This window comes from Mya arenaria, chromosome 6 (genome assembly GCF_026914265.1).
Source record: "Mya arenaria isolate MELC-2E11 chromosome 6, ASM2691426v1".
NCBI lineage: Eukaryota > Metazoa > Mollusca > Bivalvia > Myida > Myidae > Mya > Mya arenaria.
This window is the reverse complement of record NC_069127.1, coordinates 55,405,137-55,525,495: the sequence shown is the minus strand read 5'-3', so window position 1 is coordinate 55,525,495 and position 120,359 is coordinate 55,405,137. Positions and strand designations below refer to the sequence as shown.

General features: G+C 40.6%; 2 protein-coding genes across 4 annotated transcripts; both read left to right on the top strand.

The window, feature by feature from the left end:
* Positions 1–2,156: 2,156 nt before the first annotated feature.
* Positions 2,157–76,350, top strand: LOC128238815 (neurogenic locus notch homolog protein 2-like). 3 transcript variants are annotated; one of them, XM_052955077.1, is made up of 35 exons: positions 2,157–2,385; positions 20,579–20,704; positions 20,961–21,116; positions 21,376–21,558; positions 22,277–22,450; positions 23,882–24,049; positions 26,519–26,689; positions 29,853–30,023; positions 31,645–31,815; positions 32,267–32,395; positions 33,183–33,296; positions 33,679–33,792; positions 34,720–34,833; positions 35,424–35,537; positions 36,882–36,995; positions 38,768–38,881; positions 39,244–39,357; positions 39,907–40,017; positions 42,783–42,896; positions 44,030–44,143; positions 54,082–54,168; positions 58,042–58,068; positions 64,175–64,288; positions 64,502–64,633; positions 65,143–65,313; positions 66,734–66,847; positions 67,499–67,669; positions 67,909–68,058; positions 68,337–68,510; positions 68,950–69,123; positions 70,111–70,284; positions 72,420–72,529; positions 73,988–74,134; positions 74,723–74,914; positions 75,699–76,350. In XM_052955077.1, exons 1-35 carry the CDS (start codon positions 2,295–2,297, stop codon positions 76,023–76,025), a joined length of 4,941 nt encoding a protein of 1,646 aa, XP_052811037.1. In that variant the 5' UTR covers positions 2,157–2,294; the 3' UTR covers positions 76,026–76,350. The 3 variants fall into 3 exon arrangements, with proteins under 3 accessions (XP_052811037.1, XP_052811036.1, XP_052811038.1); XM_052955076.1 differs by lacking the exon at positions 58,042–58,068 and having other exon boundaries at positions 54,082–54,195; XM_052955078.1 differs by lacking the exon at positions 58,042–58,068 and having other exon boundaries at positions 2,158–2,385; positions 54,082–54,195; positions 74,033–74,134.
* A 2,367-nt stretch (positions 76,351–78,717) lies between these two features.
* Positions 78,718–118,023, top strand: LOC128237917 (fibropellin-1-like). Its single transcript, XM_052953493.1, has 36 exons — positions 78,718–78,957; positions 79,204–79,332; positions 79,875–80,045; positions 81,469–81,597; positions 82,613–82,726; positions 83,053–83,166; positions 84,848–84,961; positions 85,327–85,446; positions 86,432–86,545; positions 87,266–87,379; positions 88,744–88,857; positions 89,199–89,312; positions 92,099–92,209; positions 93,161–93,274; positions 93,550–93,663; positions 94,353–94,466; positions 95,059–95,172; positions 95,475–95,606; positions 96,114–96,290; positions 97,223–97,399; positions 98,597–98,770; positions 103,379–103,555; positions 104,243–104,419; positions 105,184–105,360; positions 105,929–106,105; positions 106,454–106,636; positions 108,435–108,602; positions 110,039–110,212; positions 110,648–110,794; positions 111,867–112,046; positions 112,233–112,406; positions 113,151–113,324; positions 113,681–113,790; positions 115,601–115,720; positions 116,247–116,477; positions 117,303–118,023. The coding sequence occupies exons 1-36, from the start codon at positions 78,879–78,881 to the stop codon at positions 117,381–117,383; spliced, it is 5,103 nt and encodes a 1,700-aa protein (XP_052809453.1). The 5' UTR covers positions 78,718–78,878; the 3' UTR covers positions 117,384–118,023.
* Positions 118,024–120,359: the final 2,336 nt, after the last annotated feature.

Genomic DNA, 120,359 nt, shown 5'->3' with positions numbered 1-120,359 from the left:
CCAGAAACATTGGCTACGCTGCATACTATTTTGCAACCAAAACAGGTTTGGCAATGCAGGGCAAAAATAGAAAAAGCATTGAAATTTAATATACTATAATGCGTTTTTTTTTTCTAAAATGAATAAAAAAAAAAAAATTGTTTGCTAGATCTAGATGAGAATCTAAAAATATTATCTATGGCCATATCATTGAGAATTCGGGGTTACCAGTATATGTTAATGATTTTTGTTCGTTTTTTTACCATCGTTATATTAGCAATAATGCAATAATTTGTTTTTGATCTTCAATTTTACAACAAAAAAATAAAATGTGGTATTTTGTTTTCTATTTTCTACATAAACTATTTAAAAAAAATATTCCAAGTAATAATTTGATTCTGAGCAAGATTGTGCAATATTTAGTACGATCCACTAATTGTAGAAAATAGAATCATGGAAAAAAGTTTACATTTTAAGAAATCAAATTCTTTATATGCTAAGATGTATATAATTTTGCGATATAAATTTAATACTGTTACATGTATATTTATTGTTTTTTGTACGATTCAGTGATTTGCATTATTCTTGTAAATATATTATTAAGCAATAAATTGTTATTGAAATGATGTCTTGTCAATACTTAAATAGATTGCTTGGATTTAACATTTCATGGGATGATATTCTTTTACCAAATTGATTTTGGCCATTTTTAAACAGTCATTAGTAGTAATGATAAAAAAAATGGTCAGCATTGAACATACCGTACTTGAAAATTGGAATGAAACTTCTAGCATTAAATGTTGGTACATTCATGTACATGAGTACCAAGTTCAACAATAAACAAAATAATAATGTTTGCTATAGAGATACATAATGATTGTAACAAATATGATACTCTTCATATTGATGATGATGATGCTGATGATGATGATGATGATGGTGATGATTATAATGATGGATAGAAAGATAGGGTGATGATGTTTATAATGATGATGATGATTATGGTGGAAATGATGATGGAAAGTAAGACACGGTGACGATGATAATCACAATGTAAATGATCATGATGAGGATGGTGATCGCAATAAAGGTGTTTATGATAATTGCGGTGTTGGTAATGATGATGATGAATATGATGATAATGATGATGACTATGATCGCAATCAAGGTGATGGTTAAAATCTATATGACAGTGATAGTAGCAATGATAATCGTGGTAGAGGCGATGATAATACTTGTGATGATGGAGATAATAATGATCATGATGGAGGTGATTGTGATTATGATGAAGATGATGAAGCAATCGTAACTCCTCGACCGTTTTCCATCGAATACATAGACGGTTTATTAAGTCAGAACTCATTACATTTAACTATGCTGCAAGTACATATTAGGAATATTAATTATTTACCCAATAAACCACTTCACTGGGAATCAATTTAAAAATGCTACAATTATCGATGTACGTGTATACATTCAAAGTTATGATGATGTTAATGATGAAGTTGTTGGTGATGAGGATGAAGGTGGTGGTGATGATGAAGACGATGATGATGATGGCGGTGGTGTTGATAATGATAACGATGATGGTGGTGGTGGTGGTGATGAGGATGATGAGATCGATGATAGTGATGCTGATGACGACGATAATGATGATGGTGGTGGTGTCGGTGTTGATGATGATGATCGTAATGATGATGATGATAGTGATACTCAAAATTGCAATGGTGACAATGAAATTCGTGTATATTATTGTACTAGTAATATGAATGGTGATAATGATAGAAGTTGTTGATGGTGATGATCAAAATCATTTATCATCGTTATAGCTACGGTGATGAATATCATAGAAACGAAAACCACGATAAATGTTTAAGATGATGACAACGACGACTGATAGTTTTAACCCAGGGTTTTAATAACTCGTAACAATCCTACAATGACTCCAATCTGCGAAAGACAAAAGACCCTGGGTATCTGATTTTGACTGATCGTCAACTATTTTATCCGATAACTTGTCATTTGTTTCAATGACTTAAGAACTAATTACAATATAAAGGCATTCATATCTACTTCATTATTCCATAGTTTTCCAAATCATCGCCTTCAAGTTGCCATTAAATAAAACCATTCAACTCCTATTTATTGAACACCTATAATAAACAATTATTTAATAACTATAGTTGGTATTTGGACTTAACTAAATTGAACGAGATGAATGCCAAGACTGAATATTCTGGACTGAAAACCTACTTTGACCTATTCGCATAATTCCCATAGTGTCTTTGTGAGTTCGGGTTGGGAGTCGGTTTGACATGTTGACGCACGGGAAATGTGTAGTGGTCATTTTGTGTGTGTTGGCGGTCATCGGGAGGTTAGGTGTCTATGCTCAGGTCGACATAACTGGTAAGAATATTTTTTCTTGAAAATATAAGGTTTGCGCATGTATGCTAGTGGTTTTGGTTTAACATAGTTATAACATGTAAAAGTACCGTTGACAACGAAGTAATATGTTTAAAGTTCAAATAGAAGGGAATTTGATCGAAAGCTTGAAAAATACAAACATAATAGACTAGACCAATGTATTAGTAACGTTGAGACACCTATTAGTTAAAAATGCTCTGCATGTTTGATCTTATTTAACCATGTAAAAGGAAATGATGTTGCACGAAATGGAAGTTAAGGATAAAAATGATTTGATTTATATCAAAAAGGGTGTTCACGTTCAGATGCGCATTACTATAAAACGCCCGCCCTATCTTGGACCGAGGGTCTACATGATCAGAGGCACATTAAAATAAACGTCCGATCTATGACCGAGATTCGTCATGATTAAAGGCGCATACTATAAAAAACCGCCCGGTTCTTGACCGAGGGTCTTCTTTGTGAGAGGAACATTACTATAAAACGCCGACCAGGTCTTGGACCGAGAGTCTGCATGATCAGAGGCACATTGCTATCAAACAACACCCGATCTTGGACCAAGGGTCTACATGATAAGAGGCACATTACTATAAAAACACCCGGTTCTGAACCCAGGGTCATGATCAGAGGCACATAAAAAACACCCGATCATGGACCGAGGGTCTACATGATCAGAAGCACATTACCATAAAACAACACCCAGTTCTGGACCGAGGGTCTACATGATCAGAGGCACATTACTATAAAATAACTCCCGGTTCTGGACCGAGAGACTGCATGATCAGAGGCACATTACTAAAAAAACAACACCCGGTTCTGGACCGAGAGTCTGCATGATCAGAGGCACATTACTATAAAACAACACCCGGTTCTGGACATAGAGTCTGCATGATCAGAGGCACATTACTAAAAAAACCCACCCGGTTCTGGACCGAGAGTCTGCATGATCAGAGGCACATTGCTATAAAACAACACCCGGTTCTGGACCGAGAGTCTGCATGATCAGAGGCACATTGCTATAAAACAACACCCGGTTCTGGACCGAGAGTCTGCATGATCAGAGGCACATTGCTGTAAAACAACACCCGGTTCTGGACCGAGAGTCTGCATAACCAGAAGCACATTACTAAAAAAACAACACCCGGTTCTGGACCGAGAGTCTGCATGACCAGAAGCACATTACTAAAAAAACAACACCCGGTTCTGGACCGAGAGTCTGCATGATCAGAGGTACATTGCTGTAAAACAACACCCGGTTCTGGACCGAGAGTCTGCATAATCAGAGGCACATTGCTATAAAACAACACCCGGTTCTGGACCGAGAATCTGCATGATCAGAGGTACATTGCTATAAAACAACACCGGGTTATGGACCGAGAGTCTGCATAATCAGAGGCACATTGCTATAAAACAACACCCGGTTCTGGACCGAGAGTCTGCATGATCAGAGGCACATTGCTATAAAACAACACCCGGTTCTGGACCGAGAGTCTGCATGATCAGAGGCACATTGCTATAAAACAACACCCGGTTCTGGACCGAGAGTCTACATGATCAGAGGCACATTGCTATAAAACAACACCCGGTTCTGGACCGAGAGTCTGCATGATCAGAGGCACATTGCTATAAAACAACACCCGGTTCTGGACCGAGAGTCTGCATGATCAGAGGCACATTGCTATAAAACAACACCCGGTTATGGACCGAGAGTCTGCATGATCAGAGGCACATTGCTATAAAACAACACCCGGTTCTGGACCGAGAGTCTGCATGATCAGAGGCACATTACTAAAAAAACAACACCCGGTTCTGGACCGAGAGTCTGCATGATCAGAGGCACATTACTAAAAAAACAACACCCGGTTCTGGACCGAGAGTCTGCATGATCAGAGGCACATTGCTATAAAACAACACCCGGTTATGGACCGAGAGTCTGCATGATCAGAGGCACATTGCTATAAAACAACACCCGGTTCTGGACCGAGAGTCTGCATGATCAGAGGCACATTGCTATAAAACAACACCCGGTTCTGGACCGAGAGTCTGCATGATCAGAGGCACATTGCTATAAAACAACACCCGGTTCTGGACCGAGAGTCTGCATGATCAGAGGCACATTGCTAAAAAAAACCCACCCGGTTCTGGACCGAGAGTCTGCATGATCAGAGGCACATTGCTATAAAACAACACCCGGTTCTGGACCGAGAGTCTGCATGATCAGAGGCACATTGCTATCAAAAACACCCGGTTATGGACCGAGAGTCTGCATGATCAGAGGCACATTGCTATAAAAAACACCCGGTTCTGGACCGAGAGTCTGCATGATCAGAGGCACATTGCTATAAAACAACACCCGGTTCTGGACCGAGAGTCTGCATGATCAAAGGCACATTGCTAAAAAAAAACCACCCGGTTCTGGACCGAGAGTCTGCATGATCAGAGGCACATTGCTATAAAACAACACCCGGTTCTGGACCGAGAGTCTGCATGATCAGAGGCACATTGCTATCAAAAACACCCGGTTCTGGACCGAGAGTCTGCATGATCAGAGGCACATTGCTATAAAACAACACCCGGTTATGGACCGAGATTCTGCATGATCAGAGGCACATTGCTATAAAACAACACCCGGTTATGGACCGAGAGTCTGCATGATCAGAGGCACATTGCTATAAAACAACACCCGGTTATGGACCGAGATTCTGCATGACCAAAGACACATTGCTATAAACAACACCCGGTTCTGGACCGAGAGTCTGCATGATCAGAGGCACATTGCTATAAAACAACACCCGGTTCTGGACCGAGAGTCTGCATGATCAGAGGCACATTGCTATAAAACAACACCCGGTTATGGACCGAGAGTCTGCATGACCAGAGGCACATTGCTATAAAACAACACCCGGTTATGGACCGAGAGTCTGCATGATCAGAGGCACATTGCTATAAAACAACACCCGGTTATGGACCGAGAGTCTACATGATCAAAGGCACATTGCTATAAAAACACCCGGTTCTGGACCGAGAGTCTGCATGATCAGAGGCACATTGCTAAAAAAAACCCACCCGGTTCTGGACCGAGAGTCTGCATGATCAGAGGCACATTGCTATAAAACAACACCCGGTTCTGGACCGAGAGTCTGCATGATCAGAGGCACATTGCTATCAAAAACACCCGGTTCTGGACCGAGAGTCTGCATGATCAGAGGCACATTGCTATCAAAAACACCCGGTTCTGGACCGAGAGTCTGCATGATCAGAGGCACATTGCTATAAAACAACACCCGGTTCTGGACCGAGAGTCTGCATGATCAAAGGCACATTGCTAAAAAAAAACCACCCGGTTCTGGACCGAGAGTCTGCATGATCAGAGGCACATTGCTATAAAACAACACCCGGTTCTGGACCGAGAGTCTGCATGATCAGAGGCACATTGCTATAAAACAACACCCGGTTCTGGACCGAGAGTCTGCATGATCAGAGGCACATTGCTATAACACAACACCCGGTTATGGACCGAGATTCTGCATGACCAAAGACACATTGCTATAAACAACACCCGGTTCTGGACCGAGAGTCTGCATGATCAGAGGCACATTGCTATAAAACAACACCCGGTTCTGGACCGAGAGTCTGCATGATCAGAGGCACATTGCTATAAAACAACACCCGGTTCTGGACCGAGAGTCTGCATGATCAAAGGCACATTGCTATAAAACAACACCCGGTTCTGGACCAAGAGTCTGCATGATCAGAGGCACATTGCTATAAAACAACACCCGGTTCTGGACCGAGAGTATGCATGATCAGAGGCACATTGCTATAAAACAACACCCGGTTATGGACCGAGAGTCTGCATGATCAGAGGCACATTGCTATAAAACAACACCCGGTTCTGGACCGAGAGTCTGCATGATCAGAGGCACATTGCTATAAAACAACACCCAGTTATGGACCGAGAGTCTGCATGATCAGAGGCACATTGCTATAAAACAACACCTGGTTATGGACCGAGAGTCTGCATGATCAGAGGCACATTGCTATAAAACCACACCCGGTTCTGGACCGAGAGTCTACATGATCAGAGGCACATTGCTATAAAACAACACCCGGTTATGGACCGAGAGTCTGCATGATCAGAGGCACATTGCTATAAAAAAACCCGGTTCTGGACCGAGAGTCTGCATGTCAAAGGCACATTGCTAAAAAAAACACCCGGTTCTGGACCGAGAGTCTGCATGATCAGAGGCACATTGCTATAAAAAAAACACCCGGTTATGGACCGAGAGTCTGCATGATCAGAGGCACATTACTATAAACAACACCCGGTTCTGGACCGAGAGTCTGCATGATGAGAGGCACATTGCTATAAACAACACCCGGTTCTGGACCGAGAGTCTGCATGATCAAAGGCACATTGCTATAAAACAACAATCTGTTCTGGACCGAGAGTCTGCATGATCAGAGGCACATTGCTATAAAACAACACCCTGTTCTGGACCGAGAGTCTGCATGATCAGAGGCACATTGCTATCAAACAACACCCGGTTCTGGACCGAGAGTCTGCATGATCAGAGGCACATTGCTATAAAACAACACCCGGTTCTGGACCGAGAGTCTGCATCATCAGAGGCACATTGCTATAAAACAAAACCCGGTTATGGACCGAGAGTCTGCATGATCAGAGGCACATTGCTATAAAACAACACCCGATTATGGACCGAGAGTCTGCATGATCAGAGGCACATTGCTATAAAACAACACCCGGTTCTGGACCGAGAGTCTGCATGATCAGAGGCACATTGCTGTAAAACAACACCCGGTTCTGGACCGAGAGTCTGCATGATCAGAGGCACATTGCTATAAAACAACACCCGGTTCTGGACCGAGAGTCTGCATGATCAGAGGCACATTGCTATAAAACAACACCCGGTTCTGGACCGAGAGTCTGCATGATCAGAGGCACATTGCTATAAAACCACACCCGGTTCTGGACCGAGAGTCTACATGATCAGAGGCACATTGCTATAAAACAACACCCGGTTATGGACCGAGAGTCTGCATGATCAGAGGCACATTGCTATAAAACAACACCCGGTTATGGACCGAGAGTCTGCATGATCAGAGGCACATTGCTATAAAAAACACCCGGTTATGGACCGAGAGTCTGCATGATCAGAGGCACACTGCTATAAAATAAACTCCCGTTCTGGACCGAGAGTCTGCATGATCAGAGGCACATTGCTTTAAAACAACACCCGGTTCTGGACCGAGAGTCTGCATGATCAGAGGCACATTGCTATAAAACAACACCCGGTTCTGGACCGAGCGTCTGCATGATCAGAGGCACATTGCTATAAAACAACACCCGGTTATGGACCGAGAGTCTGCATGACCAGAGGCACATTGCTATAAAACAACACCCGGTTCTGGACCGAGAGTCTGCATGATCAGAGGCACATTGCTAAAAAAAACCCACCCGGTTCTGGACCGAGAGTCTGCATGATCAGAGGCACATTGCTATAAAACAACACCCGGTTCTGGACCGAGAGTCTGCATGATCAGAGGCACATTGCTATCAAAAACACCCGGTTCTGGACAGAGAGTCTGCATGATCAGAGGCACATTGCTATAAAACAACACCCGGTTATGGACCGAGATTCTGCATGACCAAAGACACATTGCTATAAACAACACCCGGTTCTGGACCGAGAGTCTGCATGATCAGAGGCACATTGCTATCAAAAACACCCGGTTCTGGACCGAGAGTCTGCATGATCAGAGGCACATTGCTATAAAACAACACCCGGTTATGGACCGAGAGTCTGCATGATCAGAGGCACATTGCTATAAAACAACACCCGGTTCTGGACCGAGAGTCTGCATGATCAGAGGCACATTGCTATAAAACAACACCCGGTTCTGGACCGAGAGTCTGCATGATCAGAGGCACATTGCTATAAAACAACACCCGGTTCTGGACCGAGAGTCTGCATGATCAGAGGCACATTGCTATAAAACAACACCCGGTTCTGGACCGAGAGTCTGCATGATCAGAGGCACATTGCTAAAAAAAACACCCGGTTCTGGACCGAGAGTCTGCATGATCAGAGGCACATTGCTATAAAAAAAACACCCGGTTATGGACCGAGAGTCTGCATGATCAGAGGCACACTGCTATAAAAAACACCCGGTTATGGACCGAGAGTCTGCATGATCAGAGGCACATTGCTATAAAACAACACCCGGTTATGGACCGAGAGTCTGCATGATCAGAGGCACATTGCTATAAAACAACACCCGGTTCTGGACCGAGAGTCTACATGATCAGAGGCACATTGCTATAAAACAACACCCGGTTATGGACCGAGAGTCTGCATGATCAGAGGCACATTGCTATAAAAAAAACACCCGGTTCTGGACCGAGAGTCTGCATGATCAGAGGCACATTGCTAAAAAAAAACACCCGGTTCTGGACCGAGAGTCTGCATGATCAGAGGCACATTGCTATAAAAACAACACCCGGTTCTGGACCGAGAGTCTGCATGATCAGAGGCACATTGCTATAAAACAACACCCGGTTATGGACCGAGAGTCTGCATGATCAGAGGCACATTGCTATAAAACAACACCCGGTTCTGGACCGAGAGTCTGCATGATCAAAGGCACATTGCTATAAAACAACACCCTGTTCTGGACCGAGAGTCTGCATGATCAGAGGCACATTGCTATCAAACAACACCCGGTTCTGGACCGAGAGTCTGCATGATCAGAGGCACATTGCTATCAAACAACACCCGGTTCTGGACCGAGAGTCTGCATGATCAGAGGCACATTGCTATAAAACAACACCCGGTTCTGGACCGAGAGTCTGCATGATCAGAGGCACATTGCTATAAAACAACACCCGGTTATGGACCGAGAGTCTGCATGATCAGAGGCACATTGCTATAAAACAACACCCGGTTCTGGACCGAGAGTCTGCATGATCAGAGGCACATTGCTATAAAACAACACCCGGTTCTGGACCGAGAGTCTGCATGATCAGAGGTACATTGCTGTAAAACAACACCCGGTTCTGGACCGAGAGTCTGCATGATCAGAGGCACATTGCTATAAAACAACACCCGGTTCTGGACCGAGAGTCTGCATGATCAGAGGCACATTGCTATAAAACAACACCCGGTTATGGACCGAGAGTCTGCATGATCAGAGGCACATTGCTATAAAACAACACCCGGTTCTGGACCGAGAGTCTGCATGATCAGAGGCACATTGCTATAAAACAACACCCGGTTCTGGACCGAGAGTCTGCATGATCAGAGGCACATTGCTGTTAAACAACACCCGGTTATGGACCGAGAGTCTGCATGATCAGAGGCACATTGCTAAAAAAAAAAACACCCGGTTATGGACCGAGAGTCTGCATGATCAGAGGCACATTGCTATAAAAAACACCCGGTTCTGGACCAAGAGTCTGGATGATCAGAGGCACATTGCTATAAAACAACACCCGGTTCTGGACCGAGAGTCTGCATGATCAGAGGCACATTCCTATAAAACAACACCTGGTTCTGGACCGAGAGTCTGCATGATCAGAGGCACATTGCTATAAAACAACACCTGGTTCTGGACCGAGCGTCTGCATGATCAGAGGCACATTGCTATAAAACAACACCCGGTTATGGACCGAGAGTCTACATGATCAAAGGCACATTACTATAAACAACACCCGGTTCTGGACCGAGAGTCTACATGATCAAAGGCACATTGCTGTAAAACAACACCCGGTTCTGGACCGAGAGTCTACATGATCAAAGGCACATTGCTATAAAACAACACCCGGTTCTGGACCGAGCGTCTGCATGATCAGAGGCACATTGCTATAAAACAACACCCGGTTATGGACCGAGAGTCTGCATGACCAGAGGCACATTGCTATAAAACAACACCCGGTTATGGACCGAGAGTCTGCATGATTAGAGACACATTGCTATAAAACAACACCCGGTTCTGGACCGAGAGTCTGCATGATCAGAGGCACATTGCTATAAAACAACACCCGGTTCTGGACCGAGAGTCTGCATGATCAGAGGCACATTACTAAAAAAACAACACCCGGTTCTGGACCGAGAGTCTGCATGATCAGAGGCACATTGCTATAAACAACACCCGGTTCTGGACCGAGAGTCTGCATGATTAGAGACACATTGCTATAAAACAACACCCGGTTCTGGACCGAGAGTCTGCATAACCAGAAGCACATTACTAAAAAAACAACACCCGGTTCTGGACCGAGAGTCTGCATGATCAGAGGTACATTGCTGTAAAACAACACCCGGTTCTGGACCGAGAGTCTGCATGATCAGAGGCACATTGCTATAAAACAACACCCGGTTCTGGACCGAGAGTCTGCATGATCAGAGGCACATTGCTATAAAACAACACCCGGTTCTGGACCGAGCGTCTGCATGATCAGAGGCACATTGCTATAAAACAACACCCGGTTCTGGACCGAGAGTCTACATGATCAAAGGCACATTACTATAAACAACACCCGGTTCTGGACCGAGAGTCTACATGATCAAAGGCACATTGCTGTAAAACAACACCCGGTTCTGGACCGAGAGTCTACATGATCAAAGGCACATTGCTATAAAATAACACCCGGTTCTGGACCGAGAGTCTGCAAGATCAGAGGCACATTGCTATAAAACAACACCCGGTTCTGGACCGAGAGTCTGCATGATCAGAGGCACATTGCTATCAAAAAACACCCTGTTCTGGACCGAGAGTCTGCATGATCAGAGGCACATTGCTATAAAACAACATTTGGTTCTGGACCGAGAGTCTGCATGATCAGAGGCACATTGCTATAAAACAACACCCGGTTCTGGACCGAGAGTCTGCATGATCAGAGGCACATTGCTATAAAACAACACCCGGTTCTGGACCGAGAGTCTGCATGATCAGAGGCACATTGCTATAAAAAACCCACCGGGTTATGGACCGAGAGTCTGCATGATCAAGGGCACATTGCTATAAAAAACACCCGGTTCTAGACCGAGCGTATGCATGATCAGAGGCACATTACTATGAAAAACCGCCTGATCCTGGACCGAGGGTATACATGATCAAGGGCACATTACTATGAAACGCCCGCCAGATCCTGGACCGAGAGTCTACATGATCAGAGGCACATTACTATGAAACGCCCGCCAGATCCTGGACCGAGAGTCTACATGATCAGAGGAACATTACTATGAAACGCCCGCCAGATCCTGGACCGAGAGTCTACATGATCAGAGGCACATTACTATGAAACGCCCGCCAGATCCTGGACCGAGAGTCTACATGATCACAGGCATATTACTATGAAACGCCCGCCAGATCCTGGACCGAGAGTCTACATGATCACAGGCACATTACTATGAAACGCCCGCCCGATCCTGGACCGAGGGTCTTCATAATCAGAGGCACATTACTATAAAACGCCCGCAAGATCCTGGACCGAGAGTCTACATGATCAGAGGCACATTACTATGAAACGCCCGCCAGATCCTAGACAGAGGGTCTTCATAATCAGAGGCACATTACTATAAAGCACCCGCCAGATCCTGGACCGAGAGTCTACATGATCAGAGGCACATTACTATGAAACGCCCGCCAGATCCTGGACCGAGAGTCTTCATGATCACAGGCACATTACTATGAAACACCAGCCAGATCATGGACCGTGGGTCTACATGATCAGAGGCACATTACTATGAAACACCCGCCTGATCCTGGACCGAGGGTCTTCATAATCAGAGGCACATTACTATAAAACGCCCGCAAGATACTGGACCGAGAGTCTACATGATCAGAGGCACATTACTATAAAACACCCGCCAGATCCTGGACCGAGGATCTTCATGATCAGAGGCACATTAATATAAAACGCCCTTCCGATCCTGGACCGAGACTCTACATGATCACAGGCACATTACTATGAAACGCCCGCCGGATCCTGGACCGAGGTTCTTCATAATCTGAGGCACATTACTATAAAACGCCCGCTAGATCCTGGACCGAGGGTCTTCATAATCAGAGGCACATTACTATGAAACGCCCGCCAGATCCTGGACCGAGGGTCTTCATAATCAGAGGCACATTACTATGAAACGCCCGCCGGATCCTGGACCGAGGTTCTTCATAATCTGAGGCACAATACTATAAAACGCCCGCCAGATCCTGGACCGAGGGTCTTCATAATCAGAGGCACATTACTATGAAACGCCCGCCAGATCCTGGACCGAGGGTCTTCATAATCAGAGGCACATTACTATGAAACGCCCGCCAGATCCTGGACCGAGAGTCTACATGATCACAGGCACATTACTATGAAACGCCCGCCAGATCCTGGACCGAGGGTCTTCATAATCAGAGGCACATTACTATAAAACGCCCGCTAGATCCTGGACCGAGGGTTTTCATAATCATAGGCACAGTACTATAATAAAAAACCGTCCGATCCTGGACCGAGGGTCTCCATAATCAGAGCCACATTAATATAAAACGCCTGCCCGGTTTTGGACCGAGGGTTCTCATGATTAGAGGCACAATAATATAAAACGACCGCCAGGTCTTTGACAGAGGGTATACACGATCAGAGACACATTACTATAGAACGCACGTCGTCTCTTAAACCGAGAGTCTTCAGTATCAGAGGCACATTACTACAAAACGACTGTCATGACTTGGACCGAGAGTCAACATAATCAGAGACATATTACTATAAACGCCCTTCCGATCCTGGACAGAGGGTCTTCATAATCAGGGGCGCATTTAAACGCCCTTCCTCTTTTAAACCGAGGATCCTCAGGATCAGAGGCACATAACTGTAAACCACCCGTCCGGTTCCGGACCGAGGGTCTTCAGGGTCAGAGGTGCAATACTATAAAACGCCCGCCCGATCCTGGACCGAGGGTCGTCATCCTCGGAGACTCATAACTATAAAACGCCCGCCCGGTCCTGGACCGATGGTCATCACCCTCAAAGAATCTTTACCGTAAAACGCTTGCCCGGTTTTGGACCGAGAGTCGTCATCCTTAGAGGCCAATTTCTGTTAAACGCTTGCCAGGTCTTAGACCGAGGGTCGTCATCCTCAGAGGGCCATTACTGTAAAACGCTTGGCCGGCCTTGGACCGATTGTCATCATCCTCAGAGACTCATTACTGTAAAACGCTTGCCTGGTATTCGACCGAGGGTCGTCTTCCTCAGAGGTCCATTTCTGTAAAACGCTTGCCCGGTCCTGGACCGAGGGTCGTCATCCTCAGAGACTCATTACTGTAAAACACTTGCCCGGCTTTGGACCGAGGGTCGTCATCCTCAATGACTCATTACTGTAAAACGCTTTCCCGGTGTTGGACCGAGAGTCATCATCCTAAGAGACTAATTACTGTAAAACACTTGCCCGGTCCTGGACCGAGGGTCGTCATCTGCACCGACTCATTACTGTGAAAAGCTTTCCCGGTGTTGGACCGAGAGTCATCCTCCCCAGAGACTCATTACTGTAAAACACTTTCCCGGCTTTGGACCGAGGGTCGTCATCCTCGAAGACTCAAAACTGTAAAACGCTTGCCCGGTCTTGGACCGAGGGTCGTCATCCTCAGAGACTCATTACTGTAAAACGCTTGCCCGGTCTTGGACCGAGGGTCGTCATCCTCAGAGACTCATTACTGTAAAAACGCTTGCCCGGTCCTGGACCGAGGGTCGTCATCCTCGGAGACTCAAAACTGTAAAACGCTTGCCCGGTCTTGGACCGAGGGTCGTCATCCTCATCGACTCATTACTGTTAAAACGCTTGCCCGGTCTTGGACCGAGGGTCGTCATCTTCAGGGGCCCATTTCTGTAAAACTCTTGCCCGGTCTTGGACCGAGGGTCGTCATCCTCGGAGACTCAAAACTGTAAAACGCTTGCCCGGTCTTGGACCGAGGGTCGTCATCCTCAGAGACTCATTACTGTAAAAACGCTTGCCCGGTCCTGGACCGAGAGTCGTCATCCTCGGAGACTCAAAACTGTAAAACGCTTGCCCGGTCTTGGACCGAGGGTCGTCATCCTAAGAGGCCAATTTCTGTATAACGCTTGCCCGGTCTTGCACCGAGGGTCGTCATGAACAGAGGCCAATTTCTGTTAAACGCTTGCCCGGCTTTGGACCGAGGGTCGTAATCCTAAGAGGCGCATTTCTGTATAATGCTTGCCCGGTCTTGGATCGAGGGTCATCATCATCAGAGACTCATTACTGTAAAACGCTTGCCCGGCTTTGGACCGAGGGTCGTTATCCTCAGAGGCACATTTCTGTATAACTGTGAAACGGTTGCCCGGTGTTGGACCGACGGTCTTCATCCTCAGAGGCCAATCTTGTAAAACGCTTTCCCGGTATTGGACCGAATGTCGTCTTCCTCAGAGGCTTGTTTCTGTAAAACACTTTCCCGGCTTTGGACCGAGGGTCGTCATCCTCAGAGGCTCATTTCTGTAAAACGCTTGCCCGGCTTTGAACCGAGATTCGTCATCCTCAATGACTCACTACTGTAAAATGCTTGCCGGTCCTGGACCGAGGGTCGTCATCATTAAAGGCCGATTTCTGTAAAACGCTCGCCCGGTCTTGAACCGACTGTCCGCATCATCAGCGGTCCATTACTGAAAAAAAGCCTGCCCGATCCTTCACCGAGATATTTCATGATTAGAGGGACATTAAAACGCCCTCCCGCCCAGAGAGTCGCCATGATAAGAGGTGTATTACTATAAAATGCCCAGGGGGTCCCCAGAATTAGAGGTGTATTACTATGAAATGCCCACAGGGTCCCAATGATTAGAGGTGTATTACTATAAAACGCCCAGAGGGTCCCAATGATTAGAGGTGTATTACTATGAAATGCCCACAGGGTCCCAATGATTAGAGGTGTATTACTATAAAACGCCCAGAGGGTCCCAATGATTAGAGGTGTATTACTTTAAAACGCCCAGAGAGTCGCCATGATTAGAGGTGTATTATTATAAAACGCCCAGAGAGTCGCCATGATTAGAGGTGTGTTATTATAAAACGCCCAGAGAGTCGCCATGATTAGAGGTGTATTATTATAAAACGCCCAGAGAGTCGCCATGCTTAGAGGTGTATTATTATAAAACGCCCAGAGAGTCGCCAGAATTAGAGGTGTATTACTATAAAATGCCCAGAGGGCCCCCAGATTTAGAGGTGTATTACTATAAAACGCCCTGAGGGTTCCCATGATTAGAGGTGTATTACTATAAAACGCCCAGAGGGTCGCCATGATTAGAGGTGTATTACTTTAAAACGCACAGAGGGTCGTCATGATTAGAGGTGTAATACTTTGAAACGCCCAGAGGGTCCCCATGATAAGAGGTGTATTACTTTAAAATGCCCAGAGGGTCGCCATGATTAGAGGTGTATTACTTTAAAACGCCCAGAGAGTCGCCATGATTAGAGGTGCATTACTATAAAACGCCCAGATGGTCACCAGGATTAGAGGTGTATTACTTTAAAACGCCCAGAGGGTCCTCAGGATTAGAGATTAGAGGTGTATTACTATAAAACGCCCAGAGGATCCCCATGATTAGAGGTGCATTACTATAAAACGCCCATAGGGTCGTCATGATTAGAGGTGTATTACTATAAAACGCCCAGAGGGTCCCCATGATTAGAGGTGTATTACTATAAAACGCCCAGAGAGTCCCCATGATTTGAGGTGTATTACAATAAAACGGCCAGAGATTCGTCATGATTAGGGGTGTATTACTTTAAAACGCACAGAGGGTCGTCATGATTAGAGGTGTAATACTTTGAAACGCCCAGAGGGTCCCCATGATAAGAGGTGTATTACTTTAAAATGCCCAGAGGGTCGCCATGATTAGAGGTGTATTACTTTAAAACGCCAAGAGAGTCGCCATGATTAGAGGTGTATTACTTTAAAACGCCCAGAGGGTCCCAGGATTAGAGGTGTATTACTATAAAACGCCCAGAGAGTCGCCATGATTAGAGGTGCATTACTATAAAACGCCCAGAGGGTCGTCATAATTAGAGGTGCATTACTTTAAAACGCCAAGAGAGTCGCCATGATTAGAGGTGTATTACTATAAACGCCCTGAGGGTCCCAGGATTAGAGGTGTATTACTATAAAACGCCCAGAGAGTCGCCATGATTAGAGGTGTATTACTATAAAACGCCCAGAGGGTCCCGATGATTAGAGGTGTATTACTTTAAAACGCCCAGAGAGTCGCCATGATTAGAGGTGCATTACTATAAAACGCCCAGATGGTCACCAGGATTAGAGGTGTATTACTTTAAAACGCCCAGAGGGTCCCCAGGATTAGAGATTAGAGGTGTATTACTATAAAACGCCCAGAGGATCCCCATGATTAGAGGTGCATTACTATAAAACGCCCATAGGGTCGTCATGATTAGAGGTGTATTACTATAAAACACCCAGAGGGTCTCCATGATTAGAGGTGTATTACCATACAACGCCCAGAGGGTCGTCATGATAAGAAGTGTATTACTATTACACACCCAGAGGGTCTCCATGATTAGAGGTGTATTACCATACAACGCCCAGAGGGTCGTCATGATAAGAAGTGTATTACTATTACACACCCAGAGGGTCGCCATGATTAGAGGTGTATTACTTAAAACGCCCAGAGAGTCCCCATGATTTGAGGTGTATTACAATAAAACGGCCAGAGATTTGTCATGATTAGGGGTGTATTACTTTAAAACGCAAAGAGATTCCCCATGAGTAGAGGTGTATTACTATAAAGTTTATAGTATAAACGCAAAGAGAGTCCCCATGAGTAGAGGTGTATTACTATAAAACGCCCAGAGGGTCATCATGATTAGAGGTGTATTACTTTAAAACACCAATAGAGTCGCCATGATTAGAGGGGTATTACTATACAACACCCAGAGGGTCCCCATGATTAGAGATGTGTTACTTTAAAACGCCCAGAGGGTCGCCATGATTAGAGGTGTATTTCTTAAAACGCCCAGAGAGTCCCCATGATTTGAGGTGTATTACAATAAAACGGCCAGAGAGTCGTCATGATTAGGGGTGTATTACTTTAAAACGCACAGAGGGTCGTCATGATTAGAGGTGTAATACTTTGAAACGCCCAGAGGGTCCCCATGATAAGAGGTGTATTACTTTAAAATGCCCAGAGGGTCGCCATGATTAGAGGTGAATTACTTTAAAACGCAAAGAGAGTCCCCATGAGTAGAGGTGCATTACTATAAAACGCCCAGAGAGTCGCCATGATTAGAGGTGCATTGCTTTAAAACGCCCAGAGGTTCTCCATGATTAGAGGTGTATTACTTTAAAACGCCCAGAGGGTCGTCATCATTAGAGGTGTATTGCTTTAAAACGCAAAGAGAGTCCCCATGATTAGAGGTGTATTACTTTAAAACGCCAAGAGAGTCGCCATGATTAGAGGTGTATTACTTTAAAACGCCCAGAGGGTCGTCATCATTAGAGGTGTATTGCTTTAAAACGCAAAGAGAGTCCCCATGATTAGAGGTGTATTACTTTAAAACGCCCAGAGAGTCGCCATGATTAAAAGTGCATTACTTTTATAGGCCAAGAGGGTCCCAGGATTAGAGGTGCATTACTTTAAAACGCCAAGAGGGTCGTCATGATTAGAGGTGTATTATTTTAAAACGCTCAGAGGGTCCTATAATTAGAGGTGCATTAATTTAAAACGCCAACAGAGGGTCGTCATGATTAGAGGTGTATTACTTTAAACCGCCCAGAGGGTCGTCATTATTAGAGGTGTATTGCTTTAAAACACCAAGAGAGTCGCCATGATTAGAGGTGTATTACTATACAACGCCCAGAGTGTCCCCATGATTAGAGGTGTATTACTTTAAAACGCCAAGAGGGTCCCCATGATTAGAGGTGCATTACTTTAAAACGCCAAGAGGGTCCCCATGATTAGAGGTGTATTACTATGAAACACCCAGAGAGTCACCATGATTAGAGGTGTATTACTATACAACGCCCAGAGAGTCCCCATGATTAGAGGTGTATTACTTTAAAACGCAAAGAGAGTCGCCATGATTAGAGGTGTATTACTTTAAAACGCCAAGAGGGTCCCCATGATTAGAGGTGTATTACTTTGAAACGCCCAGAGGGTCGTCATTATTAGAGGTGTATTGCTTTAAAACGCAAAGAGAGTCCCCATAATTAGAAGTGTATTACTTTAAAACGCCCAGAGAGTCGCCATGATTAAAAGTGCATTACTTTTATAGGCCAAGAGGGTCCCAGGATTAGAGGTGCATTACTTTAAAACGCCAAGAGGGTCCCCATGATTAGAGGTGTATTATTTTAAAACGCTCAGAGGGTCCTATAATTAGAGGTGCATTACTTTAAAACGCCAACAGAGGGTCGTCATGATTAGAGGTGTATTACTTTAAAACGCCCAGAGGGTCGTCATTATTAGAGGTGTATTGCTTTAAAACACCAAGAGAGTCGCCATGATTCGAGGTGTATTACTATAAAACGCCCAGATGGTCACCAGGATTAGAGGTGTATTACTATACAAAGCCCAGAGAGTCGCCATGATTAGAGGTGTATTACTATACAACGCCAAGAGAGTCGCCATGATTAGAGGTGTATTACTATACAAAGCCCAGAGAGTCGCCATGATTAGAGGTGTATTACTATACAAAGCCCAGAGAGTCGCCATGATTAGAGGTGTATTACTATACAAAGCCCAGAGAGTCGCCATGATTAGAGGTGTATTACTATACAAAGCCCAGAGGGTCGCCATGATTAGAGGTGTATTACTTTAAAACGACCAGAGGGTCCCCAAGATTAGATGTGTATTGTTATAAAACGCCCAGAGGGTCGTCATGATTAGAGGTGTATTACTATAAAACGCCCAGAGGGTCGTCATGATTAGAGGTGTATTACAATAAAACGCCCATAGGGTCGTCATGATTAGAGGTGTATTACTATAAAACGCCCAGAGGGTCGTCATGATTAGAGGTGTATTACTTTGAACCGCACAGAGGGTCCCCACGATTAGAGGTGTTTTACTTTAAAATGCGCAGAGGGTCGTCATGATTAGAGGTGTATTACTATAAAACGCCCAGAGGGTCGTCATGATTAGAGGTGTATTACTATAAAACGCCCAGAGGGTCGTCATGATTAGAGGTGTATTACTATAAAACGCCCAGAGGGTCGTCATGATTAGAGGTGTATTACTTTAAAACGCCCAGAGGGTCGTCATGATTAGAGGTGTTTTACTTTAAAATGCGCAGAGGGTCGTCATGATTAGAGGTGTATTACTATAAAACGCACAGAGGGTCGTCATGATTAGAGGTGTATTTCTATAAAACGCCCAGAGGGTCCCCATGATTTGAGGTGCATTATTATAAAACGCCCATATGGTCGTCATGATGAGAGGTGCATTACTATAAAACGTTCAGAGGGTCCCCATGATTAGACATGCATTACTAATAAACGCCCAGAGAGTCGCCATGATTAGAGGTGCATTACTATAAAACGCCCAGAGGGTCCCCATGATTAGAGGTGTATTACTTTAAAACGCCCAGAGGGTCGTCATGATTAGAGGTGTATTACTATAAAACGCCCAGAGAGTCCCCATGATTAGAGGTGTATTACTTTAAAACGCCCAGAGGGTCCCCAGGATTAGAGGTGTATTACAAACACCCAGAGAGTCGCCGTGATTAGAGGTGTATTACAAACGCCCGGAGGGTCCCCGTGGTTAGAGGTGTATTACTATATAACGCCCAGAGGGTCGTCATAATTAGAGGTGCATTACTTTAAAACGCCCAGAGGGTTCCCAGGATTAGAGATGTATTACTATATAACGCCCAGAGGGTCGTCATTATAAGAGGTGCATTATTATAAAACACTCAGAGGGTAGTCATGATGAAACGTCTATTACTATAACACATCCAGAGGGTCCTCATGATAAGAGGAGTATTACTATAAACTGCCCAGAGGATTGTTTTGATTAGAGGTGCTTTACTATAAAACGCCCCTGAGGGTCGTAATGAGGAATGTGCCTCTGATCATTATATGTGTTTTGTTGCGTAAATGGTGGTTATCTTTACCTACAATACCAACTATCCAATCATGTGGAAAACTGTTTTTAGTGTGCACTGATGGTGGTACAGAGTGTGACGCCAACGCCAACACCGCCTGTGATGTAATAGGGGATCTCGTCTGTAAATGTATCGCTGATTACATTGCGCTACTAGACAACATTGCATGCACATACGGTAGGTTACAAAGTAATTCAGTTCTGTTAAGTCAACATTTTCATTTTTCATAGTTATCCCGAGTGTAATTAGTATAACAATTTAAAGTGGTAGCGTAATAATAAATTTACAGAATTCATGCATGCATACATACAGTTATATAATTCTCGTCATACTCATAGCGGATCAATATACATGTAACTCCAATATCTTGAAGGATAGAAACGGAAAATGTTTCAAAAGATAACATGATATGTTTTTGTCACCGTACTCATAGACTGCGGCGCGGCTCCTAATCTTGCGGATGGCTCTGCAGACTCTACGTCTCTGACAGCCGTTACGTACACGTGTAACGCCGGGTTTGAACTTGTCGGTACAGACACCATTAACTGTCAGGCTGGAACTGGTTGGGAATCACTCACAGTTACATGCCGTACGTTCTCGCTTCTTTAATAACAATAAGTATTTAACGCTATGCTCAATATTATGATTGGCAGGCTATTTAATATCATGAAGAATTTGCTTGAGTGAAAAAACAAATGATTTGCTGGTCGATCGATGGATGTATAAAATGATCGATTTCTTAATCTTTGACTTAGGTTTATGGCTATAACGTTCTTTTGTATAACAAAAACGTGCACAAATACGGATGCAAGCGGACATTTGCACGAACACATATGCTTTTGTCACAGAATGTCCAGCTTTGACAGCACCAACGGACGGAACTGTGAACGCGGATGCCGGACCTACAGCGGTTGGTGGATCCGCCACTTACACATGTAACCCGGGCTTCGAGCTGGTTGGGGTTGATACTACGAGGAACTGTGTTAGTGGCACGGGCTGGGACGGCACAGAACCAACGTGTGTTGTCAGAGGTACCCGCGTTGATATTTCCTTCCTTCCTTCCTTCCTTCCTTCCTTCCTTCCTTCCTTCCTTCCTTCCTTCCTTCCTTCCTTCCTTCCTTCCTTCCTTCCTTCCTTCCTTCCTTCCTTCCTTCCTTCCTTCCTTCCCTCCCTCCCTCCCTCCCTCCCTCCCTCCCTCCCTCCCTCCCTCCCTCCCTCCCTCCCTCCCTCCCTCCCTCCCTCCCTCCCTTCCTTCCTTCCTTCCTTCCTTCCTTCCTTCCTTCCTTCCTTCCTTCCTTCCTTCCTTCCTTCCTTCCTTCCTTCCTTCCTTCCTTCCTTCCTTCCTTCCTTCCTTCCTTCCTTCCTTCCTTCCTTCCTTCCTTCCTTCCTTCCTTCCTTCCGTCCGTCTTTGTGAGATAGTTCGTGGGATATGTCAAAATGTTAGTACATATAAAAGCATCAGTGTGGTATCAAACCAAAGCTTAAATATATTTATTCTCAACGATTTCCATCAAGGAAATTCAATTTAACTTTTTTCTCTAACGAAAATATGAGAGGTTAATCTTAAAGGCGTTAAGACTAGATATTGTATGTTTGTAAGGGAATAAAAGTCGTCACTTTCATGTTGAAACATTTCACTCATAAAGTTTAAATATTATATAACAGCCGTCGGAGCCGTGATATTGTTAAGACGTGCATAAAGCTTATATATGTTAAACCTTTCAAAATGGTTAAATTAAACTATTACAGATTGTGGCGCGCTGGACGCTCTCGTGGATGGAGTACTCATATTACCGGACACGATCGTGGGGAGTATAGCCACATATGTATGTGATGCCAACTACCAATTGGCCAACGGTGACGAGACCCGAACATGTCAGAACGACGGTACTTGGTCAGGAACAGAGCCTGAGTGTATATATGGCAAGTATTCTTTCAGGCAAAGGGGACACCACCATATCAGGCGGACGTGGATATGGGCTGAAGTGGTGTCAATGTGCATTCCTTGTAAAATATTGGGTTGCTTATGCACCAGTCAGTTGTAACCACGACCCCAAGGTCCGGGGTTATACCGGGGATAGCGGGGGAAATGGGCCGTGTTTTTACCGTTCAGGTGGCCCCGCAGTGCCAGATTAAAGCAGTGGTTTTGTCTTCGCGCCAAAAATAGCGGGGAATGGTCCTTACCTAGGGTCCCTGGTGTGCGGGGGCTTTTTGCGGGGATTTTACCAGCAGTTCGTCCCCTGGCTTGGCTGGACCGCCATATGACCCGCTATTCCCTGGACCTTGGGGTGGGGCGTGGTTACAATTGACTGGTGCATGATCGAATACATATTAATAGATTGGTATTGTTGCCCCTCTAATTTTAGAATCTAGGAAATTCATCCATCGACGTCGGACCTCGTGAGAGTACTATTTGTTTAAGGTTGTAGGCCAACGTGCACATACAGGATATTACTAAGTACCCAGCCCCTAATATCACGCAAATACTTAAGTCAAATCTCAATCTCAACTCATTTTACCACATACAAACATAGTGTTGTTCAAAATCTTGCATGCTTTTATACTTTTTGCAACATATTTTCTCATAGAAGATGTTATTGAAAGATTTTGACAATATTTCAAAGAAAATATATTCTAGAGCAAAAAATATACTTGAGTGATTGGTTAAAAGGCAATGAATTATACTGAAGTACATTTTTAACTGTAGAATATTTTCCTATTGGAATCTAGACCAAAAGTTTCAATCAATCATGATAGAATGCGGTTTAAAAATGTACATATATTTTTCAATAAATTTCGATGTTATATGGTAAAATGAGTTAAGATTGAGTTTGAGATTTGACTTAAGTATTTTCGTGATATTGGCGCCAGGTAAGATTTACTCTCGTTCTTCAACGTGTATTACGGGTGCCACACAGGAATGCAGTTATTTCTGATAGAACTGAGCGGGTGATCGTCCCTGCTTCTACTCTCAGTATGCAAATAATTTATGAGTTTTTAATCGAAACTAGCCCGAGTGATTCTTTCAATGTTCTCCCTTGTTGACAATGACCCTTATTCACATTTTTTTTCAACTTCAAAGAGAAGTGGTAAACAAACGAGAAAATTGTTCTGTTTACTAAAGATATTTTTTATAAACCTTTTAACAAAAAGTAAACTAATGATGTTCAAAACATTTGAAATTTGCCGTTTGAGGCATGGGTCTCAAACTCAGACTGACGGTGAAAATTTGACCTTGTCAATGTCGACTTCAATCGAATGTGTATCGTAGTTTTTGATTGTTCGGTATTCTGACTGTTGGAATTTGGGTGAAGAAAACTTTTATCTAAAATTATGTTGTTGTTTTTCTTACAGATTGTGGCCCCCTTGCCTCCGCGGTACCTCTCGTAGTGACTCATCCTACCACTATTCTCAGCTCTGTGGCTACTTACACGTGCAATGGCGGGTACGTGCTGGTTGGCACTGAAACTCGCACCTGCGCAGAAGGTGGTTGGGGCGGGGACGAACCCACATGCTTGATTGGTAACGCTTTTAATATGTTTCAATTTTAATATGAATACATCCAAAAACTATGCTTTTAGTGTGGAGTTACTTTCGTTGGTACTTTAGTATCAAAATGCGCCAGGCCTGCTTACTTTATTTGTTTGGAAGACCAAAAATAAATTCTAACTAAAAGTGTTGAGCGCGAAATGCCTCTATACTAGACCAGGCAAAGCGAATGCGCGATTTTCTAAATAACTCATTTAACAATGAAAATTAATTAGCCAATTGAAACCACGCCCCGCCCCACCAGGTCCGAGGGTAAACCGGGGAAAGCCGGGAAAGTGGGCCGTGTTTTTACCTTTCCGGTGGCCCCGCAGTGCCGGGTGAATGCGATTGTTTCGTCTTCGGCCAAATATAGCGAGGAATGGGCCTTACCTAAGGTCCCTTAGGTGCGGGGCCTTTGGCGGTTATTTTACCATCAGTTCGTCCCCGCAGAGGGGATTTTACCCGGGCTTGGCTGGACCGAAAGTCAAAGCCCCCGCTATTCCCCGGACCGGGGGGGGGGGCGTGGTTACAATTGACTGGTGCATTACTAAATGACTAAATTAACAGTTGGCTGTTGTAATATACTTAGTGAGTGGATTATGGTTGTCAGAGCTCTTCCAAATGTCTAAATCTCAATCTGTCCTGGGATCCCATTGGTAGAGCGTGAGCTTGAACACAAATCACTCAAACGTGATGAATTCAATCCACAACCGTAGCTATCCATCAAATGCCCCCACAACCCCCAAATACAAATGACGTCACCTTTTTTCATATGACGTCATCTAATAATCACGATGACGTATACGCTGTTGGCTTTAGGCATCGGTTTACGTAGTAATTGTTAGATGGCATTAAGTGAATTCCTTATAATTGAGAATGGGCGGAGTGAGCGTAGCATGATTGGCAGTAGGCGGACCTAATTAAACAAGCGCAAACGTTGAAATTCTTAATGATTAAGTCTACTACCTAAGTGTTGCCTATCTGCAATCTCTTTGGCTGAATATGTAGGTTGTATTCTAAAATCGAAAAAGCTAATATCAATAGATGAATAGCTACATAGGTAATTGTACATAGTGGGTTTCTTGCTGAATATAGTCTTATTTTAACCATATTTGAATTAAACTGCCAAAAGGAATGGACTATGAGGGGGAAAAGGTTTTGCTCAGGGAGAATTTTTGAGACCATGATTTTATGAAAGTGAATCATCTTTCAAACATTTTAAGACATGTGTACGCCTTGGCTGTTGGGGCGTTTGGAAACTACAACATTTTTAAGTTCGTTACCAAATAATTTTAAACTTTTGAACATAGCTTTCACTTGTAAAATATTGTCGTTTTATAAAAGAAAAGTGTAGAAAACTGTTTTAATTCAATATTATACATATTTGACGTATTTAATCACACCTTAAAAGGAAGATGACATGGTGCTCTTTATACTGCAATTTACGTTACTGCTAAACTTGTAATGTTTTATGACGAAAAACAAGCATCAAATAATCTGCGTCGATTTGATGAGAAATATTTTATAAGATTTTAAACTTCACAGTACTGATGGATAACACATACTGTCAAATTAAACGTTCACATTTATATTACGTTACATCATCAGAAAAGTATGTTGCCTGTTTATACATATTAATGAAATAATGCCTACAATGAGCATTGTATCATTTTACAATCCTATCTATACAGTGATCATGGCACAAAAGAAAAAGAAAGGGAAACACTTATTCTAAAAAATACCTACAACATGTACCTGAAATATACGGGTCATGTTTTTCACCCACCTCAGATAAGTAGATCCAATAATTTAACCATGCTAGATATTCTTATCTTGCCCACGGGCGAAGATAAAATGCCCGTATTAAACTTCTTTTTAACGGTCGTCACATTATATTACCTCCCTTGTTGAAGACTGTCGTCTGTAGTATCATGGAAACCTTGTCTTGTGGCAGTAATTAAAACGCTAATTAATTAATTCTCGCTTCAAATGTTACTATAAAATAGTTTTCACGCACATTTCAAGAAATAAAGCGTCACTCTTCTCAGAACTATTAAAAGATCGAATTGACTGTTAACATAACCCGAATCACTGCGCGCATATCCATGACAACCACGTGCTATCGCATATAGATAGTTTCATCCCGACCCTCGCGCCTTTCGCAAAACACCCTACGCTCGGGTCGGGATGAACCTATCTTATACTCTCGGCCATGGAAGTTACTTATAATCTAAGCCTTTTACTGGAACAACACTAAGTATCTCATTATGATATGTATAAGGTAACGATTTAATAAGAAAATAGAATAGTTACTGGTGCCCCAACACCCCTCTGATCCCGTTTCTATGGTACGGAATGCACTTTTGTCCACGTTTGTTAAATTTGCCGCGGTTGTGGGGCGGGCCATAGATCTGAGTCTTACATATATATTTCACCTGCCATGTTCGTGTTTTTCGTGCACAGATTGCGGTGCTTTAACCGCTCCAGCAAGCGGTGCAGTTACCCACCCATTAACGTACGAGGGCCAGAAAGCCTCGTATTCGTGTGACGCTGATTACCAACTTGTCGGTAACGCCGAAAGAACGTGTCTCAACACCGGCTTATGGGATGGGTCGGACCCTTCATGTGTTGAAGGTCAGTTAAAGCTGCACTGTGCATTGTAATACTCAGTTTAAGAATTTTTTTTACCTTAAACGACAATAAATAAGAAGTACAATTTTTGTTTTATTTTCGGAAAGAATGTCTATTTTTACAGAATGTTTGCAAATATTGTAAAAAACTCGCTATGTCCAAGCCATTAGGACATCGGAATATTCTTTGAGATAGCGAACAATCGATATAACCGAAATACGAAACATGTCTTACTAAACCCAAAATATCCGAAAAGGGTTCGGCATCACCGGAACATCGAGATAACAAAGTTCGACATAGCGAGGTCCGACTGTGACAAATACTTTGCCTGGGCTATTTGACAGAAAACACCACTTTTGTTTAGCAACCCGATTAAAACAAATGAACGCCATTGTGTAAACTGACTATGTCTGCTGTTTGTGATACTTCTTAGCGAACACTAAAATAGAAGTTCATGGTAGCCATATCATAGGCATTTTTAAGTACTGTAGTGCTTATTCGGAACTCCTCGGCCATTTTCATCGAAAACAACCTCGGATGTATATGGACGGTTTACAATGTCAGAAATCGGTGCAAGTAGATCGCGTAGTAATTTCAATTTAGCGGTTAAACTTGATGACTGAACTCTTGGGAATCTTAATTATGTTTGCAATAAAATACTTCACTGGCAATCAATTAAAACCAAATTTGTTAAATCTACAAATACAAGCTAAAACACTACATTTTATTTATAATATAATTCAAAATTTTACGAACTACTTCTACTGATGTACCGGCATACATCCGAGGTTATTCTCGATAAAAATGGCCAAAGAGTTCCGAATGCTGTAGTGCTGTAGTGCCTTTTAAAGCTGCAATCTCACAGATTGATAGTTTTGACAACTTTTTTAATTCTTCTTTTTTCTTGGAACGAGCCAATTTTTTAGAAAAAACATGGAAACCAGTTTTATAAGACAGCTGACACAAAAATAGATCGCAGATTTCTATATTTAAGTTTTGATGTTTTATGCATTTCATTTAAACCGTAAGTAACGGTTTAAGCCATAAAACATCAATTTTCGTACGCAAATATGAAAATCTGCGATTTGATCTTTTGTCAGCAGTCTTTATTCATTCGTTTGCTGATATTTACGCAAAATTTGCTCTTTCCAAGACAAAAACTAAAAAAAATGTAAAAAGGGTATATCTGTGAGAGTGCAACTTTCGAATACAAAACGGGCTTGACTCGGGATGTTGTTTATTGAAAATAATCCAATAATACGACTGACTGAGTTATGTGAAATTGAATGTCTGGTGTTTAAAAAAATACGCCGGGTCCAAGAAAAATAATCCATTAAAGACCTGGAAAAGGAACGCAGTTTTACAAGCCAATTTTAAATGTCCAATGTCAATGTCCAAGCACGACCTTCATTTTTGAATACCCAATTTCCAATATCGTACTGGCACGACAGTTATTTTTGAAAGCCCGATTATCATTGTCATGCCAGCACGACTTTCATTTTTTGAATGTCTAATGTCGTGCTTGAACGACTTTCATTTTTGAATATCCAATGTCCAAAATCGTGCCGGCAATGTTCAATGTTCAATGTTGTGTCAGCACAATTTTCTTTTTGAAAGCCCGATGTCCAATTCCCAATGTCGTGCCAGCATGACTTTCATTTTATGTCCAATATCGGATGTTTAGCTAACTTCACACGGCTTTCAAATATAAGATCAAAGAAACCGTCGCAAAGGGGCCGGGTGAACTCAGCTCGACCGAACATCCAATGCCCATATCGGAGTGAGCGTAGCAAACGAGCCCTTCATATTCATTAAGTTTTTAATTCAGGTCATCTAACTGATTATACAACCTCATTGGCTTACATTTTGTCAACGTACAATCTGACGCAGGGATTTTATATCGGATGAATGGCAGTGGGAGGACTTTTAAGCACCTGCGAATGTTGAAATTCTTAATGATTAAGCCGTGATCTGAATGTATGCCTATCTGCAATTGAAGTGGCTGTAAATGTAGGTTGTATTCTTATTCATTATAGCAATGCTATTTTAACACCCTCTCATGATTTCTTTATTGTTTACATTGAACTACATTTCTTACACAATGGAAATGTTTACAAAACCTTAAATATTAGGGAAATAGTTAAACTATATAATTATATATGCAACTAAAAGTAAAAGTGTAAATGTAGCACTGGAAAATATAAATGTCACTGAAAGGATATACAGTCGAACCCCGTTGGCTCGAAATCGCTTGGCTCGATTTCCTCGTTGGCACGAAGTGGATGTAAAGAACCGATTTTGTTTATACTCTTTGTAAGCATTCCCGCTTGGCACGATATTCGCGAGGCTCGAAGTATTTGGGCCGGTCCCTGGAATATCGATCCAACGGGTTTCTACTCTTTATCTCTAAATGTGTATATTGGGCGCTGGAAAATTGCAAAAAAAACGTGTTCTTATACATTAAGAAAGATTTAAAAATAAAATAAAAAACAACAACAAACTTTTATTTTACCAAAGACCCCAGAGCAAAGAAGTGTGCACTTATACTGATACAAAACAAACAGAAATCCACTGAAATATCCTCCTAAATATAACTAGGAACTTTCTATCAATTTCTGTATAAATACCTTCATTATTCTTAAAACTTAATACATGGAATAAATTTTAGAATGAATGTGTGAGTATTTGCTAATGAAATTAGAATAATGAAGATACTAACAGAAATTGATAAAAGCGTTTCTGGATTTACGTATTAAAATTGACAAATACATCCTTAATATATCATAACCCTAAACCCATGCAGATAAAGGTAAGATTATTAAACAATAAAGTATTTAATTATTACTGAATTAAAATATAAAAACTGTCGAAACTCGCTATGACGAAATCTGTTATCTCGATGTTTTGGTTATGCCCTACTTCTTTTCGATTGTGTTGGTTAGTTATACTCTTCTTTTATATCGGTTTAACCGAATGTTCGTTATCTCGAAGTATTTCCCGAAGTTCAAACAACTTTCTTCGAATGTGTTGGTTTAGGAAGACTCTTTTTTATTTCGGTTTAACCGAATATTTGTTATCTCGAAGTATTTTTCCCGAGGTTTAAAAGACTTCGACATAGCGAGTTTTGACTGTACAAGTAACCCATGTACTTATTTTCCCACAATAGATTGTGGAGCATTAACAGACCCGTTGAACGGTGACGTAACTTACGCGAACACAATCCTCAACGAGGTTGCGACGTATACATGTTCAGCCACCTTTAAACTGGTCGGCAATGCCATGCGCACGTGTGAAACGGGTCCAGCTTGGTCCGGAACGGAGCCAACATGTACTGAAGGTATTTAAAATAATCATATTTCTTTTTAAAAAAATGATATACATGTATGGGATATTTTCTTAATTGATTCATTAAAAAATGAAAAAGCGAGACAGCAAGCAGCTTTTAATATACAATATACGTTTTCACAAAAGTCTTGAGTCTGAATTTAAGACTCACAAAATGGATATTTAAATGTTTTAAAATATCTATCATATAACAATTATTTTTACAAAAAAATGACGCTTTGATTGTAGAACAGATAATTTCTAATGGTTACAACATTTTATTAGCATCTTTAAGCTCATATAATAGCATTTAAAGCTACACTCTCACATGTATACCATTTTTAAAACTTTTTTAATTTTTGTCTTGGAAGGAGCAAATTTTTGCATAAATATCTGCAAACCAATGATATAAGATTGCTGACAAAACAGATCGCAGATTTTGATTTTTAGGCTCAAAAATTAGTAGTTAGTAACGGTTTAAGACATAAAACATGATTTTTCGAACGGAAAAATGAAAATCTGCAATTTGATCTTTTGTCGTTGGTCTGCAGGTAATTACGCAAAGATTTGCTCTTTCAAAGACAAAAAATAAAAAAAGTTGTAGACACGGTTTAACTGTGACAGTGCAGCTTTAACACTCAGAGAATGGACATTTTTATTGTTTCTAAATATCTATCATATACAGTCGAAACCCATTCGCTTGATTCCGCTTGGCTCGATTTCCTTGTTGGCTCGAACTTTATGTAAAGGACCGATTTTAGTTTGCTCTATGTAAGCACTCCCGCTTGGCTCGATATTTTCGAGACTCGAGGTATTTTGCCGGTCCCTGGGATATCGAGCCGATGGGTTTCGACTGTAACAATTATATTACAATTTTTTTTATCTCTTTGATTGTAGAACAACATTTTTTAGCAATATTGCTCTTTTAATAGCAATTATAACAAAACTGAAGATTTAGCTTTTTTGTCCACTGGTTAGATAACTGTAATAGCAAACTATTTATGGCCATAAAATAATTGCATTGACTATTTAATAAATGGAGATGGAAGCCGCCATATTGAATGGTAGTAGCAGGACAGACTTCTCAAGACTACTCAAATTGACATAATTAAGGAGAAAATTGTTATCCCCCTTTTTATATAAACATTTCATAGCGATAAAACATGACTTGAGTTGTCTTTTTTGCGCTACTCTGGCACGCAATATGCCCCTTCGGAACACCTCGGCCTTTTCCCGTCTAAAACAACCTTAGACGGATATGGACGGTTTACAATGTCAGAAATCTCTACATCGATTTTTTAACTACACTGCAAGTAGATCGCATAGTTATTTCAATTTAGCAGTTAAACGTAATGACGTTACCCTTGGGAAACTGAATTATTTTTGCAATAATTCACTTCACTGGCAAGCGATTTGTGCTTTATAATACACGATAGATTTTAAAACACTACAATAAATGAATACTATTATTTATTTTGTTACGAACTACTTTTACTGATGTACCGGCATACATCCGCGGTTGTTTTCGTTGGGAACGACCGAGGTGTAACGAATGGCCATATGCAAGCTTACATGGATTTCGCCTGCTATTTCACAAGTGATTCCAACGATGAAATAATCGCTTTATATTGAAGACTGTGGCGCGCTAACAGACCCATTCAACGGCTTAGTTACGTACGCAGACACGATTCTAAATGAACAAGCAACGTACTCGTGCTCGGCAGGGTTTCAGTTGAGTGATGACATCACGCGCACCTGTCAAGCGGACCACAATTGGAGTGGAACCGCCCCGACATGTCTGCCAGGTGAATTATCTTACTTTCCGTACTTCAATTTCAAGGAATTTCAACGTGATATTTGTTTGATTTTCAACTCCAGATCTTTCAAATTATGTCTGCTTTACGTCGTTTTAAGTTGCATTTTGGGCAATAGTTTAGATCTACATGTATTTTAAAATTACCACGGCTAGCAATAGTTCATCGTCGAAAACCGGCCGACCCTACGGCCTTTCTTTAAAATGAAACAATCTTTTGTCTGTTTAAAAGTTCTGCAACAAATCCAACACCCGTATCCAAACACTCTTTTATTAATTGGGGTATGATGTCTCTGTTAACTATAAGAGTAGCCCATTGTACAAAGCCACGTTCCACTCTTTGTAGGCCTTATTCACAGTCTTAAACCATGATTACATGTTCCCTACTTAAAATGTTACAATCATTTGCTTTATTATTCGTTTTTATGCCATTCTTTTCAAAGGAAAACTTGGTGACGACTGCTCAGTAAAAACGGATCTCTGTGACGAAATTGACTTCGGCGCATGCGCATCGGGCACCTGCACCTGTCTCAATGGTTACCAGGACGAGGGGACTACTTTCAACTGCTCAGGTAGAATTTCACTTGATCACTAGCGGATCCTTGGGTGCGCCCCCTTAAAATACGCTGAAATTGCAAGAAGTCGGACTAGAAATTGGTAAAATTTCTTAGGGGAGCACACCTGCCTTGCCAACATTTAAAACTATTTAAATTTCGGTTTTGAGGGCGGGGTGAATGTCAAAAGGTAGTGCATGTTAGTCACGCTTCCTCTAACGTAAATTCTGGATCCGCCCCTGTTGATAACGTCGTTTTGAGAAGCATTTTGGACAAAATATTAGATCTGATTTAGATGTACCGCGGCTAGTAATAGTTCATCGTCGTATCTGTACGCACAGTACCAGATTACGCTCTGCGCTTCTTATGTAGCGTCATGTTGGTGCCCGACAAAACATCCCATGCCATTTTTCACTAGGTTGACAAATGATGCCTCATCATTTGGGCAGGATGGACTAATCACACCTAATCATTATTGCAGGGTGGAATAAAACATCCCACATCATTTTGGCAGTGTGGACAAATCATCCAAAATCATTTTGGCAGGGTGGACAAAACATCCCACATCATTTTTGCAGGATTGACAAATCATCCTAAATCATTTTGCAGGGGGGGGGGGGGGGCACCCTGCCACAACACCTTGTCAATTAAGGCATGCGATGTTTCGTCCATTGGATGTTTTGTCTTATATTCCAGTTCCGACGACTGATATCTTCAGCCCTTCCTAATCATTAAGATATTACATATACACTATGGATGTCTATTACTCCAGGCATTCATAATCAGTATATATTTATTTCTTCAGAAATTGACGAATGTTTGACTTCACCATGTGATAACGGCGGTGTATGCACGGACCAAATAGCAGACTATTCCTGCGAATGCGCAACGGGCTGGTCTGGGAAAAACTGTGACGTCAGTAAGTTCATGATTAGAGAGGAGACCCGAATGAAGAAATGATGATGATGATGATGATGATGATGATGATGATGATGATGATGATGATGATGACGATGACGATGATGCTGATGCTGATGAACAATGATGATGATGATGATGATGATGATGATGATGATGATGATGAAGATGATGATGATGATGAAGATGATGAAGATGATGATGATGCTGATGATGATAATAATAATAATAATAATAATAATAATAATAATAATAATAATAATAATAATAATAATAATAATAATAATATGATGATGATGATGATGATGATGATGATGATGATGATTGCGAGTTTTGATCTGATCGAGCGTTTTTGTAAACATGTATGCCATGTGTCACTTCAGATCCGGATGACTGCTCACCTAATCCTTGCCAGAACGGTGGCGCGTGTACAGACGGACTGGCAACATACACATGCGCATGCGTGGCGGGATTTGAGGGCGTAGATTGTGAAATCAGTAATTATAAAATAACCATACTTGTTGATTGACATATAACAAAAATCCACAATTATGCATTAGGCCAAAAACAAAGAATGTCTGGTTTCGGTGACCGACCGTCCAAACAAAGTAGATGCCGCCCGTTCTTTTCTTTTTTTTTGAAAAGAAAAAAAAAATAATGTGAAAAAATGATAGATATTGATTCAATACGCGATACAAAATTGTGTAAATTTGAACATTTGGTACAACTTTATTACTAGCAGTAAATACGTATAAAGGGCTTGTGTAATTTAGAACAAGAAGTCTAATGCACTCATGAAGCAAACATGTATTATTAAATTAAATCTACAAGTATTCTGCTAAAAACGAATAAAAAAGTCAGACTTTCCTACGCTACATAACCAGGCATATCATATGAATCGAACTTATATTTCGCATTGGCCTCCATTCGGACATGCATACTTTTGTATCATCTCGAGTTATGTAACACCATTGTTTAATGCCCACATCATAATAGGCCACGTTCCCACTACGTCCTTAGAAATCTGGCAGGACGCAGTCAGAACTTATTCAACGTAGAAGGAACGCAGGAGACACCGATAAATACGTGGTATGGTCTGTATGGACGTGAAGGACGTGAGCGGACTTTCAACATGTCAAAAATAAACGTAGTGAAGGCGTGTCCGACTCAAGACGTAATAAGAACGTATTAACGAAGGCATGGATGTATTGACGGTGTGACTTAAGCCTAGTAGGAACTTGATTGACGCTGTGCAAGCTTGGTGCTGGACGAAGACCGCATTCGTTTGTTAATACGTTCTTTCGGTGCTTAGCACGTCTCAGACACGTTTGTATCAAGTTTTTTACCAAAACGTTAGCCCTATTTGAATGAATGTTTGTATTAAGATTCTTCTCTTCAACAAAATAACACCTGCTATTTTTCAGACATTGATGAGTGTGTAGGCAATGTGTGTGAAAATGGCGCCACGTGCGTAGATGGGATCAACGAGTACACGTGCACATGTGCAGCGGGATATGAAGGGCCACTTTGTGAGATAGGTAAGTGCCGTGGCATGGAAGGTATTGTTATAAAGCCATCAGCCATTGCTAAATTATCCCTCCTTTAAAGTGACACTCTTATTCAAAATCAATACATACCCATGTAAAACAAACACAAACATTGACTGATAAACCTTTTACTACTCACTAAATAATACATTTATGGAAAATATTTATGACTGATAACAATATTGTAACCGTGTATTAACTGAAATCGCAAAAATATTAAATGATTGGTGAATGCAAAAAGTTTTACTACGATTTTCTATTGTCCCGTAATGTAGAAATACCGTGTTTTATGCAAATTCCTTTCAAATAAACATGGTATCCTAAACAAAAACCTTTGTTGTCGACATTTATTCATTATTTTTGGTGTATTAAAGCAATTGTATTAATTGTGGTAAATTTTATTTGGGAGTAAGAATGCATCTTTAATTTTTGCAGTATGTATTTTAATAATAGGGAAGCTTCGAGCTGAAATGAAAGTTAGAATATGGATATATAACAATAAGAGGAAGTACATTATTTAAGCTTTGTTGATAGCATAATAACTGTTAGATAATGAAAATGCTTTTGTATTACCAATTCAGATATCGACGAGTGTGTAGGTGTCACGTGCAAAAATGGCGGCACGTGTGAAGATGGCGTCAACATGTTCACGTGCGATTGTGTCACGGGATTCGAGGGCACAAACTGCGGAACGAGTAAGATCCTTCTTAGCTCGACTTATCTTGAATTCATAGTCGCGGTAATGTGAATTTGTGGTACTATAGGTGGTCGTGCCTTGGAGCCATAGTCACTCGTGAAATACAGGTTGTGGTGTTTAATCTGTAAATTACTTTGCGTTATTTCAAAAATTGCATGATTTAATACGGACCTATTAACTGGTTTAAAGGCCAGTGGATTCAAAATTAAAAGCTGGAAACCGAAAAGAAATCCGACTGTGTTTTCTGATGCCGTATCACGCAGTAGCCAAGTGCGCATGCGCAAATCTTCTTCCGCAATACTACGCGAAATGAATAGGACGTTTTTCGTCGAATTTAAATTCTTTTGTAAAGAAAATTATAAATCATTATTGTTAAAAATATATATTTGAAAAGGTATGATATAAATGCAGTACCGTGTTCATCGGTTGATCTGTAGCATTGCACCCCTTCTCGTTTCTTGAGTAACTGAGATACTTTCAACTCGACCTCCAGTCTCGTTAGATCATGTATGGACTATACGCAAGCAACTAGAAGTGATACAACCCATTAAAGGCCTAGTTTAAGGCCTAGTTTAAGGAATGTTTGGGATGATAATCACCTGCTGTGCATCTCCTGCTAATTGTTCTGGTGCCACTGTAGGGGCAAATTTCCTGTGTATTCGTTTATTGGCTCAGGGCCTTTTAGGGTCTATTAATATAATAAAACTTTTAAAACTGCAAAGCAGGATATTCGGATACACAGTTGTTTTTTTGTTGTTGTTTTTGAGAGGGGTGGGGTCACTTAAAGAAGGCTTAAACCAGGACTTTAAGATACAACCCACATTTCCCACATTTACAGCCGATGAAATAGCAAAACGGCAATTTTAAGTACCATTTAAGTAATCATTAAGAATTTTAACTGTTAGATGTTTAAAGGTTCGCCTACTGCCACTCTTCCGATACATATGCCTTTGTCAGAATTTGCGTTCTTCATTAGTATGATGTTTATCCATCCGGGTCATGTATGGTCAAAAACTAGGTCATTAGGTCAAATCATAGTAAAAGCTTGTTAGCACTCAAGATGTCACATTTATGTTCATGAAACAAAGTCAGAACGTTTGTATTGATTAGCTCTAGGCCAAGTTCGAATCTGGGTCATGAGCGTTCTAATACTAGGTCACCAGGTCAAATAATAGGAAAAACATGTAAACACTCTAGAGGCCACATTTATGACCATATGTTCATGGAACTTGATCAGCATCTAACTGTTACCTAGATTAGCCGTCTAACATACTATACGTTACATCGAAACAACCAGTTATTTACTATATTTTCTTGTGACTTAATTATTTCACAACTTCAGATATTGACGAGTGTTCCCCAAATCCGTGTCAGAACAGCGGCACGTGTGTGGACGGTGTCAACGCGTTTACGTGCGAGTGTGTGGATGGATTCTCCGGAGCCTTCTGTCAACTCGGTAATCTCTCTGGTGTTTCTCGAAATTCTAGATTTTATGATGACGATAAAGTTGAAAGGTAGTTGGTAGTTTGGGATTCGAATGTTTAACTGCTTACTAGTTGCCAGTTTGGGATTCGAATATTCAACTACCTACCAGTTGCCAGTTTGGAATTCGAATATTCAACTACCTACCAGTTGCCAGTTTGAAATTCGAATATTCAACTACCTACTAGTTGCCAGTTTGAAATTCGAATATTCAACTACCTACTAGTTGCCAGTTTGGGATTCCAATATTCAACTACCTGCTAGTTGCTAGTTGGGGATTCAAATATTCAACTTCCTACTAGTTGCCAGTTGAGGATTCGAATATTCAACTACCTCCTAGTTGCCAGTTAGGGATTCCAATATTCAACTACCTCCTAGTTGCCAGTTGGGGATTCGAATATTCAACTACCTCCTAGTTGCCAGTTAGGGATTCCAATATTCAACTACCTCCTAGTTGCCAGTTAGGGATTCCAATATTCAACTACCTCCTAGTTGCCTGTTGGGGATTCCAATATTCAACTACCTACTAGTTGCCAGGTGGGGATTCAAATATTCAGGTACCTACTTGTTAGTTGCCAGATGGGGATTCGAAAAATCAGAGTTAGATGTTGATGTTGATATTAAGCTACTCGATTAATTCCAGTCGGTTATTTGCGAATATTCAACTACCAACCAGTTGGTAGTTGGGGATTCAGAAACTTTTTAACCATAAACAAGATAACATCTGATTCCTCTACTACAAATTGGTTGCTAGTTTAATAATCGCAAATAACCGTCAGGAAATGGTCAAATATCCCACATGAACGAACAATAGTAAATTAAACCAGTCTTCGTTACGAAGATACATACGTGTACATGAATAATAACATGATTTTCTGACATTGTTAAAGTGCAGTATTTCATAGTTATTTTATGAATGATACAAAAGCAGGAGTGCTTTATGTTTGAAAAAACAACAACAAAAAAACATGTGACACAATAGTCCAGTGTCACCTTATGTTTGAAACAAGTCCTTAAAGGGACTGTGTCACAGATTTGCACCCAAAAAAGTTTTTTTCTGTAACGAATCTCAGGACATTCATCTAGTAGAATTCGCTTTGATGTCGTAATTGAAAAAAGTACCAAAATGTAAAAAAAAAGATTGTGTCGGAGAGCGGGTTCGAACCCGCGTCGTAAAAATTAAAGCATAGCGTCTTCCTTACTGAGCTATCACGGATTACTCTAAATGGGTGACATAATTAAGCTATAAGCCTTCCTCGGTAATATCACGTGATAACACCGACTAGCCAATCACGCATAAGGAATGAATTCTACCTGGTTGACATACCCAGTAATCTTTTTAATGGAAAAATACGAAATAACTGCTCAACTTAAATAAATTGTAAACTATGTGGTACTTCAATTAGTAAGTTTCAATGCATTGTACACATCAATGTCAAGTTTATGTCATTATTCGAAAATTTTTTTTCGCTATTTTATCATCTGTGAGACAGTCCTTTTAAAGTGTTACATTTTATTTACAAGTCATCATATATCTGTGGAATAACTACGACTATCTAGCTCGAGAGTAAAAACCAGACTTTCTAGCCTTGAAGCAAGAACCAGACACTTGGAGCTACGGGCGATCTGCCTCCTCCTCAACATTCAAACTATGTTAAAACATTAAGTCATTCGACTTGCGTATATATACAATGCGACTTAAATACCAAAGCATATTAACCTGATAGACCTTCATCAATGTTGTAGACAACAACGATTGTGTATCGCACGGGTGTTTGAACGGCGCCGCGTGTGTCGATGAACCCGGCGGTTACTCGTGCACGTGTGTTGCCGGATACAGCGGGAATTTCTGCGAAACAAGTACGGCTGAATTTTTTTTATCTTGTCCAACCAAGATGTGGTGTACCAGTTATAAAATGAAAACAACAACAACAACGCAATAAACAAATTGATTAAACTATTACATTTTTCAATGTTACAATACAACAACGCTGAAAAGTAACCGAGTAAAGATTTAAACGCCTTTACCTCTGTATCTGCCTTTTATCTTCAAAACAAATCACAAGTGACAATACAGTGTAAAGAAATCAATAAAAGATCAGTTTTCTTTCGTCAAAACACAATCTTATCATTAGAAATGTGCCAAATTATGATGTTTAAACGTAAGCATATTTAAACTAAATGCAGCTAATATTAGATATATTTTGCCCGTTCCCTTTCAGACAACGATGACTGCTCTCCAGACCCGTGCCAGAATAGTGGCGCATGCGCAGACGGGATCAACACATACACATGCACGTGTATCTCGGGTTATACAGGAACAAACTGTGAAACAAGTGAGTACAAGCGATGCTTCGATGTCGAAATTACTCCAAAATGTAATCAATATTTATTGCAATATTCAAATTACTTTAAGATTTATTTTGCTGAAATTCTATCTAAAGTGTTTGAATGTTGTTGTTTTTTAATTATGATAAAAATGAATAACTTATAATAATAAAAACTATTAGTATTGTTAATTTCAATTCAGGAACTTTTTTTATTTCAAGAGTGTCCTAAAAAGTTTTTTTCTATGTTCACGGGAAGTCACTACGATTGATTTTAAAATAAGAGTTGTTCTTAAATTTGATATTTTCACTCCTTAGTTTCCAGTAATATCAAAATGATATTTCCACTGCTGTTATTCCACTTATAAACAAACTTCATATTTCACCGAAAAGCATGTAAGAAATGTAGTATATTTAATCACACTTATATCCAGCTCCGAACACAAAAAAGAACTGTTTCAATTAATTTTATTGACTACAAAACGTTCGTGAAAAATATATTTGTTCCAAAGTTGCTTTCGAAATGTGAATGAAATTCACACAGTTGTGATTTTGCAGATATTAATGACTGCAGCCCTAATCCATGTGAGAACGGTGCTTGCACCGACCTTGTCTTCGATTTCACGTGCGCCTGTACAGTTGGCTATACTGGAAAAACGTGCAATGTCGGTAAGCTATGGACACATGAGCCGCATTTATAAAACATAATAGTCAACATTTCATCTTTGTATTTAATTTTTTTTTTACCTAAGCTGAATTTAAAGAATACTAACAATATTTTCACATCGGAGATAAAAATCAAAGCGCTTAAAGCGTTGAATGGTCTTCGACCTGCAACGTTTTGTGATATAGTCATATAATTATAAAACATAACTATTAACATAAACATCTTAAGATAGTATTTGGTCGCTCATAATTTCCTTCGCGATTTTTTTAGAGTTTAATGTTGATTCTCAATGAGATCATGAAATATAAGTCACCTGTGGAATACGCCAAATAGTTACTTATAAGGTATGGAGTAATTCTCAATATTATATAAAACCTTGTCTCGAGCTTCGTTTCATTAACAATGCACTGCCACGGATAAGGCATTAAGAATATTATACCAGGGTATGCCAGCTAAACCAAATGCACCTCGACAAAATGTTTTGGACATATTAATTAAGTTTATGTTTATGGCTTCTTTCTACAACGCCTAATACCTCTGGATCGAATCACCCACATACTACATATATGTATTTCCTGTATGTTTGATGTACATGTATCGTAATAATGCCCTCAACACATGGTACTCGTGGGCAGAATGGATAGATTTATATACATATGCATTATGCTACATGCTCAAGATATTGGACTGAAATTACTGAGACAAACTAAGAAATATTCACATACTTTCCGTTTCATTCAGCATTACATTGCTATGACACAAATTGTAGAAAGGTCGATATCCTGCCAACGCGTTACGCGATTTGTTTCTAATGGTAAAAGTGTATGATATTCATTTAGTAATGGTTAAAAGGTTGTTAGTATGTACTCTCAAAAGAGAATGGTTTAATGTGAAACACATTTTACAAACACGAGTAAAACCTAACAATCTCAATAAGAAGGTCAAGTTATATCCGATCTAGGCAATTCAAAACATAGAAAACATTCTTATGAATGAACTGCAATCACAAAAAACTGATTGTAGGATAATATGAAGTATTATAATTTCATTAAAATCATTATGAATGAATATTTTACGCCTAATAAACACTTAATTGCATCATAATACGATCCATATTTTTCCGGGGTTTAACGACTTCTCAGAGTTTATTTCCGGTGAATAAACCTGTCCGAATGCGATGACCTACATTCCATTCTTAACTACAATATGCATGTGGATATTATTGGTCCTCGGCCGAACTAAACTCTAAACACAGGTATATAATACATGTATTTATTTGATTCAGTCTGCGTTTATTTTGGAATAATTTGCGTGTTCTGCTTGTTATATTGCGCAACTCGCCGATATTAAAATAATTGCTTTTTGTACAATTTCAATTGCGTTATATTTCGCAAAACGCAGCTTATTCAAACTATATTAACAGCATAACATAGATTGAAAACTCGTTACAGCAAGCTAATTAATATGCAGAAAGCAGTCCGTAGCTATTAGAACAGATTGCTTACTAGGTATTTTCGATGTAAATGTTACTGTAAATTAGGTCGGTGACTACCGCAGTTCTAACCCCGCTGGGTGTGATATGCCCGTGCGCACATTAATTCGCCAAAAGTTAAAAATGTTCTGTCGATCTGCAATCTCATTAAAATCATATCGTGACGTTCACTTCATTTCATTACGTTATGTTACATAGCGTAACGTCGTGAAGCGTGTATTGGGGATCTGATTTTAATGAGATTGGTCGATCTGCCGATGCGATTTTCGAGATACGGTTATAAAAGTCTGCAGGCCTCGCGGCTTACAGTGTAATAATCAGCAAGAAAACGATACAAAAAAAATAATGACAAATGAAAAAACGATGAAATATAGAGGATAATTATATTATTCAATTGCTAAAAAAACAACAACAAAAAACACACGCGAAAATGAATATTTTTACTAAGAATCTTTATCGATACGGAGGAAGCTCAATTAGTACTATTGTGTGACCATGTTTTTGATTTACACACTACCACCTTCTGGCACCGCCGCTGATATTACCATGATTGCATTTTCTCACCCTTTCCATCTTCCAGCAACTTTTCAGCATACCCACAAACACCACTAGTGCTATTATAACATGTTTCCATTTTATTTGTACATCTTATTCTCAGCAACGTTAGTAGTATGATTGTACTTTGTTAACATTTTATTCGTACTTTCAACCATCCGGCACCGCAAGTGCTATGATTCTATCATGTTTTCATTTTCGGCACACATCTTTCTCAAACAGAACTTTCATGACATGTTCACTATATATTTGGTACTGTATAAATTATCCTCCATTTCCTCTAAAAACTTCGATAATAATTTGTTTTATGTGTAAATACTCACTCTTCAATCAGACAATCAGTTAAGTCCCTGTAAAATGTAATGCGCCGACCCTAACTATTTTTTCCCGTTTCTGAGCAAAAAAAATATTCGTTAGCGAATAGAGAGTTACGAAGGGCGGATAAATGCAGATATTAATCAGAATTATTGTTTATATGATAAAACAAAGTCAGGCAATGACAGTAATGTAGTTACGACAGATTTTGAAAAAAGAAAAATCCTACCTACCCTACCGAGAAATTTTGGGAAGTTTACCCTAAACAAACATTATTATTTTTTTGGCCTAAGTACCTTGCTTTGATGGCAAACCTCACATGATTTTATTTAGTTATGCCTTATAACACATAAATAAATGATTTTATCTACGAGTGACACTACGAATATGACGTCATTTTTCAAGATATCAACGACTGCCTGCCTCCGCCATGTAAACACGGTGGAACGTGCACAGACATTGTGGACGGATACTACTGCACGTGTGATGATGGCTATGAAGGAGACACCTGTGAAACTAGTATGAGTTTACCTTTTTATACTTACATTTTATATTCATTAAACGCATTTTGATTGTGTATGTATTTCAGAATGGCAAATCAAAATAATCCCAAATATTCTCTAAAAGCCATGCACTAGATTATAAATCTAAAAAAAACCTTAGGGCTGTTTTGTCTCTCTGTCTAGAAAATAAATGATGAGGAGGATTATGTCCGCCTTGTAAAAGTGATGGAAGCGAGTATGTCCGCCTTGAAAAATTGATGAGGGGGGGGGGGGGGGGATTATATCCGCCTTGAAAAATTGTTGGTGGGGATTATATCCACCTATACAAAAATGAGCGGGAGGGATTTTGTCCGTTTTTTGTCCGGGGCGGATTTTGGCCGCCTCCCGCAAATCATACGGAAACGTTCATTGCTCCATAACTGGTCTCATCATATTTGTATCTTATTTTAGAATTTGGTCTCTTAAAACAGAAATACAGTGCAAATTTAAAACTAGTCACATCAGTACAACATGCAATGGTGTATACAGGTGAACCCTCGAACTAGATGTAAAGGACCGATTCCTTTCTAATGAATGTAACAACTCCCGCTTGGCTCGAATTTTCTAAGGCTCGAGGTTTTTACGGCGGACCCTTTGAGTTCAAACGAACGGGGTACCACTGTAGTTAGAATTTTCATTGTTGATTTTGTTAAGGACTGTAGGGACACATTTCTAAATGAGTAATGATCAGTTGTCAGTTTTAGAAGATATGCCCTGTCTAAAATCCTAGGTACATATTCACTATTGAGTCTAAGCTTGAGACTACTAAGAATTATTTTTATTTTTACTGTACAATATTCTTAAAGGAGCACAGATGGTTAACAAATCTGTTCTACAATTAGGCATTCATGTATTTTTTGTTTGTTTTTGTTTTTAATTTTTTATAAAACACGTTTTGTGATAGATATTTTGAAACATTTTTTTTCTCACTTATAAGTGCCTGAGTCTGAAACACAATCTCTATTCGTTAGTGAATATGGATAGTATGAAATACTAACGTTCCAGTTACGTGATTGATAAGTATTTACTTTGGTCTTAAATTTTGTGAAGCCAATCTATGGACTTGGATTGTCCAAGGTCGGGTAAGATCAAATGCTCTCCTTATTACAGATATTGACGAATGTCTATCCAATCTTTGTAAGAATGGAGCAACCTGTAAGGATCAAGTGAACTCATACATCTGCCAGTGTGTGGACGGCTATGACGGGACATACTGTGAACAAAGTAAGTGTCGTGCAATACAATCCAATAGTCCCTGTAAGTGTGTCATACAGTGCTATTCATAAGTCCCTGTAAGTGTGTCATACAGTGCCATTCATAAGTCCCTGTAAATGTGTCATACAGTGCCATTCATAAGTCCCTGTAAGTGTGTCATACAGTGTCATTCATAAGTCCCTGAAAGTGGTTCATACAGTGTCATTCATAAGTCCCTGAAAGTGTGGCATACAGTGCCAATCGTAAGTCCCTGTAAGTGTGGCAAAGAGTGCCATTCGTAAGTCCCTGAAAGTGTGTCATACATTGCCATTCATAAGTCCCTGTAAATGTGTCATACAGTGTCATTCATAAGTTGTTGATAGTGTGTCATACAGTGCCATTCATAAATCCCTGTTAGTGTGTCATATAGTGTCATTCATAAGTCCCTGAAAGTGGTTCATACAGTGTCATTCATAAGTCCCTGAAAGTGTGGCATACAGTGCCATTCATAAGTTTCTGTAAATGTGCCATACAGTGCCATTCAGAAGTCCCTGTAAGTGTGCCATACAGTGCCATTCCTAAGTCTCTGTACATGTGTCATACAGTGCCATTTATAAGTCCCTGAAAGTGTGTCATATAGTGTCATTTATAAGTCACTGTGAGTGTGTTATACAGTGCCATTCATAAGTCCATGTGAGTGCGTCATACATTACCTTTCATCAGTCCCGTAAATATGTCATACAGTGCCATTCATAATTCACTCTAAGTTTGTCATACATTACCATTCATAAGTCAGTTTTAGTGCGTCATACAGTGCCATTCATAAGTCAGTGTTAGTGTGTCATACAGTGCCATTTATAAGTCACTGTGAGTGTGTCATACAGTGCCATTCATAAGTCACTGTAAGTGTGTCATACATTACCATTCATAAGTCACTGTGAGTGTGTCATACAGTGCCATTCATAAGTCACTGTTAGTGTGTCATACAGTGCCATTCATAAGTCACTGTGAGTATGTCATAAGTGTCATTCATATGTCACTGTTAGAGTGTCATACATTACCATTCATAAGTCACTGTGAGTGTGTCTTACAGTGTCATTCATAATTCACTGTTAGTGTGTCATGCAGTGCCATTTATAAGTCACTGTGAGTGTGTCATACAGTGCCATTCATACGTCACTGTGAGTGTGTCATACAGTGCCATACATAAGTCACTGTTAGTGTGTCGTCATACAATTACCATTCATAAGTCACTGTGAGTGTGTCATGCAGTGCCATTCATAAGTCACTGTTAGTGCGTCATACAGTGCCATTCATAAGTCACTGTGAGTGCGTCATACAGTGTCATTCATAAGTCACTGTGAGTGTGTCATACAGTGCCATTCATAAGTCACTGTTAGTGCGTCATACAGTGCCATTCATAAGTCACTGTGAGTGTGTCATACAGTGCCATACATAAGTCACTGTTAGTGTGTCGTCATACAATTACCATTCATAAGTCACTGTGAGTGTGTCATGCAGTGCCATTCATAAGTCACTGTTAGTGCGTCATACAGTGCCATTCATAAGTCACTGTGAGTGCGTCATACAGTGCCATTCATAAGTCACTGTGAGTGCGTCATACAGTGCCATTCATAAATCACTGTGAGTGCGTCATACAGTGCCATTCATAAGTCACTGTTAGAGTGTCATACAGTGCCTTTCATAAGTCCCTGCTAGTGCGTCATACAGTGCGGTTCATCAGTCACTGTTAGTGCGTCATACAGTGCCATTCATCAGTCACTATGAGTGCGTCATACAGTGCGATTCATAAGTCACTGTGAGTGCGTCATACAGTGCCATTCATAAGTCACTGTGAGTGCGTCATACAGTGCCATTCATAAGTCACTGTGAGTGCGTCATACAGTGTCATTCATAAGTCACTGTGAGTGCGTCATACAGTGCCATTCATAAGTCACTGTGATTGCGTCATACAATGCCATTCATAAGTCCCTGATACATTACCATTCATAAGTCACTGTTAGTGCGTCATACAGTGCGATTCATCAGTCACTATGAGTGCGTCATACAGTTCGATTTATAAGTCACTGTGAGTGCGTCATACTGTGTCATTCATAAGTCACTGTGAGTGCGTCATACAATGCGATTCATCAGTCAATATGAGTGCGTCATACAGTGCCATTCATAAGTCACTGTGAGTGCGTCATACAGTGTCATTCATATGTCCCTGCGAGTGTGTCATACAGTGCCATTCATAAGTCACTGTGAGTGCGTCATACAGTGCGATTCATCAGCCACTATGAGTGCGTCATACAGTGGCGATTCATCAGTCACTGTTAGTGCGTCATACTGTGTCATTCATAAGTCACTGTGAGTGTGTCATACAGTGCGATTCATCAGTCACTATGAGTGCGTCATACAGTGCCATTCATCAGTCACTGTTAGTGCGTCATACTGTGTCATTCATAAGTCACTGTTAGTGCGTCATACAGTGCGATTCATCAGTCACTATGAGTGCGTCATACAGTGCCATTCATCAGTCACTGTTAGTGCGTCATACTGTGCCATTCATAAGTCACTGTGAGTGCGTCATACAATGCGATTCATCAGTCACTATGAGTGCGTCATACAGTGCCATTCATAAGTCACTGTAAGTGCGTCATACAGTGTCATTCATATGTCCCTGCGAGTGTGTCATACAGTGCCTTTCATAAGTCACTGTGAGTGCGTCATACAGTGCGATTCATCAGCCACTATGAGTGCGTCATACAGTGGGATTCATAAGTCACTGTTAGTGCGTCATACAGTGTCATTCATAAGTCACTGTGAGTGCGTCATACAGTGCCATTCATAAGTCACTATGAGTGCGTCATACAGTGTCATTCATAAGTCACTAAGAGTGCGTCATACAGTGTCATTCATAAGTCACTGTGAGAGCGTCATACATTGCCATTCATAAGTCACTATGAGTGCGTCATACAGTGCGATTCATAAGTCACTGTGAGTGCGTCATACAGTGCAATTCATAAGTCACTGTGAGTGCGTCATACAGTGCGATTCATCAGTCACTGTTAGTGCGTCATACAGTGCCATTCATCAGTCACTATGAGTGCGTCATACAGTGCGATTCATAAGTCACTGTGAGTGCGTCATACAGTGTCATTCATAAGTCACTGTGAGTGCGTCATACAGTGGCATTCATAAGTCACTGTGATTGCGTCATACAATGCCATTCATAAGTCCCTGATACATTACCATTCATCAGTCACTGTGAGTGCGTCATACAGTGTCATTCATAAGTCACTATGAGTGCGTCATACAGTGCCTTTCATAAGTCACTGTGAGTGCGTCATACAGTGTCATTCATAAGTCACTGTGAGTGCGTCATACAGTGCCATTCATAAGTCCCTGCGAGTGTGTCATACAGTGCCATTCATAAGTCACTATGAGTGCGTCATACAGTGTCATTCATAAGTCACTATGAGTGCGTCATACAGTGCGATTCATAAGTCACTGTGAGTGCGTCATACAGTGCGATTTATCAGTCACTGTTAGTGCGTCATACAGTGCCATTCATCAGTCACTATGAGTGCGTCATACAGTGCGATTCATAAGTCACTGTGAGTGCGTCATACAGTGCGATTCATCAGTCACTGTTAGTGCGTCATACAGTGCCATTCATCAGTCACTATGAGTGCGTCATACAGTGCGATTCATAAGTCACTGTGAGTGCGTCATACAGTGCCATTCATCAGTCACTATGAGTGCGTCATACAGTGCGATTCATAAGTCACTGTGAGTGCGTCATACAGTGTCATTCATAAGTCACTGTGAGTGCGTCATACAGTGCCATTCATAAGTCACTGTGATTGCGTCATACAATGCCATTCATAAGTCCCTGATACATTACCATTCATCAGTCACTGTTAGTGCGTCATACAGTGCGATTCATCAGTCACTATGAGTGCGTCATACAGTGTCATTCATAAGTCACTGTTAGTGCGTCATACAGTTCGATTTATAAGTCACTGTGAGTGCGTCATACAATGCGATTCATCAGTCAATATGAGTGCGTCATACAGTGCCATTCATAAGTCACTGTGAGTGTGTCATACAGTGCCATTCATAAATCACTGTGAGTGCGTCATACAGTGCGATTCATCAGTCAATATGAGTGCGTCATACAGTGTCATTCATAAGTCACTGTGAGTGCGTCATACAGTGCCATTCATAAGTCACTGTGAATGCGTCATACAGTGCCATTCATAAGTCACTGTGAGAGCGTCATACAGTGCCATTCATAAGTCACTGTGAGTGCGTCATACAATGCCATTCATAAGTCACTGTGAGTGCGTCATACAGTGCCATTCATAAGTCACTGTGAGTGCGTCATACAGTGCCATTCATAAGTCACTGTGAGTGCGTCATACAGTGCCATTCATAAGTCACTGTGAGTGCGTCATACAGTGTCATTCATAAGTCACTGTTAGTGTGTCATACAGTGCCACTCATAAGTCACTGTGAGTGCGTCATACAGTGCCATTCATAAGTCACTGTGAGTGCGTCATACAGTGCCATTCATAAGTCACTGTGAGTGATTCATACAGTGCCATTCATAAGTCACTGTGACTGCGTCATACAGTGCCATTCATAAGTCACTGTCAGTGCGTCAGACAGTGCCATTCATAAGTCACTGTCAGTGCGTCATACAGTGCCATTCATAAGTCACTGTCAGTGCGTCATACAGTGTCATTCATAAGTCACTGTTAGTGTGTCATACAGTGCCACTCATAAGTCACTGTGAGTGCGTCATACAGTGCCATTCATAAGTCACTGTGAGTGCGTCATACAGTGCCATCCATAAGTCACTGTGAGTGCGTCATACAGTGCCATTCATAAGTCACTGTGAGTGCGTCATACAGTGTCATTCATAAGTCACTGTTAGTGCGTCATACAGTGCCATTCATAAGTCACTGTGAGTGCGTCATACAGTGCCATTCATAAGTCACTGTGAGTGCGTCATACAGTGTCATTCATAAGTCACTGTGAGTGCGTCATACAGTGTCATTCATAAGTCACTGTGAGTGCGTCATACAATGCCATTCATAAGTCACTGTGAGTGCGTCATACAGTGTCATTCATAAGTCACTGTGAGTGCGTCATACAGTGCCATTCATAAGTCACTGTGAGTGCGTCGTACAGTGCCATTCCTAAGTCACTCTTAGTGTGTCATACAGTGCCATTCAAAAGTCACTGTGATTGTGTCATACAGTGCCATTCATAAGTCACTGTGAATGTGTCATACAATGTCATTCATAAGTCACTGTGAGTGCGTCATACAGTGCGATTCATCAGCCACTATGAGTGCGTCATACAGTGGCGATTCATCAGTCACTGTTAGTGCGTCATACTGTGTCATTCATAAGTCACTGTGAGTGCGTCATACAGTGCGATTCATCAGTCACTATGAGTGCTTCATACAGTGCCATTCATCAGTCACTGTTAGTGCGTCATACTGTGTCATTCATAAGTCACTGTTAGTGCGTCATACAGTGCGATTCATCAGTCACTATGAGTGCGTCATACAGTGCCATTCATCAGTCACTGTTAGTGCGTCATACTGTGCCATTCATAAGTCACTGTGAGTGCGTCATACAATGCGATTCATCAGTCAATATGAGTGCGTCATACAGTGCCATTCATAAGTCACTGTTAGTGCGTCATACAGTGTCATTCATATGTCCCTGCGAGTGTGTCATACAGTGCCTTTCATAAGTCACTGTGAGTGCGTCATACAGTGCGATTCATCAGCCACTATGAGTGCGTCATACAGTGGGATTCATAAGTCACTGTTAGTGCGTCATACAGTGTCATTCATAAGTCACTGTGAGTGCGTCATACAGTGCCATTCATAAGTCACTATGAGTGCGTCATACAGTGTCATTCATAAGTCACTAAGAGTGCGTCATACAGTGTCATTCATAAGTCACTGTGAGAGCGTCATACATTGCCATTCATAAGTCACTATGAGTGCGTCATACAGTGCGATTCATAAGTCACTGTGAGTGCGTCATACAGTGCAATTCATAAGTCACTGTGAGTGCGTCATACAGTGCGATTCATCAGTCACTGTTAGTGCGTCATACAGTGCCATTCATCAGTCACTATGAGTGCGTCATACAGTGCGATTCATAAGTCACTGTGAGTGCGTCATACAGTGTCATTCATAAGTCACTGTGAGTGCGTCATACAGTGCCATTCATAAGTCACTGTGATTGCGTCATACAATGCCATTCATAAGTCCCTGATACATTACCATTCATCAGTCACTGTGAGTGCGTCATACAGTGTCATTCATAAGTCACTATGAGTGCGTCATACAGTGCCTTTCATAAGTCACTGTGAGTGCGTCATACAGTGTCATTCATAAGTCACTGTGAGTGCGTCATACAGTGCCATTCATAAGTCCCTGCGAGTGTGTCATACAGTGCCATTCATAAGTCACTATGAGTGCGTCATACAGTGTCATTCATAAGTCACTATGAGTGCGTCATACAGTGCGATTCATCAGTCACTGTGAGTGCGTCATACAGTGCGATTCATCAGTCACTGTTAGTGCGTCATACAGTGCCATTCATCAGTCACTATGAGTGCGTCATACAGTGCGATTCATAAGTCACTGTGAGTGCGTCATACAGTGCGATTCATAAGTCACTGTTAGTGCGTCATACAGTGCCATTCATCAGTCACTGTGAGTGCGTCATACAGTGCGATTCATAAGTCACTGTGAGTGCGTCATACAGTGCCATTCATCAGTCACTATGAGTGCGTCATACAGTGCGATTCATAAGTCACTGTGAGTGCGTCATACAGTGTCATTCATAAGTCACTGTGAGTGCGTCATACAGTGCCATTCATAAGTCACTGTGATTGCGTCATACAATGCCATTCATAAGTCCCTGATACATTACCATTCATCAGTCACTGTTAGTGCGTCATACAGTGCGATTCATCAGTCACTATGAGTGCTTCATACAGTGTCATTCATAAGTCACTGTTAGTGCGTCATACAGTTCGATTTATAAGTCACTGTGAGTGCGTCATACAATGCGATTCATCAGTCAATATGAGTGCGTCATACAGTGCCATTCATAAGTCACTGTGAGTGTGTCATACAGTGCCATTCATAAATCACTGTGAGTGCGTCATACAGTGCGATTCATCAGTCAATATGAGTGCGTCATACAGTGTCATTCATAAGTCACTGTGAGTGCGTCATACAGTGCCATTCATAAGTCACTGTGAATGCGTCATACAGTGCCATTCATAAGTCACTGTGAGAGCGTCATACAGTGCCATTCATAAGTCACTGTGAGTGCGTCATACAATGCCATTCATAAGTCACTGTGAGTGCGTCATACAGTGCCATTCATAAGTCACTGTGAGTGCGTCATACAGTGCCATTCATAAGTCACTGTGAGTGCGTCATACAGTGCCATTCATAAGTCACTGTGAGTGCGTCATACAGTGTCATTCATAAGTCACTGTTAGTGTGTCATACAGTGCCACTCATAAGTCACTGTGAGTGCGTCATACAGTGCCATTCATAAGTCACTGTGAGTGCGTCATACAGTGCCATTCATAAGTCACTGTGAGTGATTCATACAGTGCCATTCATAAGTCACTGTGACTGCGTCATACAGTGCCATTCATAAGTCACTGTCAGTGCGTCAGACAGTGCCATTCATAAGTCACTGTCAGTGCGTCATACAGTGCCATTCATAAGTCACTGTCAGTGCGTCATACAGTGTCATTCATAAGTCACTGTTAGTGTGTCATACAGTGCCACTCATAAGTCACTGTGAGTGCGTCATACAGTGCCATTCATAAGTCACTGTGAGTGCGTCATACAGTGCCATCCATAAGTCACTGTGAGTGCGTCATACAGTGCCATTCATAAGTCACTGTGAGTGCGTCATACAGTGTCATTCATAAGTCACTGTTAGTGCGTCATACAGTGCCATTCATAAGTCACTGTGAGTGCGTCATACAGTGCCATTCATAAGTCACTGTGAGTGCGTCATACAGTGTCATTCATAAGTCACTGTGAGTGCGTCATACAGTGTCATTCATAAGTCACTGTGAGTGCGTCATACAATGCCATTCATAAGTCACTGTGAGTGCGTCATACAGTGTCATTCATAAGTCACTGTGAGTGCGTCATACAGTGCCATTCATAAGTCACTGTGAGTGCGTCGTACAGTGCCATTCCTAAGTCACTCTTAGTGTGTCATACAGTGCCATTCAAAAGTCACTGTGATTGTGTCATACAGTGCCATTCATAAGTCACTGTGAATGTGTCATACAATGTCATTCATAAGTCACTGTGAGTGCGTCATACAATGCCATTCATAAGTCACTGTGAGTGCGTCATACAGTGTCATTCATAAGTCACTGTGAGTGCGTCATACAATGCCATTCATAAGTCACTGTGAGTGCGTCATACAGTGCCATTCATAAGTGACTGTGAGTGCGTCATACAGTGTCATCCATAAGTCCATGTAAGTGTGTCATACAGTGCCATTCGTAAGTCACTGTAAGTGTGTTATACAGTAATTCATAAGTCACTGTGAGTGCGTCATACAGTGTCATTCATAAGTCACTGTGAGTGCGTCATACAATGCCATTCATAAGTCACTGTGAGTGCGTCATACCGTACAGTGCCATTCATAAGTCACTCTTAGTGTGTCGTACAGTGCCATTCAAAAGTCACTGTGATTGTGTCATACAGTGCCATTCATAAGTCACTGTGAATGTGTCATACAGTGTCATTCATAAGTCACTGTGAGTGCGTCATACAATGCCATTCATAAGTCACTGTGAGTGCGTCATACAGTGGCATTCATAAGTCACTGTGAGTGCGTCATACAGTGTCATTCATAAGTCACTGCAAGTGCGTCATACAGTGTCATTCATAAGTCACTGCGAGTGTGTCATACATTGTCATTCATAAGTCACTGTTAGTGCGTCATACAGTGTCATTCATAAGTCACTGCGAGTGCGCCATACAGTGTCAGACATAAGTCACTGCGAGTGTGTCATACAGTGCCATTTATAAGTCACTGTGAGTGCGTCATACAGTGCGATTCATCAGTCAATATGAGTGCGTCATACAGTGTCATTCATAAGTCACTGTGAGTGCGTCATACAATGCCATTCATAAGTCACTGTGAGTGCGTCATACAGTGCCATTCATAAGTCACTGTCAGTGCGTCATACAGTGTCATTGATCAGTCACTGTTAGTGTGTCATACAGTGCCACTCATAAGTCACTGTGAGTGCGTCATACAATGCCATTCATAAGTCACTGTGAGTGCGTCATACAGTGCCATTCATAAGTCACTGTGAGTGCGTCATACAGTGCCATTCATAAGTCACTGTGAGTGCGTCATACAGTGCCATTCATAAGTCACTGTGAGTGCGTCATACAGTGCCATTCATAAGTCACTGTTAGTGTGTCATACAGTGCCATTCATAAGTCACTGTGAGTGCGTCATACAGTGCCATTCATAAGTCACTGTGAGTGCGTCATACAGTCTCATTCATAAGTCACTGTGAGTGCGTCATACAGTGTCATTCATAAGTCACTGTGAGTGCGTCATACAATGCCATTCATCAGTCACTGTGAGTGCGTCATACAGTGTCATTCATAAGTCACTGTGAGTGCGTCATACAGTGCCATTCATAAGTCACTGTGAGTGCGTCATACAGTGTCATTCATAAGTCACTGTGAGTGCGTCATACAGTGCCATTCATAAGTCACTGTGAGTGCGTCATACAGTGTCATCCATAAGTCCATGTAAGTGTGTCATACAGTGCCATTCGTAAGTCACTGTAAGTGTGTTATACAGTGCCATCCATAAGTCCATGTAAGTGTGTCATACAGTGCCATCCATTTCTCTTTTCAGACATTAACGAGTGTTTGGCTAACTCGTGTCAGAATGGGGCATTGTGTGTGGACCAGATTAATGGCTACGTGTGTATCTGCCTGGATGGTTATACAGGGACTTACTGCCAAACAGGTGAGTACCAAGCGACACATGGCATTTTGTGTGGACCAAGCCAATGGCTACGTGTGTATATGCCTGTATGGTTATACAGGGACTTACTGCCAAACAGGTGAGTACCAAGCGACACATGGCATTCTGTGTGGACCAGATTAATGGCTGTGTGTATATGTCTGGATGGTTATACAGGGACTTACTGCCAAACAGGTGAGTACCAAGCGACACATGGCATTTTGTTTGGACCAGATTAATGGCTGTGTGTATATGTCTGGATGGTTATACAGGGACTTACTGCCAAACAGGTGAGTACCACGTGACACGGGTCAATGTGTGTGGACGAGGTAAATGGCTAAGTGTGTATATGTCTGGAAGGTGATACAGGACATACTGCCAAACAGATGAGTACCACGTGACACGGGGCATTGTGTGTGGACGAGGTAAATGGCTACGTGTGTATATGTCTGGAAGGTTATACAGGACATACTGCCAAACAGGTGAGTACCACGTGACGCAGGGCATTGTGTGTGGACGAGGTAAATGGCTACGTGTGTATATGTCTAGATGGTTACACATGGACTTACTGCCAAAGAGGTGGGTACCTCGTGAACGGGGCATTGTGTGTGGACCAGGTTAATGGCTGTGTGTATGTGCCTGGATGGTTATAAAGGGACTTACTGCCAGACAGGTGAGAACCTCGTGACGCAGGGCATAGTGTGTGAACCAGGTTAATGGCTACGTGTGTATATGTCTGGAAGGTTATACAGGACATACTGCCAAGCAGGTGAGTACCTCGTGAACGGGGCATTGTGTGTGGACGAGGTAAATGGCTGTGTGTATGTGCTTGGATGGTTATACAGGGACTTACTGCCAAACAGGTGAGTACCTCGTGACGGAGGGCATTGTGTGTGGACGAGGTAAATGGCTGTGTGTATGTGCCTGGATGGTTATACAGGGACTTACTGCCAAACAGGTGGGTACCACGTGACGCGGGGCATTGTGTGTGGACGAGGAAAATGGCTAAGTGTGTATATGTCTGGATGGTTATACAGGGACTTACTGCCAAACAGGTTAGTACCTCGTGACGCGGGTCAATGTGTGTGGACGAGGAAAATGGCTACGTGTGTATATGTCTGGAAGGTTATACAGGGACTTACTGCCAAACAGGTGAGTACCTCGTGACGCAGGGCATTGTGTGTGGACCAGGTTAATGGCTGTGTGTATGTGCCTGGATGGTTATACAGGGACTTACTGCCAAACATGTGAGTACCTCGTGACGGAGGGCATTGTGTGTGGACGAGGTAAATGGCTACGTGTGTATATGTCTGGAAGGTTAGACAGGACATACTGCCAAACAGGTGAGTAGCTCGTGAACGAGGCATTGTATGTGGACGAGGTTAATGGCTGTGTGTATGTGCCTGGATGGTTATACAGGGTCTTATTGCCAAACAGGTGAGTACCTCGTGACGCAGGGCATTGTGTGTGGACGAGGTAAATGGCTACGTGTGTATATGTCTAGATGGTTACACATGGACTTACTGCCAAACAGGTGGGTACCTCGTGAACGGGGCATTGTGTGTGGACCAGGTTAATGGCTGTGTGTATGTGCCTGGATGGTTATAGAGGGACTTACTGCCAAACAGGTGAGAACCTCGTGACGCAGGGCATAGTGTGTGAACCAGGTTAATGGCTACGTGTGTATATGTCTGGAAGGTTATACAGGACATACTGCCAAGCAGGTGAGTACCTCGTGAACGGGGCATTGTGTGTGGACGAGGTAAATGGCTGTGTGTATGTGCTTGGATGGTTATACAGGGACTTACTGCCAAACAGGTGAGTACCTCGTGACGCTGGGCATTGTGTGTGGACTAGGTTAATGGCTGTGTGTATGTGCCTGGATGGTTATACAGGGACTTACTGCCAAACAGGTGGGTACCACGTGACACGGGGCATTGTGTGTGGACGAGGAAAATGGCTAAGTGTGTATATGTCTGGATGGTTATACAGTGACTTACTGCCAAACAGGTTAGTACCTCGTGACGCGGGTCAATGTGTGTGGACGAGGAAAATGGCTACGTGTGTATTTGTCTGGAAGGTTATACAGGGACTTACTGCCAAACAGGTGAGTACCTCGTGACGCAGGGCATTGTGTGTGGACCAGGTTAATGGCTGTGTGTATGTGCCTGGATGGTTATACAGGGACTTACTGCCAAACATGTGAGTACCTCGTGACGGAGGGCATTGTGTGTGGACGAGGTAAATGGCTACGTGTGTATATGTCTGGAAGGTTAGACAGGACATACTGCCAAACAGGTGAGTAGCTCGTGAACGAGGCATTGTGTGTGGACGAGGTTAATGGCTGTGTGTATGTGCCTGGATGGTTATACAGGGTCTTATTGCCAAACAGGTGAGTACCTCGTGACGCAGGGCATTGTGTGTGGACGAGGTTAATGGCTGTGTGTATGTGCCTGGATGGTTATAAAAAGACTTATTGCCAAACAGGTGAGTACCACGTGACACGGGGCATTGTGTGTGGACGAGGTAAATGGCTACGTGTGTATATATCTGGATGGTTATACAGGGACTTACTGCCACACAGGTGAGAACCTCGTGACTCGGGTCAATGTGTGTGGACGAGGTAAATGGCTACGTGTGTATATGTCTTGAAGGTTATACAGGACATACTGTCAAACAGGTGAGTACCACGTGATCCGGGTCAATGTGAGTGGACCAGGTTAATTGCTACGTGTGTTTATATCTGGAAGGTTAGACAGGGGACCAGGTTAATGGCTGTGTGTATGTGACTGGATGGTTATACAGGGACTTACTGCCAAACAGGTGAGTACCTTGTGACGCGGGGCATTGTGTGTTGACTAGTTTAATGGCTGCGTGTATGTGCCTGGATGGTTATACAGAGACTTACTGCCAAACAGGTGGGTACCACGTGACACGGGGCATTGTGTGTGGACGAGGTAAATGGCTACGTTTGTATATGTCTGGATGGTTATACAGGGACTTACTGCCAAACAGGTGAGTACCTCGTGACGCGGGTCAATGTGTGTGGAAGAGGTAAATGGCTGCGTGTGTATATGTATGGAAGGTTATACAGGGACTTACTGTCAAACAGGTTAGTACCTCGTGACGCAGGGCATTGTGTGTGGACCAGGTTAATGGCTGTGTGTATGTGCCTGGATGGTTATACAGGGACTTACTGCCAAACAGGTGAGTACCTCGTGACGCAGGGCATTGTGTGTGGACTAGGTTAATGGCTCTGTGTATGTGCCTGTATGGTTATACAGGGACTTACTGCCAGACAGGTTAGTACCTCGTGACGCAGGGCATTGTGTGTGGACCAGGTTAATGGCTGTGTGTATGTGCCTGTATGGTTATACAGGGACTTACTGCCAAACAGGTTAGTACCTCGTGAGGCAGGGCATTGTGTGTGGACTAGGTTAATGGCTGTGTGTATGTGCCTGGATGGTTATACAGGGACTTACTGCCAAACAGGTGAGTACCTCGTGACGCGGGGCTTCGTGTGTGGACGAGGTTAATGGCTGTGTGTATGTGCCTGGATGGTTATACAGGGACTTACTGCCAAACAGGTGAGTACCTCGTGACGCAGGGCATTGTGTGTGGACCAGGTTAATGGCTGTGTGTATGTGCCTGGATGGTTATACAGTGACATACTGTCAAACAGGTGAGTACCACGTGACACGGGGCATTGTGTGTGGACTAGATAAATAGCTACGTCTGTAGATGCCTGTGTGGTTATACAGGGACATACTGTCAAACAGGTGAGTACCACGTGACACGGAGCATTGTGTGTGGACTAGATAAATAGCTACGTGTGTATATGTATGGAAGGTTATACAGGGACTTACTGTCAAACAGGTGAGTACCTCGTGACGGAGGGCATTGTGTGTGGACCAGGTTAATGGCTGTGTGTATGTGCCTGGATGGTTATACAGGGATTTATTGCCAAACAGGTGAGTACATCGTGACGCAGGGCATAGTGTGGACGAGGTAAATGGCTACGTGTGTATACGTCTGGAAGGTTATACAGGACATACTGCCAAACAGGTGAGTACCTCGTGAACGGGGCATTGTGTGTGGACGAGGTTAATTGCTGTGTGTATGTGCCTGGATGGTTATACAGGGACTTACTGCCAAACAGGTGAGTACCTCGTGAACGTGGCATTGTGTGTGGACGAGGTTAATGGCTGTGTGTATGTGCCTGTGTGGTTATACAGGACATACTGTCAAACAGGTGAGTACCACGTGACACGGAGCATTGTGTGTGGACTAGGTTAATGGCTGTGTGTATATGTCTGGATGATTATACAGGGACTTACTGCCACACAGGTGAGAACCTCGTGACTCGGGTCAATGTGTGTGGACGAGGTAAATGGCTACGTGTGTATATGTCTGGAAGGTTATACAGGGACTTACTGCCAAACAGGTGAGTACCTCGTGACGCAGTGCATTGTGTGTGGACCAGGTTAATGGCTGTGTGTATGTGCCTGGATGGTTATAAAGGGACTTATTGCCAAACAGGTGAGTACCTCGTGACGCGGGTCAATGTGTGTGAACGAGGTAAATGGCTACGTGTGTATATTTCTGGATGGTTACACAGGGACTTACTGCCAAACAGGTGAGTACCTCCTGACGCAGGGCATTGTGTGTGGACGAGGTTAATGGCTACGTGTGTATGTGCCTGGATGGTTATACAGGGACTTACTGCCAAACAGGTGAGTACCTTGTGACACGGGGCATTGTGCGTGGACCAGGTTAATGGCTGTGTGTATGTGCCTGTATGGTTATACAGGGACTTACTGCCAAACAGGTGAGTACCACGTGACACGGAGCATTGTGTGTGGACTAGATAAATAGCTACGTCTGTAGATGCCTGTGTAGTTATACAGGACATACTGTCAAACAGGTGAGTACCACGTGACGGAGGGCATTGTGTGTGGACGAGGTTAATGTCTGTGTGTATGTGCCTGTATGGTTATACAGGGACTTACTGCCAAACAGGTGAGTACCTCGTGACGCAGGGCATTGTGTGTGGACCAGGTTAATGGCTGTTTGTATGTGCCTGGATGGTTATACAGGGACTTACTGCCAAACAGGTGGGTACCACGTGACACGGGGCATTGTGTGTGGACGAGGTAAATGGCTACGTGTGTATATGTCTGGATGGTTACACAGGGACTTACTGCCAAACAGGTGAGTACCTCCTGACGCAGGGCATTGTGTGTGGACCAGGTTAATGGCTACGTGTGTATTTGCCTGGATGGTTATACAGGGACTTACTGCCAAACAGGTGAGTACCTTGTGACGCAGGGCATTGTGTGTGGACCAGGTTAATGGCTGTGTGTATGTGCCTGGATGGTTGGTTATACAGGGACTTACTGCCAAACAGGTGAGTACCTCGTGACGCAGGGCATTGTGTGTGGACGAGGTAAATAGCTACGTGTGCATATGTCTAGATGGTTACACATGGACTTACTACCAAACAGGTGAGTACCTCGTGACGCAGGGCATTGTGTGTGGACGAGGTAAATAGCTACGTGTGCATATGTCTAGATGGTTACACATGGACTTACTGCCAAACAGGTGAGTACCTTGTGACGCAGGGCATTGTGTGTGGACCAGGTTAATGGCTTTGTGTATGTGCCTGGATGGTTATACAGGGACTTATTGCCAAACATGTGAGTACCTCGTGACTCGGGTCAATGTGTGTGGACGAGGTAAATGGCTACGTGTGTATATGTCTGGAAGGTTATACAGGGACTTACTGCCAAACAGGTGAGTACCTCGTGACGCAGTGCATTGTGTGTGGACCAGGTTAATGGCTGTGTGTATGTGCCTGGATGGTTATAAAGGGACTTATTGCCAAACAGGTGAGTACCTCGTGACGCGGGTCAATGTGTGTGAACGAGGTAAATGGCTACGTGTGTATATTTCTGGATGGTTACACAGGGACTTACTGCCAAACAGGTGAGTACCTCCTGACGCAGGGCATTGTGTGTGGACGAGGTTAATGGCTACGTGTGTATGTGCCTGGATGGTTATACAGGGACTTACTGCCAAACAGGTGAGTACCTTGTGACACGGGGCATTGTGCGTGGACCAGGTTAATGGCTGTGTGTATGTGCCTGTATGGTTATACAGGGACTTACTGCCAAACAGGTGAGTACCTCGTGACGCGGGGCATTGTGTGTTGACTAGGTTAATGGCTGTGTGTATGTGCCTGGATGGTTATACAGGGACTTACTGCCAAACAGGTGGGTACCACGTGACACGTGGCATTGTATGTGGACGAGGTAAATGGCTACGTGTGTATATGTCTGGATGGTTATACAGGGACTTACTGTCAAACAGGTGAGTTCCTCGTGACACGTGGCATTGTATGTGGACGAGGTAAATAGCTACGTGTGTATATGTCTGGATGGTTATACAGGGACTTACTGCCAAACAGGTGGGTACCACGTGACACGTGGCATTGTATGTGGACGAGGTAAATGGCTGTGTGTATATGTATGGAAGGTTATACAGGACATACTGTCAAACAGGTGAGTACCACGTGACACGGAGCATTGTGTGTGGACCAGGTTAATGGCTGTGTGTATGTGCCTGGATGGTTATACAGGGACTTACTGCCAAACAGGTGAGTACCTCGTGACGCGGGGCATTGTGTGTTCACTAGGTTAATGGCTGTGTGTATGTGCCTGGATGGTTATACAGGGACTTACTGCCAAACAGGTGGGTACCACGTGACACGGGGCATTGTATGTGGACGAGGTAAATGGCTACGTGTGTATATGTCTGGATGGTTATACAGGGACTTACTGCCAAACAGGTGAGTACCTCGTGACGCGGGGCATTGTGTGTGGACGAGGTAAATGGCTGCGTGTGTATATGTATGGAAGGTTATACAAGGACTTACTGTCAAACAGGTGAGTACCACGTGACACGGAGCATTGTGTGTGGACTAGATTAATAGCTACGTCTGTAGATGCCTGTGTGGTTATACAGGACATACTGTCAAACAGGTGAGTACCACGTGACACGGAGCATTGTATGTGGACGAGGTAAATGGCTACGTGTGTATATGTCTGGATGGCTATACAGGACTTACTGCCAAACAGGTGAGTACCTCGTGACACGGGGCATTGTGTGTGGACGAGGTAAATGGCTACGTGTGTATATGTCTGGATGATTATACAGGGACTTACTGTCAAATAGGTGAGTTCCTCGTGACACGGGGCATTGTGTGTGGACGAGGTAAATGGCTATATGTGTATATGTATGGAAGGTTATACAGGACTTACTGTCAAACATGTGAGTACCTCGTGACGCAGGGCATTGTGTGTGGACCAGGTTAATGGCTGTGTGTATGTGCCTGGATGGTTATACAGGGACTTATTGCCAAACAGGTGAGTACCTCGTGACGCTGGGCATAGTGTTGACGAGGTAAATGGCTACGTGTGTATATGTCTGGAAGGTTATACAGGACATACTGCCAAACAGGTGAGTACCTCGTGAACGGGGCATTGTGTGTGGACGAGGTTAATGGCTGTGTGTATGTGCCTGTATGGTTATACAGGGACTTACTGCCAAACAGGTGAGTACATCGTGAACGGGGCATTGTGTGTGGACGAGGTTAATGGCTGTTTGTATGTGCCTGTATGGTTATACAGGACATACTGCCAAACAGGTGAGTACTTCTTGAACGGGGCATTGTGTGTGGACAAAGTTAATGTCTGTGTGTATGTGCCTGTATGGTTATACAGGGACTTACTGCCAAACAGGTGAGTACCTCGTGACGCGGGGCATTGAGTGTGGACTAGGTTAATGGCTGTTTGTATGTGCCTGGATGGTTATACAGGGACTTACTGCCAAACAGGTGGGTACCACGTGACACGGGGCATTGGTGTGGACGAGGTAAATGGCTACGTGTGTATATGTTTGGATGGTTACACAGGGACTTACTGCCAAACAGGTGAGTACCTCCTGACGCAGTGCATTGTGTGTGGACCAGGTTAATGGCTACGTGTGTATTTGCATGGATGGTTATACAGGGACTTACTGCCAAACAGGTGAGTACCTTGTGACACGGGGCATTGTGTGTGGACCAGGTTAATGGCTGTGTGTATGTGCCTGGATGGTTGGTTATACAGGGACTTACTGCCAAACAGGTGAGTACCTCGTGACGCAGGGCATTGTGTGTGGACGAGGTAAATGGCTACGTGTGCATATGTCTAGATGGTTACACATGGACTTACTACCAAACAGGTGAGTACCTCGTGACGCAGGGCATTGTGTGTGGACCAGGTTAATGGCTGTGTGTATATGCCTGGATGGTTATACAGGGACTTACTGCCAAACATGTGAGTACCTCGTGACGTGGGGCATTGTGTGTGGACGAGGTAAATGGCTACGTGTGTATATGTCTGAATGGTTATACAGGACATACTGCCAAACAGGTGAGTACCTCCTGAACGGGGCATTGTGTGTGGACCCGGTTAATGGCTGTGTGTATGTGCCTGTATGGTTATACAGGGACTTACTGCCAAACAGGTGAGTACATCGTGAACGGGGCATTGTGTGTGGACGAGGTTAATGGCTGTGTGTATGTGCCTGTATGGTTATACAGGACATACTGCCAAACAGGTGAGTACCTCGTGACGCAGGGCATTGTGTGTGGACCATATTAATGGCTGTGTGTATGTGCCTGTATGGTTATACAGGACATACTGCCAAACAGGTGAGTACCACGTGACACGGGGCATTGTGTGTGGACCAGGTTAATGGCTGTTTGTATGTGCCTGGATGGTTATACAGGGACTTACTGCCAAACAGGTGGGTACCACGTGACACGGGGCATTGTGTGTGGACGAGGTAAATGGCTACGTGTGTATATGTCTGGATGGTTACACAGGGACTTACTGCCAAACAGGTGAGTACCTCCTGACGCAGGGCATTGTGTGTGGACCAGGTTAATGGCTACGTGTGTATTTGCCTGGATGGTTATACAGGGACTTACTGCCAAACAGGTGAGTACCTTGTGACGCAGGGCATTGTGTGTGGACCAGGTTAATGGCTGTGTGTATGTGCCTGGATGGTTGGTTATACAGGGACTTACTGCCAAACAGGTGAGTACCTCGTGACGCAGGGCATTGTGTGTGGACGAGGTAAATAGCTACGTGTGCATATGTCTAGATGGTTACACATGGACTTACTGCCAAACAGGTGAGTACCTTGTGACGCAGGGCATTGTGTGTGGACCAGGTTAATGGCTGTGTGTATGTGCCTGGATGGTTATACAGGGACTTATTGCCAAACAGGTGAGTACCACGTGACACGGAGCATTGTGTGTGGACCAGGTTAATGGCTACGTGTGTATATGCCCGAATGGTTATACAGGGACTTACTGCCAAACAGATAGGTACCACGTGACACGGGACATTGTGTATTTACTAAGTCAATACCTACTTGTGTTCCTGCATGTTAAAACATCAGTTAATTATTATATGCATTTTCCCGGAAGTTCACACTATAATGTCGTAGAGTTTAAAATATTCGCTCAATTGTTTTCGTCAGGTATTGTTTTGTACGAAAGCAAATGCTTGAACATTCAGCATCATGTTTAAGATAACATATAAAACATGACAACCATTTTTATGATAAACAGTAAGTAACGTTAATTTAATGCAACCCTTTTTTAATATAAAATTATTTTTTGGTGACATATACTGGTTCAAAAGGATCAGTTTAGTTTTGATCAAGGGGAAGTAACTGCCCTTGATTTTAAAAGTAGTTCTTCAAGTTGATAATTTCACTCCTTATTTTGCAGTGAAAATATCAATTGATATTTTCACTGTTGTTATTTCACTGATAAAACTCCATATTTTATCGAAAGGCAAGAAAGAAAAACTCCCAACTGTGAAATCAATCATACTGATGTGATGTTTTCACCGATCTCCTTTTCCAGATATCAACGAGTGTTCCCCGAATCCTTGCCAGAATGGGGGTTCCTGTACTGACAGGGTGAACAGCTACGAGTGTTCGTGTACGGACGGACATACCGGCGACACATGTAGAACTAGTAAGAGTGGGGATAAGTGACGTTTTTTTCGCGTACGAACGGACATACCCTGTGGGGAGGAAACTTGAGACTTCGCTTAAAATCGGATTCAAATATTATTAATTGATGAATTTCACTTCAATTTACATGTGTTTGCGTAGCTAGACATCTTTCTAAACGTTAAAGAAAACTACTGATTCAGCTTTCCTTATATTTTATAACGTTTCGTTTAAGGTCTGCTGGGCGACACTTGCTCGGAAGATCCGGGCATCTGTGCGAATATTGTGTTCGGGGAATGCAGCGGCACCGAATGTGTCTGTCAGTCCGGGTACTACAAGACTGGACCCGTCACGTGCAGCCCCGTAGGTAAGATGGGGTGCACGGGTACTTTAGATTATACAGGCACCAGTGCTCAATTCTGCGCTACAAATGGGTACGGGCTATGTAGCGGCACATGTGTTTGTCAGTCCGGGTGTTACAAGACTTGACACATCACGTTCAGCCTCGTTGGTAAAATGGAATTGACCGTGGGTGTCTGAAATGTCAGCCATTCTAGGCGCTAATATAGCACACAGGAAATAAAGCGGAACGGAATGTCCGTGAAATTGGCAGTCTGGCAAACTGGTAGCGTAAATTAGCAGTCTGGCAGTCTGGCAGCGTAAGTAAGCAGTCCGACAGCCTGGCAGCGTAAATAAGCATTCTGGTAAACGTGCCTGCTAAGTCGGGTACTTCACATCATAGCCCGACCAAGAACTTGATATCTGGAAAGAGGTACCGTTGACAAAAATGGAGACACTGCGTATACACATTGCGCTTTTCTCTAAATTCAAGGTTGTATTTGATACATTTTATCATTCACTGAATATAACTTTCAGACTGCGGGACACTGGCACCCCCGGATAACGGCGCTGTTGACCACACCGACGGCACAACGTACACGAAGATCGCACTTTTCACGTGCATCACGGGATATGCGCGGAGCGGTGTCGCCTCTGTCACATGCCAGAACGATGGTTCTTGGAGCGGCACAGCGCCCGTTTGTGAAGGTAAGGGTATATAAACGCGTTATAAAAATTGCAACTTTTCACCTATTGGTTAAAGCTGCACTTTCACAGATTGAACGTTTTGACAACGTTTTTATTTTTTGTCTTGGAACGAGCTAATTTTTGCGAAAATGCATGGAGACCAGTAATATTAGACTGCTGACAAAAAATTAGATCGCAGATTGTTATATTTAAGTTAAAAATAATGATATTTATGCATTTTTCTTAAACCGTTAGTTACGGTTAAGCCATAAAACATTAATTTTTGAACGGAAATATAAAAATCTGCGATCAGATTTTTTTTGTCAGCAATCTTTTATCATTGGTTTGCAGATGTTTACGCAAATTTCCTCTTTCCAAGACAAAAAATAAAAAAAGTTGAAAAAATGGTAAATCTGTGAGAGTGCAGTTTTAATATGATGACATTTAAAACAGGTTCCCTTCCATGAAATAATGGGTGAAAAAACGCACTGTGCCAATGTTGGAAACATTCTACAGTCCAACACCGTTGGCTCGAACTCACAGGGACCGGCGAAAAAACCTCGAGCCAAGCGGGAATGCTAACCGATCCTTTACATTCAGTTTGAGCCAACGAGGAAATTGAGCCAAGCGAGTTCGAGCCAACGGGGTTCAATTGTATTGTGTTTCGCAGCATTGCTAAACCAAATTTAGAAAGAAATCAACGATGTATTTGCTCACACGGACTCAAATGTTTAAAATAACCTTCTTGTCATAGTTTTAATGTTGTATTTAGTGAAACTGCTTAATATAGCTTTAAATATAAAATGAACTTCATTTCTTATTTTTAAAGCTGCACTCTCACAGATTGCCAGATTTGACAACTTTTTCATTTTTTCTTGTCTCAGAATCAGCTGATTTTGGCATCAATGTTTTCAAATAATTTATTTAGGATAACACACAATAGAACAGATCCCAATTGTTTAGAAAACTTTCATTTTTCTTTAAGCGTTAGTAACGCTTTTAGCCATAAACATCAATTTTCAAGCGTAAATATTAGAAACTGCGATCTGATCTTTTATCAGCAGTCTTATATCTCCGGTTTTCAGACATTTAAAAAAAACCCCATGCACTGTGTACTGTATAATATTCTAACTGTTATTACATTATACAGTGCATATTTTTTCACATATTCGGTATTATAATTTTTAGTAAGGAATTATAAGATTTTTTTTTTGATTTTTAAAAAAAAAATGATTGAGTTTGAAAATCCGGTGCCAGTGGCTCATTCCAAGACAAAAAAATAATAACTTGTCAAAACGGTTAATCTGTTTGTCTGTTCTTACTGCACTCATATTTCACTTCTTTTTACAATGTATCTTCTTGCCATAGTCTTACAAGTGTTGTCTACAGTAAAATTATTCAGTATAAGTGATACATGTGTTTATTTTCTTTCTTATATTAGAGGTGAACGAGTGTGGTTCGAATCCTTGCAAAAATGGCGGCACGTGTAATGACATGTTGAACGGGTACACGTGCACGTGCTTGAGTGGGTTCGGAGGCACCCTGTGTGTTCAAGGTCAGTATGACAGGGACACATATAATGACGTGTTGAAAGGGTAAAACATGTTCGCGGCTCGTGTTTGAACCGGATAATACCCCCGCACCCCCTGCATTTGGCAGGACGACCTGTCAATGACACAAGTTTGCACGTGTCACGTGCTTGATTAGGTTTAGCGGGGACCCTGTGTATTCAAGGTCATAACTGAGGCACGTGTAATGACATATTGATTCGGTATATGTACAAGTGTTTGAGTGGGTTCAATGGTTTGCTCAAGATTGGAATTATCTTTATGATTATCACAGTAAACAATGTTTCATTTATTATAATTCAATTTATTATAAGAAAGTTTTTTTTGACTTATTAAAAATCAACTATATATATAAAGCTGATAACCTAATGAAGTTTTCGAGAAATTGGGGCTATATTGGGGAATGTAAAGGGATAGTATATTGACGCATTAGAGGATTTGGTGGGGTCCTATGTTTTCATTGTCAGTTTATGTAAGCACGTGTGATTGCGTATTTAACGGGTACCAGTACCCGGGCGTAGAAAAACTAGTAGTTTTATGAGCCCCTTGTTGCTTTTATCATAAATAGAGCCGTAAGCGTGTAGCAACGGATATGCACCATGATGACCGTTCTAGTTATATTTTACGCCATTTCGCAGATTGTGGAGTCCCGGCATCCACCGAAAACGGCGCCGTCACCTATCCTGACGGGACGCTAGTTGGCGCAACCGCGACATATGCATGTACTGGCGGTTATACGTTAAGTGGGTCGGCGAACAGCGATTGTCAGACGGACGGGACGTGGTCAGACCACGGTGTCTGCTTTGTGGGTAAGTATCTCAAACCGTTCCATGTTATTATAAAATTTCCCCATTGCATCGCATCTGTTTTTCAAAGAAAACATTCGATATATTGGCAAAGACTTGGTTTCTGTGTCATGGGCGTAACAAATAATGTCAATTAATGTTTTTTCAACAATTATTTCAAGGCGCAGGCTTGGGTGGTCATTTAAATAAAAAATGTGCTTCTCGTCAACTTTTTAAATAGAAATATTTTATATTTTCACAAGTGGGTGTAATCTACAACGGTATATGTCACGTGACGGCACAGTGCGCCACTACGCACGCCACCTGTCGGAACGACGGCCTCAGCTCCCTCCGGTGCCTGTGCGCAGCTTCCGGTGAATTTTATGACCCGGATATAGATGCATGTCTCCTAGGTAGGGTGCTACACTGGTGGTTTTCGAGTGAAGTAGAAGAGAAAACTTATTATTTTAATCTTAACTGGATACAATAAGTGCTTTAGAATGTAAACAAACAAAAACAAAAAGTGTTAAAGACAAATAGCATGTATGAGTAAAGAAATATGCCTCGTTCACTATTTCGTAAATTTAGGTGTGCGGTCCTAACCTTCTGTAGGTAAGCTAACCAACCATTCTTATTTTAAAAAAACAAACAAACACAAACAAACAAGACACACACCCCTCTCCCCATTCAGATTGCGGTGCCCTGACAAGCCCCACCAATGGAGAGGTCGTGAATCCGTCGGTAACCGCCGTCGGCCAGGTAGCCACGTACGCGTGCTTCGTCGGATACGGTCTCGTCGGCTCCAAAGTGCGCACGTGCCAGTCGAACGGTGCGTGGAGCGGCTCCGCGCCCATTTGCGTGTTCGGTAGGTGGTTTTCAAAGATATGTCGTGCTTTTGGAAGGATACCGCATCTGGAATTTCTTTTAAATATATGTTTAATGTTCAGAAGAAGCTGTTTATTAAATATTTAGAATACAGTCTAACCCCGTTGACTCGTACTCGCTTGGCTCGAATTCTTCGTTGGCTCAAACTGGATATAAAGGACCGATTTTTTTCTACTGTATGTAACCATTCCCGCTTGGCTCGAATTTGGCGAGGCTCGATGTATTTCTGTCGGTCCATGGGAGTTCGAGCCAACGGGGTACTTTCGCCGGTCACTGGGAGTTCGAGCCAACGGGGTTCGACTGTAGATTTATGCGCAGTTTTCAGAGTACATTGGAGCCGTCCGTACTCATGCGCATCAAATCAATATTAGAATCAAACTTTCTTTTCTTTTTAACGCATTATTTTTATTCACAAAAAGGTTGCGAAGAGCCCGTGATTCCCGCGAACGGACGCGTGAACACTACTGAGGGGCTGGCCGTGGGTCACACTATATATTACTCGTGCGTGGACGGATACGAGTTGGTCGGCCAAGAGGAGAGAATCTGTGAGGCCTCGTCCACGTGGAGCGGCACGGCACCCACGTGCCTTATAAGTATGTTTTTGGGGGGTTTGATACACTTATATCAAAGTTATTTTCATTATCGTAATATGTGTGCAGACAGCTAGGAATTGGTTGGGCAGGCGGAGTGAGCCTTTACAGTGCCGTCCACGTGCAGCGACACAGCGCCCACGTGCCTCAGTAAGTTCTTCCGGTATAATTTATTAGTTTTATTCTGATATGCATACCAACGAATTCAACCAAGGCTAGATTGTCAAGGCAGCCGTTTGACATTTTCGGGACAGGATCCCTTGGATAAAAATCGGGTCCAATTTTTAAAACTACATTATTCATTGTTTGTTACTTTTTTGCTACCATGAGCAATGGAATAACGGGCGTGCCTTCTGGTCGCCACACGTGTATTCTGGTCACATTTGTGTATTTTAACGATGCAATCCTTGGCCAAAATTTCGACTTGACGGCATTTTGTAGAACTGTGCGACGCTGTGTGCGCCGTGAACTTTGGCCAAGAATAACGTCGTTAAAATACAAGCAAATCTAAAATATTTCACACGTGTCGAAGCAGAAAATAGCATAGTTTTTTTATAGGCAAATAAACATTTTCAAATCTTTTTTCTGTCAAAAATGTTATATAGAAATAAACGTCACCTACTTGTTTGTTATCATCTTTTTGACCCGTGGTGACCCATGTGAGAACCCCGTTGAAGTCACGTGATTCCTCACCCTGTTATCGTTTGGAATATCGAGAACGGGAAGGTAAACATGTCTTAGGGTCGCCTATGGAAGTGTATTGAAGCAAAAATTACATCTTGATTTCTGACTTGTACATCTTGCCTTGTTATAAGGCGTCAGTTGCTTCTTTAGGCTGCTACACAAACAATACGCTAGTCGGAACATCTCGGCCATTATTCAACATTTATCCCCGAGGTTGCCGGAGACAGCCGAGTTTTTCCGATTGACAATGCGCTCATTGGTTACGCAACATGATCCTTATTGTAAATAACATTCTCTACTCCCCAGAATGCCCAATCATCGGGAATATCGAGAACGGCAAAGTCGACATGTCCTGGGGTCGGCACGAGGGGTCACTCGCTACATTCGCTTGTAACACAAACTACGCCCTCGTCGGTGACCCAATTATCACGTGCGAGGATACGGGCGTCTGGGGTGGAATACAGCCAACCTGCGTGTTTGGTAAGGAACTTTACACACTAACGAAGCGAAAATTCGTCTTACAATTTTTTTAACTTGTATCACACGGCATACCTATTATACCTTCCCATAATAATATTATACATTTTGCCAGATGTTGCTTGAATATTATTTGCATGTTACATTCCATCATAAAATACTCCTTTACCCGGGAAACAGACTATTGTTCCCGGAATCCCTGACGCACCCGATATTTGCAAAGGAAGCGAAGAAGTACCCTCCAAAATTTATAACTTCCATGTCGTATGGTTATTTATCAATATCATTTACCTTGCATGTATTGTATAGATATTTTATTTTATAACCTCCTTTCCCCAAATCGCCGTTACAAAAGAGGGTCAGGGGATTTTGTCTGGGGTTTTGTCTGGGTGAGAGGATTTTGTCCTGGTCAGTGGATTTTGTCTTGGCCAGGGGATTTTGTCTGAGTCGGGTTTTTTTGTCTGGTTCGGGGGTTTTGTCTGGGTCGGGGGTGGGGGTGGGGGGGGGGGGGGGGGTGGGGGTCTGGATCGGGCAATTCTGTCTGGGTCGGGAGATTTTGTCTTGGTCATGAGATTTTGTCTTGGTCATGAGATTTTGTCAGGGGCGGGGATTTTGTCTTGGTCAGGGTATTTTGTCTTGGTCGGCGGATTTTGTCTTGGTCAGGGTATTTTGTGTTGGTCGGGGGATTTTTCTAGGTCGGGAGATTTTGTCAGAGGCGGGGGATCTTTTCTGGGTCAGCGTATTTTGTCTGGGTCGGGGGATTTTGTCTGGTTCAGGGTATTTTGTCTTGGTCTTTGGATTTTGTCTTGGTCGGGGGGTTTTGTTTGGGTCAGGGGATTTTGTCAGGGTCGGGGGATTTTGTCTGGGTCGTTGTTTTTTTGTCGGGTTGGTGTATTTTGTTTAGGTCAGGGGAATTTGCCTAGGTTAGGGTATTTGTTTTTGTCTTGGGGTTTTATGTTGGTCTGGGATTTTGTCTGGGTCGGTTTTTTGTCTGTTTTTTTTTTGTTTGGGTCAGGGGATTTTGTCGGGGTTTGGGAATTTTGTCGGGGTTAGGGGATTCTGTCTGGGTCAGGGAATTTTGTCTGCGTTAGGTGAATTTAGTCTGAGTGAGGGGATTTTGTCTGGGTTAGGGGTCTTGGCATGAAGTTTGTACTGCTTTAACGCTATAACGATTGAACATTCTGATCAGGCAAATGATGCAGTCTCTGAAAGTCTAAATGATCCATATTTTAAATGACAATGCGTTTTGGAGTACTTTTGCATTTCAAACCCTCACTGACGATTTTTATATCTGTAGTGGTTTGGTTTTAACGCCACATGTGTCTTGGTCCGGGGATTTTATCTGGGTTGGTTATTTTGTCTGGGTCGGGGGATTTTGTCTGAGTCGTTTTTTGTCTGGGTCAGGGTATTTTGTCGGGGACAGGTGATTTTGTTGTTTAGGTCAGGGAATTCTGTCTTGGACTGGGGATTATGTCCAGGTCAGGGGATTTTGTCTGGGTCTGATGAGTTTGTCTTGGTCCGGGGTTGTTGTCTGGGTCATGTGATTTTGTCTGGGTCAGGGGATTTTGTCTTGGCGTTTTTTTGACTGGGTCATGTGATTTTGTCTGGGTCATGTAAATTTGTCTGAGTCAGGGAATTCTGTCTGGGTCAGGGGATTTTGCCTTGGACATACTTTTTTAAATGGGTCAGGGGATTTGTGTTGGTCAGGGGAATTTTGAGGTCGGAGGATTTTGTCTTGGTAAAGGGATTTTGTCTTATTAAAGAGATTTTGTCTTGGTAAAGGGATTTTGTCTTGGTCAAGGAATTTTGTCTGGGTCAGTGCGTTTTGTCAGTAGTGGGGTATTTTGTCGAGGGGTGGGGGTGGGGGGGGGGGGCGAGGATTTTTTGTCTGTGTTAGGGTATTTCAGGGGATTTTGTTTGGGTCAGGTGATTTTGAATGGATTTTGTTTTAATCAGGGATTGTTTTCTTGGTAAGATTTTTTTTAAGTAATTTTGGCTGCGCCAGGAAATTTTGTGTGGGCCAGGAAATATTGTTTGAGACAGGGGAATTTGTCTTGGTCAGGGGATTTCTCGTATACCCCTTTCACATGTAACACGATTGACCTATATTAGGCTATAACCGTTTTCTCTCATTCCAGCGATGTTTCCGGATATCATACTGGCGTTTGGTGCCATCTTAATTCTACTGATCATAGTAGATATCTTTGTAGTCGGTATATGCCTCTACTACCGCTACTATCGAGCACCGGTAAGTCCATAACCGGTAATTTTTCAACCGGTTAATGACCAAGGGATATGCTGTTTATATATGCACATGATGGTCATACTTAGATATATTTCCTCTTTTCATCGGAGACTCGGTATATGGCTATATCACGTTCCAACATAAATGACGCAACGCCATTGGTCCAGGACCGGTCACGCGGTGACCCCATCTTTTTCAAAATGGGGTCACCAAATTTATATCGTACCAAAATGGAGTCTATTTACGACTCTGTTGAATATTCCGATTAATAAATGAAACATTTAAACATGTAAACAGGTTGCCGACGTGATATATACATTACGGGTTAGTAGGTGACCCGATTTGGGAAATATTGGGCGCAGGAAACCATATTCGTGATCTAGCTTCGCTCTCACCCGATATGGTTTCCTCTGCACCGTATATCACACATCGGGTCACCTACTAACCCCATAACTTATGATATGCCTCTACTACCGCTACTATCGAGCACCGGTAAGTCCATAACCGGGTATCATGTAACCGGTTAATGACCAAGGGCCATGCTCTTTATATATGCCCATGTTGGTCATACTTCCATATACTTCCTCTGTTCAGCGTTGACCCTGTACTCGGTGTGTGCCTCTACTTCTGATATTATCGGACACACACCGGTATGTCATTTTAATTTAAGAAACGGGCCTTAATTTCTCAAATTTTCTTAAGCTTAACAGGCTTAAGCCACGCATTTCAAATAGCCGAAATACATACTTAAATTTGATTTGGGTGAAAAAATAATGGCTCTTGTGATATATCATAAAGATAATACCTATTTACAATTTAGAAATTCTTAAACATGTAAAAATACGCAAATGATAGAAAACAGAAATAGTCAGCGTAACTTAATCCTGTTTTAATGGACTTAAAAGATCTCGAAAATTTAGGGCCGGTTAATTACCGGTCATCTATTCGCATTAACCTTGACCGGAAACGCTTTTCGGTGGTGTCCTTTTAGGTAATGGGCTTAGTAAATGCACACATTTTAATCGACCAGACTGTGATACTGAACTTATACCGGTATACATGTGAGTCAAACTGACCGGTCATAAATATCCTTAACATACACCCTACATTTTTTAGCCAATACAATTGCAGATAGGCAATCATTAAGTACTAGACTTAATAATTCAGAATTTTAACTGTCGCGGTTGTTTAAACATCCGCCTACCACCTCTGATCCGATACACATTCCGTGCGTCTGATTGAGGTTGTATTCTAAGTCAGTTAGATTACCTGAAATAATCTCTTACTGATTAAGAAAGGGCATGCTCGCTACGTTCACTCCGCCCATTCTTAATTATTAAGAATTTACTTCATGTCACCTAACTTTTACGTGAGGTATTTTCATTATTTAAGCCTGCTTTACTTTTTTCATTTTGTAGGAAGCCGGGTTTTTATTGGTTAATAGTATTCCTCCTGTTATAGATATCACAAAATCTGCATCCACCTGACGTTTTTTCTTCACACCAGGAAAAGACGCCGACTTCCTCGGGAGTGAAGCGAGAGTACCCGGATGTATTTGAAGAGGATGGGGTGAGGGGAGCTCCACCCAGAGAAAGCGTGATGCCAGCGGTGGGTTGTCATCTCCTTGCCTGAAAATGACACTTAAGGATTGATAGCATTTTTTTCTTGGTTTATGCTGTATGAACGCAGTACGTCACGCGAGGAAAATCCATGAAGCGCACCAGCGCTTCTTGGTCATTTGCTCGCTTGCCCTACTGCGTTCATACAGCATTATCGCGAGAAAAAAATACTTATATTTACATTACTCATTAAGAAATACTCATTGCGATTTAACATTAGCAGTATCTTCTGCATTTGAGTAATTGTTTTTAAAGCAGTGTAACAGACAAGATACATTTGTAAAAAGGAATAGCTGATTTTGTTACGTCGTATATCATTGGTTTAATGACGTCGCGCTTATTCAATTGGAGCGCAATATTGAAATAAACAATGTGCATCATTAATTATTGGTATGTACAATTTTTCGCGACAACCAAATAAATCGGACATTCACTTTTATATAAGAATGTTGGGGGATATGTCTGCTTATACCACGGTTTTTGTTTGAACTCAAACTTATTGTGTGCTGAGATACATGAATGTACTAAGCCACTACTTAATCCAATATATAAGTCATGCTCTTTATCTGTTACACAGAACATCCGGAGGCAGAAGTTCGCTAAGGTGATGCCAGACAACGGCGGTTTCCACCCGCCGCCTGCGCGACCGGAGGAGCCGAACGTGGTGTACCGGTCCACGATGAAGATGAACGACACGGTTCTAGGGAACATCTTCTCAAAGGGCAGCAAGTACCGGCGGCCGGAGGATGAGGAGAGGACGCCATACTTGGTGAGTTGTAAACGTTGTATGATGTACTTATCTACAAACTTACCGTTTTGACAACTTTTTTTATTTTCTGTCTTTGAATGAGCCCATTTTTTTGCGTAAATATCTGAAAAACAGCGATATTAGACTGCTGACAAAAGATCAGACCGCAGTTTTTTAAATTTACATTCGAAAATTAATAATAAATGGCTTAAAGCGTTACTAAAGCTATAAGAAAAAATGCACAGAACATCGTTTTTTTAACATAAATGATTTGATTTTTGTCAGCATTTTAACATCACTGGTATCCAAGCATTTTTTAGCACAGATTGGCTCGTTCTAAGACAAAAAAAGTTGTCAAAACGTTCTATCTGTGAGAGTGTATCTTAAAGCCTTGACCAAGTGCGGTTCCCCCTTGCACACGTTCAAGTGGTAATACGTTATCTATGCGTTTGCGGTAAAACCGTCAGAAAGCCTTTTACGCGATAGTGTGGTCTTGTTTTGTGGGGCAAATGGAGTACCCAGAGGAAACCCACTTGTCCGGCTTGGTGACCACAAACTAAACTCACATGTACCCAGGCTGGGAATCGAACCCAGGTCGTCTAGGTGAGAGGCGAAGCCGCTCTCCACTGCGCTAACCGGTGCGTCATGGATATTATTAGTCGTAATAGAAGATTTAGTAAGAAGTTAGAATAATATACTTGAGTGTCTACGTAAAGCTGTTGAATTAAGATTTTGTCTTAAATAGCGTATCAATGCGTGAGTAACTATAATATTTTATTGACCATCCTTTGTTATATCAATCTAGGACGACGAACAGATGAACGACAATGGATACGGCACCGCCGGAAGTCACTCTCTGGAGTTGTCACGCTCGGATGACTTCGACAAGCATCTTGAAGTCACACACTCCACACCTGGTCCCGGGGGCAAATCCCCGAGGGAAACGCGTAAAACCATCGTCGAAGAACCGGAAATAGTGGAACAAGAGGAGGATGAAGAAGATCGTTTTCGGTTCCGTATGCGCGCGCCTCCAGCAAACATCACAGAATCGCTTTTTAATGACAAAGACATGTTGCCTTCGGACAGACGAGCGAAGAGCGCTATGCCAGTGTACAAGAAGAAGTATTATTAACTTTGATAACTATACCTTTTTTGTAACTTTGTATATTTAGAATTTTTACGATAACCTGCTTGACCGCTACATATATTTGTAACTTGTAATATATATTTTTTCGTGATTTACTGCAACTCATATTCGTTCGAGGTTTTTTTTAGTATTCGTGTAAAGTAGCAGTACGTGTAATATTTATCAATGTGATTTTGTTTTCTTGCTTGAACATTGCGAATGCTAGACTAAAATTTAATAATAGCATCCTCCACTTTGTTTGCTATTTCCAAACTGCTCTTATGTACATGTTCATGTAATCTTTATACCATAATAAAGTCAATAAACATGTTACCATCGTCTGTTTTGCTATTGTGCTAGTATATGATATATGTGGATGTATGGATCGGAAGTTTGGGGCTTCCTGTATACAACGGAAACTGAATAAATACATAGCAGTCGAAATCGTCTTGGATTGGTGTTCCTGTTTGATTTAAAATGACAATCTGCGCATGCAATTATTTCAAATAGCTTAAATAGGAAGTTAACTTCCTAGGTAAAATCTAAATATGTTTTTTATCTTGCTATTACTTTGTTAACTGCTAAGGCAACCACAGCAATGTTAAACAAAGGCATATGAGTGTTTCTAGTATTAAGAAAAGGTTTATTAAAACTTTAAGTACTATGGCGTAGAAATGATTCATATTTTCCATGGTTATCAAAAAAGGTCGTGCGAAAACATTCATTATGTCCATAGCTCAGCAAGAGCCTAATATATTCACAAAAACTATGGTGCACATAGTGCCAGTGGCTATACGCACAAGTGTTGCAAATCCGTATATCTTTGGATTGAAAAAATGTCGAACTATGACCCCTGGACGAGTGTTAACCCTAACTGGTGGTGATGTTGTTAAATTAAGTAAATCATTTTAATACGTTTTTGAAGCTGCCCAACCGACTCGCAAACTATTTCCTGAATCCATTTTTTTGACATCTGTAAAAAGCACAAATGCAGCGAATTAACTCGTGTTAATGTGCAGTCATTAATACGATATAAAACATAGTTCCTTAACTTCCAGCCGACTTGGTCAAGCCATTTCAAACAATCATGTTTAAGGATGACCTTAGCTATTAACTTAATATACTATCTGGTTGGTACGCAAGTTATATACACCCCCATGTAGGTTGTGTATAAACATCCAGAAAAGATTTGTTTTAAATGGTATGATGTAACTTATCTCTGTTACTGTGAACTTTATACCTTCAAAACAGCACGGTGCTTTGTGAGTTTATGAAATTTTGCTTTGTGCGAAACCTTTTAGCACTCTTGTCCGACATTTGTCACCCATCAACAAAACTTATTTAATCATAGCTGCAGAAAAAGAAAATGCATGCTATACGAGATCATGGTCTTGTGTTGTGTGGAAAATGGGTGTTACCAAATTTTCCGACAATCAACCGAGCGAATTTAATCATAGCTAAAGAGAAAGTACCTTAATGCTATGCGAGTTCATGGTATGTGTTGTGTGGAAAAAATGGTGTAATCCAAGTATCCGATTTGGTCAATCAACAACTGAACTAATTGAATCATAGCTAAAGAAAAAGTACCGGAATTCTATACGAAAATCGGTGTAACCCACTTGTTCTACTTGGTCGACAATCAACAGAACTTATTTTATCATAGCTAAAGAAAACTAAATGCTACGCGAGATGATGGTATTGTGTTGTGGAAAAAAAAACCTGTGTAACCCTCTTGTCAGACTTGGTCGACTATCGACCCAACTTATTTAATCATAGCCAAATAAAAAAAAATGAATGCTATACGAGATTATGGTATGCGTCGTTGGAAAAATCTGTGCTACCCACTTGTCCGACCATCAACCGAACTAATTTTATCATAGCTGAAGAAAGAGATCCTGCATGCTGTACGAAATCATGGTCTTGGGTGGTGTGGAAAATTTGTGTAATCATATTCTTGGACTTGGTCGACTATCAACCGAACTTATAGAATCATAGCTAAGGAAAAAGTGCTACCTACATGTCCGACTTGGTTGACCATCAACCGAACATTTTAATCATAGCTCAAGAAAAAGAAGTTGAATGCTCTACGAAATCATGGTCTTGTGTGGTGTGGAAAATTGATGTAACCCACTTGTCGGACTTGCTCGACTATCAATCGAACATTTTAATCATTGCTCAAGAAAAAGTTCCTGAATGCTATACGAAATCATGGTCTTGTGTGGTGTGGAAAATCGGTGTAACCCACTTGTCCGGCTTGATCGACTATCAATCGAACGTATTTAACCACTCTTAAAGAGAAAGAGCCATCACGTCGAAAATATCAACGTTACACACACTGTAAGTACTCTCAGTGCTTTGATTTTATTCAATATAACATGGTCAAATAAACGCTATTTTCAATGGATTTATCGATACGCAGTTTAATAGTAGATGCATTAAGTTTCAACTTACATATGTTGCATACTCTTTGTTAATTTAGAATAAGTTCATTTTATACTTTAGATTTTATACCTATATAATTTACAAAAGCACGAAGTCAATGTAATGATCAGTGTATCTGTGAATACATCAACACATCTTTTGTCAAAAATTGGCATCGTGTTTTAAATCATGTTTTGAATAATGGCGCTGAAAACTAGCCAAAACATAAGATTGCAATGATATCAATACATTTAATCACTATTGATGAACTAAACAACTCAACAAAACCTTTACACCATACATTTAAAAGACATTAAAATACTTCGAAATTGACTGTACGTAGAAAGGACACTACTCATTTTTGATAAATGAACGTGAATAACTGGACTATTTTGAAGTGTTAGTAACTGGCTTTTATGTTTCAGCCCAAAACACACTATGTTTCGTAGCAAAATCTTTCCGGTTTTAATTCTGTTTTCGATTTTGACTAAGATTACCGACGCCGTATTATTTGATGGTAAGTACAAATAATGTTTGTGTTAAAAGTACTCTAAATTTGAAATCCGCGCTATTTCAAACCATATTTTACACAAAGAAAATAATATATGAACATAATTTTAAAGATAACATACCAAAGCACAACATTTGTAATCATTGCTACTTGTATATGCCATGTTTTCTCTCTCTTTTGTAAGTTTCGGGAACTTCAGTTTAAATTCACCGATGAAACTAAGGAGTCAAACTTGTTTCCCCTCTCATTTAGGATGCACGATACCAGACGATTGCGCGGCTACCCCGAACTCCGTCTGTGACACAGTCGTTTCTGGCTCCTGCGTTTGTTCAGCCGCACAGGGTTTCGTAGCCCTTCCTGATAACTCCGGCTGTTATTATGGTAAGTCTGTCTATATTGTATTTTCTTATATAATTATACGATTATCATTGAAATATTTTGCATTTAAGTATTTTGCTTTGGAAATTTTAAGCAAAAGCAATATACTTTAACAGTGTTAACAATTTCGTTTAAACGTATTGCTATCATTATACGCTCGTTTATAAAAAGGGACGTTTTATAGTTTGACCTTCGGGTTGCGTGCGGGTGGCGTCCAGTATGTTGTCCGCTCAGTGTCTTTAGAAGCCTTTGTCAAACCATCACCTATTTAGCCAGAATGTGTATGAGCATAATACATGTACTTCTGAAAAGATTGTTGACCAGGCAGCTATACTGCTTTATTCTCTCGACAGTTGTCGCCCATGCATATTATAGACAATACCTCCAGTCGGTCATGTCGGATCAATTAAGTTTGAAGCCTTACTCGAATTATTACAATTTTAGCCAAAATGTGTAAAATATACTGAATATAATTATATATGCTGAATAATTCAAAATGATGGCCACGGAAGATAATTCATTTACTTGTTTTATTATTACTCTAGACTGCGGGGCACTTACGCCTCCAACTGACGGCACTGTAACTGTAAGTGACGACTTTCTGACGGCGACATATACATGTAACAGCGGCTTTCAACTTAATGGCAACGTTTTGAGGAACTGTGTTTCCGGAGCAGGCGGTGGCTGGAATGGAGCCGACCCGACATGTGATCCAGGTAGCCCTTTTTCCATCATCAGGTAACCCCGATACTCTACTGGGCTGGTTTTCAATATTGGTCGTAATTCGATCTAAGAGCTATGTAGCTAATCGGATTACTTGATACTATTAACTGACCAAAAAGAGTGAATGAAGTCATTGATGAATTACCATTAGATAAACTTTTCATAAACTCAAGCATATTTAATATCTACCAAGCCCTAAGCTTTGCTGTGTACCTTGGACGATTTGGCTAGGAAAATCCCATTATCATGAACACTTAATAAGGCATTGGTTCGGCAAGGCAGTTTCTCCTAATAATCTGATTCTAACATATGCACATACTTATTTCAATGTTTTTCCGTAGTCTGGCAAAAGCTCAAATTGAACTCGATCCGACTGATGACCACATATAAAACCACTCGCCTGTGGTAATAACTGACATTTCTGGGCTATTGAAGAGATTAAATTTAAACAGGGGTCATTTCATTGGAAGAAGAGTTGTCTCTCCTGTCTCATACATATTTATATTAAAACGAGGTTTTGTAAGTCAATATGTTCATGGCATTATAAAGTTTAAAGGAAGACAGTACCGTCGTTGCCAGCGACGCCCTTTTTCGTGAGTTCAAATGATAGGAATAAGCCTTGTTTGGCTTTGTATGCACAGATTCGGTGCGGACATGACTTAATAGACAGGTGGCGAACACACTACTTGTACTTGTAGCTACGTAAAAGATGTAATTAGCCTGATAAGGCGTACGCGGAATCTCTCGTTTCACGTGTACTGGTAGGCAGACCTTCTTTCACAAAACAACGCTTTCCTCATGAATTTGTAGATGTCAATAACCTCTCGAATGTTTCTGTTATACTGTTATCAATATTTATAAGCACGTTCTACATACTAATTTTGATTTTTTCAACACTGAAGGATTGAAAGTTAAAGTAATGCGTTCATCGGGTAATGAACACATTAGGTAAGTGCACGGTTTGTTAAGTCCAAATGCTTACCTACGCAGATGAACTGCAATTCTAAAACATTTTGTCACTCTTTATTTGCAAGTTTCTCTGCAATTTTGAACTAAAACCCTAAAAAATAACGATTCAATTAGAATTTAACGGAACATAATTTCGGCTGTTTGAAGAGCATTTGCTTTTATGACGTCACTTGTTTCATCGACGTCACATACATTACCGCAAAAAAACGTCACCAGTTTGACCAATTTCAAACTTTGTCGGAATTCCGAAGAAATTGAGTTCATCGTGTATGGTACTACCTATAAGACAATTTCAACAAATTCTCGTCCGAAATGGTGCATTTTGGCGTTCACTTATATTGAAATAAAAGGTAAATTTGGGCGATTTAAGGGGGGGGGGGCGTCAGTTGCTACCCCCCCCCCTTGGATCCGCAAGTGGTTGTATTCTTAAGATCTCGATACTTTCAGGCTCACTGGGAGATGCCTGCGTCGTACTTACGGACTTGTGTATTAACATCGGAAATGGCGCGTGCGTTGCGGGCACCTGTCAGTGTAATGCCGGTTACCAGGACGACGGGAGTACTACCAACTGCATCGGTAAAATGAATTATAATCAACGTAGCCCCCCGCACCAATTTTTGAAACTTTTTAATCATGACAGACTTAAGCCTTTATTTCCTTATTTCATTTAGACAAAACAAATGGTTATACTTAATTAATAATGAGAGACTTACAGAACTTATACCAGCGCAATACAGTCAGCTAAGCTTAACTCTGTTATTAAGGACTTTAGACGTTTTGGGAAATTGGGGCCAGTATTGTTGCCCATCACAGTCGCGTGAACTCCTGCTGTACGCTATTAAGGCCTTCCTGATTTTCTGGCCATGTTAAACCACAGTGGTTCATAGTTAGTTTTTGCTAGATTGTTGGTAGGAGTGACCCCTTTGATAAATAGGAAGAAAAAGAAAATACCTTTAGGTTAAATGTAACTGAAAAATTTACAAGTCAATAGACACCAAAGCAGAAGTCCATTTCCATTAAACGACTGTGTGTCTTATAGCATAGGTTTTATCCCCGGATACACCCGGTACTCAATATTATCATGTTCTGTTCGTCATCATTTGAAGTTTTAACAGAGAAGATACCATTGGTGCAGACGACGCATACATTGCCATAAATAAAAACACATACATCATCATCATTGCTCTGTTAATGACTACTCTCATTCAGAGCTCCCCGGTCATTTTTTTTATCGAAAACAACCTCTGATATATATGGACGGTTAACAATGTCAGAAATCGGTACTCTTTACCTACGATGCAAGTAGATCGCGTAGTAATATCAATTTAGCAGTTAAATTTTATGACTTTACTCTTTGGGATCTTAAGTAATTTTGCAATTAAATACCTCACCGGCAATCAATTTGTCTTCCTAATACAAAATATACGTTAAAATCACTATTAATAGTTAATACTCTCATTTAAATTTTACCGAACTACTTCTACTGATGTATCGGCATGCATCCGAGGTTGTTTCCGGTGAAAAATGGCCGAGGAGTTCCGTATGGACATTTCGATTTTTCATGAACCTCAATGTACATATTATCTTTCAGATATCGATGAGTGTGCTTCTAACCCCTGTGATAACGGTGGAACATGTAACAACGAGCTCAACCAATTCACGTGCACGTGCGCCACGGGTTATGAAGGCACAACTTGTTTGACTAGTAAGTTATGACGTCACCGAATACATTTTGACGTCACTAGATTTTAATTACATACATAATTACACTAATGGGCAAATGCCACTATGGATCGCTTATTTATATTCAGTATATATCATCTAATTCCAATAAACATGAATTTTCGGTTAAAAAAAAAGAAAATATATATATGCATCGGGCTAATTATACAATAAGATGTCAGTAAAATATGCAATCCTTACTTAACTTTCAATTACTTTATTCCGGAACAGTAACTTTATTGAGACATAAGCATATTTCCTTAATCTGGATGATATAATTTTTATAATAATTTTATATTTTTTTTGCAGATCCGGATGACTGCGCAGTTACTCCTTGCTTAAACAGTGGCACGTGTACAGACGGACTGGCAACATACACGTGCGCATGCGTAGCGGGATTTGAGGGCGGCGATTGTCAAACCAGTAATAACTGTTACTCTTTAAATAACCATGCTTTATTTATTTAAAACCTTTCAATTGCCATATAGAAATATTTTTATTATCACTAAAATTTGGCAAATATTTGGTATATTGTACAGTTTTGCAGTGTTTATTTATCTACTTTTTGAAATAATTAGTGATTGAAAATAACATAATCGCTTATCGGAAATAATCGTAGGGGCCTTTTCGACCAATATTTGATTTCACAATGATAAAATGGATACAATTGAAGGTGATATACAATTGTTAATCTAAAAGTATCAAAATTGGCATTCAACATGATTATGAACAGTCACTCAAGTCCGAGACTCGCATCAGACTCAGAAAAGCTCTTTTGTATAATAACAAAGAATTGTATTGATAGTTACAAAGGACTAAAGTTTTGTTCATTTGCAGCTTAAAGCTGCACTCTCACAGATTGAACGTTTTGACAACTTTTAAAAAAAAATGACTTGGAACGAGCCAATTTATGCGAAAATGAGACTGCTGACAAAAATAGATCTCAGATTTTTATATTGAAGTTAAATAATTGATGTTTTATGCATTTTTCTTAAACCGTTAGTAACGCTTCTAGCCATAAAACATTAATTTTCGAACGGAAATATAAAAATCTGCGATCCGATCTTTTGTTAGCAGGGTTTTATCAAAGGTTTTCATAAATTTACGCAAAATTTTGCTCATTCCAAGACAAAAAATAAAAAGTTGTCAAAACGGTAAATCTGTGAAAGTGCAGCTTAAAGTCGGAACTCAGATTTGAGATTGTTCGTAACCATGACCCTAGGACTAGGCTTATTTGATATAAAGACCTTGAATGTCTTTGGTATAAAACTTATTATAACCATGCTTTGGTTTTCTAGAATTTTCTATTTTAATCTCTTATTTAAGATGAAGAAGTATAGGTTCTAGTAAAGCAAACTATTCTGTTATTGTAAGGTTGTAAACGGTAATCGACTTTTAAAAATCAGAATCGATTATCGCCGACTTCGGAGACAGACAATCGATTTTTCTCATCGTTCAATCCACAGAAGTGTTAAAGTTGAACGCACTTAGTGTGAGTACACTACGTGATAAATTGCGTCATAAATGCTACGTCAGAAGGCAGCATTTTGCTTCGAATGAAGACTTTAAACAAAGATAATAAATTCACAATTTCTTCCCCATTAAAAATGAAACATAGCGCAGTCTACGCCGCTTACGGGGTCCCGCCTTCAGTCTTTTACCAGAGTTTGATTGAGAGTGTAGTTTCTTAAAACATTTCAACAAACCGTTTCACAATACGGCCGACTGACGGAGCACTGTCAAAACATTATTCGGAAACAGGTTTGTCGAAGTGTTTGATGAAACTAATCACCTTATCAAGCTTCGGTAATAAAACGAAGGCGTGGCTCTTAAAGCGGCGTAGACTGCCCTTTGTTTTTATTTAAATTTGTGTTAGTAGTAAAACAAAAAGTTAACTTTAATTAAAGTCTTTATTTTAAGCAAAATGTTGTCTTCCGACGTACTGTTGCATATATGACGTAATTTATCACGTGGTAATAAAACACTGCCCTTTTTATGCGGTAGTTTTAAACAAAACTAAAAAAATAAATATTGAATGCAATGTGTCGATATAATTTCAGATAATTGACATATGTATATATATATACTATTCTTTTATTATCAGACATTGATGAATGCGGATCGAATCCTTGTCTAAATGGCGCCAGTTGTGTTGATGGCGTTAACGGATACACCTGTAATTGCGTGCCCGGATATGAGGGGGTCACGTGTGGGACAGGTGGGTTAGATTCTATTAAACGTATTGACATATTGGTTAGACTCTATGAAATATATAGACGGGTGAGTTAGATAATATAACTTAACGACATGAAGGTAAAATTCTAACCAACGTCGAAAGGAATAATCATTTAATGCAAGAATCTTTATCAGCAATCAGTATGGTATATATTAATTGGATCGTGGACTAAATCCAACTTTACGACGAGATGTTTCAAATTTTCTTCAAATAATCTGATTTGAATCGTTTAAACGGTTCTACTTTTGGTACGGTCAATTCTTACATTCAATTATTCTAATTACGTCTGTATAAAAATAAATGAAAAAGTGAATGAAAATATAACTGCATTTTTTTGGTATTTTCAGAAATCAACGAATGTCTATCTCTAGCCATCTCGTGCAATAACGGTGGCACGTGTAATGACCTTATCAACGCATACACCTGCACGTGTGTGTTGGGCTTCACCGGAAGTCTTTGTGACACAAGTAAGACACTTGACCTTTTTCTGAAACGATATACTTGGCAGAAAAAGTCATACGATAACGCATTTAAATACCGATACTACAAAACAATATTTATCAGTCAAATATACCTTTTTGGAAAATTTACACTCTTACCTTACCTTATAAATACTTTTCATTATTCATTAACAACGTCAAAAACATACTCGATATGGGTGGTGGAAGTGTAGTGGAAATGGTAATCATGGTGGAAGTTGTAAGTGTAGTGGAAGTGGTAATCGTGATAGAAGTGGTAAGTGTTGTGGTGGTGGCAGTGGTTTTGGAAGTGCTAATGGAAGTGGAAGTGGTAAATGTAATGGTGGAGATAGTGGTAGTGGACGTGGTAAATGTAATGGTGGAGATAGTGGTAGTGGACGTGGTAAATGTAATGGTGGAGATAGTGGTAGTGGACGTGGTAAATGTAATGGTGGAGATAGTGGTAGTGGACGTGGTAAATGTAATGGTGGAGATAGTGGTAGTGGACGTGGTAAATGTAATGGTGGAGATAGTGGTAGTGGACGTGGTAAATGTAACGGTGGTTGTAGTAGTAAATGGTAAGTGTAGTGGAAGTGGTAAGTGTAGCGGAAGTTGTAAGTAGCAAGTGTAGCGGAAGTGGTAAGTGTAGTGGAAGTGGTAAGTGTAGCGGAAGTGGTATGAGTAGTGGAACTGGTAAGTGTATTGGAACTGGTAAGTGAAGTGTTGATGGCGGTAGAGACGGTAGGGGCAGTCTAAGGGGTGATAGATTCGCTCGTTTTGAATAAGCACCTCGATTATTTATTGTGCATGATATCCTCAAATTATTACCGTGTACCCCAAACTACCCTCTGAATCCGAGAGCTACAGGTGGCATATTTAGAATTGTCGTTGTAATGCTCAGGCTTGGAGCCTTTAGAAGCTTGTCCTTAAAATAATTGAATAATATTTTTTGTGTGATTATTTAATGAATTAATTTCATATGACACATTTACAGATATAGACGACTGTCCGGCGTCGGTGTGTCAAAATGGCGCCACGTGTGTGGACCAAGTGAACGGGTACGCGTGTAACTGTGTTACCGGTTATACTGGAACTATGTGTGCTACTGGTAACTATAATTATATTGCTTTATCTATCAATTTCTTTATAGCGATATGCCATGAAGCTTTTTTTTTTTTTTTTGAAAAATCTACGATTTCAAAATTTGAAATATAAAGAGTTTTCGGAAGGATCATTCCAATAGTTTTACTCATAACAATTTAAAAAAAACACACCCTAAGTTTGGCTCAAAGTAGTGCTGGGAATCGGTTCCAGTTTGACTCTCGATTCGGTTCCACTCAAGTAATCGATTATCGCTAGTAAAATCACTATTTGACGAAGTATAGTCTTATTCTTAAACAATAACTCGTTATCCATAACTATGCTTATGGCATGTGTATGTTTGAAGTTATTTAGTGTTGCTGTTGCTTTCGGCCATATTGTAACTATAACAACTGAACGCTTCCGAATGTATAATAAATGAACTCAAAGGAGAAAAACGGCGGCAATTGACCGAACGCAAATAACGAGAAGAAAGAAGAAAACAACTCCACAGCCGGTGGAATGGATGATTGATTATGACCAAGTTCAATCGATTGTTGCCATTTTCAGTCCCAACAAATCAATTTCCGATTATAATCGTTCATCGAAACATTTCTAGCTTAAAGCATTCTAAAAGCCTCAGACGGAACAGTTTTTGTTTTATTTATTACTTATTTTTTATTGAAGTACAGAGATTCTGAAAATTGGGATACAAACATAAACAGCAAAAATGAAATATCACTTTCAGATATTGACGACTGCGCCACAGTCACGTGTGAGAATGGCGGCACGTGCGTGGACGGGGTGAACAGTTACACGTGCGAGTGTGCGGATGGATGGGGCGGCAACTTATGCCAAAACAGTAAGCTACCTTATCTGATGGACATGTGAACATATACCATATTTAAATACACATAGTTTAAATTATATAACTGATAATGTTAATCTTCTCGGATATATGACACTGAAATTACAATAAATTGAACTTTCTCTTGTTCTACTTATTTCCTTAGTGTATAAGATACAGTGTGTGTACACCACGTGATAAATTGCGTCATAAATTTTACGTCGGAAGGCAATATTTTCATTTGAGAAAATACTTTAAACAAAGATAACTTCTCTATTTCTTCACCATTTTAAATGAAACATAGCGCAGTCTACGCCGCTTTCGGAGCCCTACCTTCGGTCTTTTACCAGAATTTGATTGCTAGTTTAGTTTCTTGAAACACTTCGACAAACCTTTTCATAATATGGCCGTCTGACGTAGCATTGCCAAAACATTATTTTGGAAACATGTTTGTCGAAGTGTTTAAGGAAACTAATAACCTCATAAAATGTCGGATATGAAATAAATGCGGGGCTCTTTAAGCGGCATAGACTGCCCTTTGTTTCATTTAAAATGGTTTTGTAAATGAAAAGTTATGTTTGATTTTAGTCTTCATTTTAAGCAAATTTTTGCCTTCCGACTTAGCATATATGACGTAATTTACCACGTGGTATACACACACTGAACATAGCGTTGACTGTTCAGAACTGTGTTTAAATTAACAACGTTGTTAATGTTGTCGTTGTTAACTTTTAAATATTCGACTATTCTGAAAGTTTTTGAATTGCAGTATTTCCAACAAGATTTGAGACAACTGTTTAAGCTGTATTTGATTTACTTAAACATAGGAACATATTATCAAAAGTTCATTTTAAAAGTTAAAGCTGCATTCTCACAGATTGGACGTTTTGATAACATTTTTATTTTTTGTCTTGGAACGAGCCAAGTTTTGCGAAAATCCATTGAAACCAGTTACAAAAGACTGCTGACAAAAATCAGATCGCAGATTTTTATATTTAAGTACGAAAAAATGATGTTTTATGCAGTTTTCTTAAACCATTAGTAACGGTTTAAGCCATAAAACATTAACTTTTGAACAGAAATATGAAAAATATACGATCTGATTTTTTGTCAGCAATCTTATATCATTGGTTTGCAGATATTTGCGCAAAAAATGTACTTTCCAAGACAAAAATTAAAAAAAAAGTTGTTTAAATGCTCAATCTGTGAGAGTGCAGCTCTAACAACGATTTCGTAACTCGCGTTGTTAACATTAACAAAGTTCTGAACAATCGGCTTAATGGTTATCTTGACATTCCATTGACTCCGCCAAATTACTAGAAACAAAAAGTTATTTCGATCACATAAATGGCATACCATTCACTAATTCCCCATTTCAGATTTGGACGACTGCTTAACGCATGCTTGTGTAAACGGCGCCACGTGCGTCGACGTTGTAGCTGGTTACACGTGCACGTGTGTGGACGGGTATGAGGGTCAGTTCTGCCAAACTGGTATGTTAATGTAGAATTAGTATTTTACACCAATGGACTGCACCATAAATGCATTTCATTTTGAACGCTGGCATGTAAAAGTATATATATACATCCGAGGTTGTTTTTGATGGAGACTGACCGACGTGTTCCGAGTTGGCGGTAATGATTACTGTACATCAAAGGGAAGCAATCGCTGAGTGAGCTTTGAATGTGTTCAGTTGCATTGACTGGGTTATCCAACACTATGTTATTAATTACTAAACAACAAACTATATTTTCATTGTTCCACCACTTAAATAATAGAAACATACGTGATATAAATCTGATTCTATATATTCTAATATCATATGCTTTTGCAGATACGTACGAATGCAGCTCTAATCCCTGTAAGAATGCAGGACAATGTGTGGACGAGGTCAACCAGTACACGTGTACTTGTATCACGGGCTATACCGGGGCAAACTGCGAGACAAGTACGCTATTTTCAGTTTTTTTATTTTCACGTCCGGATATATGTTGTTGTTTTTTTTTTTTAAATTTTGCTATTTATATTACGCAATCCGATTAGCTACATCGTTCTTAGATCAAATTAAGACCAATAAAATATTAACATAAATTTTATCTACAATGTTTCTTTTACACTGCGCAATCATTTTGGACTCATTTGCTATATCTTCGCATCCTTGTTTTTATGATGTACGTGAAGTTAGCGGCCTAGCGGCCTAGCGGCCTAGCGGCCTAGCGGCGTGAAGTTAGCGGCCTAGCGGCCTAGCGGCGTGAAGTTGGCGGCCTAGCGGCCTAGCGGCCTGGCGGCCTAATTATATTTTCTATTTCCAAGCAATTTTTAATGAGTTTTTTTTTTAAACAATGATAAATCAAGGTTTTTTATTCATATAGTTACATAGCGGCCTTAAATTGTTATCTATTCAGAATATTTTTCTTTACCTTTTATTCTAAAACAATTTTAAATTAACTGTTTTATGCACAAATTATCACTCTGAAGCGTTTTTCAACTTTTTTTCAAAAAAGTCGATCGAGCACTTCAGCGGCCTAGCGGCCTAGCGGCCTAGCGGCGTGAAGTTAGCGGCCTGGCGGCCTAGCGGCCTAGCGGCCTAAAATGGTATCCTATTTCAAAGCATGTATACATGCATTTTCTTCTAAAACAATGACATATTAACTGTTTTTATGCACAAATTAACACTTTGAAGCTATAAGCGATTATCAACAGTCTTCTTTTAAGAGCGTCGATAAAGCAGTCAGCTATTTCAAAGCATTAAACATGCCTGTTCTTCTAAAACAATGATGTATTTACCGTTTTTATGCACAAATTATCACTATGAAGCGTTTTTCATTTTTTCGCCCAAAAAAGTCGATCGAGCACTTCAGCGGCCTAGCGGCCTAGCGGCGTGAAGTTAGCGGCCTGGCGGCCTAGCGGCCTAAATGGTTTCCTATTTCAAAGCATGTATACATGCATTTTCTTCTAAAACAATGACATTTTAACTGTTTGAATGCACAAATTAACACTTTGAAGCTATTAGCGATAATCAACATATTTTTTTCAAAAAAGTCGATTAAGCAGTCAGCTATTTCAAAGCATTAAACATGCCTGATCTTCTTAATCAATGATATATTTACTGTTTTAAAAAGTGTTAATTTGTGCATAAAAACAGTTAATATGTCATTGTTTTAGAAGAAAATGCATGTATACATGCTTTGAAATAGGAAACCATTTTAGGCCGCTAGGCCGCTAGGCCGCCAGGCCGCTAACTTCTCGCCGCTAGGCCGCTAGGCCGCTGAAGTGCCCGATCGATTTGTGCATAAAAACAGTAAATACATCATTGTTTTAGAAGATCAGCCATGTTTAATGCTTTGAAATAGCTGACTGCTCAATCGACTTTTTTGAAAAAAATATGTTGATTATCGCTAATAGCTTCAAAGTGTTAATTTGTGCATACAAACAGTTAATATGTCATTGTTTAAGAAGAAAATGCATGTATACATGCTTTGAAATAGGAAACCATCTTAGGCCGCTAGGCCGCCAGGCCGCTAACTTCACGCCGCTAGGCCGCTAGGCCGCTAGGCCGCTAGGCCGCTAGGCCGCTGAAGTGCTCGATCGATTTTTTTGAAGTAGAAAAACGCTTCAGAGTGATAATTTGTGCATATAAACAGTAAATATATCATTGATTAAGAAGATCAGGCATGTTTAATGCTTTGAAATAGCTGACTGCTTAATCGACTTTTTTGAAAAAATATGTTGATTATCGCTAATAGCTTCAAAGTGTTAATTTGTGCATTCAAACAGTTAATTTGTCATTGTTTTAGAAGAAAATGCATGTATACATGCTTTGAAATAGGATACCATTTTAGGCCGCTAGGCCGCCAGGCCGCTAACTTCACGCCGCTAGGCCGCTAGGCCGCTGAAGTGCTCGATCGACTTTTTGGGCGAAAAAATGAAAAACGCTTCAGAGTGATAATTTGTGCATAAAAACAGTAAATACATCATTGTTTTAGAAGAACAGGCATGTTTAATGCTTTGAAATAGCTGACTGCTTTATCGACGCTCTTAAAAGAAGACTGTTGATAATCGCTTATAGCTTCAAAGTGTTAATTTGTGCATAAAAACAGTTAATGTGTCATTGTTTTAGAAGAAAATGCATGTATACATGCTTTGAAATAGGAAACCATTTTAGGCCGTTAGGCCGCTAGGCCGCCAGGCCGCTAACTTCACGCCGCTAGGCCGCTAGGCCGCTAGGCCGCTAGGCCGCTGAAGTGCTCGATCGACTTTTTTGAAAAAAAGTTGAAAAACGCTTCAGAGTGATAATTTGTGCATAAAACAGTTAATTTAAAATTGTTTTAGAATAAAAGGTAAAGAAAAATATTCTGAATAGATAACAATTTAAGGCCGCTATGTAACTATATGAATAAAAAACCTTGATTTATCATTGTTTAAAAAAAAACTCATTAAAAATTGCTTGGAAATAGAAAATATAATTAGGCCGCCAGGCCGCTAGGCCGCTAGGCCGCTAGGCCGCCAACTTCACGCCGCTAGGCCGCTAGGCCGCTAGGCCGCCAGGCCGCTAACTTCACGCCGCTAGACCGCTAGGCCGCTAACTTCACGCCGCTAGGCCGCTAGGCCGCTAGGCCGCTAGGCCGCTAGGCCGCTAACTTCACGTACATGTTTTTATGGCATGTGTACGAACTCCAAGAAGCGTTACGTGTGTACATAACTGTTAACTTCCAATCTCATCGTATATTTCAGACATTGACAACTGTTCCCCTAACCCCTGTGCACACGGCACGTGCACGGATCTGGTGAACGATTACACGTGCGCTTGTGTCGCTGGGTATGATGGGAAAAATTGTGACAATGGTAAGCTGTGATGGATAGCTTTTATTTAATGTGTGTGTTTTAATTTTCGTTTGGATAACAATGTAATAACATTAAATCATGAAACATAGAAATATCAAAAACATACAAAACATTAACAACGCCGACGTCAACGAAAAGAGCAGCAGCAACAGTTGCAGCAACAGCAACACCATCACCACCACCACCACCACCACCACCACCACCAACAACAACAACAATAACAATATCAACAAAAACAACAACAACCACCACAGCCACCAACATCAACAACAGTAACAGTTACAGTAACAGTTACAGTAAAATAACGACATCAGCAACAACAACACCAACAACAACAACATCAACAACAACAACTACACCACCACCATTACCACCACAACCACCAGCACAAGAACAACAACAACGACAACAACAACAGTAACAACAACAGTAACAACAACAACTACTGCAAAAAAAACAACAACAGCTGGTTGTCCCAAACTATATTAAGATGAGGGCAAGGGAGGATAGTTGGTTTGTTTAGTGTGCATGTTTTAACACTTATTTTGTATTTGTTATTCACATATTTTTTCTATAGCCGTACAAATTGTGAGCGATTTCTAGATATGAAAAAAGTATCAAGAAAAAAATGTATTACTACATGTATGGTATTTTAATCTGCTGTATTTGATTATCGGCATTCCTTGGCCATTTTCTTTCCACCCCCCCCCCCCCCCCCCCCCCGGAATGTATGCCGGTACATCGTCGAATTAGTTTGTAAAATTAGTAATAAACATTATATAATATGCATTTGAAACTATGGTATTGAAATCTATGCGAGTCTGTTCATTGGTATGTTCTTGCTGTTCTTTGATTTCCCACTAAAATAGCTTTGCCCACCGACCAAAACTTTCAAAGAATTCATTGCAACCTTCCTGAAAATGTTCTTGCATTGTATCGTTTATTTTCCAGATATTAACAACTGCTTACCCTCACCCTGCCAGAACGGTGGCTCGTGCACTGACCTTGTGGATGATTACTACTGCGCTTGCGTTGCCGGATATGAAGACACCGAATGCAGCACGAGTAATTCGATACTAGTCAATAACACCAAAACATTTATTTGATACTTATTACACTGAAGATACGTAAAACGTTGTTAAACAAAGTAAAATGAATAAGCATGTATAATTCCTTTTGAAAATATAACAATGATTACCCTCTCAACCAAATTCCATTAGCATTGTCTTTGCCAAACTGTTAAAAGTTTATTCAATTAAACATGTTTTATTTAGCTAACAATACGTTTATCTAGTATGATGTTCACCTGCACAAATTATGAATGACTTATACACCTCCAGACATTAATGAGTGCGCCACCAACCTGTGTGAGCACGGGGCCACGTGCGTGGATCAAGTGAACGGATATGCGTGTCAGTGTGTGCCCGGGTATAACGGGGACAACTGCGAAACTGGTGAGTATTGACATGCAGGGGCGTAGTATGGACCACTGTATGGGTGTAGTTAAGGTTTGATACAACACTTTCAGAAGGTTCCATTTCCTAGTGTATCCGTGCATGGCCGGGTATTCGAAGTGAGATAACAGGCAGTAGAATTGTATGTAAATAAGCTTAAATTCTGGTGACGATAGTAATTACTTCTTCTAAGTCACTCTTGTTGGCACGATGTTGGGTGAGAGTTTGATCATGCGTTGTTGGGGAAAAAAGGAGTGGTTGGTGTAAACCCTCTTGTCAGACATGGTAATCAACAACTGAACTCACACACGCCCTAGTCGGGAATCGAGCCCGGGTCGCCTTGGTGAGAGGCGAGTGCACTTTCAACTGCGCTTACCGGACAACCTATGCATGTTTAACTAGGTCGGTATGTAAAACTTGTTTTAATTTGATCTAGGACCGATGTAGCTAATCGGATTGCTCGTCATAATGAATACCAGCCCTTGGACCAATGCTACTGCAGTCCAATAAGTAAATTGGTTGAATGGTCACACCATTGTTCATTTTTAGACTGGGGGACCACAAGTGTCCAAAATGACTGTTGTTGGTGTTGGAAGTCGAAATCGAATGATCGTTATTCAGTAAACTCAGTGGTTTAACGTATATGAATTGTTGGATTGTATTCTCAAATTGTTTCCATTTAATTGTAGATATAGACGAATGTGCCTCCCACCAGTGTCTGAATGGTGGCCTGTGTCAGGATCTCATCAACGGCTACGACTGTGTGTGTCAGACGGGATACACCGGGACATTCTGTGAAACAGGTGTGTAAGTTTATTTACACTCGCACGCGGGCAAGGCCCATTCAGAGTGTGCTCCGATTATATTGTTAGTCATTTTAGTTATTTGGAGCATCGTGCACGGTCAAAATGTAACCCTGGTTAGAGCTACCCTGGCTCTTTCACGTGCACCAGTGTATAGCACTGTCACACAGGGCCCCCCGAGTAACGACTCTTCGGACAGACGAAGACACAGGTACACACTATAATAATAATTTAGCAAGCACAACAAAAACGTGTCTTTAGGAATTCAGCAAATTTTACGAAAGACGATTTGATCAGATATCTTATAAAAAAGCATTGGCATTTTTTCCGAAAATTTCTTTATACAAAATGAACATGTTTGTGTGTCAACATAGTCCGTGCCACACAATCAACAATGCGTTGTGGCTTTGTGGTGATTGCAGCTATTTAAGAAAAATATTTGCATTTTTATAACTAGGAAATGAAGAAAATCCCATCAACACGAAATTTCAGAAATCATCCACCTTACTTACATCCGGTTTCTGTTAATCAAATCGAAACACATACAATGCGCCTTTAAGATGAAAAATAAAGCTAATATTTCGAATTTCAGACATACAGGAGTGTGCATCAAAACCGTGCGATAATGGTGGCACGTGCACTGACCTCGTGAACGGTTTCTCGTGTGCGTGTACTGATGGGCACACGGGTATCACGTGCAGAGCAGGTACTGTGTTATAGTTTTTTTTATTTTACTAATATTTTATTATTATTATTATTATTATTATCATTATTATTATTATTATTATTATTTTTATAATAATAATAATAATAATAATAATAATAATAATAATGATAATAATAATAATAATAATAATAATAATAATAATTATTATTATTTTTGTTATTATTATTATCATTATTATTATTATATTACCCACATGTTGGCCTGATTTATACTCAACATCCGGAAAATTTAACAGTGTTATAGCTTTGTTATGAAAAACATTTAAACCTGCTCTCCTCCAGGTCTTCTTGGGGACGACTGCAGCACACGGCCGGAAGTATGCGCAAACATCCAGAACTCCGAATGCGCATCTGGCGTATGCGCATGCGTGTCCGGATATCTTAAAACTGATACTGCCGTCTGCTCGAGAATAGGTAAACTGTTTAGAAATTAATGAAATAAAGAACAAATGACCTTGTTTACGAATTATCCTTTTCTAAACAGTGTCTACATGATTTGTTGTTTTCCAAAATGGCGGGTAACGCTTTGAAGGCTGGTTTCAATATAAGTCTTAACTGGATATAATAACGATGTAGCTAATCGGATTACGTGTAATTAATATCTGACCAATAGAGTGGATTAAGTCAATGATGTATGACCATAAGACTTTCTTATTAAGTTGAATAGTGAATACCACTCCTGGGCGATCTGTGAAACTTAAGAAATAAAATACGTTCGGAATTCATATTATTATAAGATGCATTGACGATTCGGGAGAAAGTAAAGCTTTTGCAGGAAGTTCGATTCCTACTTAACGTTCGGAACTTATACAATTATAAGATTCTTTGAAGATATGAAAAAAAGGAATGCTTTTTCAGGAAGTTCAATATCTAGGGATTCCTCTCTACGGAATAAATTATTGTTTTGCATTTTTGTTACAGATTGTGGGACCCTCAGTCCACAGGAAAATGGAGCAGTCAATCACGGTGAAGGGACGCTCTACCAAGCGAAAGCTTATTTCTCTTGCGACACTGGCTACATACGGATCGGCCTTTCTTCCGTGCAGTGCCTGGCAAACGGAAGTTGGGACGGTGTAGCGCCAACATGCGCCATTGTTTGTAAGATAGCCTATATGAAATGTGTTTGGATCTATAAGATAAGTTTTGTTCGGCATATCTCTGTCGTATACATTTATCAAAACGACAATGTTGTACACTTTTGCAGCTTTTCTAATATTTTGTGTTACGGGGTGTTACGGGCAATACATGTCCATAAAGACAGCCGCTTCAGAGTCTTTGACAATTTTTGATTTGGCGACTCGACGAGTCCATATCCAACTTGTTGTTTTCCTACCCCAAAATGATAGATCCCAGCGCTAAGTATATTGAGCGAATAGATAACGGGCACCTGCTATATACATGTAGTTCTAAAATGGTGATGCTTTGTTGACAGAAGTCGATCTGAATAAGTGTTTCATGAAACACTTCAGTGTTATAAGAGAAAGGTATTGGCTATAATTAGTTAATGCGCAACTTTCGTTTTTTATTTAAAAAAATGTGTTAAATATTGCGTAGTTACAGTTGAAGAAAACATTTTACATTGGTATGAATCAGTCGACTTGTGGCGTTTAGGGAACAAAATGAATGTCCAAATGTTAAAAAGTTCCCCAAACACGCATTATTGTGGCTAGGGGAATACCCCAAACCCCCGTCACACATTTTCAAGCGGTTTGATTGACGTTTGAAAATGACAATTAGGAACACCCTTACATCAGCCTCGTTTAAGTTTTTTTTTTTCTGGGAGGAGCTATTTTTATAGGAGGTCGACATAGCGAAAAAATCGAAATAGAAAAATAGACACAATCAGATTTATTTTACTTAGTATATGGATTAAGAGGGAATAAATTCTTGACCGGAGAAAAAAGTCGACATAACCGGAGATATCCGACGTCGACATAGCAAGTTTGGACTGTATTGTCTTCTTACATACATATAATACATGATAAAGATTTTTTTATAATAATTTATTGGAAATGATTTCGTTGTTTCAGCATGCCCAACGATCGATGCACCTTTGAACGGTACGGTAGTGTTTTTACCGAATGCTGAGTACCAGGGCAATGCCGAGTTCGCGTGCAATGTGGGGTTCTCCATAAATGGCGCCACCGCTCGCACTTGCATGTCTACCGGCACGTGGAGTTCATCGAGTCCCATCTGCGTCATCAACGGTAAACGTCATAACATCCATGCCAATTAGATAATCTCATACCATTGAAACTTGATGAAATTTTGTAGAACGATGCAACGCTGAAAATTTGGCCAAGGATTGCATAATTATAATACATGCAAATCTAAAATATTTCACACGTGTAGAAGCAGAAAATATCATAGTCTTTTATAGGCTAAGAAATATTTTCATATCTTTTCTGTCAAAAAGTTATTTCGAAATTAATGCCGCTTAACTGTTTGTTTACATGGGTTATGACCCGTGGTGATCCATGTAAGAACCCCTTAGGTCACGTGATTCCTCACCCTACATACAGTGATCTCTTCATTCTCTGAAATTCAAGTACACTGTTGAAATACATACGATTCCTTCAAATGGCCGATTGTTCAGAACTTTGTTTAAGTTAACAACTTTGTTTATGTCATCGTTGTTAAATGCCAAATCTTTAAGATGCACTCTTACTCCCAAACAAGATTTACCACAATTAAAATATTGTTTTTATATTCCAAAAAGGATGAATAAATGTCAAAAACAATGGTTCTTAGGATATCGACTTAAATTTAAAGAAATGAGCATAAAACACGGTATTTCTACCTTATGAGACTATAGTAGACCACAGTAAATATTTTAGCATTAGCCAATCTTTTAATATTTTTGCGCTCTCTGCTATTAAATACACGGTTACAATCTTGTTATCAGTAATTAATATTTTCCATAAAAGCATTATTTAGTAAGTAGTTAAAGGTTTTTCAGTCAAAATTTATGTTTGTTATATATGTTTATGTATTGATTTTGAATAAGAGTGTCACTTTAACTGCTCTTGAAGTTTTATGTATACATTTATGATCTGTTGTGTTACTTACACGAGTTGGGACAATTGTAAGAGCTAAGTTAATGTCATTGTTGTTAACTTTAAATGTGTAACTTGTCTGAATGTTTAATGTATATAATTGTGATCTGCAGTGTTCCGAACCCGATTTTATATTACTGTTTCAACTGTACTTGCTTCATTTGAATATATTAGCACACCATCACATATTTCACGTTTAAATGTTACTACGATGTCGCAATAACGTTGCTAACTTTAACAAGTGGCACATTGTCTCATTCTTTCTAATAAGTACAATGTAAGATGAAAAATGAAAGAGATATCAGACAAAAGCTCGACCACCATAATTGGGTCAACTTATGTTTTCAGACTGCGGTCCGTTGACGGCCCCTGCAAACGGTGTTGTTACACAGAGCGGCACAGTATACACGAGCATCGGCCAGTACGAGTGCGACAGTGGATACGACCTGCAGGGCGCCCAATCTGTTACATGTACGGCGGCCGCCACATGGAGTGCTCCGCGGCCTACCTGTGCTATTAAGGGTAAGTTGTAAAATATAATATTTATACTATTTGTACCGATATTGCGCAAGTCCGTGTACATATTGAAGCCTATCTGAGCCCTGCACCTGTCTGTAACTTCAATTTTGGTAACTTGACTGACTGTGCCATCACCGTATGTGACTCTACTGACCATAACCTTACTGTCTGTGATTTTCATTGACCATACCCTCACTGTATGTGACTTTACTGACCATACCCGCACTGTATGTGACTTTACTAACCGTACCCGCACTGTATGTGACTTTACTGATCGTACTTCCTTTGAATGTGACTAAACTGACCGTACCCTCACTGTATGTGACTCTACTGACCGTACCCTCACTGCATGTGACTTTACTGACCGTACCTTCACCGTATGTGGCTTTACAAACCGTACCCTCACTGTATGTGACTTTACTGACCGTACACTGTCTGTGACTTTTCTGACCGTACCCTCACTGTATGTGTCTTTACAGACCGTACCCTCACTGTACGTAAATTAACTGACCATACCCGCACTGTATGTGACTTTACTGATCGTACCCGTACTGTATGTGACTTTACTGATCGTACCTCCTCTGTATGTGACTAAACTGACCGTGCTCTCACTGTATGGGACTCTACTGACCGTACCCTCACTGCATGTGACTTTACTGACCGTACCTTCACCTTATGTGGCTTTACAAACCGTACCCTCACTGTATGTGACTTGACTGACCGTACACTGTATGTGTCTTTACTGACCGTACCCTCACTGTATGTGACTCTAGTGAATGTGCCCTCACTGTTTGTGACTTTACTGACCATACCTTCACTGTATGTGACTCTACTGACCGTACCCCCATTTTATGTGACTCGACTGACCGTACCCTCTCTGTATGTGACTCTACTGACCGTACCCTCACTGAAAGTGACTTTACTGACCGTACCCTCACTGTATGTGGCTTAACAGACCGTTCCTTCACTGTATGTGACTTGACTGACCGTACACTGTTTGTGACTTTTCTGACCGTACTCTCACTGTATGTGTCTTTACTGACCGTACCCTCACTGTATGTGTCTTTACTGACCGTACCCTCACTGTATTTGTCTCTAGTGACTGTACCCTCACTGTATGCGACTTTACTGACCGTATCCCCACTGTATGTGACTCTAGTGAACATACCCTCACTGTTCGTGACTTTACTGACCGTATCTTCACTCTATGTGACGTTACTGACCATACCTTCACTGTATGTGACTCTACTCACTGTACCCCCCATTTTATGTGACTTTACTGACCGTACCCTCTCTGTATGTGACTCTACTGACCGTACCCTCACTGTATGTGTCTTTACTGACCGTACCGTCACTGAAAGTGACTTTACTGACCGTATCTTCACTCTATGTGACGTTACTGACCATACCTTCACTGTATGTGACTCTACTCACTGTACCCCCCATTTTATGTGACTTTACTGACCGTACCCTCTCTGTATGTGACTCTACTGACCGTACCCTCACTGTATGTGTCTTTACTGACCGTACCGTCACTGAAAGTGACTTTACTGACCGTACCCTCTCTGTATGTGTCTTTACCGACCGTACCCTCACTGTAGGTGACTTTGATAACCGTAATCTCACTGTAGGTGACTTTTCTGACCGTCCCCTCACTGTATGTGTCTTGACTTACCTTTCCCTCACTGTATGTGACTTTACTGACCGTACCTTCACTGTATGTGACTTAACTGACCGTACCTTCACTGTATGTGACTTTACTGACCGTACCCTCACTGTATGTGACATTACTGACGGTAACCCCACCGTTTCTGACTTAACTGACCATACCTTCACTGTATGTGACTTTACTGATCATACCATCACTGTATGTGACTTTACTGACCGTACCCTCACTGTATGTGACTTTACTGACCGTACCTTCACTGTATGTGACTTAACTGACCGTACCCTTACTATATGTGACTTTACTGACCGTAAAATCACTGTTGGTGACTTTGCTAACCGTTACCTCACTGTATGTGACTCTATTGACCGTGCCCTCACTATATGTGACGTAGCTGACCGTACCTTCACTGTATGTAACTTAACTAACCGTACCCCACTGTATGTGAGAGTACTGACCGTACCCTTACTGTATGTGACTAAACTGACCGTACCCGCACTGTATGTGACTTTACTAACCGTACCCGCACTGTATGTGACTTAACTGACCATACCCTCACTGTATGTGACTTTACTGACCGTACCCTCTCTGTATGTGTCTTTACCGACCGTACCCTCACTGTAGGTGACTTTGATAACCGTAACCTCACTGTATGTGACTTTACTGACCGTCCCCTCACTGTATGTGTCTTGACTTACCTTTCCCTCACTGTATGTGACTTTACTGACCGTACCTTCACTGTATGTGACTTAACTGACCGTACCTTCACTGTATGTGACTTTACTGACCGTACCCTCACTGTATGTGACATTACTGACCGTAACCCCACCGTTTCTGACTTAACTGACCATACCTTCACTGTATGTGACTTTACTGATCATACCATCACTGTATGTGACTTTACTGACCGTACCCTCACTGTATGTGACTTTACTGACCGTACTCTCACTGTTTGTGATTTCACTGACCGTACTCTTACTATATGTGACTTTACTGACCGTAAAATCACTGTTGGTGACTTTGCTAACCGTTACCTCACTGTATGTGACTCTATTGACCGTGCCCTCACTATATGTGACTTAGCTGACCGTACCTTCACTGTATGTAACTTAACTAACCGTACCCCACTGTATGTGACAGTACTGACCGTACCCTTACTGTATGTGACTTAACTGACCGTACCCGCACTGTATGTGACTTTACTAACCGTACCCGCACTGTATGTGACTTAACTGACCATACCCTCACTGTATGTGACTTTACTGACCATACCCTCACTGTATGTGACTTTACTGACCATACCCGCACTGTATGTGACTTTACTAACCGTACCCGCACTGTATGTGACTTAACTGACCATACCTTCACTGTATGTGACTTTACTGACCATACCCGCACTGTATGTGACTTTACTAACCGTACCCGCACTGTATGTGACTTTACTAACCGTACCCTCACTGTATGTGACTTTACTGACCATACCCGCACTGTATGTGACTTTACTGACCGTACCCTCACTGTATGTGACTTTACTGACCGTACCCTCACTGTATGTGACTTTACTGACCATACCCGCACTGTATGTGACTTTACTGACCGTACCCGCACTGTATGTGACTTAACTGACCATACCCTCACTGTATGTGACTTTACTGACCGTACCTTCACCGTATGTGGCTCTACAAACCTTACCCTCACTGTATGTGACTTGACTGACCGTACACTGTATGTGTCTTTACTGACCGTACCCCCACTGTATGTGACTCTAGTGAATGTGCCCTCACTGTTTGTAATTTTACTGACCATACCTTCACTGTATGTGACTCTACTGACCGTACCCCCATTTTATGTGACTCTACTGACCGTACACTCTCTGTATGTGACTCGACTGACCGTACCCTCACTGTATGTGTCTTTACTGACCGTACCCTCACTGAAAGTGACTTTACTGACCGTACCCTCACTGCATGTGACTCTATTAACCGTACCTCCACTGTATGTAAATTTATTGACCGTACCTTCAATGTATGTGACTTAACTGACCGTACCTTCACTGTAAATGACTTTACTGACCATACCCTCACTGTATGTGTCTTTACTGACCGTACCCTCACTGAAAGTGACTTTACTGACCGTACCCTCACTGTATGTGACTTAACTGACCGTACCCTCACTGCATGTGACTCTATTAACCGTACCTCCACTGTATGTAAATTTATTGACCGTACCCTCATTGTATGTGACTTTACTGACTGTACCCTCACTGTAGGTGACTTCACTGACCATACCCTCACTGTATATGACTTTATTGACTGGACCTTGACTGTTTTTTGTTTCATACAAAAAACTTACAGTAATTCTTTGTCATCCATTTTGTAAATAGAACGCCACAACGGTTACCGGAAACAGTTAATCATTTGACATCATAATAACGCGGGAAAGTTCGATCACTTCATAGTCGATACGTTAAATCTATTTTTAAAGTAAAATTAAAAAAAGATTATGACAATAATACATTCAACCAGTCATAAATTGACACTTTGCAACATATTGATAAATGTTTTCCTTACCTTCTGACCCAATACTTACAATAACATAATCAATCACGATCCGAACATATCCGAAGATGTTTCATTGATCGGGAAATCTTCGCAATTGCCTGAAGGCCGCTCAACAACACATGCTGTATCGTCCGTCACAACGTACACAACCCTAAAAGGCTAAACACCGATACAAAGCTGCGACGGCGATGTATAACATACTATTCACCAAAAGAGAAACCATGTCCTAAAATGTTAGGATAAAACCTGTACATATATATATATATAGGTCGGGATTCGGCAATAGAGAAAAAAATATATGCTTTTCTTAACCGAACAATTCCTAAGTTTAACGAAGTTCTAAACCCTCGACCCATTACGTAACAATAACGAATCCTATTGCAGATTGCGGAGCGTTGACGGCACCACAAGACGGCACGGTGGACGCCTCAGCGGGAACCACGTTCGGTGCGAGTGCTGTCTTCTCGTGCAACACGGGCTACCAGGCGATAGGGACCACTACTCTGGAATGCCTCGATACCGGGGTTTGGAGCGACGTGGAACCAACCTGCGAAATTAAAGGTTTCTTTTATTGTTAGCATATCTAGTAGGCTCATGTCTGGTTGATGCACAGCTGAGTTTAACTTGATTTAGAGTTCAAAACTATCTTTTAGATGACGAGAAAGCACTCATTAACAGGTTTTCCAATACATTTATTTTCAGTAAATCAGCAGTCAGCCGTTATCGACTTTAATCAGTTGAAGCTGTAGATATAAACAGTGGCTGGCCCACTTAGTGGGTAGTTTTTACAAGATTATGTAGACCACTAATGTGTCGATCAAACCATTTGGTTTAAGAACATACTAACAGTCTTTAACCATTACAATGCCATAATGTTTTATCATGTCTGATTTATGCGTCGATTACTTATGCTGAAGGACATATTATCTTTGTCCGGCTTCGCTGGATGTCATATTTCGTTTCTTTTACTCTTTCGTATCAGAGCTCGAAGGGCCTATCACACCAATTCGGAAGTGCCTACTCATTGTTACAAGCCTTATTTCTTTTAATTGACACATGCCAGTATATACCATCTCAGACCATTGTTTTCTCTCCATATTTATAGGTTTTGAAGTTGAATGGTTTTGTTTTCAAAAACTTGCTGGACATCTACTAGATCAACCTTTTTGTTTACATTTTCCCCACATTGTTCGTATACCTTATCTAACCTAGTCTGAGACAATTTGCCAACGTTTTATTTAACTTCAGATTGCGGTGACCCCGGCGTCCCAGACAACGGTTCAATTGACATCAGCGGCGGAACAACGTATGATTCGGTGGCCATTTACACGTGCAACGCTGGTTTCGACATAAATGGCGTCAACCAACGCACGTGCAGAGCAGATCAGACATGGTCGAACCTGGAGCCGACCTGTGATAGAATCAGTACGGTTCCTTTAAAATTGTAAAAAAGAAGCTGTTTTACGTACATACTGCCGTTTCCTGACCCCATTTTTTTTAAAGAAATGTTTATTTAATTTTAAGGCCCCACTTTGACTGAAAATTGATGCGCATGCCTCTGAATTTATTTAATACACATGTCTGTATTACAAGGCGAATACCAACTGAGAGCTTTACAGATCTAAATAAATGTGTGCCGCATATATTTTATAATACATTTCAACCAATAAACACAAATTTCTTTTCTTTCTTTTCAATGTTCTTGCCTTTATCAAAACATATCTTAATTTTACTTTAGCCCCAACGCTTTTCGATTACCACTTGCGGATCCGGGGGGGGGGGGCGTCAGAGTTTACTCTCTATTGCAATATAGGAGAAAAGAAAGTTATGAGTTACGCCCAAAATGCACCATTTTGGACTAGAAATTGTCACAAAATGCTTGGGGGAATACCCGCAACCCCATCGCTAACACTTTAAACCAAATGAATTTCTGTTCGGAGGTAGGGATGCAAGTCGAAAGGTTACGACCCTAATTTACGCCCCTTCTTACGTCGAGTCCTGGATCGGCCCCTGATTACAAAACGGATCGTATACGAATTTTATTAATTACACGTCCTCTCATATACATTCATCAAATCTCGTCTCATAGAGGGCGCAACGGTACAGTACATGTATAAGGTATACAAATCATATTAGACGCATGTAAATATAAGATGTAAGCGCTTTAAATTTGTTTTTTTATGTACCAGGCTGCGGAACTCTCATTTCCCCAACATTCGGCACAGTAGATCTCACAGCTGGCGTATTGTTCGATGCGGTGGCACAGTTCTCGTGCAACGAAGGGTACACGTTGAATGGCGTTACATCACGCACGTGCCAAGCGGACGCGTCTTGGAGTGGAGCCTCTCCGACCTGCACGATTAAAAGTTTGCATACGATTATTATTTATTTTTTTAAATAACTTTCAAATCTATATTTTGGTTTGTAAAATTTCAAATTAATAAGCGGTTGATATACCAGTTTTAGTATACTATTACATAATCATAACTCGGTTAGAATATATAAATGCTCTGCTTGGAACAGGTCATGCATGAATCAAGTTGATATGGCTTATATAAACATGCATTGTTGGGTTCAATTTGAACTATAACAAAAAAAGCAAATACTTTGTTAAAAATGCATTCTCACAAATCGATTTTTAATATTTTTTCGTCTTGAAATGGGCCAAATTGCGTAAATGTCTGGAAACAGGTGACATAAAACTGCTGACATTAGAGCAAACCGCATTTTTTATATGCGCTTGAAAACCTTAACCATAACCCTCGAAAATTGATGTTTTAATTAAGAAAATTAAAAGTTCGGCAGTTTTCCAAACAACTGAAATATGTTTTTTTTGTGTGAAATATATCGTATGACTGAAAGAAAGGCATTGATGCCAAAATCAACTGTCAGTCTTTGAGTGAAAGTGCAGCTATGAAATATTTGTTCTTTAAGATTGTGGTCCATTGACGGCACCAGGCAACGGACAAGTTCTCACCGTGGACGGAACCACGGCCGGCGCGACCGCGCAGTACTCTTGCGATCTCGGGTACTCCCTAGCCGGCCTCGGCACTCGCACGTGCAGCATGGACGGCGTGTGGACTGGATCGCCACCCACGTGTGGAATACTTGGTAAATTTGATAGTCTGCTAAGATTTGTATCTTTATTCGGTGATTTTTTCAGATATAAATTGTTCACGCCTAAGTTAATCTTATGGTCATAAGTCATTGACTTCATACTTTTTATTGATCAGTAATTGATAAGAATTTATCCGATTAGCTACATCGTTCTAAAATCCTGCGATACCAGTGGGGAAGGCATGAGCCTGAACACTGATAATAAAATCATGTTTAAAATATTTAGTTAATAAATATAACTGTATACTATAATAACAAAACAATTCAATTGCAACATCTTTAGAGTCAACGTAATAAGAAATATGAAAACTGACTATATATAATTATTCAAACTCAATACAGACTGCGGTCCCGTGGCTAGCATACAAAACGGCGCCGCGACTTACGACCCGGGTACGCTGTACGGATCTACTGTTTTTTACACGTGTGACGCCGCTAACGGATACGGAATAACTGGCGTCTCCAGCCGCGTGTGCCTCGCTACTGGTTCATGGAGCGGCTCACAGCCTTCTTGCAACCTCCTTGGTAATTATGCTTAATATTTTGTCCTCTAATAATAATAAATGGGTTCTCTGTTGTAATGGAAGGTGACCAATACTTTAAAGGCGCACATTATGGTATAATGCCATAATGATTCATTATTATTATTGTTTTAAAAACATTAATATTTTTTTTAAAATGTACCTAAATCATATGCGTGTTTTTGTGTTTACTATTTAAGGAAAATGAGTTAAACATGAAAATGCATTAAAAATAAATAACATTTTTTTGCATCAAGCTATAGTGTGCGCCTTTAAGAAAAAATTCAAATGTTAGAAACGTGAGTTATTCTTGATTTAGAATTCTAATAGTTATCCCTTCACTGGTTGATATATTCACATATATACTTTGGCTGTATTCATAGAGCATATTTTGTCATTCTTAATTCTAAATTCTTAAAGTGTTTATAGTCAAATAAAATCAAAAGTAATTTTAACATTAAGTTTTTTTTTCCAATAAGGTCAATAAAAGATTGTATTTTGGAAATTCTTAAGTTTTTATTTCATGTGATTTAAGAGATACTAAAATTAAGAAAGCGAATTGGTTAGGAAATGACTTAAAAAGATTTATAAAACCGCCCTTATAATGGAAGGCGACCAATACTTTAAAGGCGCGTAATAAAGGTTGATATCACTTTTTTTAAAGATTTAATTTAAAAACGCATTATCTCATTTTAGTTTATTAATTGTTAAAACGAAAAAAACATATAAAGTATGTTGAATTAAAATATATAAGCGATGTTTCTGCAATATAACTGGGGATTTGTGGCCACGTAGCCTTTAATTAGAATTACCTTTAAAAAAGTAAAAAAACTTTCTGTACCTAAATTATTAGTTTTTTTAACCATTGAAGGCAATTGAGATAAACATATGTATTAAACATGCATTAAGTATTGCATTAACTTATATTGTGGGCCTTTAAGAAAAAAAGTAAAATGTTAGAAACGGGATTGATTCTTGGTTTACAATTATAATATTTATTCTTTCAATCATGGTTGATGATAAAACTGGATTAATAGAACTTCAAATATAGTGTTTGCCTCATTGTGTTTTGAACTGAATATACAAGAATATCTATGCCGTTTTAAAAGAATAATACAGTCGAATCCCGTTTGCTCGAGCACCCAGTTGCCGGCGAAAATACATCGAGCCTCGGATAAATCGAGCCAAGCGGGAATTGTTACATTCAGTGCAAATATAATCGGTCCTTTAGATTCCGTTCGTGCGAACGAGGATATCGAGCCAAGCGAGTTCGAGCTAACGGGGTTCAACTGTTTTTATAAATAGACACCTTAATCTGTGTCTTTGGATCGATACAATTGATTTCTAGGTTTTGTTATTGTCACATAGAATATGATGTTGGCCCAATAGCTGTTAAATGAAAAACTTTATGAAGTTATTTACCTTAAAGTGTTACTCTTATTTACTGTCATTATAATAAACATAACGTTTGAGGGATACACTTTTAACTATATACTTAATAATGCATTTATGGAAAATACCAATAACTGATGAAACGATTGTATCCGTGTATTTAAAAGCTGAAAACGCAAACACAATAAATGATTGGTGAGTCCTAAATGATTAACAGAGATCAACGATCGTCTCAAAAGGTAGAAATACCGTGTTTTCTGCACATTTCTTTCAAATTGAACATAGATTCATTCATAAGAATCGTTGTTTCCGACATGTATTCATCAAGTAAGTTAAAACAATTGTATTTATGGTGGGACTGCTTATTTCGGAGTGAGTGTGCATCTTAAAGAAAGTTTTGTTTTCTACAGACTGCGGCACGCCCACAACTCTAACGAACGGTTTCTCGGTACACAGCGGAACCAAGGTGGGAGCGACGGCCACCTATGCCTGTAACTCCGGTTATGGCCTTGTAGGAGCTGCCTCCGTCTCCTGCCTAACTTCCGGCTACTGGGATACGCTTCCGGTCTGCCATGGAGGTATCTAAACAGTCCTCTTCAAACTCAATCAGATTATTGTGCATTTTTCATAACATTTCAGTAAATAATCAAGTAGTTTAATATTTGACCCTATATGTCTACAAGTTTCGGGGGATGTTGACATAGAGATTTCTTACTCAATTTCCATTTGTTAAACACTCTAAGCGATTCGTTATTCTTGATAGTGACTTATTGATGGTTTCGATTTCTGGAGGAGGAATAGAATGCGTTACCGTTTGAGAGAATTTCAGAAAGGAAAAGGACGTTACGTCATCATTTCTTTCGGTACATAATGCATAGGTCACACACAACTGATAGTTGACGTGTGCTTAGTAAATGATGCAGCGAAAAAAAGGTTACTGAGAGCAGTAACCCTAATTAAATACAAATGAGAGCCTTAAATGCTTATTCATTTAGATACAGACTACATATAACTATGCATATAAGTTACATATTTTAGTTACGCTACCCAATTCCTAAAAATACACAGGGCAAAGATAAATGATTTGTATTAATGCACAACCGGCCCCAATTCTTCTTAAGCTTAACAGGCTTAAGTCACTTATTTCAATTAGCCAAAATACATACTGAAAATGGATTTTGATAAATGAAAAATGGTTTATTCTGATAATCGTACAGATTATTTCTACATAATTTCTAAAAATTCTTGAAGATGTCTATATAACACATTTTATAGAACAACAAAAATAGTGAGATTAGCTTAATCCTGTTATAAGGGACTTAAGAAGTTACGAGAAACTGGGGCCCGGTCTACATAGTTCGGTATTTTAATGGGCCTGGGGCGCTTCTATAAAGGATCTAGGCGTTACTCCAATCCAAGAAAACGTCCTGTTCTCAGAACACTTTCTTGCCAATGAACTGTCCGCGAGTGTTCCTCATCCTTTTAAAAAATACCAAACTTACAATAGTTAAAGACTTTAAGACACGCGTGCTTTCCAATCTCTAATTTACAACAAGTTAATACGAAAAGAAAAAAAAACCATATCCAATAGTCAGAGCTGTGGGACCACTCTAGATGTCATTCATCATAGGGCCCGCGGCATTTGGGGTTCAAAATTACTAATTTGGCGATTATCCCACAAAACGGTGGGAATAAAAACTCCCCCTTTGGCATCAAAAAATATGTTTCAGTCACACTTGGGGATGTGACGGGGTCAAACATAATGCAGCCACTATAGGGCGCGGGCAGACCTTTATAAACTCTACAACAACCACAATTAAATCTGTATAAACCGCACAGATGGCAACACATTGATTGCTTTTATTTCCTTAACACTGTGCATTGGGTTCATTTAAATACTGACTGAAGTTTAATTTACTCAAATATGCAGCAAAACAATAAGATAATATCACTCGGTGAAATATATTCGCGATCATACACTGAAACTAATAATTACTCTCCGTATATTTTGCAGACTGCGGTAGTCCGCCGTCGGTCTCCAACAGCATGGTGACCACAAATGCGGGGATGATGCTGGTGGGCGGCCAGGCCACCTACACGTGTGAGGATGGATTCAGTATGTCTGGTTCTGCAACAGTCACGTGCCAAGCATCAGGCGAGTGGTCAAAGGAGCCGCTGTGTTATGTCGGTGAGTTGTTTATGTTTTATTTTTATACAATAGTCTCGGACGTCATACACTATTGGTAATGGTCTCTTTATGTCAACGGCGACCTGAATGAGCCGCTTTATTAGTTGGTGTTTGTATTTTCGTGTGGGCCAATGGCAATCGAGGAATCTATTTCATATTTTCTGTTCATTCCTTTTAAGTAGATCGATTCTGACGAATGCTCGCACTATAGCTAGAGTATATTTTAGTCCGTCTTGTATTCCACCCAAACAAGTGTCAGTAGTAAAAGGTAGCATATACTTGGTGTTTGCATTCTGTCGGTCACAAATTTGACAGACGTGGAACACCTTAAATTATCTTTTTGTCGGTATCAAGAAAATGATTTATCTTCTTTAAACCCGTTGTGTCGTCTGAAAGTGTTTAAAGAAAAGTATCCTCTCTTTTTTCTTTTTCCAGTGACAAAACCATTTGGCGACGCGTGTACGTCAACGTCACAGTGCGTGACCAGCGCGGCCACGTGTAGGATGGAAGCTGGCGTCTCCACGTGTCAGTGTGCTCTCACTGGAGAAACGTATGAACCTCAGATGGATGCCTGCCTTAAAGGTATGCACGGCTTTGCCACGGTTTTGTTTAGCCGGAACTCCTCGGTCATTTTCCATCAAAAATATTTTCTGATGTACTAGTATATGGACGGTTTACAATGTCAGAAATCTTCGCATTTAACTACGCTGCAAGTAGATCGCGTAGTAATTTCAATTCATCAGTTAAAGTGACACTCTTATTCAAAATCAATACATACACATGTATAACAAACATCAATTTTGACTGATAAACCTTTAACTACTTACTAAATAATGCATTGAAAAATTTCAAAACAATATTTGAACCGTGTATTTGATAGCAGAAAGCGCAAGATATTAAATGATTGGTGAATGCTAAAAGATTTACTGTGATTTACTATAGATTCATAATGTAGAAATACCGTGTTTTATGCTCATTTCTTTCGAATTAAACTTGGTATCCTTCATAAGAACCATGATTGTTTTCGACATTTTTTTCATCCTCTTTGGATTTTTTAAACAATATTATTAATTGTGGTAAATCTTATTTGGGAGTAAGAGTGCATCTTTAAACCTAAGGTCTCTTAGGAATATTAATCATTTATGTAATAATACACTTTACTTGGAATCCATTTGAACTAAGAAATACAATTTTCGCGTTAAAATACAATAAATAATATTTTCATATTTTTTCGAACTACTTCTATTGAGGTAGTGTCATCCGAGTTTGCTTTCGAGGGAAAATGGCCGAGGTGGTCCGACTGATTCTTGTCATGTTCCGATACAACTTTTACGTCAACCCAATGAAGCGATTAAGGTCGCGTTTTAAGTCACCAAAGCTGTGTATTCTGTTAACTGCCAATCATACATTTGGCACGGATATCTTAAGAGTTTGATTTCAGCCCAGTTTAGCAGTTCAAATTTAGCTGTGTTGTCAGTTAATTTGCATTTAGTAGTTTTTTTTAACCACACAAATCTACTTGCATAGTTACTCTGAATACTATTTGTATGATTACAACAATGTATCTAGGTTTCAAGCCTAGAGTATCACATATGTGTGTGATTGAATAATAATAACTGTCATACATAACAACCAACTGAGATGTGTTTTTCAGTATGCCCGACCCTACCAGAAGGCAACCTGCTTTACGGTTCAGTGATTTTCCCTGATATACCGTCTGCCGGTCAGATTGCCGTGTACTCGTGCGACGCCGGATATGCGCTCTCCGGACCCGCCCTCCGCACGTGCCTAACTTCCGGTATATGGAGTGGAACTGAACCGGAATGCACGTTCGGTGAGTATTAGTGACGTTATAATTATTGCGTGGCATGTATTTATACTGATTAAATATAATCTGACATTCTGACATTTTAACTTGTTCTTAGCAATTATTTTTAGCGAGACAAAACCCAATTGTTGAGTTAATGGTGAAGAGCTTTTGTAAGTACGACCCGCCCAAACTTATTTATACCTCCTTCAGGATGCCCAATGCCAGACAGCCCGGAGAACGGCTACGTCAACGTGTCAGACGGCATGGTGGCGGGAAACAAAGTCGTTTACTCGTGCAAGGCGGGGTATACCCTCGTGGGCGTCAGTGAACGTATATGTGAGGACGACTCTACTTGGAGCGGCCTCATGCCCTCATGCGCAAAGGGTAGGATTTTCATAATTAAAGAATATCAGGCGTCGTCTTGTCGAACAAGCACCTACATGCCTATCGATGATTAGTCCGTTTTCTTTTACGTTCTAACATGTCCATGGCCTTCCCAAATGTATTAAAGGGACCAGACACCAGACGGTCCCTAAATCGACAATTTCAGTATTTCCCAAAAACGAGCTTAAAATTATCAATATGGACTAGAATCGGGCCGATGCTACATCGTTTGACATGAATAAAAAGTCGTCGCTGTCTTTGCTTAGATTACCCGTCTGAAAATTACGCGTAATGTTTTCCCAGTTTATAGTGTGTATATTTAAGAATTGAACATTATTTTTCTGCGTTTCATTGATGCATGAAGTGTCAAAAAAATTACACCTCATTTGAACACCCATATTTTTAAAGAAGGGAAATACACCTGTTAACAACTTCATACTATGACGTGACGTCATAGATTGTAAATACACGTAGAAGTAGCCCGGTTTAATATAAACATTATTATTTCGCTACCTATCATACTGATTCCGTCCGAAAATATGTAGTGTCCTCCAGTCCAATATTTTGTTTTTTCTTGGCATCTCAATAAAAGTTCGAGATAACCTGGACATCGAGACAACAGAGTTCGACATAGCGAGTTTCGACTGTAAATCAAATATGATAACCTATTTGCACGTTTATTGAAATGTTTCCTGACGAACGAGGTGGCGTTCAGACAATTAAAATTCTTTGTTTCATTTTCAGAATGTCCGGAACTGCCGGGGCTAGAACACGGGTACATCGACATGTCGGCCGGCACGTGGGAAGGCGCACAGGCCGTGTATGTTTGCGAGGAGGATTACGGACTGGTTGGGGAATCCACTCGCACGTGCCAGTACACGGGGCAATGGGGAGGCAAAGAGCCGCGCTGCTTATTTGGTAAGAATATTCAGAACTTTGAAACAGACATAATTATTTCCTTTTGCATCACAACTGTATCGCTTTATTCATTCTCATAAAACAATCGTGATTAATTATTTAGTTTTCATGGACATTCCCACTTTTAGTATGGTTATGTTCGGTTTCATAGTTGGCGTTTAAAACTTGTAGCTGTTACAGATCCTTATTATTTCGCGAGACCTAATCTTTTATGTATAAATATATTTATTTACGTGAAACTGATTTCACTTATTAACAGTAACAGCGTGCGGTTGTTGTGAGTTATTCCGGCTACAACGTCTCGATGTCGATACCAAGTTTCAAACTATTTACCCTATTCGCTACTTCCTTTCCAGCAATTTTCCCCGACATAATCCTGGCGTTGGGCAGTCTGTTCATCTTCCTCGTCCTCGTGGACGTCTTCATCGTTATCTTCTACTTCTTCAACAAACACAGACAGGCAAAGGTAGGGATTACAATAGTACAGGGTCCAGAGTTCGTCTGGTACTCATCTTCGTCTTCGTGGACGTCTTCAGCTTTATTTCTTACTTCTTCAACAAGCACAGACAGTTAAGATAATGGTTTATACAGTAGTAGAAGGTTCTGTAAAGTTCTGCTATTCTGCTTTGTCCTCGTGGACGTCTTCATCCTAATCTTCTTCATCTTTAACAAGCACAGACAGGCTAAGGTAGGATCTACAATAGTAGAGGGTCCAGAGTACGTCTGGTTCTCTCTTTTGTCCTAGTGGACGTCATCTTCATTATTTTCTTCTTCTTTAACAAGCACAGCAAAACTATGATAATGGTTACAACAGTAGAGGGTTCGGTTTAGTTCCGCTATTCTGCCTCGTCCTCTTGGACGTCTTCATCGTTATCTTCTTCTTTTTAAACAAGCACAGACAGGCAAAGGTAGGGATTACAATAGTAGAGATTCCAGAGTACGTCTGGTATTCTTCCTCGTCTTCGTGGACGTCTTCATCGTTATCTTCTACTTCTTTAACAAGCACAGACAGGCAAAGGTAGGGATTACAATAGTAGAGATTCCAGAGTACGTCTGGTATTCTTCCTCGTCTTCGTGGACGTCTTCATCGTTATCTTCTACTTCTTTAACAAGCACACACAGGCAAAGGTAGTGATTACAAAAGTGGAGAGTCCTGTTTACGTCTGGTATTTTTCCTCGTCCTCCTGGACGTCTTCATCGTTATCTTCTACTTCTTTAACAAGCACAGACAGGCAAAGGTAGTGATTACAAAAGTGGAGAGTCCTGTTTACGTCTGGTATTTTTCCTCGTCCTCCTGGACGTCTTCATGCTATCTTCTACTTCTTTAACAAGCACAGACAGGCTAAGGTAGTTATTACAAAAGTAGTGGGTCAAGAGTACTGCTCCGTCCTTGTGGAAGCCTAAATCGTTATCTTATACTTCTTCAACTAGCACAGACAGGCAAAAGTATGGATTACAATAGTAGAGGTTCCAGAGTACGTTATTTTCTCTCGTCCACGTGGACGTCTTCATCGTTATCTACTTCTTTTTTTAAAAAGCACAGCTATACTAAGGTAGGGATTACAATAGTACAAGGTCCAGTTTACGTCTGGTTTTCTGCCCCGTCCTAATGTAGTTCTTCATCGTTCCCTTCTACTTCTTTTACCAGCACAGCCAGACTAAGATAATGGTTACAATAGTAGAGGGTTTGGTTAAGTTCTGCTATTCTGCCTCGTCCTCGTGGACGTATACATCGTAATCTTTTTTTATCTTTAACAAGCACATATAGGCTAATGTATGGCTTACAATAGTAGATGGTCCAGAGTTGGTCTGGTTTTCTTCCTCGTTCTGGATGGACGTCTTCTACTTCTTTAACAAAAAAGGTCGGGCTTACAATAGTTATAATCACTATTGCAGTTGGGTGTTTGAGTATGTAAGCTCATTTGTAGTCATACTCGGGCCTTGCCCATTCTGCGAGTGCTCCGATAAGATTGTTAGTCATTTAAGGTGTTTGGAGCACAGACACGATGTAACACTGAGAGCTACCCTGGTTCTTTAATGAGAACAAGTGTATAGCACTATCACACGGGACACCCATTTAACTTCCCTCCCGGAAGATTAGTATTTTAGTGGTCTTGCGGGGAATCGAACCTGCGACCCCTGGAATGAAGGTCAAGTGTGTTACCACTAGACCACGGATCCGCCACTATTTGACACTCACTATGATAGCTTTATTCATCATTCCAAAGTGTTACCTATTTTGCATATTTCATTGTCAATTGCATTTTTATTGACAGGAGGCGGAGTTTGACCGACTCGAGAAGCAGAAAAAGGAGAAAGAGAATGCTGATTCTGATTCCGATGATGACAGCTTCAATATACCTGCGCCTCGCCCCCATGTGGGCCCGTACAATGCGGTATTCATAATATTTATAATCCATTCTTTATACGCGTCAATAATGCGCATACGCCCATTTGTAGTTCAAAATGCAATTTCATTTCAAGATGGTTGAAAGTTGGTATTTATTCGTTTTTAATGTAAAAATGGCCGAGGAGTTCCGAATTAGTGGTTAGCGCACTCGCTTCTCACCAAGGCAACCCGGGTTCGAATCCCGAATTCGAATGCGCCTGGGCGCATGTGAGTTTGGTTAGCGGTCACCAAGCCGGACAAGTGGGTTTCCTCCGGGAACTCCGGTTTTCCCCACAAGACAAGACCACACTCTCACGTAACATCGTGCCAACGAGACTGATCAATATAATGTTGTAATAACTTGTTTCACAATCGTTGTAAAATAAATAAGTTTAAACTTAAATTGGCAAACAAATCTTAAGCTTTACTTAAGTTTGTTTAAGTCAGTTATTCAGATGCAATGATGTTTTGTTTCCTTCAACCGCTGATGATGTTATATGGAACACATCATATAACATACAAACCTATTCCAGCGTTTCGACAACCGGCCCCGCATGTACTCCCCCTCACCGTCCGAGGCTTCCTCCACCCACCCGCTACCCAAAAAGACCACCCGCTCCAAGGTGATCCGAGGCCGCGCAAGCTCCGCTATTAAAAGCATTTTCTCCAAGGGCCGGAAGTATGAACAGGATATTGATGAGAATGGCGTGACGCCCTACGGTGCCACAGTCTTTCCTCAGCCGCCTGACACCACCTATACAAATGTGCGTCCGAGATAAAAAGTGTTTACTTTACCTATTACTTATTTGGGAGCAATTTAATAAATGGTTTTTAGGTTAAATTTAAACATTTTTTTATACGAGCTGTGGGTTTCGAATAAGGCAAATAATTGAAAAGTGAAACAGGAATCGTATGAGAACTAGAAAGTGAAAGATTCTAGCTTTGATTAGCATCTGTGTTTGATAGATAAATAATGCACTGAAAACTACAGGGACAAGTCCAATAGTCTTACATTACAAAATAAACACTGTTTAAAGGTACAAGGGAAGGGCCAAAGACATCGAACTGGAGACACAAATATATAAACACGCATTAAAAAAGTTTTACCGAGTTATCCACTTGGTAATCAAGTTTAGACTTTTTACTTCAAAAAATGACCATTCTATAACCGTTTTCCTCCTTGCGTGTAGAAAAGAGAGCACACTATCAGAACATTCGGAACAACCTCGGATGTATGCCGGTACATCAGTTTAAGTATTTCGTAATATTTTAAATAATCGTTTTAATTAATTTGAGCGTTCTTACATGTAATTTGTATGACTTAGTTTAAATTGATTCCTAGTGAATTGCATTATTGCTTAAATAATGAAAATTCCCAAGAGTAAAATCATTAAGTTTAAATGCAAAATTGCAACTTGCAGCGTAGTTAAATTAAAAAAAATCTGACATTGTAAATCGTCCATATACATCCGAGGTTGTTTGCGATGGAAAACGGCCGAGATGTTCCGAATGACTAGCAGAATATACTAAGTGATGTTCGGTGACCAGTCTACAATACATGGATATAGTGTATATTCTACATTTTTCAGGGGGATGGCGGCTACCAAACAGCCAACAGCGAAGACCACAACGAATCTTTGGACTCGTCCTTTGAGGAGAATCGCAACTGACACAGTTCTGTTAATTGTTGACTTCAGTATTTTTGTTATAATTGCTCTTGAGGACAACGGGTTTTGACCATGAATCAGATATGAACTTGCAGACAGGCATTTAGTCCAGTTATTTATGATAGAATGTCTGACATAAACAATCATTTTGAGTGAAGTTTTAATTCATTGGCATGTTTATAGTGAAATGGATGTATATTTTAGATAATTACAGTTAAAGAAAGTACATAGCCCAAATTTCTTACGCTCCCCTTCGTTTATAATGCCTTCATCTACGATTAATCCATAAACTTGAATCTAATATTTATTTTCGAACTTTAGTAAAATATCACTGCAAATTTGTTCTGTGTTAGACGAATATCTTTCGAAATTAAATGTTAAAATCAATCTTAAGTTTTCAAATGTTTCAACAAGGTATCAATGTCCGCCATCTTTGTTTACTTGATGTTATTTATAGATTTTCAAAAGGTAGTGAGTGGTGAATCTATATATGCAAAACATCTAACGATTTTAAATCATGGAAGCAACTACAAGAAAGAACCATCATGAATATACAACGATAATTTAGGGCTAAACGCATTCGAACCAATTAGATTTGACTGAATAGAAAAACGTTTGCTATTATATCAATTTATTCACTTCTTTTACTTCCGCCCCAGCCTACTTATATCTGTTGAAACCGGAACTCTGAAACGATCGTAGTTAGTTTTGGTATGTGACTAAGTCATTGGTTATGATTTATCTTTGTGTAAAGGGAATCCATAGTGCAATAGTGGGTGGGGAAGGCCAAAAATTAAAACGTTTCAAAAGTTCATGTTTTATTTAATTTTGAGGAACGATCTTTTTCGGGTGTAAAACATACTTTCTTTGTGACATGTCTTGGGGAAGTAAGGAGTTGACCAAATTTTACGAAAGAAAGTTTTATCAAATTTGGGGTAAAAAAGCATTCAGATTATTTTCGGAAAAGTCTTAACAGCCTTGTTTTGTGTCAAAATGCCCAAGTCTACCTAGATAACAATGTCTTGTAGGTTCTGATATCTTTTCAAATAAGAAAGACATTAAGTAAGATAATGAAAAATAGTGGATTAAATTCATTTCCCGGTAACAAAAATGCAAATATCTTTCTTGAAATAGCTGCAATCAAACAAAACCACAAGTCATTGTTGATTTAGAAGTACTGACAGTTTTGACGCAAACACATATTCATTTTGTAATAAGACATTTCCGAAAATATGTAAATGCTTTTTATTAGAAATCTGATAAAATCTTATTTTGTCAAATTTGCACAACTCCTGCTTACAACTACACATGGTGCAACGGATATATGACTAATGCTTGCTAAATATTGAACTCCAAAACTAAATAAAAAATGATTCTTTAAACATTTTAGTTTTGGTCCTTCAAATGACATTTGTACTGTGGGAGGCCCTTAATTTGGCGACGCATGTGATTACACCTTCTACATTAATGCTTTAAAGATAAACGTTTTAGAATTTATACTTGATGTTTATTGCGAGGAAAATAACACATATATTACAATATTATGCTTTGTTATGCGTATACATATAAGCATACTATCGAACTTACATTTTATATACCCGAGGGGTTCATTTTACAATAGGCTCGCTAAAAATGTTTTCGTACCTCTTCAATTTTGAATATTTGAACGTTGGATAGTATTGTAAAAGTTGGTGTAAAAGAGAAGGGGTTGAACTTAATGCCTTAATACCGTGGATGAATTAAATATTGTACCTAATAGATAAGAAAATAGACTTTTATTAACAATAATCCATTGGCCCTCCCTTAAAAGTCTATTTCGATAACTCCAAAGCTGATCATGGATATCAAAACTCCACATAAAAAACTGGTATTTGTACCAGCTGACAAAACAGCTAATAATGTAATCATAGTTTGACGTTTATATTATGTTAATACTATCATTGAAGAGTTACAGTCTGCTAGAACTTACGTTCCTAGCCAACTCAATGAACAAAGTGTTATTAAAAATCACATTGATTCTAATGTGAAATTTCAAGTTGAATGATGATCATAAAACATTCCTACAACACACTGGTTACCTAAAATGCATAAAAAAATCACGATTTATAGTTAATTCCATTTCTTGATCTACTAAACACGTTTTAATTTTACTAACATCCAGCTTAACTCATGTGAAAAAAATACTGTTGCAATGTTTATGAGAATTCTGGAATAAATCTCTTTTGGTCTATCAATAATTCTTTAGATTTAGTTAATGATTTTGAAAGAAGACGACATAAGGTCTCAGTGCTTAATACTGATTACTTTTTAACGCTTTATACATCTATTCAACAATATTTAGTAAATATATCTATTGGACATGCACAGATGTCATGGAAGTATTAAATTTTGTACCGAATTATTCCTTTCAAAATTCGGTGAATGTTTATATAAGTAAACAATAGACATTCCAATTGGTGCCAACTATGCAATATTGGTTGCACACCGTTTTATACTGCTTTGAAAGTGAATATAGGTTGAAAATATCTAAGTCTGGAGATCTCGCCCTTGATGATAAATTCAATAGCACTTTTAGATATATTCATGATATTCTAAGTTCGGATAATCCGGTATTTGCAGATGACATTAAATCGATATACCCTTCCCAATTGCAACTTAATAAATATAACACATCCAATTGAAAAGCATCCTATTTAGATCTTGCGCGCAACACGAAGTAAGGGAAGATATATTGAATGTCAATCTTTATGATAAACGTGATGATTTTAACTTTAGACTAATGAATTACCCTTCTTTAGATGGAGATGTTCCTACTTTACAATCAAATGGTGTTTTTATTGCACAGTTGATAAGATTCGCTAGAATATGTACAGATGTCAAAAATTTCATCTCTCGCAGTAAACTTATGACGGAAAAACTTCTAAAACAGGGTTTCAGATATCATGAACTAAGGAAAACTTTTTCAAAATTTGTTGATGG

Bases quoted from the DNA above. Each gene is read 5' to 3' on its own strand.
- LOC128237917 (XM_052953493.1), top strand. From the start codon at position 78,879: ATGTTTCGTAGCAAAATCTTTCCGGTTTTAATTCTGTTTTCGATTTTG. The intron at 83,167-84,847 runs GTAATAACTGTT...TTTTATTATCAG, and splicing joins GGGCGGCGATTGTCAAACCA to ACATTGATGAATGCGGATCG. The intron at 87,380-88,743 runs GTAAGCTACCTT...TCCCCATTTCAG, and splicing joins CGGCAACTTATGCCAAAACA to ATTTGGACGACTGCTTAACG.
- LOC128238815 (XM_052955077.1), top strand. From the start codon at position 2,295: ATGTTGACGCACGGGAAATGTGTAGTGGTCATTTTGTGTGTGTTGGCG. The intron at 35,538-36,881 runs GTAAGATCCTTC...TCACAACTTCAG, and splicing joins GGGCACAAACTGCGGAACGA to ATATTGACGAGTGTTCCCCA. The intron at 65,314-66,733 runs GTAAGGGTATAT...TTCTTATATTAG, and splicing joins CACAGCGCCCGTTTGTGAAG to AGGTGAACGAGTGTGGTTCG.